The 144,179-nt window shown below is 40.0% G+C and overlaps 1 protein-coding gene across 1 annotated transcript; it reads right to left on the bottom strand.

The window, feature by feature from the left end:
- Window positions 1-30,815: 30,815 nt before the first annotated feature.
- Window positions 30,816-131,830, bottom strand: DEPDC1B (DEP domain containing 1B). The gene is made up of 11 exons (XM_069556476.1): window positions 131,686-131,830; window positions 123,794-124,059; window positions 89,005-89,140; window positions 84,907-85,034; window positions 79,367-79,497; window positions 75,634-75,681; window positions 71,376-71,516; window positions 48,481-48,647; window positions 45,671-45,847; window positions 36,904-37,089; window positions 30,816-31,814 (listed from the first exon to the last, which is right to left on the bottom strand). The coding sequence occupies exons 1-11, from the start codon at window positions 131,731-131,733 to the stop codon at window positions 31,653-31,655; spliced, it is 1,590 nt and encodes a 529-aa protein (XP_069412577.1). The 5' UTR covers window positions 131,734-131,830; the 3' UTR covers window positions 30,816-31,652.
- Window positions 131,831-144,179: the final 12,349 nt, after the last annotated feature.

The following is a 144,179-nucleotide window of genomic DNA, read 5'->3' as shown; positions in this document are numbered from 1 at the left end:
ACTAGCCAAAAAAGTAGAAACCATCCAGATATTCACCAACCAATGAATGTATAAATAAAACATGGTTTATGCATACAACAGAACATTATTTAGACATAGAAGGCAATGATGTATTTACATGTCATAACATGACTGAAACTTGACAATGCTGTGCTGAGTGAGAGAAACCAGAGCCAGTCATAAAATACCACATTTTGTATGGATTTCATTCATGTGAAATGTCTAGAACAGACAAATCTATACAGACAGAAAGTTCATTAGCTCTTGCCTCAGGTTGGGGGAGTGGATGGGCAGGAATGGAGAGTGATTGCTAATGGATATGGGATTACTTTGGTCGGGGGGGTGGTGATGAAAATGTTCTAAGATTATATTGTGGTGCTATTTGTTCAATTCTGTGAATATGCTTAAAAAGGTGAACTATAAGATTTAAATAAATTTAAATGTATGTGAATTAGTTCATGAATCTCTTTTAAAAATTTGCCTTTTAAGTGGCTTTCACTCTGCAGCTCTACTTCATGAAATGTATCAAAGTGCAGCTGAAACTGAAGGAATTAACACAATCACAAAAATCTCTATTTTAAAGGGTATATCTGGATACTCACGTTTCATTTTATTTGCTTTTAATAAAAATTGTTTGAGAAACATCTGAGAGAACAATGGATGACTTTTTCTCAGCTGTTTTATAATAGGCTAACTGTTTCATCAGAGGGCCTGAAGGGTATGCTTTATGACTGTGATTTCACATGTAATGACTCTGAATCCATGTCACAGCCCAGCTCATGAAAGGTAATAAGCAGGAAACGTGATGGGAAATGCCACAGGGTGTTCTTCTGGCTCTATGTCTACAAATAAAGGCCAGTGTGTCAGAAGGCACCTCCACCACCCTGGGCCTCCCTTCTCATCTGTTATAAAAATGCGAGTGTTGAAAGAGATGGTCTCTGAGGGTCTTTGTGTCTCTGACATTCTGGATGTGTGAGATGATCATGTAGTTGTTAATTAATATTCATATATCAAGGATGGGAGGCAAAGGCAAATCTGGGTGAAATTGAAGCAAATTTGGCAGTGGAAGTAAATTTTTGATGTTGAATGCTGAAATGCAATGGCCTAAATGACCATCAGATATGCCTGGGAGCACAGTCTCTCCAAGGTCATCAATGCTACTATTCTTTAGGGAATCAGTCAAATAGCACACTAGAGGCTAGAAGGGAATTAAAACTAACCTGACTCTTCAGAATGAAAACCTCTGAAGGAGGGTACAAAATTACTTATTATAGTTAGATGCTATATTTATTTGCTGTTTTCCCTAGGAAAATTGACTTTTTTAAATGAAGGCTTCTGTAGTTATTGCTGGTGGGGAAAAAAGTGGGCAATTTTGAAATAATTAAATCCTCTATATAGGTTTCTTTCATATAACTCATCTATCCTTTTGCTCTCTGAGGATCTTGCAAAGCAGTGCACCTTAGGAAAAATACAGGGGAACACAACTCTTTCTCAAATTTCTTTTTGTGTGCAATAAAAGAGTACCCACAGGAGCTTTCCACCATAGCTCCAAATGTATAAGCTAAATCTAATTTAACATTAGCTAATCTCACGTTTAAATCATGTTGATGGCATCCTATCAAGACTTTGAAAATTGCTTAAGCATTATCTGTTTACTTGAATGAATTGTAAGCTAGACATTGCTCAAGGAATTTTTTTTAATTCAAGTTTATTCCCTTAAATTTCACCTCATTTTTTTTTACTATGTATGTAAATTGGTCAGCTGTTCAGTGAATGAAAATCTTCTACCCACAGAATAAAAAAGGAAACTAGACACTTACCCTTTATCTGAGTAACATAAAGTATAAATGAATATAAAGTGAATACAACTATAAAATATAAAGATATTTTAATAAAATGAATATAAAAGTACATGTAGACTATTTGACCCAGGGACAGAATATGAGATGCATTAGACAGAGACTGTAAAATATTAAATTCAAGTGAATACTTATTTAAAATATAAAAAAGAAATTGTTAAAGTACAAACTTCTAAAAAGTGGCAAAGAGCATGTTACAAAATCCAGAAGAAATGTATAATACTTTTATTAATTAACTGCCTGATATATTTCCATTAATAGAATACTTGTACTCCTACAGCTTTAGCTTGCCCCATCTTATAGCAATGATTTTTTTCCAAAATATCTAAGAAGCATCATATTTTTGTCCATTTATGTCCTGTTTGGTGTTTCATAAATATTATGGGATCATGATTTTTCTGAAAAAAGTCATTAGCCATCATTGAATGGAGTAGTGCTTATCATAACTCATAATGGAAGTTGAGTGACAGTGTTAGTTGCTGTTGTTTCCCATTCTTTGCAACCCCACAGACTGTAGGCTCCTCTGTCCATAGTCTCCAGGCAAGAATACTGGAGTGGGTTGCACTCCCTTCTCCCAGGCATCTTCCCAACCCAGGGATCAAACCCAGGTCTCTTGCATTGCAGATGGATCCTTTACTGTCTGAGCCACCAAGGAAACCAAGAGTATGTATCAAAATCAATGACCAGTTATGGCTGATCTTCATGTCCTTCTGTGACTGTACAAACTGACATTTTCTTTTCTGTCCTTTTCATCTTCCTGCTGCTTTTTCACTTCTCGCTTGAGGTCCTAGTTCTTATCAACATCTTTATGTCTTCTGCCTCCACTTTTATTAACTATAATTCCTGGTTGTGCTTAGTTGCTCAGTCATATCCGACTCTTTGTGACCCCATGTAGCCTGCCAGGCCCCTCTGTCCATGGGAATTCTCCAGGCAAGAATACTGGAGTGGGTTGTCACACCCTCCTCTAGGGGATCTTCCCAAGCCAGGGATCAAACCCAGGTCTCTCCAATTGCAGGAGGATTCTTTACCATCTAAACCACCAGGGAACCTGGTATACTTACTCTTATAGTTAATACTGTACACATTGACTTATTACTGAATGTTAGGGGTTTGGCCACTTGAATACTTCCCTCTTCAGGTTTTTTAAATCACACCTGCCATTTGGGGTGTGCCATGTCACCTGGAACCACAGGATTTTAGCAGGACAACATGCATATGAAATGCTAAAATAATCCAATAACCTGGCAAGAAAAAACATGTCACACAGTTTATAGAAGCCATTCCAACACCAGTGTAGCTAGCAGCAACTTAGCTTTCCCTGTATATTAGTCTCCTATGACTGCTCTAACAAGTTACCACACGTGTGATGGCTGAGAACACAAACACATTCCCTTATGGTTCCAGAGGTCAGAAATGTGAAATCAGTTTCACTGGGTCAAGATCAAGCAGGCCACCCTCCCTCAAGAGGCTGTAGGGGAGAATTCATTTCCTTGCCTTTTCCAGCATCCCTTGGCTTGTGAAACCTTTCCTCCATCTTCAAAACCAGCAGTGTAGCATCTTGCTTCAGTGGCCATTTTGCCTTCTTTTTGTGTCAAATCTTCCTCTGCCTCCTTTTTATAGGTTCACTTGTGATTGCTTTTAGGGCCTTCTCATACAGTCTCCCTGCCTCAAAATTCTTAATCATATCTGCACTCTCCTTTGTCATATAAGGTAACATTCACAGGTTCCAGGAGATAGGACCTAGACATCTCTGGGGGCCACTGTACAGCCTGCCACACTATCTAAGTTTTATAATGTAACATGTATGAATCACACATAACCCAAACTAGGTAAATATCTAATTCAAACTCCCATCAGCTTAATTGCAAAAATGTCCATGGCCACTTAACCATCATAATCTGAAGGGAAACATGACCCAAAAGTTAGAGCAGAAAGAGCAGTCTCAACTAATTGAAGTTAGAATATATTATTTTTGTAATTTTTATAAAATTTAGGACTTTATTATATCAACTCAATCATCACTACTTAGGTTTTATAGATGAAGTACTTTAGTTTCAAAGACAGTACAAGTGCCCCAAACAGGAACTTAAAATAGGAGCATGCACATGAGGGACCCGCTGATTAAAGCTGCAGCAGCTGCAGGGAAATCCTCTAACGTACTATTTACCTCTCCCAGCGTTGCATTTTTGTGTTCTTGGTAGTAAATAAGAGAGACTATATTTGTAGTCAAAGGTATCTCTGTGCAGATTTTCTAGTACTATCTTCTTTTGTTCATTTTTTTTAACTGAGGTAAAATTCACATAACCTACAGTTCAGCACATTTCACTCCATCCACAGTGCTATGTGAACATCACTTCTGCATGCATGTTTAGCTGCTTCAGTCATGTCTGACTCTTTGTGACCCTGTGGACTGTAGCCTGCCAGGCTCTTCTGTCCATGAGATTCTCCAGGCAAGAATACTGGAGTAGGTTGTCATGCCCTCCAGGGGATCTTCCTGACCCAGGAATCAAACCCACATCTCTTATGTCTCCTGCATTGGCAGGCTAATTCATTACCACTAGCTCTACCTGGGAAGCCCAAACATTACCTCTCTAGTTCCAAAATATTTTCATCACCTCAAAAGAAAATGACTTCATTAAGAAGTCATTTTCCATTTTCCACTGGAAACCAATAACCTGTTTTCCACCTCTGTGGATTTACCCATTCCAGATGTTCTATATATATGGAATAATACACTGTGTGACATTTTGTGTTTGACTTCTTTCACTTAGCATAGTTTTCAAGGTTCATCATATTGTATCATGTATCAGTTCAGTTCAGCTGCTCAGTTGTGTCTGACTCTTTGCAACCCCATGGATTGCAGCACAACAGGCTTCTTCCCTGTGCATCACCAACTCCCAGAGCTTGCTCAAACTCATGTCCATCAAGTTAGTAATGTCATCCAACCATCTCATTCTCTGTTGTCCCCTTTTCCTCCTGCCTTCAATCTTAACCTAGCATCAGGGTCTTTTCCAATGAGTCAGTTCTTTGCATCAGGTGGCCAAAGTACTGGAGCCTCAGCTTCAGCATCAGACCTTCCAATGAATATTGATTTCCTTTAGGATAGACTGGTTTGATCTCCTTGCAGTCCAAGGAACTCTCAAGAGTCTTCACCAACTCAACAGTTCAAAAGCATCAATTCTTCAACACTCAGCTTTCTTTTACTGTCCAGCTCTCACATCCACACATGACTACTGGAAAAACCACAGCTTTGACTAGACGGACTTTTGTTGGCAAAGTAATGTCCCTGCTTTTTAATATGCTGTCTAGGTTAGTCATAGCTTTTCTTCCAAGGAACAAGCATCTTTTAATTTCAAGGCTGCAGTCATGATATGCAGTGATGTTGGAGCCCAAGCAAATAAAGTCTGTCACTGTTTCCTTTTTTTTCCCTTCTATTTGCCATGAATGGTGGAACCATATTCCCTGATCTAAGATTTTGAATGTTGGGTTTTAAGCCAGCTTTTTCATTCTCCTCTTTCACCTGCCATCAAGAGGTTTATTTTCTCTTCATTTTCTTCCATAAGGGTGGTATCATCTGCATATCTGAGGTTATGGATATTTCTCTCAGCAATCTTGATTCCAGCTTGTGTTTCATCCAGCCTGGCATTTTGCATGATATACTCTGCATAGAAGTAAGTAGGGTGACAATATACAGCCTTGATGTACTCCTTTCCCAATTTGGAACCAGTCTGTTGTTCCATTTCTGGTTCTACCTGTTGCCTCTTGACCTGCATACAGACATCTCAGGAGACAGGTTAGGTGGCCTGGTATTCCCATCTCTTTAAGAATTTTCCAGTTTTTTTCTGATCCACACAGTCAAAGGCTTTGGCCTAGTTAATAAAGCAGAAATAGATGTTTTTCTGGAACTCTCCTGCTTTTCCAGTGATCTAGCGGATGTTGGCAATTTGACCTCCGGTTCCTCTGCCTTTTCTAAATCCAGCTTGAACATCTGGAAGTTCTCAGTTCACATACTGTTGAAGCCTGGCTTGGAGAATTTTGAGCATTACTTTTCTAGCACGTGAGATGAGTGCAACTGTGTGGGAGTTTGAACATTATTTGGCATTGCCTTTCTTTGGGATTAGAATGAAAACTGACCTTTTCCAGTCCTGTGGCCACTGCTGAGTTTTCCAAACTTGTTGGCATATTGAGTGCAACACTTTCACAGCATCATCTTTTAGGATTTGAAAGAGCTCAACTGGAATTCCATCACCTCCACTAGCTTTGTTTGTACTGATTCTTCCTAAGTCCCAATTGACTTCACACTCCAGGATGTCTGGCTCTAAGTGAGTGATCACACCATCATGGTTATCTGGGTCATTAAGATCTTTCCTATATAGTTCTGTGCATTCTTGCCACCTCTTCTTAATGTCTTCTGCTTCTATTAGGTCCATACCATTTCTGTCCTTTGCATGATATGTTCCCTTGGTATCTCTAATTTTCCTGAAGAGAGCTCTAGTCTTTTCCATTCTATTGTTTTCCTCTATTTCTTTGCAATGATCACTGAGGAAGGCTTTCTTACCTCTCCTTGCTATTCTTTGGAACTCTGCATTCAGATGGATAGATTTTTCCTTTTCTCCTTTGCCTTTTACTTCTCTTCTTTTCTCAGCCATTTGTAAGGCCTCCTCAGACAACCATTTTGCCTTTTTGCATTTCTTTTTCTTGGGGATGGTCTTGACCTCTGCCTCTTGTACAGTGTCATGAACCTCTGTCCACAGTTTTTCAGACACTCTGTCAGATATAATCCCTGGAATCTATTTGTCATTTGTACAATTGTAAGGGATTTGATTTAGATCATGCCTGAATGGTCTAGTGGTTTTCCCTACTTTCGTCAATTTAAGTCTGAATTTGGCAATAAGGAGTTGATAATCTGAACCACAGTCAGCTCCCGGTCTTATTTTTGCTGACTGTATAGAGCTTCTCCATCTTTGGCTGCAAAGAATATAATCAATCTGATTTGAGTACTGACCATCTGATGATGTCCATGTGTAGTCTTCTCTTGTATTGTTGGAAGAGGGTGTTTGCTATGACCAGCCTGTTCTCTTGATAAAACTCTGTTAGCCTTTGCCCTGCTTCATTGTGTACTCCAAGGTCAAACTTGCCTGTTACTCCAGGTATCTCTTAACTTCCTACTTTGGCATTCCAGTCTCCTATGATGAAAAGGACATCTTTTTGGTGTTAGTTCTAGAAGGTCTGTAGGTCTTCATAGAACCATTCAACTTCAGCTTCTCCAGCATTAAAGGTTGGGGCATAGACTTAGATAACTGTGATACTGAATGGTTTCCCTTGGAGATGAACAGAGATCATTCTGTCATTCTTGGAATTGCTTCCAAGTACTGCATTTCAGACTCTTTTATTGACTATGTTGGCTACTCCATTTCTTCTAAGGGATTCTTGCCCACAGTAGTAGATATAATGGTCATTTGAATTAAATTCACCCATTCTGGTCCATTTTAGTTCACTGATTCCTAAAATATCGATGTTCACTCTCACCATCTCCTGTTTGACCACTTCCAATTTACCTTAATTCATGGACCTAACATTCCAGATTGCTATGCAATATTGTTCTTCACAGCATTGGACTTTCCTTCCATCACCAGTCACATCCACAACCGGGCGTTGTTTTCACCTTGGCTCCATCTCTTCATTCTTTCTGGAGCTTTCTCCACTCTTCTCCAGTGGCGTATTGGGCACCTACTGACCTAGGGAGTTCATCTTTCAGTGTCATATCTTTTGCCTTTTCATACTGTTCATGGGGCTCTCAAGGCAAGAATACTGAAATGGTTTGCCATTCTCTTCTCCAGTGGACCATGTTTTGTCAGAACTCTCCACTATGACTCATCCATCTCGGCTGGCCCTACACGGCATGGCTCATAGTTTCATTGAGTTAGACAAGGCTGTGATCAGTTTGGTTAGTTTTCTGTGATTGTGGTTTTCATTCTTTCTGCCCTCTGATGGATAAGGGTAATAAGCTTCTTGAAGCTTCCTGATGGGAGAGACTGACTGTTGATCATGTATCACTTCATTCTATTTTATGGCTGAATAACTTTCCATTGCATGAATAGAATACATGTTTATCCATTCATCAGACACTTGAATCATTTCCACCTTTTAGCTACTATGAATAATGCCATTACAAACATTTGTAAGCATTCTCCACCCAATACCATCCTGTATGTTTTCCCTATACCACTGCATAATTCTACACTAGTTGGACTGATTGACTTATCTTATAATTGAATTCTGACCCTCTCTACCCAGAGATATCATTAGATTCCACAACTTAAGGGTTCAGTCCTACAAGATTGCCCCACAACTCTAGATGCCAGTTTCAAGCCCAGGTTGCAACCTGTGCTTCTGACTACAGATTAAAGCTTCCAACAACCTCTCCTTAGTTCAGTTAATTTGCTAGAGTGGCTCACAGAACTCAAAGAACCAGTTTACTTACCTTGACCAGCTTATTACAAAAGAATATAGCTCATGGGACTTCCCTGGTGGTCCAATGGCCAAGACTCTGTGCTCCCAAAGTAGGAGGGCCAAGTTTGATTTCTGGTCACAGAACTAAATCTCACATGTCACAATGAAGAGTTCACATATCACAGCTAAAGATTCTGCATGCCTCAACTAAGACCCAGTGCAGCTAATTAAATAAATAAAGTTTTAAAAGTACATAGCTCAGGAACAGCAGGATGGAAGAGACATGAAGGACAAAGTGTTGGGAAGGGGCAGAGGCTCCCCAAACCTCCATGTGCTCACCAACCTGGAAGTTCTCCAAAATACCTCATTTGGGGTTTTTATGGTGAATCCTGGTGGCTCAGAGGTTAAAGCATCTGCCTGCAATGTGGGAGACCTGGGTTCAATCCCTGGGTCGGGAAGATCCCCTGGAGAAGGAACTGACAACCCACTCCAGTATTCTTGCCTGGAGAATCCCATGGACGGAGGAGCCTGGTGGGCTACAGTCCATGGGGTCACAAAGAGTCAGACATGACTGAGTGACTTCACTTTCACTTTCATTACATAGGTGCCTTCACAGGTGGTGCAGTTGATAAAGAATCTGCCAGCCAATGTAGGAAACTCCTGTTCAATCCCTGGGTTGAGAAGATCCCCTGAAGTAGGAAATACCAACCCACCCCTGTATTGCCTGGAAAATCCTATGGACAGAGGACCTGGTGGGTTACAGTTCACGAGGTCACAAAGAGTCAGACACAACTAGCACACACACATTACATAGACATGATTGTCACTGGCCATTTACTGACTCAACTTCCAGCCCCTCTCCTCCACCAGGTCGTCAGGGGGATGGGCCTGAAGGTTCCATTATCTGTTTTCCTCCCAACAAGCCCTGGTCATCAGGAGATTTCCAGAAGTCATTTTAAGGCTCCTCATATAAGAAATTCCAAAGGTTTTAGGAGCTGTGATCCACAAATGGGGTGAAAACCAAATATACATTTCTTATTATAAATCACAATATCACACTCATGTATAAGTTTTTGTTTGAATGCCTGTGTTCATTTGGTAGAATTGCTGGTTCAATGATAATTTTATGTTTAATTTTGAGAAACTCCCAGGGGTTTTTGCAATTTGAACTTTGTCACTAAGTGAAGAATAAAAAGCAACTTTCTTTACATGGTCATGTAGAGTTATTTTGAGGGGAGACTGGCTAATAAAGTCAAAGAAGGGAAAATGAAACATCCTAGATCAGGTTCTCAGTGGCTTTTGATCCTGGCTGCACACTGGACTCACCTGGGTAAATTTTTTCCACTGGCAATTAAAGGTCATGGGAAAACTTGACTGAAAGAGATTAAAAAAAAACCAAAAACCTGGAAAAAAAAAAAGGTGACTCCACCAAACATCTCCCCCAGAATGTTTGAGTGGAGTTGCACCAGCCAGCCAAAGCCGTGATAGCTGGTAATACTGAGATAGAGTCCTACCCTAACCCATATGTAATATCTTCTCCAGCTCTGGGAATACGAGACATGAGACAGTCTTGAAGAAAAGTGAAATGACTCAGAATCATTTGAATTGCTCATACTTGTCAGCAAGCCATTTGAATTAAAATGAAAGCTGCTGAATTAAAACATCCCTGTTGGAGATCTTACAATAGCAGAGGCCATGAGATGGAAACAGGTGGTAGGAGGCACTTACCAAAAGGAAGACAGAGAGGTCAAAGCCATGTTACCACACTGGGACTCTTGTAGTAGGATATTGTTGAATATATGCCTAATAACCACTTGTCCACCTTCCTGGCTCAGTAACCCTGTATAGCAATCTGCCAGCCCCAGGAAACAAATTATGATATATGTAAGTCAGCACTTTCTAAGCTATGGAATATGATACACTTGTGAGTCATAAAGTCAATTTTGTGAGTCAAAACCAGCAACAACAAATTGTATTTTTTTCCATAAAAGACATCAACAAATGTTACAATGTTAACTTAAAGTTTTGTGAGTTAAACTAATAATACATTAAATATACTCAAGAATTTAGATGCATCTTACTTTTTAAAAAATAAAATCATGTATTTTAGACTTTAGGATATAAAGTCACTTAAAGACAAGAATCACACTTCCTCAGGGCTTTTACTATATAATAAAGTCAACAGAAAAGTGAACCCTTGAAAAGAATGGCTAAATCCATTAATCAGTAAATGTCCATAGAGTAAATCTGTAGAGTACAACAAATACTGTGTTTCATATATATTGTGGAAATTTTTTCCCCCAACCCAAACTATTTATAGGAAAGTAAGCTATCTATGTTTTCTATCTTGAACCCTTGGAGCATATTTCAAACAATAATAATAGCAATAACTAATCTTTATTAAAAAGCAGAGACATTACTTTGCCAACAAAGGTCCGTCAAGTCAAAGCTATGGTTTTTCCAGTGGTCATGTATGGATGTGAGAGTTGGACTATAAAGAAAGCTGAGCACTGAAGAATTGATGCTTTTCAATTGTGGTGTTGGAGAAGACTCTTGAGAGTCCCTTGGACTGCAGGGAGATCAAATCAGTCCATCCTAAAGGAAATCAGTCCTGAATATTCACTGGAAGGTCTGATGCTGAAGCTGAAACTGCAACACTCTGGCCACCTGAGGTGAAGAACTGACTCATCTGAAAAGACCCTGATGCTGAGAAAGATTGAAGGTGGGAGAAGGGGATGACAGAGGATGAGATGGTTGGATAGTATCACCAACTCAATGGACATGAGTCTGAGTAAATTCCAGGAGTTGGTGATGGACAGAGAGGCCTGGCATGCTGCAGTCCATGGGGTTACAAAGAGTCGGACACAACTGAGCAACTGAACTGAACTCTTTGTTGAAAATTCTCTTTGCCAGACACTGTTCCAAGCATTTTGATTATATTAGCTCATTTATTCCTCCTAACAACTATTGTGTTTTAAAGATAAAGAACTTTTATGCTCAAAGACATTAAATAACCCCCATGTTTAAAAATAAACTTCTATATAACTCATAGACCCAAGAAATGATAAAAACTAGAATACATCTTAAACTGACATAATAAAAACAATAAACATCAAAATTCATGGGAGTTACTAAAGGTGTGCTTAAAGGATAATTTACAGCTTTTTATGCACACAGAAGAAAATACAAAAATCTGATAATCAATGATCTAAAGCATTAATTTCACAAAGTTGAAATAACAGTAAAGTCAAAGAAACAGAATAAAAGAAATAAAAACAAGATCACAAGGTAAAGAAACAAACACACAATAGAGAAGTCAGCAAAGCCTAGGACTGTTTCTTCACAAGGGGATACACAATTTGCCTAAGTAACAGAGGGAGATGCCAGCCCAAAGCTCCTTGGCTTCCTAAGCAAAGCTCTCAGGCTGTAGTCTAAAGAACAACCCATAGCCACCATCTAGTCCTGCGGCCCTTGAAGCACATGATCTTAATAAAAGCAACTTTGACTGTTTATAGAAGATGGAGCCAGAAATTTAAGTGAAATCGGCTTTTATAAATGCACTCAACAGTGAAATCATTCTTGTTGCAACATATTGGCTAAGTTTTTGAAGTTCACATCTTTTCTATGTGAGAGTAACTCTCAAGTTATTATTTTATAGGGAAAATACTGAAAAAATAGTAAATTGCTGCTTAAGTGAAATAATATTTCATTTTACACTGAACAAGAAACAATCCGATTACTATTTTATACTAAAAGTAGAAGAATTTTGTTAAATAACATTCTCCATGAGATTAATAAAGTTACTTGGAAAAGTCTTAAAGTTACCGTGAAGATCCTAGGTGGCAGGAACTGTATACACTTACCTGAAACACTCCCCAAACTCCTCATGTTAATACTCTGCACTCTGTGATATTTCACAAACGTTAATTCAAAGATTTACTGCCCTGGTTTCTCCATTTTACCTAGGGTGTTTACACACCCATTTGAGCCATAAATCTCCGTGGATCTTGGAGTATGGTATTAAGATCAGCAGCAGCGGCAGCGGCACCTGGATTTGTTAAATACAAAAATTCTCAGGCTGCCTCCCACACCTACTGAGTCAGTCTCTCCAGATGGAGCCCTGCAATGGGGCTTAACAAGCCCTCCAGGTGATTCTAATGCATGCTGGTATTTGAGAACCACTGCTCTGAGTTGAGAAAGTCTTCCAGAAGCACCTCAAAATGTCACCTGCAGTACTAGCTTTAGGCAACTCATAGGGTTCAGCACATCCACAGGTGCTGGAAGTTTTTGCAGAGTTTGGCTCTGATAAAGCAGGAGATGGGTTATCAGAGGAGGAGTTTCCGTAGCTCTCAACAGAAGACAGGTTCTACACTGAGAAAAGGGGCTGTAAACAGCACTTCCCAGAATACTGCAAGAAATGACAGATTTAATGAGCTTGTAACACCAAGAAATACTTGCCTGAATATTTGATCATTCACCACAGTATAGTTGTCCCACCTCTGATAAAAGGTCATTAGCAGAAAAACAGAAGTGAAGAAGTCAGCTGAAAAAAAAACAACCACTATTTCAAGGACAGCCAATTAAAAAATGACTCAATAGAATAAAAATAAGATGCACCAGCATTTTATCACCAATTATGCTAAGGTAACAGTGGCTATATTTACTCATCTACACTTTCCTCTGCCTTATTCCTGCCTCTATTTTGAGAAGAAAATGAAGAAAAATGTTTCCCCTGAGTTTCCCCAAGATCACAATTTTTCAACTTAAAAAAATAAATAAATAAAGTGGTCACAATAGCCAGGAGAGTCTCCTGGGAGTTTAGGAACATTAATCTCTTAACAAAGAACAGAACCCTTGCCTTTCCAGCTATGTTTCCTTGTTGTTCCTTTTTATTTTTTTAATGTACTTTCTCCCTTCCAAATCAGACAAGAGATTAAACTGAAGTTCTGCGTGACACTGCAGTGATAATTGGTAAGGGGGAGGATAAAGAAACGTGAGCACACTTTACACTTCTCTCTCCTTTTTACCTGATTTCTCACACTGTGTCCAGGTGATAGCACCACCAAGTAGAATTTTCTATAGGTCAAGGCTCTGCCCACCCTTTGGGGGACGGAAGAGCATTGGGCTGGGGGTATAGTAGCCTTCTCTCCTGTCTCCCCAATATCAAGGCACAGGTGTGAACTCTGCCTTTTTTTGAAAAACATCTTTTTACAATTGTTTTTTCTACTTATTTAAACTATAAGCATTTGATAAATGCTCATTTTAACAAAAGAATCCAAAGATGCTTCTATAATATCAGTAATGTTTAAATAAATCTGTAATGAACATTTGTGGGGAAATCTTCTGTTGTATGAATTTAGGTGGGATCAGATTCAAAGAGCAAGACAAAGGATTCACACATCCCATCTCCCCATCCCCCCACCCTCCCACCCTCCCATGCTCAGGCTGCACCAGCACTCCTACTGGGACTATTACATCCAAAGGAAGTGATACAAGACTCCATGGCCAGTTGGCAGCCGTGGAGGTGAAAGTCTCAACAGCGAACTTGCTAGTAGGAACACGCAAAGCCACGTTACTTAGTGGTGTGACCTCTCCTGTGACCTCCTGTACCAAGGCCCTGCCAAATTCCCAAGCCTCGTGCTTCAGTCTTAATCTTCCAAACAGTTTTGTGAGCCCCTTTCAGCCCATACTTTGGAATATTCTCAATAGTGGCAAACGTTTTCCCTTTAAGGGTAGATCTGACTTTTGAAACAGCCAAAAAACATTTGGAAACAAGCAATGATACTAATTCATACTATATATGGACAAACACATTCATACAGACAAATGAGATATGATTATAAAGTTTTGACATTTTCCTGCCTGAAAAAGACAAAGAAAATGATGCCAAAAATGTTTTGAGCAACGGAAACATTGTTAAAATGAGTGCATTTTAACACTTCTTAATATCACTCTTTAAAAGGATGGTACTAATTTGAATGTTTATTCTTGTATTTGTAAATTAAAATCATCTCATTACTGCCTACTTAGTGTGCTACTCATCTCAGCCCAGACACAACAGGACCTCACAGAGACCCTAGAAATACTACATAATTGATATGACAAAGCTAGGCTTCCAGATACATAATTTAATTACTAAACCTGGAAAATAACAACTCTGCTCTATTCTGCCTAGTATTATACTCCTTACACTGTAATAAAGCAAATTATCTTTGTCCTGATGGTTTGTTTACCTACCTAAATACACTATTTAGAATAGCATTTTTATGATCTTCAATAGAAGCAAATGTTTGAATTATCTTGTTTTAAATTACCATGCACTTTTGATACTCTTATCTGTTTCTAGTAGGAGGTGCTGAGCCGTATTTTTCTTTTTAGTTCTATGCCATTAAGTGGACACTAAGTTTTTTATTTTCTCCTGTGAGTTTTCTGATTTTATTGAGATATGTTTCACATACCATACAGTTCACTCATTGAAGGGTAAAATTCAATGGTTTTTAATATATTTGCAGTTGTTCACCCAACACAGCTGTGACTTAAGAGGCATCAGCCAAAGGAAGAGGGACAGAAGAGGAACTCCCTCTCAAATTATGTACAAATCCATATTGTGATTATTTTGCCTGATACACCCAAAGCATGTAGCTTTGGGGTAGCAAATTCATCCGCCCTCCACAGAAATGGCATGAGGTGAGAGGGAAAGGAAAGCAAAGTAATTTATTTATGGTAGCTGGTCCAATCTGACTGTAATGCTCTACCCTATGGGCACTAAGAAAGTCAGGATTTGCCTAGTAATGCTGGACAAATATAAAATTTAAATATATCAGATGCCTTCTTATCTGACATAATCAAGACTGATATTTGATTTAAAAGTCAAGTGAGGAATCACAAAATATTTAACAAATAGCTATAATTATTTCCATTTAAACCATATATATTTAATAAAATGAGTCCTTTCAGCCTGTCAAGATGATATATGCTTTTTCATCACATAGTCCTTCCACTTTTTCATTATAATATTGATTCTGTCTGAAACTTAATATTAATGGTGAAATGTAGGACATCACTGGCTACTGTTAGTTCTGAATTTGATTCTCTTTGCTTCTTTTTTTCCAAACAGATCAATTAGCTTAATTCAGAGAATATATGATTTCTTCATTATTCATGTCACTATGATCTGAATGTTTGTATCCCCCAACAAAATCTATATGTTGAAACTCTAATTTCAATGTGATTGTATTAGGAGATGGGCCTGTGGGAAGAAATTAACTTGGGAAGTCTCCACTCTCATGAATGGCATTAGTGCCCTTATAAGAAGAGGCAACAAGCTAGCTTTCTTTTTGCCATGTAAGGACACAACAAGAAGCTGGCAGTCTGCAAGCCTGAAAGTGGGATTTCACCAGACAGCAGAGCTGCCAGCACCTTGATCTTGGACTTTCCAGCCTCCAGAACTATGAGAAATAAATGTTTGCTCTTTAAACCACCTGAGTCTATGGTAATTTGTTACAGAAGCCAAGCAAATTAAATAATCCATTCTTTTATGCCTTCCTATGAAGTCATTAGTACCTTCAATTGTCTCAGATCAATTACTATATTTATGATTATAGTCTTAAAATTCAAAATTTCCTACAGCAGGAACTGGCAAAATTTTTCTGGAAAAGAACAGACTGGAAATATTTTTGGCCTTGTGGGCCATTTGATCACTGCTGCAATTCCTCACTTCTGCCTGTAAGCAGGCAGCTTCTGTGCCAGGATTCTATGCGGTAGTGGGTCTCTGCTCTTGGTAGTGGGTCTCTGCTCTTACAGGGTCCTCACACTACAGTCTTTTCACTCTGAGCTAGCCCACTGAGGTCCTCAGGCCTTTACAGCACCTCTGAGACTGTGGAAAACTTTAGACATGATCTCTGTCCACCAAGCACAGGCCCTGGGGAGCCAGGTACACAGCCTCAGTCTTCTTCCTCCAGGTTCCTCCAAGGTAACTCCATGATGGTGCTCTCACACTGCACTGGTCATTGCCCAGAGTGACAGGTTTGCATTGACTAAGACCCAGAGTCCTTGCCCTCCCTCATGCTTTGACAGGGAGCAGAGCACTAGATCAAACATTCTCAGACCCCTAACCGTGCCTTTCCTGACGTTTCTATACTCTCTCCATTTGACTCACAGTTCTAAGATGGAGAAATCAAAGACCTTAAAGAAAAAGCAGAAACCATTATCTTATAAAACCAAAAGGGTAAAGCCTCTGCTTGCTCTAATCCAAATCCTTCTTCCTAGGGAAATCAAACCCTCTGGACTCAGAAAGGATAGTCTATGCTCTGATCTAAGTGAGCTAAGTCGCTTCAGTCATGTCCAACTCTTTGTGACCCCATGGACCCCATGAGCCTTTGTCCATGGGATTCTCCAGGCAAGGATACTGGAGTGGGTTGCCATGCCCTCCTCCAGGAGATCTTCCCCACCCAGGGATCAAACCCAAGTCACTTACATCTCCTGCATTGGCAAGTGGGTTCTTTACCACTACTGCCCCCTGGGAAGTCTATGATCTAGCCCTACCAAATTTTTCTTTTCATATGTTCCAGGGCTGTAAAGAAATTTGGGAAATTCTTTTTTTCTTGACAAAATCAACACTTCCATGCTGCCAGTGCTAATGAAAAACATCCTATTATAACTAAAGGCTGATCATTGACTTTTTTCTTTGCATTCTTATTAAAAAATCCTAACTCACTCTTAGTTCTAGAATTTCCCATTTTCCCACCCACAGCTACAGAAAGATGTCTCCACCTGACTAGGAATAAGGTCATAGACATTCAAGAGAGGAGAATACAAAGTATATTTCAAAAACTTTACCTCCTGTTAACTTTCATTAACTGAAGAGAATAAATGAACAAGTTGGGAGTTTATCTTGTGAAGAAAGACTGAAACAGAAAAGCTCAGAGAACATTCAAGAATGTTTACTCAATACACAAAGTCACTGAGACCATGAATATCTGTCCCTAGAAAATAAAAATATATCCAAAGGAATTTGACATCAGGATCTTGAAGAGATATTTGCACTCCAGTGTTCACTGGAACATCAGTCACAGTCCAAGATATGGGAGCCACCCAAGTACCCATTGATGGACAAGTGGATGAAGAAACTGTGGTATATGCATACAATGGAATACTATTTAGCCTTAAAAAGAAAATCTTGCCATTTGTGACATGGATAAACCTGGAGGACATGATACAAAATAAGCCAGACACAGAATAATAATCATTTACTACATGATACCACTTATATGAGAAATCCACAACAAACAAAGGAGGAGGGCGTAGGTGATTACCAGGGGATTAGGGGAGGCAAAAACAGAGAGGTATTAGTCAAAGGGCTCAAAGTTTCAGTCATGCAAGATGGGCAAATCCTAGAGAGCTACTAAGTAACGTAGTGCTAGTAGGTAACAATGCCATATTCTGTACTTAAATATTTGCTAAGAGGGTAGATCTTATGTTAATGGTTCTTATCACACACACAAAAATAATATTAAGTAAAGAGGGCAGGAGGAAACTTTTGGAGGTGATAGAAGTTTATGGCACAGATATGGTGCTAGTCCATGAATGTACATTTATCTCCTAAACCATAAAATTGTATACATTGAAATTGTATAGCTTTTTTATGTCAATCATAACTCAACAAAGTAGTTTAAAGGAAAGAGAAAAACAAAATGCCACATTTTATAAAATCGAGGATACCTTTCATTTTTGTGCACTTAAAAAAAAATGTTTAATGCTACCAATTAAACTGTGACACAGAATCAATTGAAAAATGTATCCTAGTTTCAGAGAAACTGAATCATGGAAATTCTGCTGATACCTGAAGAGGGTGCTGAACGATCAAAGTGCCTAGTTAATAGGAAAATATAGGCCTGTCTTACAGCAGAATGACTGGCCCAAGAAATTCTCAGAAACACAGAGCTACTTTGAAGGTATTTTCTGGGAAATGTGCCCAAGCTATAGAAAGTTTTATGATCACTATACCCAGTTTGGTTCTGCTTAAAGAATAGCAATCTAATCCCTGCCAATTATCCTTTCTTACCATCTGCATACCCATGACATGAGTAAATGATAGAAATAATTACCTTTCATTAAAATAATACAAATAAAACATAAAAAGAATATAAAAACTTTTACGACTTCATCATTCTAGACTCTGTCAAAACAAATTGAACAATCAGAAAGCCATAGCATCTAAGTATGAAAAATGTTAGCTGCTTATAATCCCCTATTTCTATCTACTAAGGATTTAACAAAAGTTTATACAACTGGGCTTTTGATTGTGAAAATATTTCACATTGATAACCGGAATATTCTGCATCTTCTGGTTCATACAAGGCTAATCAAAAACATTTTAATGAAATGAGGAATAATTTAGAGATGCTTATTTAATAATCTCATTTTATACTGTCAATTAAGGAAAAAAAAACAAATAACCTCGGTTTTGACTTAATGATAAAATCTGAAACCAGGAGTCATGGCACGAGTCACTGGATCTAACAGGACAACTTGAAGCCCTGTGGCAGCTCTAATCCCACCTCCCCAAACTACTCAGGATTACCATGAATATTAATACTGATGTGAAAATGAAGCAAGTTTATATAAGTTCCAGTCAATACAAACAGGGAAAGGAGCATTTATTGTGATGGATGTGTTCACTGAATGCAAAAAGCAAATTATTGAAGATAGAGTGAAAGGGAGAAATCTATAAATATCCAGGCTCCCTGCAGTAGAAGGGGATTAACTACATGGAAATTAAAGAAAAGCTAAAGGAAAACACTGAGTTCACATGTGGAGAAAATATTAAAAGCGTCTCACTGCAGGCAACAAGATTAAGGCAATGCATTTGCAGAGCCAGTTCTAACATTCATTAAACAATTATGAAATGGAACAGTACAGACCCAGAGGCATGGAATATCAGGCTGTTGATGGAAAAATAGAAATGGGCAAATAAAAAGGATCACTCTTACAAGTAAAGCACAAGAAGATTCATCAAAAGCAACAATTTTTTGCAACTTTTGGAAAAGCATTGGTACAAATGAACACTGGCATGCCCTGTGAAAACTGAGAAAGAGAAATCATGGTGTAGTAGCAACATAAAAAGGATCCAAAAGTTAACTCCAAGGAGCACTGGAATCTGGAATAAGAAGAGGAAGTCACCTTGGAAAAGGTACTGGAGAGATGCCAGGAAACTCCTCACTTACAGTAATTCCCCTGCTCACTCAGTCACATTCATGAAATCTCATTACTCGTGCCTTTAGATAAAGTCATTTAAGATGCTCTATTAAAATATTAATATTGTAGGGACAATGTGGAATTATTTCTAGCTGCCACTAGGGCCTTATTTCATGCTGGTCCCACTAAGGAAACGCCTTCTGCCTTGCCTTCCTCACTGGTGGACACATTCTTCAGGACTCAGCTTAATTATCAGCTGCTGAGTGACATTTTCCATATTTCTCCAACTGCCTTGGAAAAACTGCCTTTCTCTCCTCTGTAATCTTGCACTCTACCAGGCTCTGTGGCACTGAGGTCATCATCTAGAGTTACATGTAGACAAGTTCATCTTCCTAAGTGGGGTAAGGTTCCTTGAGAGTTAAAGCCATCTTCTTTTGATGTGGCATATTAATACTCTTTAAAAAACCAAACAACAACACAAAAACATGACTGAGTCAAAGATCTCTAACTACTTGGCTAGCTAGCCAATATTTGTAAAGAAATGTAGTGCAGCCCGGATAAGTTATACTGAGGGCAAAGGTCAGCATCAGTACCCTGAAGTGAGAGGGCAGTACCATGTGGGCAGTAAGCTGTTTCACCAGCTTCTAAAAGGTATTTCATACAAAACCAATGTTTAATATGCATATGAGCACAGCCATGGAGGTGGGGGGAAGAAGAGAAAAGGACTCCAATAAGAAAGAAGAGGCACAGGTGGAGGATATGGGGAACCAAAAATAAGCAACACCCCTGCCCCCTCCCCGGGCCACTTTCATAGATTTGTTTGGATCAAGGCTACATACCTTGCCTGACAGTGACAGGATTCCACAGGGATAGTGTGGTGAAGTGGAAAAGTACCAGATCATTAAAGAGAAAACCAGAGTTTTGCATTTGTAGTTGGGTACCAGTCTGAACCCAGTTTCCTCATCTGCATCTGTCTGGGATTCACAAGGATTAAGCCAGAAAATACAAGTGAAATCACTGTAAGAAGTGCTCATGGAATGAAAAGTATATTTGCTTTGGTCTTGTCGGAGACAATGTAGGTGAAAAGCAACCTGCTAGTGAAAACAGAACATATGTAAGGAGACTGAAGGTTAGCTCCACCAATCTAGTTGGCACAAAGCCTACCAAAATTTCCTGAGTATTTTATCAACAACTTTGATGAAACAGGTACAGATATATAATACACAAATATTGACCCTAATGACGGAAAGCACTCATTAGCTATTGTGGATTAAACCAAATGGCACAATAACATAAACAGGGGCAGAGAAGTTAGGTATATATACAAGCTAAGGATGAGGATAACACTTCTCAGAAAAAGCATTTCATGAAGCATTAGCATTGACTTTAAAACCACCCTGATCAGCTTTTATTCTATTTGATGCAGAACTGAGCTTGCTGACATGAGAAGCTGCTCCACTCAGAAGAAAAAAAGATGTAGGTAGAAAAATAAGCACAAGGCAATGAAGAGCTAAGTGTGCAAAATGGTTTAAAAAAAAAAATCACAAAACACTAGAACTGGAAGCAATCTTACAAATTGTTATTGAGTCCAAGCTCATACGGCTTGCCACATTACAGGCCAACAAACCAAAGGACAAGTTGTTGGGACAAGGAAGAGCAACTTTATTTGGAAAGCCAGCAGAGAAGATAGTGAACTTGTGCCCCAGGGAACCAGCTTGCCTGAGTTAGAATTCAGGCTTCTTTTATACCGAAAGAGGAAGGGATCAAGTGAAACATTTCCAGTTCAGGCCAGCCTCTGAAGGAGATGTGTTAATTTCTTTCTCCCTTCAGTCGTTAACAGCTGGACCTGGTGTTCTCTGTGAACTAAACAAAGGTACTTTAGGTTAATGCTTTAATACTTGGGAGGCAGGGTTTCCAGAGATGGGCCAGTGTATTTAATTTAACCTTATAGACAACGCCCCTCTAGTGATTAACTTGTAGTAGAAAACAACAGTTTTTCCCTATTACAAAATCACCTAAGCCAAAGATCTTCACGTCTACACTTAGGATTAGTTTGACCAACAGGAGGCATTCAACACTTTTCTGCTGTTATTGAGCTTGTGACTTGCTCAGGTCCTCGTGCCCAACTGTTTACTAGTAATGCCAGAAATTAAACCAAATGCTCTCATTTCTAACAATACTGGCACTACAAATTCTATAGTGGGAAGGACCCTGGGGTAATAATTTAATAGGAAAGAAAGGACTAAGCATCTTGCCTTGAGGTTGTATTTGCTTTATCATGTTTGTTTCAGGTGTGGCAGATGAAAGCCTCCCGGAGCTATCCTGTGCTATCACTGCCGTTGCCAACACACTGATTATCTCAGGAACCTCTAAGATGGTTTCTGGGCAATGCCTGTCTGGCTGCTTATAGTATGTTGACATCAGCACCACCAAAGGCATTATCTGAAAACATTATCCCAGATTTCCATCTCTGCATCTATTATAAAGTGCTTGGTTTAGAGATCAAAAGATTAACTTAGTCTCAGGGATGAGAGTAAAACAAGATTTATGTTAAGGAAAGAGGACAGGCAGTTATTCCCACACTGTAGAAGGCAGCTAAGGCAAGCAACTGACTTGCACAAAATTATCCCACCACAGTGGGATTTCTCCCTAACCTCAATCCTGCAGGCAAATGTTTCCACTTTAAAGTCTAATAATCTGATATTTATCTCAAATTATCTGCTGCTGCATCTAGATAACTGCTCCTTTTTACCATTTATAGCTCACTCTGGGATAGTAATTAGCAAGCCTTCTGAAGCTTTGGGGGAAAATATGATAATAGAGGAGCCAAAATATTACCCACAGTTACTTTAGTTGCAATAGAGATGACTATTTTTAAGTTTCTTCTTTCCACAATTAATGGCTTAGTAACTACTCAAATATACTTCCCTTTTAAGTAAAATCCTTAGTTTTTCTTTTGGTACAATAATTACCAACACAAGACTGACCCCTACTGGGAATATTTGTTCTTGTTATATAGATCATGACTTGGGAAAAGTGAAATAGCCTAAACTAGACACCTCCTTAAGAGACACCGCCTTAAGAGATGACTTAATTCAATTCTCTGTGAAAAGGCAAAAGAAACTTTTGAAATCAAAACTATCATCTTAAATTGTACCTAATTATACTTAGTAGTTTAATAAGTAGGAAAGTGAAAGTGAAGTTGCTCAGTTGTGTCCAACTCTTTACAACCCGTCCATGGGATTTTCCAGGTAAGAGTACCAGAGTGGGTTGCCATTTCCTTCAATAAGTAGGAAGTTTTAGGAAATTTACAAATGATATCAGTTCAGTTCAGTCACTCAGTTGTGTCCGACTCTTTGCGACCCCAATATCAGTATATGTTTTTTATTAGTATGTTTTTTATTAGTATGTTTTTAACATTTATTAAATGTTAATTAAATGTTAATTTGTCAGTAAATGTTCATTATTGCTTCAGATCAAACACTGAAGCAATATTACCCAATCAGATTTGAACACCCTATACATTCTATTTAGAAAAGTCCCTGGAGGTGGGCATGGCAACCTGCTCCAGTATTCTTGCCTGGAGAATCCCCATGGACAGAGGAGCCTGATGGGCTACAGTCCATAGGATTGCAAAGAGTTGGACACGACTGAGAGACTAAACACAGCATGCAGCATGCACATACACACACGTATAAAAGAAGGATGGAGTCTATATTTAACCAAGGTCTAAAGCTAATACATTTAAAAAAAAGATGCCTCTTTGAGTTCCATTTGTGCTACTGTAACAAAAACACCATAACCTGGGTGGTTATAAATATAAGGGCTTCCCTTGTGGCTCAGCTGGTAAAGAACTGCCTGCAATGTGGGAGACTTGGGGTTCAATCCCTGGATTGGGAAGAAAAATAAAAAAAAAGTCTTAAAATCCTTTCTAGTATCAAAAAGCTTTTAAAGGATTGGAGTCTTTTAGGCCAAATTTGCATATGGACAAAATCCACATTGAATAAATTATGCAGAATCAGTAAGCAAGAAGGCTGATATCATTTTTTTGTCTTCTGTGTTCAGATCTTACGTGAAGTAGTTTTTCCACCACATGACTCTAATCTTCAAAAGAGTTTTCCATGGTTTGGCTTAGCTTTTTTTGTTTTGTTTTTAATAATGATTCTAAAACACACCTGATTTTAAAACTTAGGTACATAAATAAAGGTATCCGTAATTGGAGATAAACTGGACTCATGGGCTCTCAGAAAGTCAGAACTCAGGCTCTCAGAAAGTCAGAGATTGCATTTTATCCCAGTAAAACTATTTTTAGCAGCACACTGTTCTGCTATCATGGTTAAGTTATCACCGTTGCTAAGATCCTTCAAAAGGTCACAAGTTCTTAGCGGAAACAGTGAGCAAAAGGCTTCTTTACTCCCATGTTGGATTAGCCTTACTAACTGATCAAAATAAAAGTACTCCAATTTAAAAAATCAAACATACTCTACCTATAGAACTAATCTTTAGTCCTTTAAAAAAAAGAAGACTTTGTTTTACTAGACTACTTAAGAAGACTACCATGTTATTACTATCACAGAGATGCTGGCAGCAATGTGCAAAAATCTGTGGAGGATGGAAGAGAAGAGAATAACTTGTTACATTCGCTACAAAAGGCTCTGAGTACTGTTTAAGTGTCCTCAGTCTTGGCGAGGAGCCCCAAAAGAGGTATGATAAACTGACAGGACGTAGACAAATACATATATTCTTTTCTATTTTGAAATAAGCACAGTTTATAAAAAATACATTCTAGATTCTTGAAGCAAACAATTCACATAACAATTCTCCAAGACAGAATTTACCAAAACTGTAAACAGATTTTTAACTAAATCTCAGATGCACTAGAAATGATGATACTTATGTAGCAACACAAATATGCCCTAAACAACTGAAAGTGACATTTTTTATTCGGCTAGTACCCTTTAATTCCATTATTCTTCCCATTTTATTTCTTAAAATTAAAAAAGTTTGAACATTAATCTTAAGTAGAAACTGAAACACAAAAAGTCCATCAGAAGTTACTCATTATACTATTAAATTACTGAATATATCCTCCACTTATTCCAGGTGGTGTATTTTTTATATAAGATTCAATAATAAATGCATTTTCAGTTGATACAAATAAGCAAATTCTCCGTTAATGAATGTGGTCCCAAATTTCAAATCATTGAATACCCAGGAGCAAATAATTTCTCTAAGGCTCGATCATCAGTTTATGTTGTTGTTTTGTCACTAAGTCATGTCTGACTCTTTATGACCCCATGGACATGGACAGGCCCTTCTGTCCATGGGATTTCCCTGGTAAAATACTAGAGTGGGCTGCCATTTCCTCCTCCAGGGGATCGTCCCAGCCCAGGAATCAAACTGGAGTTTCTTGCAACTCCTGAAAATTGGCAGGCATTCTTTACCACTGAGCCTAGGGATTTCCAGGTAAATAATTTCTCTAAGGCTTGACAGTCACAGTTTACATTTTACAGTAATTTGTTTGTGTGGAAGATTCAATATGCAATGATATCAAGGTATTATATGGCTTTAAACAAGGAAATGCAAGAATGATTCCAAATGCCATAAAATTAGAAAATCCAAAGAAATCAACCCTGAATATTCATTGGAAGGACTGATGCTGAAGTTTCAATACTTTGGCAGCCTGATGCAAAGAGCCAACTCAATAGAAAAGACCGTGGGAAAGATTGAAGGCAAGAGAAGGGGACAGTAGAGGATGAGGTGGTTAGATAGCATCACCTACTCAGTGGACATGAATCTGAGCAAACTCCAGGAGATAATGAAGGACAGAGGAGCCTGGTGTGCTGCAGTCCATGAAGTCAAAGAGTCAGATATGACTTAACAACTGAACAACAACAATGTGTCATTGTGAAGTGAATACTTCAAACAGGCAAATACTATGATGATGGATAGACACACAGCTAAATTCTCTGACTTTTGTAGGTAATAACACTCTTACTTTACTCTAAGACTTTAATGTTTGTAGACTTTTATTCTTGAGTGTAAAAATAAAGATATAACATGATACAGCTAAGCCTATATAGGAAAATGTCTCTTTAACTAATTCCTCTTTTAATCATGATGAAAGATTTTTGTGACACTTCAAGATAGGAATATTTAGTTTCCTCTTCTTGTACATTAACAGTTCACAAATACCAGCTCTTTTAAAGTTACATTTTCTACAAGAAAGTACAGAAACTCTCTTCTAGAGGTGGGAAGCAGAATCAAGCTCCTGGACAACACAAATGCTAAGCCATGACCCTTATGTCTGTTATATTTGCTAGACTCCAGATGTGACTTCCTTGAAGGAAGACGCAGGAACACGAAGTGGTGAGAGAAATTAGAATGATGAATGACTGAATTCATGACCAAGCTCATACACGTGGTATATTCAACCTGAAAAAATTGCTGTGGTAATCTCAGATTTTCTATACAGAACACTCATTTGATAAATTCCTTGCCAAGTCTCTCAGAGCAATGACAATCTCTTGAATATTTTCTACTGATTATACCTAAAGATAAAAGCAATTATACATAAATATTAAAAACACCTTAAAAATCATACCTATAAGTAAATACATGATTGCATCCATACAGCTTGAAAGAAACAGCTTGTTTTCATCATTGTTGATGTATTTTTTTTGTGGGAATTTGTGGAAAAGACAATGGAAAACCTTCAGCAGTTATCTGTAGGAAGTGACCAGAAGAAACCAGAAGTGAAATTTGGCAAAATGCTAGATTAAGACAGTGAAAACACTGCAAATCAAAAGGAAACTTGAGATATTAAATTTTAGACAGTTAGGCTGAAAAACAACATGTGAGCTTATACATAACATCTTAAAAATGCTCATAAAAATATAAAGCACATTGTCTCCCTGGGAGATAATAAGACATCTTAGTAAGGAGCCTGGGCTGTGCAGTCAGACAGAGTTGGTTGTGACTGCTTATTATGTTACTTACAAGATGGGTAGTCTTGGGGAAGTTACCGAGTCTTACTCAGTCTGTTTCCTGAGCTGTAAAATGGATGTAAATTTCATACAGGTATTTAATAGGTAACTAGACACACCGAAAGGGAAAAGTGTTGAAATGGAAGAAAAACTGAAGAAATTATCCAGAATGCAGCACAGAAAGACAAAATTATGGAAGCTGGAGAAAGACAGAGCATAGTAAAGATCTAAAACATATTTAAAAGAGATTCAAAAGCAGAGTTGAGATTGTGACAAAGGCAGTATTTAAAGTGACAGAAGATTTCAATCCTCTTAAAAGGTCCTATAAATCTCAAGTAGAATAATTACTTAAAAAACACATCATGTAAGTTAGATATAGCATCAAAACCTGCAGATCACCAAAGACAATGAGAAAATATGAAAAAAAGCAGTTTGCACAGAAAAGATACATTATCTACAGAGGAATGACAGAGTGGCAGTTTACTTCTCACCACAACACAAGCCAGCTAACAAAGAAATGATAACTGTAATATATTGTCACCCTGCTTATTTAACTTCTATGCAGAGTACATCATGAGAAACGCTGGGCTGGAAGAAGCACAAGCTGGAATCAAGATTGCCAGGAGAAGTATCAATAACCTCAGATATGCAGATGATATCACCCTTATGGCAGAAAGTGAAGAGGAACTCAAAAGCCTCTTGATCAAAGTGAAAAGAGGAAAGTGAAAAAGTTGGCTTAAAGCTCAACATTCAGAAAACTAAGATCATGGCATCCGGTCCCATCACTTCATGGGTAATAGATGGGGAAACAGTGGAAACAGTGTCACACTTTATTTTTTGGGGCTCCAAAATCACTGCAGATGGTGATTACAGCCATGAAATTAAAAGACACTTACTCCTTGGAAGGAAAGTTATGACCAACCTAGACAGCATATTCAAAAGCAGAGACATTACTTTGCCAACAAAGGTCCGTCTAGTCAAGGCTATGGTTTTTCCAGTGGTCATGTATGGATGTGAGAGTTGGACTGTGAAGAAAGCTGAGTGCCGAAAAATTGATGCTTTTGAACTGTGGTGTTGGAGAAGACTCTTGAGAGTCCCTTGGACTGCAAGGAGATCCAACCAGTCCATTCTAAAGGAGATCAGACCTGGGTGTTCATTGGAAAGACTGATGCTAAAGCTGAAACTCCAATACTTTGGCTACCTCATGCAAAGAGTTGACTCGTTGTAAAAGACTTTGTTGCTGGGAGGGATTGGGGGCAGGAGGAGAAGGGGACAACAGAGGATGAGATGGCTGGATGGCATCACCGACTCGATGGACGTGAGTTTGAGTGAACTCTGGGAGTGGTGATGGACAGGGAGGCCTGGCGTGCTGCGATTCATGGGGTCATAAATATCGGACACGACTGAGCAACTGAACTGAACTGAACTGAACTGAATATACTGAAATAAAATAACTATCAATCTGGAATTCTACATGCAGCAGAAATAAAAAATGAGGGCATCCCTTATAGCAAGTATATACTTAAAAATGGTTAAAATGGCCAATTTTATCTTACCTAGATTTTACCACAACTTTAAAAAATGTTAAATGTCACATACCAGAAACCATTTAATTATGGTGCTAACCACACTCTAAAGGGGTTCATTGTATCGTATGTGAATTGTATCACAACAAAGCTGTTTTATAAAAGAATAGCAGAGTAAAACATTTTCAGAGAAACAAAACCAACAACTTACTAAACATATATTCTAAAGAATGTACTTTCAGAAGAAAAAAAGTGGTAAATTATGCAAGTAAGCCTAACGTATTATGATGTTTAAACACAATAAAGTTAAAATATATCATAACAATAATATCTAATTTGGGAGAGTGTTCTTAGTGCTTTCAAGTTTCTGAAGAGTCTGAGGCGGGTTAAAAGGTAATGACTAACTTTAAACTTCGATAAATTAATATGCAAGATGTAGTTTCTAGGAGATCCAATAAGATTAGAAGTGAGATGCTTACGTTTCTAGTTAATAGAAGAAAACATGAAATTATTTTTTAACTTCAAACAAAGGCAAGACAGTAGAGACAAAGTGTTAGACAAAATATCAATAAAGTTTTATACCAAAACATAAAGTAATTAAATATAATTTGTCCAAATCTTACAATTAAAAATAAAGACTATCAAGTTGGCTTATTTTTAAAAATATTCCAATTATATGTTGTTTATAAGGAAAATAACTAAACTATAAGAATGCAGAAACACGGCAAACAAACGCATCACTAGAGACAGTGACAATTCACAATGGTTTTCTTTAAAAAAGTGAAAGAGGGAAGGATGCAGGGAGGGAGGAAAGGAAGAAGTACAAAGTGTATTGCATCTGTTGCTTCATAACAAATCACCCTAGGATTAAATGGCTTATAACAACAAACATTATCTCATATTTTCTGTGGTTCCAGATCCAAGCATAGTTTAGCCGTCTCTCACAGGCTACAATCAGGGTGTCAGTGAAGGCTGTCTTCATCACAAGGCTCAACCAACAGAGAATTCACTTCTAACACCCACATGGCTGCTGGCAGGCGTCAGAAGATCCACTTCCAAGATCACTCACACAGCTGTTGGCGGGCCTCCCATCCTCACAGCTATTCCGTAGAGACGTCCGTTCCTTGCCTGAGGGGCCTCTCCATAGGACAGTTCAAGAGAGAACAGTTGGCTTCCCTCAGAGCAAGCCAGGGAGAGAATAAAAGAGAGGGTAAGCAAGATGGAAGTCAGGCTCTTTGTAATCTAATCTCAAAGATGATAGCCTAATCCCTTTTGCCATATTCTATTTGTTAAAAGCGTCATGAGATCCAAACCACAATCAAGGAGAGATTATACAAGAGCATAAACACTAAGACACAGGGATCATCGGGGACATTTCAGATGCTATCAACTACAGAAATGAAAAACAAGAAGCAGCACTATTGCTTATTATGTGGTAAATGCAGAAAATCCAGAAGACTCACACTAGATATTTAGAGCTAATAGGAAGGTGTAGTAAGGTTGTTGACTACAAAAATCTGTACACAAAGATTAGTTTATATTTACAATATATAAGCAACAAAAGGAAAATGGAAATTTTAATTCCATTTATAATAGGATCGAGCATTAAGGTATTTTGAAGGTAAATAATAACCGCTGATACTAGGGAATTAATATCTGCCAAGAAATCTAATTTAAAAATTGCAAACCTTTACAGAGAAAGTTAAATTTCTCACTTATTCTAAAATGGAGGGATAAACCAAGTTCATGGACTAGAAAACTTAATATTGCAAAGATAGCAATTCTCTCCAAGTAGATTTATACGTTCAATACAATCAAAATCTCAACTCTGTGTGTGCATGTGTATGTAGCTTGATAAGCTATTACGATCTGAACAAAGGTGAAAGAAGTCCAAAAACCACGAACTGATGACAAAGTCATATTAATAATGCAATGTAAAACCATCATGAGATACCATTACACATCTACCACACTGACAATTCACGCTCTGACGATAGCAAGTTTTGGTGAGGATGGTACACTGCTGATGATTAACTGGGGCACAACTTTGCAAAACTGGTTTTATCCACTCCTCAATTTCATAGGTAGGTGTGGTTATGTTTTATGATCTCTCCATAAGTATGTTATACATAACAACAAAAACAGTAATTTTAAGCAGAAAAAAATAAAGAAAACAGAAAACAGTAACATATATTTCCAAAGGTAAGCAATAGAAGAGGAGACTTTGAAGTCAATTCTACCTTGGGGAATAAATAAAAAATAAAGCAAAAAGTCCTTACTCTTCACTCTAAACACAATTCCAAGGTCGAAGAATAAATGCTGAAACACTAACAATTTCCCAGTACTTTCCTTATTGTCAAAATAAGGGGTACTCAAACCAAAAGGAACACTTCTTTTCATCTCTGAGGGGGCAATATCAGAGTCAATTGCAAGAGGCATTCTGCTACAAAAGAACAGGGGCAGATCTCAAGTGCAAGGAAAAATTAGTTCAAATAGCAGAGCACGCCAATTACTTGAGCGTTGCTCTTTTAGCTTTTTGGGTAATCACTCTTTAGAAAAAGCTTTCAGATGCTCTATAATTTAAGTGTACCACTATTTGCAAGAGGGCAAAGCAAAGCAAAAGAAATAGACAAATCATCTCCTATTATAAGTCTAGTACAAAAGCCCAAACTCACTTCTTACTTTATCATATAAATAAATGATTGATATGAAAACACTGGCTAAAGGCAATGATGCTTAGCATTTGAAGATGCTCTCTGACTGACCTAAATAAATGCCAAAAAAGAAACGCCAAGTACAGTATTAAAAAGAATGGCTTTTATTTACCTTCCATTTACTTTAAAAGGTTAAGGACGTTGGGGAAAATATACTTATAAAGGAAGTAGTCTCATCTTACTTAACCCATTTGTTTTTCATGAAACAACAAAGATTTGACTTAGAATCACAGGGCTAATGAGACTGAAAGAATTTATCCAGTTCAATTTTCCATCTTTAGCCAAGACTGAAATTATACCACTGTAGGCACATGAAAATCTACTTCACATACAAATAAACACCAACTAATATATACATCATAGAAGAACCAGCTTTCATAAAATCTGTCACAACATCCAACAAATCTGCAATAAAAGACAGCTACTGTAATAAAGAACATGAAGAATCTTGGTGCAACAGTGAAAAACAATTTATATACCAGAAACCACAACTAGCTATTAGGTCAATAGCATCACAGTAACAGTACCCAGTGTCTTTCTTATTCAAGTATATACAATAATTTTCAGTCACGATCATCACAGACATCAGTAACTAGGATGTACACACAAATATTTTACAAACACAATAGAAAACAAATTAAAAAATAAAGATACCTTACATTTTTAACAATTACAAACATGTTAACATTACCACTATATATAGCTGTCTCATTATTTTTAATAGATTTGTACCCTTTAAAAATAGCACTGAGTTTTATAAAAATACTGATAATGGCTCAATGTTTCTTGGAGTCAGGAAATCTTTATATTTATAATTCAGTAGTCTGTGGTTTATGTGCCTTGTTCTTCCACCACCAGAATCCTATAGCCAATCATTTACTCAAAACAACAGAAACAACAGAGGTCTCTATCCAAGTATTACATCCGAAAACTTCTAGTTCTTTGAAATGGTTGGAAGGGATTTTTTAGCACCCACATCAGCAGTTGTGGTTTTGCTTTAGGTTTTTCAGGAAACAGAAGTGCTTCACTTTCTGGTGTAGGAAATCGTTCTTGATAGACTTCAGGATACGATTTTTGAAACTAAAAAACAAAAAAGATCCAAGAAGAGTCAAAAAAAAAAAAAAAAGATAAAAATCAACAAAATTGGGCACTGTAATGTTAAAATAAGTTTAATAATTTTAAAATAAGTTTCTGATCTAATACTTTCCTATTTTTGTTTGGTTTTAATATTTACTGCTTTCCATCAGAAGAGAGAATAAGAAGAAAACATCACAAGTTCTCATCAATACAAATCCATCTCATTTTGTTAAATAAATCACTGAATTCTACTTTCTATAGATCTGATTCATCTTTAATTTGATCTAATAGTCAAATAAATGTCTCACTTAGTCATACCTCTTAAAATTTCTCCCCTACTAATTATAAATAGACCTCCCTTCTAAAACAGACACAAGTGACTCTGACTGATGCTCTGCATGGTTAAAGAAAATCTTTAAAGAAAATGTTAAAAAAAAATTTCCCTATCTCCCTGCTTCTCAAACTCAGCCCCACCTGCTTCTGCCCAAATGGAAGAAAAAGCATGCTGGTATATACTATTTTACAAAAAGTTTATGAATAAGGAGGATGTATTTCCTTTGATCCTCACCTCTGAACTCTTCTCCAAAATTACTCTGAGAAAAATACAATGGGAGTCTAGAAACCTCATGCCCTATGTGTGTACACATACATGTCCTATGTATACATACATTCCCTATGTAACTCTCATGCCCTAAGTATACATATGTGTATGTATATGGTGTGATCGGAGATGAAGCTATGCAGGATTCACTCTCTAAAAATAAATACCACTGACATGCTCCTGAATCAATACTTTAAAAATGATGAAGATAGATTCTGAACTAACACAACACTGTAAATCAGCTACACTTCAAGTTTTTAAAAAAGATCAAGTTAGAGGTATTCTCAGTTGAAAAATAATCAAACTGTTGAAAGCCTTGTTCTTTAATAGGAACTAAAACTTTTAGTGATGCCTGAGACAAGAAACCAATTTGATACTGGCTATCTAAGACAGAAGACTTTCAAAATTCTGGACATTTTACACTTCTGAACTCAGTCTGATTTGCCTTTTAAAAAAATAAAAAGAAAGAAACTGTCCCCATTTATAGCTTCTCTGAATTTAAAGCAACTGCTCCACTAATTCACATCATCAGTTCAGTTCAGTTCAGTCGCTCAGTCGTGTCGAATGCTTTGTGACCCCATGGACCACAGCAAGCCAGGCCACCCTGTCCATGACAACCCCCAGACTTTACTCAAACTCACGTCCATTGAGTCACTGATGCCATCCAACCTTCTCATCCTCTGTCATCCCCTTCTCCACCTACCTTTAATCTTTCCCAGCATCAGGGTCTTTTCAAATGAGTCAGCTCTTTGCATAAGGTGGCCAAGCATTGCAGTTTCAGCTTCAACATTAGTCCTTCCAATGACATTCAGGATTGATTTCTTTAGGATGGACTGGTTGGATCTCCTTGCAGTCCAAGGGACTCTCAAGAGTCTTCTCCAACACCACACTTCAAAAGCATCAATTCTTTGGCACTCAGCCTTCTTCACAGTCCAACTCTCACATCCATTTATGACTACTGGAAAAACCATAGCCTTGACTAGACAGATCTTAGTCGGAAAAGTAATGTCTCTGCTTTTGAATATGCTATCTAGGTTGGTCATAACTTTTCTTCCAAGGAGTAAGCGTCTTTTACTTTCATGGCTGCAGTCACCATCTGCAGTGATCTTGGAGCCCAAAAGAATAAAGTCTGACACTGTTTCCACTGTTTCCCCATCTATTTCCCATGAAGTGATGGGACCAGATGCCATGATCTTCGTTTTCTGAATGTTGAGCTTTAAACCAACTTTTTCACTTTCTACTTTCACTTTCATCAAGAGGCTTTTTAGTTCCTCTTCACTTTCTGCCATAAGAGTGGTGTCATCTGCATATCTGAGGTTATTGATATTTCTCCCGGCAATCTTGATTCCAGCTTATGCTTCTTCCAGCCCAGTGTTTCTCATGATGTACTCTGCATACAAGTTAAATAAGCAGGGTGACAATATACAGCCTTGACGTACTCCTTTTCCTATTTGGAACCAGTCTATTGTTCCATGTCCAGTTCGAACTGTTGCTTCCTGACCTGCATACAGGTTTCTCCAGAGGCAGGTCAGGTGGTCTGGTATTCCCATCTCTTTCAGAATTTTCCACAATTTGTTGTGATCCACATAGTCAAAGGCTTTGGCATAGTCAATAAAGCAGAAACAGATGTTTTTCTGGAACTCTCAATGATCCAGCAGATGTTGGCAATTTGATCTCTGGTTCCTCTGCCTTTTCTAAAACCTCTTGAACATCTGGAAGTTCATCGTTCATGTATTGTTAAGGCTTAGCTTGGAAAATTTTGAGCATTACTTTACTAGCATGTGAGATGAGTGCAATACTGAGGGATAGCTTGAGCATTCTTTGGCATTGCCTTTCTTTGGGATTGGAATGGAAACTGACCTTTTCCAGTCCTGTGGCCACTGCTGAGTTTTCCAGATTTGCTGGCATATTGAGTACAGCACTTTCACAGCATCATCTTTTAGGATTTGAAATAGCTCAACTGGAATTCTGTCACCTCCAGTAGCTTTGTTCGTAGTGATACTTCCTAAGGCCCACTTGACTTCACATTCAGGATGTCTGGCTCTAGGTGAGTGATAACACCATCATGATTATCTCGGTCATAAAGACATTTTTTGTATAGTTCTTCTGTGTACTCCTGCCACCTCTTCTTAATATCTTCTGCTTCTGTTAGTTCCATACCACTTCTGTCCTTTATTGAGCCCATCTTTGCACGAAATATTCCCTTGGTATCTCTAATTTTCTTAAAGAGATCTCTAGTCTTTCCCATTCTATTGTTTTCCTCTATTTCTTTGCACTAATCACTGAGGAAGGCTTTTTTTATCTCTCCTTGCTATTCTTTGGAACTCTGCATTCAAATGGGTATATCTTTCCTTTTCTCCTTTGCTTTTCACTTCGCTTCTTTTCATAGCTATTTGTAAGGCCTCCTCAGATAGCCATTTTGCTTTTTTGCATTTCTTTTTCTTGGAGATAGTCTTAAGCCCTATCTCCTGTACAGTGTCACAAACCTCCCCTCATAGTTCATCAAACACTCTATCAGATCTAGTCCCTTAAATCTATTTCTCACTTCCACTGTGGAATCGTAATGAATTTGATTTAGCTCATACCTGAATGGTCTGGTGATTTTCCCTACTTTCTTCAATTTGAATCTGAATTTGGTAATAAGGAATTCATGATCTGAGCCACAGTCAGCTCCTGGTCTTATTTTTGCTGACTGTATAGAGCTTCTCCATCTTTGGCCAAGAAGAATATAATCAATCTGATTTCGGTGTTGACCATCTGGTGATGTCCATGTGTAGATTCTTCTCTTGTATTGTTGGAAGAGGGCGTTTCCTATGAGTGGTGTGTTCTCTTGGTAAAACTCAACATTAGCCTTTGCCCTGCTTCATTCCGCATTCCAAGGCCAAATCTGCCTACTACTCCAGGTGTTTCTTGATTTCCTACTTTTGCATTCCAGGCTCCTATAATGAAAAGGACATCTTTTTTGGATGTTAGTTCTAGAAGGTCTTGTAAGTCTTCACAGAACCATTCAATTTCAGCTTCTTCAGCACTACTGGTTGGGGCATAGACTTGGATTACCGTGATATTGAATGGTTTGTCTTGGAAATGATCAGAGAGCATTCTGTCATTTTTGAGATTGCATCCAAGTACTGCATTTCGGACTCTTTTGTTCACTATGATGACTATGTTGACTATGTGGGACTCTTGTCCACAGAAGTAGATATAATGGTCATCTGAGTTAAATTCACCCATTCTAGTCCATTTTAGTTCACTGATTCCTAAAATGTCGATGTTCATTCTTGCCATCTCCTGTTTGGCCACTTCCAATTTGCCTTGATTCATGGACCTAACATTCTAGGTTCCTTTGCAATATTGTTCTTTATAGCATCGGACCTTGCTTCCATCACCAGTCACATCCACAGCTGGGTATTGTTTTTGCTTTGGCTCCATCCCTTCATTCTTTCTGGAGTTATTTCTCCTCTGATCTCCAGTAGCATACTGGGCACCTACTGACCTGGGGAGTTCATCTTTCAGCGTCCCATCTTTTCGCCTTTTCATACTGTTCATGGGGTTTTCAAGGCAAGAATACAGAACTGATTTGCCATTCCCTTCTCCAGTGGACCACATTTTGTCAGAACTCTCCACCATGACCCGTCCATCTTGGGTGGCCCTGCACAGCATGGCTCACTGAGTTAGACAAGGCTGTGGTCCATGTGTTTAGACTGGTTAGTTTTCTGTGATTGTGGTTTTCACTCTGTCTGCCCTCTGATGGAGAAGGATAAGAGGCGTATGGAAGCTTCCTGATGGGAGAGACTGACTGAGGGGGATACTGGGTCTTGTTCTGAGGGGCCATGCTCAGTAAATCTTTAATCCAATTTTCTGTTGATAGATGGAACTGTGTTCCCTCCCTGCTATCTACCTGGGGCCAAACTATGGTGGAGGTAATGAAGATAATGGTCACCTCCTTCAAAAGATTCCACACATGCACTGCTACAACTCAGTGCCCCCAACCCTGCAGCAGGCCACCACTAACCCACGCCTCCGCTGGAGACTCCTGGACACTCACAGGCAAGTCTGGGTGGGTTTCTTGTGGGCTCACTGCTGGCTTTCTCCTGGGTCCTGGTGCACAATGGTCTGTTTGTGCCCTCCAAGAGTCTACTTCCCAGTCCTGTGTAAGTTCTGGCAGCTCTATGGTGGGGTTAATGGTGACCTCCTCCAAGAGGGCTTACAATAAATTCACATCAAACCACATATCAAAACCAAGGTCAAATATTAGAGAATAGCCTCATAAATGAGGATCTCAATAATGGTAAAAGATCTACAGTGGAGAATAAAGATCTGGAAAACTGACCACAGTTGTGTAAATTAATACATGAAATGAATAATAATACTTTCAAAACTGCTCTGTCTCAGAAGATAAGATTCATATGAAATCTCTTAGAGAATAAAAAGGAAAAAACAACCTAAGAATGGTAGGGAGAAGAAACGACTTAGGAAGAATACCCCTTTTACCTGCTTCAATTTTTTCTTCTTTTCTTTGCTGGAGAGTTTGGCATCTGTGATGACTTCCTCCAACAAGGCTGCCAGAGGTTCCTGGGAGCCATATGCTCTTTGGTATTCAAACTCCTCTGGGCTGATTTGACGGCAAAATGATGGAGCAGATAAAGTAATATCCATGTCAGCTCCTGGGTATTTTATCTGAGGCAAATGGATTATTAGTGAAAGTACATTTTCAAATAAATTACAAAAATTAGTTCAGATAGTACAGCATATCTCCTAGAAGGAATGCTATGACATTCAACTTGACTGGGAAAAACTCTATAATGAAAAGTAAGTGTTGTGAAAATAACTGTACTACCAAATGTAATCTACAGATTCAATGCAATCCCTATCAAATTACCAATGGCAGTTTTCAGAAAACTGGAACAAAAAAATCTCACAGTTCATATGGAAACACAGAAGACCCCTAATAGCCAAAGCAACCTTGAGAAAGAAGAATGGAGCTGGAGAAATCAACCTTCCTGACTTCAGGCTATACTACAAAGCTATAGTCATCAAAACAGTGTGGTACTGGCACAAAACCAAATACAGACCAGTGGTACGAGATAGAAAGCTCAGAGATAAACCCATGCACCTATGGTTTCCTTATTTTTGACAAAGGAGGCAAAAACATACAATGGGGCAAAGTTAGTCTCTTCAGTAAGTGGTGCTGGCAAAACTGGACAGCTACATGTAAAAAAATGAAATTAGAACACTTCCTAACACCATACACAAAGATAAACTCAAAATGGATTAAAGGCCTAAATGTAAGACCAGAAACTGTAGAATTCCTAGAGGAAAACATAGGCAGAATATTCTATGACATAAATCACAGAAAGATACTCTATGACCCACCTCCAAAAGTAATGAAAATAAAACAAAAAATAAACAAGTGGGACCTAAGTAAACTTAAAAGCTTTCACAGCAAACTATAAACAAGGTGAAAAGACGACCCTCAGAATGAGAAAAAATAACAGCAAATGAAACTACTGACAAAGAATTAATTTCAGAAGTATACAAACAACTCATACAAGTCAATACCAGAAAAACAAGCAATGCAAACAAAAAATGGGCAAAAGACCTAAACAGACATTTCTCCAAAGAAGACATACAGATGGCTAGTAAACATATGAAAAGATGCTCAACTCTGCTCGTTATTAGAGAAATGCAAATCAAAACTACAGTGAGATATCACCTCACACCAGTCAGAATGACCATCATCAAAAAATCTACAAACAATAAATGCTGGAGTGGGTGTGAAGAAAATGGAACTCTCTTGCACGGTTGGTGGGAATGCAAATTGATACAGCCACTATGGAGAACAGTATGGAGTTTCCTTAAAAAACAAGGAATAAAACCACCATATGACCCAGCAATCTCACTATTAGGTATATACGCTGAAGAAACCAAAGTTCAAAAAGACACATGTAACCCAATGTTCATTGCAGCTCTATTTACAATAGCTGGGACATAGAAGCAACCTAGATGTTCATCAACAGCTGAATGAATAAAAAGGCTGTAATATATATGTGATGGAATATTACTCAGCCATTAAAAGGAATGCATTTGAATCAGTCCTAATGAGGTGGATGAACCCAGAGTCTATTATACAGAGTGAAGTAAGTCAGAAAGAGAAAAACAATTATCATATACTAACACATATATATGGAATCTAGAAAGATGGTACTGATCAATCTATTTGCAGAGCAGCAATGGAAACACAGACATTGAGAACAGACTTATGGTCATAGCTTGTCACGGGGAGGAGAAGGAGACGGTGGGAGGTATGTAAAGAGTAACATGTAAAATAGATAGCCAGCGGGAATTTGCTCTATGATGTGGGAAACTCAAACAGGCTCGGTAACAACCTAGAGGGGTGGGATGGGGAGGGAGGTGGGAGGGACGTTCAAGTAGGAGGGGACATAAGTAAACCTGATTCATGTTGATGTTTGATGGAGCTATCCCACGTTGAAGGTCAGGAAGGGTGGTGGTGAGGAGATACCCCTCATCCAAGGTAAGGAGCAGCGGCTGCACTATGCTGGAACAGCCGAAAAGAGATACCCCAGGCCCAAGGTAAGAGAAACCCAAGTAAGATGGTAGGTGTTGCAAGAGGGCATCAGAGGGCAGACACACTGAAACCACATTCACAGAAAACTAGTCAATCTAATCACACTAGGATTAAAGTCTTGTCTAACTCAATGAAACTAATCCATGCCCGCAGGGCAACCCAAGATGGGTGGGTCATGGTGGAAAGGTCTGACAGAATGTGGTCCACTGGAGAAGGGAATGGCAAACCACTTCAGTATTCTTACCTTGAGAACCCCATGAATAGTATGAAAAGGCAAAATGATAGGATACTGAAAGAGGAACTCTCCAGGTCAGTAGGTGCCCAATATGCTACTGGATAATAGTGGAGAAATAACTCAAGAAAGAATGAAGGGATGGAGCCAAAGCAAAAACAATACCCAGTTGTGGATGTGACTGGTGAGAGAAGCAAGGTCCAATCCTGTAAAGAGAAATATTGCATAGGAACCTGGAATGTCAGGTCCATGAATCAAGGCAAATTGGAAGTGGTCAAACAAGAGATGGCAAGAGTGAACGTCGACATTCTAGGAATCAGTGAACTAAAATGGACTAGAATGGGTGAATTTAACTCAGATGACCATTATATCTACTACTGCAGGCAGGAATCCCTCAGAAGAAATGGAGTAGCCATCATGGTCAACAAAAGAGTCCGAAATGCAGTACTTGGATGCAATCTCAAAAACAACAGAATGATCTCTGTTCATCTCCAAGGCAAACCATTCAATATCACAGTTATCCAAGTCTATGCCCCAACCAGTAACACTGAAGAAGCTGAACGGTCCTATGAAGACCTACAAGACCTTTTAGAACTAACACCCAAAAAAGATGTCCTTTTCATTATAGGGGACTGGAATGCAAAAGTAGGAAGTCAAGAAACACCTGGAGTAACAGGCAAATTTGGCCTTGGAATGCGGAATGAAGCAGGGCAAAGACTATTAGAGTTTTGCCAAGAAAATGCACTGGTCATAGCAAACACCCTCTTCCAACAACACAAGAGAAGACTCTACACATGGACATCACCAGATGGTCAACACCGAAATCAGATTGATTATATTCTTTGCAGCCAAAGATGGAGAAGCTCTATACAGTCAGCAAAAACAAGACCAGGAGCTGACTGTGGCTCAGATCATGAATTCCTTATTACCAAATTCAGACTGAAATTGAAGAAAGTAGGGAAAACTGCTAGACCATTCAGGTAAGACCTAAATCAAATCCCTTATGATTAGACAGTGGAAGTGAGAAATAGATTTAAGGGCCTAGATCTGATAGACAGAGTGCCTGATGAACTATGGAATGAGGTTCGTGACATTGTACAGGAGACAGGGATTAAGACCATCCCCGTGGAAAAGAAATGCAAAAAAGCAAAATGGCTGTCTGGGGAGGCCTTACAAATAGCTGTGAAAAGACAAGAAGTGAAAAGCAAAGGAGAAAAGGAAAGATATAAGCATCTGAATGCAGAGTTCCAAAGAATAGCAAGAAGAGATAAGAAAGCCTTCTTCAGCAATCAATGCAAAGAAATAGAGGAAAACAACAGAATGGGAAAGACTAGAGATCTCTTCAAGAAAATTAGAGATTCCAAGGGAACATTTCATGCAAAGATGGGCTCGATAAAGGACAGAAATGGTATGGACCTAACAGAAGCAGAAGGTATTAAGAAGAGGTGGCAAGAGTACACAGAAGAACTGTACAAAACAGAGCTTTACAACCCAAATAATCTAGGTGTGATCACTCACCTAGAGCCAGACATCCTGGAATGTGAAGTCAAGTGGGCCTTAGAAAGCATCACTGCGAACAAAGCTAGTGGAGGTGATGGAATTCCAGTTGAGCTATTTCAGATCCTGAAAGATGATGCTGTGAAAGTGCTGTACTCAATATGCCAGCACATTTGGAAAACTCAGCAGTGGCCACAAGAGTGGAAAAGGTCCGTTTTCATTCCAATCCCAAAGAAAGGCAATGCCAAAGAATGCTCAAACTACCACACAGTTGCACTCATCTCACATGCTAGTAAATGCTCAAAATTCTCCAAGCCAGGCGTCAGCAATATGTGAACCATGAACTTCCTGATGTTCAAGCTGGTTTTAGAAAAGGCAGAGGAACCAGATATCAAATTGCCAACATCCGCTGGCTATGGAAAAAGCAAGAGAGTTCCAGAAAAACATCTATTTCTGCTTTATTGACTATGCCAAAGCCTTTTACTGTGTGGATCACAATAAACTGTGGAAAATTCTGAGAGACATGGGCATACCAGACCCCCTGACCTGCCTCTTGAGAAATCTCTATGCAGGTCAGGAAGCAACAGTTCGAACTGGACATGGAACAACAGACTGGTTCCAAATAGAAAAAGGAGTACGTCAAGGCTGTATATTGTCACCCTGCTTATTTAACTTCTATGCAGAGTACATCATGAGAAATGCCGGACTGGAAGAAACACAAGCTGGAATCAAGATTGCCGGGAGAAATATCAATAACCTCAGATATGTAGATGACACCACCCTTATGGCAGAAAGTGAAGAGGAACTAAAAAGCCTCTTGATGAAAGTGAAAGAGGAGAGTGAAAAAAAGTTGGCTTTAAGCTGAAACTCCAATACTTTGGCCACCTCATGCGAACAGTTGACTCATTGGAAAAGACTCTGATGCTGGGAGGGATTGGGGGCAGGAGGAGAAGGGGACGACAGAGGATGAGATGGCTGGATAGCATCACTGACTCAACCAATGTGAATCTGAGTGAACTCCGGGAGTTGGTGATGGACAGGGAGGCCTGGCGTGCTGCAATTCATGGGGTTGCAAAGAGTCGGACATGACTGAGCGACTGAACTGAACTGAATGCAATGCTGTAAAGCAATTATCTTTCAATTAAAAATAAATAAATTTAAAAATTAAAAAATAAATAAAATGAATTTATAAAAAAGAAAAGTCCTCCCATAATGTCAAAAAAATTCATATAAGCCACAGTTTTAAACAAGAGTTTTTGCCTCTTTAAACCTAAAAGCCATTTTCATAAGCAAATAAACCTTGTGCCCTCTACTAATAAGATCTGAAATTTACACATAAAGTAATAAACACATTGACTAAAATGATTCCAAACACACAAGATGAACTATGCAAGTTCTTCTCACATCTGCAGAGTCTACTCCCCCATCCCTTGGGGACGGGCAGAGGCACAAGTTCTAGCCCAGACGTTGTGGACAGGACAGTACTGCACCCACCCATCTCCAAACACGTTCACAGTAGGAAACAAGTGAAAACAAATGTGCAGACACTGCACAGGGCAAAAGGGAGAAGGGAGACATGGAGGGAGAAGGCACCAAGATCTATAAAATAGGAAGATAAAAACATGCATTAAAAACACTTAACTTCAGAGTCCAAGAAGTTCATCTTCTCAAAAATATAGCACCAATATACATATATCTCTCTCTCTCTCTCACCTATTGTTCTTCTGTGGTGGATAAGATTCCTACCATTAATTTACATCTTTGGTTTAAGATTTTTTTTCCAGAAGCCACAGTTAAAAATAAATGTGTTGCCAAGAAGGGTTATTTCATCAAGTACATTCCATGCCTTGGCACCAGTTTACCAGGTCATTTAGACAAGGAGAGAGAGAGAGAGAGAACAGACCCATAAGGAAAAGGGGCACACACAAAACACTTAATTTTTATTTGAACCAGGAAGTCCAGAAAAAGCACCAGAAGAGCCAGAATAAACGGTGAGGCCCAAGTATAATGTGCCAGGCTGAAGCCCAGGAAATGAGAAAAACAACAGTGGAAGAGGGTTACAGACGAGGCCAACAGAAGGCAGGTGTCAAAAACAATGCAGATCTCACTGCTTATCTATCCCAGGGTCAACCATGAAACTGCCCCAAACAATTCACCAGAACAGTCCAGGTAACACTTCACTTTCAGAAAGGCACTACCCCAAATGTTATATGACAGAGAGGCCTGTGTGAGAGAACAGTGATCTATAGATTCGGAGGGCAAAAACAACTGTTTGGCCATTTGAGTGTGTGCTTCTAAGAGAGAAAATGTAACTGGACAATCAGATAGTTACTGTGCCCCTTCATAGGATCACGCTGCTCTGCAGTTAAGTTCATCACCTCTCAGCCTTCTGCTCCTCAGCTGACAGGGAAGGGCTCACAGGGCTAAGTTCCTACAACACCCACTTGTGCGGTGTGAACACACAAGTCCAAGACACAGAGCAACAGAGTCACTGCCTGCAGTGTTGCTTGCAGAAACGCAGTGAAAGTTATTACGTTTTTCTTTTTTTTTTTTTTTAAAGTTTGGCTCATAAAATATCAAGGGGAGGTGGGAGATTAAACTAAAACAACAGTAAGATTACACTTTCACTCATTCAAATGACAAAGGTATGTATGTTATTATGTATTATTTATTAATACCCACAGTAGGCAGGGGTGTAAAGAAATGAATATTTTCTTACCAACAATGGGAATGCAAACTGGAACAATCACTCAAAACAGAAATTTGACAGTATGCAATCAATGCTTAACACACATTCATGATCTTTGACCACCCAATGCCATGCCTAGGAATTTATTCCTAGAAAATAATCAGAGGAGCTAAACAAGAAAAAAACTTAGCTATAAAAAAGTTATTGTTATAATGCTTGCAAAAGAAAACAAATGAAAACCATCTAAATACTAAAGCAAAGAAAACCACTTAAATAAAATATGGCATATCTCTATTACAGAATATTACTAATTATAATATTATAGAATATTACTAATTATAATGATATTATGGAATAATCTAACAATAATGTTGATAATAACAACAGCAGTACTAAATGAGGGCTAACTATGTGATAAACATTATTCTAAGCACTTCATATATGTTAAACCATTCAATCCTCAAAATAGCCCTAGAGGTAGGTATTAACTATTGTTATCCCATTTTATGGATGAGAAATGTTGAGACAGATGCTAAAGCTGAGAGACGTTATGTGTGTGTGTCCTTAGTTGCTCAGTCGTGTCTGACTGTGACCCTATGGAGTGCAGCCCGCCAGGCTCCTCTGTCCATGGGGATTCTCCAGGCAAGAATACTGGAATCGGTTGCCATGTCCTCCTCCAGGGTATCTTCCCAACCCAGGGATCAAACCTAGGTCTCCCACACTGCAGGTGGATTCTTTACCATCTGAGCCACCACGGAAACCCAAGAATGGGAGTGGGCAGCCTATCCCTCCTCAAGGGCATCTTTCCGACCCAGGAATCAAACTGGGGTCTCCTGCATTGCAGGCGGGTTCTTTACCAGCTAAGCTACCAGGGAAGCCCCAAGAGACATTAGAAAACATGCCATAGTCACACAGCTAATAAAGGGCACATCAGAAATTCAAATACTGTTTAGCTTGAGTCTGTGCTCCTGGCCATTTTGGGATTTAATGATGTGGAAACTTTTCTTGCTGTATTGTTAAGAGAAAGTAGGTAACTTTCTTATAAAATAAGTTATAAAAGAGGAATAAAAGAAGGAGAGATGGAAGGAAAGGAGGGAGAAGGGGAAATAGAAAAACATCTAAAAAGACTCTAACACTGACTCAACATTTAGAGTTACTCTGATATTTTGGGTGTCTTTTCTATATTTTCCAAATTCTTTCAATGTATTAGGTTGGTAATTACCAAAAAATAGAAAAAAAAAAAACTTTGATTTTAATTCTTAAATTGCACATTAAAAAACAGATAATTATTTAATGATACTTTGGGGGATAGCAGTTCACTGGTCTTTATTTGTGGAGCCTCAAAAAATGCTTAATGAAAAAGAGATCCAGTCATTCAGAAGGAGCCAAGCAGACCTTCTGCCTGCCTTTACCCAGAGTTCCTGCTCCCACCGGCTGACATACAAACTCTACTGTGGGGCCCACATGATAGTAATACACTATAGTTCTTTTGCATCATTTTAATGTAGTAACCACAATGACAATAAAAACAATAAAAATAGCTACCTTTGAAAAAGCATTTGCCATATGACAGACATCTGTGCCAAGGGTTTTATAATGCAGCATCTACTCTTTACAACAACTTCATAGAGTAGGTATGGACTATTTCAACACTTGCAGAAACTGAAATCCAGAGAGGTTAAGAAACTTGCTCAGAACCAAACAATCAGGCAAGTGGGGAGCCAGGGGTCTGGCCCAGGTCCTGTGGCTCTGAAGCTCGGTGAGTTCTTCTACCACTCTATGGCTTACGGCGAGGCAGTATGGCAGGGTAGTTCAGAGCACTGATTCTGCAGAATGAGTTCATCAATGTGAATCTTAGCTCTGTAACCTTGGACAAATTACCTACATTCTCTGTGCCTCAGCTTTCTCATTCAAAAAATAGTGTCTAGGTGGCAAGGCTACTCGGAATCAAGGCATTATTCCACATAAATCACTTCCATCAGGAAGTATATGCAGAGTCTGAACAAACCCATTGAAGGAATTTGCAAACAAAAGTATGCAGCATTGACTGACACCACAAAACCTCGTGGGTATTCCATACATTTCTCAAAGACAAGAACAAACACACGCAGTGCCTGCGATGTACCAAGTCCAGTTGTAAGCACTTTGTACAAATTAACTGAATCTTCATTAACAAAAAATGCCAAGAAGCCTAGCAAATGTACATGACTTTTTGCAGGCAATTTTATAGGACTGGTAACACCCCTTCCTTTACCTGGACTCTTCGTAGATGGGCCACACGCTCCTCTATGGAGGTCTGCAAGGCCAAAGGGACTTTCAGAATCTCTTGGTAATTGTCCATCAGAAATGTCACCAACCTAGCAGCTAGTAAGTCATCCAAGTCCACTTCATCTTTGGAACACAAGATGCAATGGGAAAATGTCTGAACCATCTTAAAAAAAAAAAAAAACAGGTTAAGGGAGTACATTTTTAAATAAACACAAGATGAGGATTTTGGTTTGGTTTGGTTTTTTACCTGCTCTGAACTATTTTGCAAAAAAGTAACTGACTAGTCAGTGAGAAATGACCCACAGCACAGAGAGCCCATCTTACCTGTCACATGGACACACCTGGTCATCTCAGATGGGGTAATCTCATCAACCATCATGAACAGAATGTGCCTCACATCTCACAGGGACTTAGCAGAGATGCTTGTCTGAGCAGTTTTTAAAGACATCTCCTTTTATAGATGTTTTAAATATGTATTAAACAAGCTCTGAAAATTATTATCACCATCGTGACTTGAATCCATGTAGCACTCTTAAGTTCAAAGTACTTTATAACCATTTAGCCTAATAATATCCTAATTTCATTATTATTTTACTTAAAAATCTGCTAGCACAATCTGTGTGCTTCAAACATTATAGTTTTTCCTAGTTAACTGTTATTTTCTCCAGGATTTTGTAAGTGCACTGACAATCATCTTTGAACAAAACCATCAGAAGTGCATTAAGTAATGAAATATAAAATATATAGCAGTTGCTTCCACAGAATTCATTTTAACTACTCCATTCTTAATACAATCCTTTCAGTTCAGTTCAGTCGCTCAGTCGTGTCCACCTCTTTGTGAGCCCACGAAACACAGTACGCCTGGCCTCCCTGTCCATCACCAACTCCCGGAGTTTACCCAAACCCATGTCCATTGAGTCAGTGATGCCATCCAACCATCTCATCCTCTGTCATCCCCTTCTCCTCCTGCCCTCAATCCTTCCCAGCATCAGGGTCTTTTCAAATGAGTCAGCTCTTCACATCAGGCGGCCAAAGTATTGGAGTTTCAGCTTCAAAATCAGTCCCTCCAATGAACACCCAAAACTGATCTCCTTTCGGATGATGGATTTTTTTCCCCTTTTCCTACAAATTTTATTGCTGACAATCTTATCTCAAAACCAATAAGCATGTAAATAAGTCAGGCAGAGAAAGACAAATACTGTATGATATCACTTACATGTGGAATCCAAAAATACAACTAACAAATACAACAAAAAAGAAACAGATTCACAGACAGAGGAAAAAGTGCATGGCTACCAGTGTGGAGAGGGAAGGAGAGAAGGGCAGTGGGATTAAGAACTACAAACTCTTATGTATAAAATAAGCTACAAGTGTATATTGCAAAGCACAAGAAATATCACCAATATTTTGTAACTATAAAAGGACTATAACCTTTAAAAATTGTAAATCACTATATTGTACACCTGCAACTTAAATTGTACATCAACTATACTTCAATTTTAAAAACACCAATACACATGACATAAGGTAATTTTGTTTAATAAGACTTCATTTCATCCACCTACTATAGGGGATACTTTATCTTCACTCACATACATGCACAGAGGAAGAGACACACACAGACACTCTTTGTCTGGGGACTATAGACCCCAGGGATTTGGGAATGCCTTGAAATTGTATGCAAATTTTACATATACATTCTTCTGGGAAATAGGTGCAAAGACTTCTTTAGCATTTCAGAAAGGTCCATTAGCCCACCTACACATCCACCTACCCAGAAAGAGTTAAGAATCACTCTCTGGGCACTGACTGGTCCTCTGATCTTGTGCCACACATCTAAACATGGGCCAGTAAACCCTGGCATACACAGTGGTCCAACAGCATATGGGAAGGACGTGTATACCAATGAGACATCAATTTTGCTTTGTATTTTCCGAGGAAAATTAAAAAACTTACTGGTAAATAACTCTAAACCTAAACCCTATTTTAAAACACACGTTGACATAATAAAGGAGAAATCAAAATCAGCCTACTTTTTTAGGCAAAATTGAGAATATATTAAGAAATATCCTCACTCATGGACCCTTGGATCATAGCCCGAAAGATACACATATTCTCTCTCTTTCCAAGTTGTCTGGTCCAACTCTATTTCATTTCTTCCTTTTTTAATCTGTGATGTATAGTGCATCTATTCTACTAGTTATAGTAACAAGGGCTTTGCAACCCTTTTTGTCCTGAAGGAGAGAATGTGGTTTCTTGAGAGGCCAGTGACCTTTCCTGGCCACACGTTCTTCTCTTTGTGTTGACGGCAGGCAGGATGCAGCTATCTCTACACTCAGAGTCTAGCCCTACGCATTCTTTACTTCTCATCACGTTCTTTAACACTTCAGCCACTTGATGTGAAGAGCTGACTCACTGGAAAAGACCCTGATGCTGGAAAAGATTGAAGGCAAAAGAGAAGTGGACATCAAAAGATAAGATGGTTAGATAGCATTGCCAACTCAATGGACATGAATTTGAGCAAACTCCAGGAGATAGTGAAGGACAGGGGAAGCCTGGCATGCTGCAGTCCATGGGGTCACAGAGAGTCGGACATGACGAAGGGACTGAACAACAACAAATGTTCTTTAAGTCACTAAGACCAAAAGAATAATACCAACCTGAGCAGATTTCAAGCCATGGCTCTTTAAGGCAGCCTGCCTTGTACTTTCCTCTGGTTGCCAAACTAGTAAACTTGACTCGAGTGAATTTTATCCCCCAAACCCCAATCCTCTTAGATGTCAGATATCAACCTACCAGTGTTCGGGTGCCAAAGCCATCACACAGTGGTGGCATCTCCTTATTTAAGCAGATTCTTGCCATCATCCTCATCAACAGCTGCAACTTTCTCCTATTTTCAGGGGGCAGGAGGAGGCAGCAAATTTGGAAGGCTTCGATGGCCATCTTTTCTTTCTGTAACAAACCTGATTTAGGGGAGGAAAATAAAAGGTTTTACTCCTTTAAAAATCTATAGCCTACCTGACTCTATTATGTTCACATTTTTATAAAATATGTATTGCTAAAATTATATAAAGCACATTCACATGTTCAACTATACTGGGCTAATTGCTACAGATTGCTAATTGCTCACAAATGAGCATAGAAAATACAAACCATCAACTAGGCACAGCAAATATATAAAACAAACACAGCCATTTTTCCCTCCCACAACTTGACAGTTAAAACTAAATTTTCATAGAGTTCTTTCCCATTGAATCAAGAGCAGTCAGGTTAAGCCTAATGTAACACTCAACACTCAGATAGTGTAAGAGACCCAAGACAGCATGGGTAAGAACATGAATGTGCCACCCCTGTCCTGAAGTCTCCCCTTTTGTACTATTTCCTTATGATAAGCAGAGTCACCATATTTCCTGACTCTCATGTACTAAATAACAGGACTAATGCTCTTGGGATCATTCCACTGCCACAGACTCTACTTCTAAATAACACCTGTCAAATAATCCTTCCTCCTAATTAAGCTATTTTTTCTAGCTAAGTGTGCTGATTCAATTGTGTTACATGTCAACCCTCCTCAGCCAGTATGATTTGGCTAAAAATTAGGGTATTCTAATACTATATTCTCTTCAATCGTATTTGTCCATCTTCAAGCCTTCTAAAGAGATGAAATTGCTTTCACCAATGTATTGGTCCATACCCAACCCTTTCAAGTTCCAACTAGTCTCTGACTTAAGAGACCAAATCACCTTTTACATTCAGCAGATATTTACTGGCCACACACAACATGCCAGGAACAATGCTAGCTCTCTCTGAAGAGCTTGTGCACCATGAGAAGTAGAGGCCCACGAAGTAGCAAAACGTGAGGGGCGCTGCAAGAAACATCTGCAAGGGGCATATCAGGGAAACTATAAGTCACTCAGCAGGACAGTAGCATAGGCTGTGAGAGCCCAGTAGAAAATAAGCTAAAAAGGTCGGCAGAGATGAGACCTTGGAAGGTCTTGAATGCTAGACTAAGGACTTTGGGTATGAAGAAAAGTTAAAAAGGAAAAGGAGCTGCGGAATGATGGGAAAGTACTCCAAGAGTTTTGGTGGTTACTCTCTAAGGACATTTGAGCAGAGATCCAAAGAAAATGAGAGCAAGCTTGGTAAATATCACAGAGACAAATTTTCAAGGTGAAAGAAATAGCAATTACAAAGATTATGACAAGGGAATATGTTTGGAGTGTTTGAGGAACAGCAATGAGAGTAGTGTGAAGACAGAGCAGAGTGCAAAGAATATTCAAGTCAGAAACAAGGTTAGAGAGGAAATTTTTATGGAAACACATAAGACTCTGAATGCTTCAATCAATCTTGAGAAGGAAGAACAAAGCTGGAGGTATCGTATACCCTGATTTCAAACAATACTACAAAGCTTCAGTCATCAAACCAGTATGGTACTAAAACAAAAACAGACACACAGATCAATGGAACAGAACAGAGAGCCTAGAAATGAACCACACTTATATTGGCAATTAATCTACAATAAAGGAGGCATGACACACAATGGGGAAAAGACAGCCACTTCAATAATTGTTTCTGGGGAAATCGGACAACTTAATGCAAAAGAATCAAACTGGAGTACTCTCTCATACTATGCATAAAAATAAATTCAAAATCAACTAAAGACTAAAATGTGAGACCTGAAGCCATAAAATTCTAGAAGAAAATAAGCAGTATGCTCTTTGACATTAGTCTTTATTATATTTGAAGGGGTATATCTCCAAAAAACAAAAGCAAATTAGACAAATGGAACTACATCAAATTAAAAGGCCTTTGTACAGTGAAGAAAACTATCAACAAAATGAAAACACCAATTACTGAATGGGAGAAGATACTCTCAAAAATTAAAAAACAGAACTACCATATGATCTTACAATTCCACTCTAAGGTATTTATCTGAATAAAACAAAAACACTAATTTATAAAAGATGCATGCTCCCCTGTTCCATTCCAACGTCAATCGAAGTGCCCATCAATGGATGAACAGATAAAGAAGGTATGTGTGTATGTAGATACAGATATAGATATTGGGTTAGCTAAAATGTTCCTTTGGTTTTTAAGTAAAAATAAAAGAAACACTTCTCATTTTCACCAAGAAATTTATTGAACAACGTACTTGCCACTTTGTTCTGCTACCTTCTGCCATTTTTTCAGGCAACATCATAATCCCATCTTCCCAAAACTTTTTATCTTTTTGAGCAAAAATCTGTTCCAGACGCCTTTTACAGTCTACCAGGGAATTGAAATTTTTGCCATTAAGAGAATTTTGTAAAGACCAAAACAAATGGAAATCCAAAGATGCAATGTCTGGTGAATATGATGTCTAAGTCAGAACTTCCCAGCCAACTGTAACAGTTTTTGCCTGGTCATCAGAGAAACAGGAAGTCTTCCTGATGGAAGATTATGCATTTTCTTTTGACTAATTCTGGACACTTTTTGTCAAGTGCTGCTTTCAGTCAGTCTAATTCAGAGCTGTACTTGTTGGAATTAATTGATTGGTTTTCTGGAAGAAGCTCATAATAAAGGATTCCCTTCCAAGCCCACCATATACACAACATGATCTTCAGAAGGCAAGAAGGCCCCTGGTGTGATAGGTGGTGGTTCATTTCATTCACCCCATGATCTCATCTATTCCTTATTATATGATTATAAGATTTCTTGATACAAATTAATCTGACCAAAGTAAAGCATAAAAGCTTTTTACCTTGTGATTACAATCAAAAGACAAGTCACAGACTATGAAATTATATTCGCCAGACGTAAGAATCAGTACCTAGAATGTATTTTTAGAATGACAAAAAAGAACAACCAAAAGGAAAAAATTGAGTAAAGGATAGAAAAAAAAAAATTTTACTCAAGAAGAAACCCACATGACCAATAAACAGTAAGGAGATTCCTTTTCATACCCATCAGATTAATAAAATTAAAGGATTGGTAAGGAAACAATCAAATAGGAATATATCACGAATGGATGTGTAAATTGCCAGAACAACTCTGGAAAGAAATTTGCTAGAACCAGTAAAGACATGAATATCAAACTCAGTGATTCTGCTTCAAGATACACAGAAATACATGGATATCTTTGCAACCTTGCAAAATGTACCGGGTCAGGTGGCGGGCACATGGATGTCTATTATACCACCCTCCTTCCAAACAGTACTTTTGGTGAAAATTTAGAAATTAAATTGCAGGGTTACTCTCTTTCTGCTGTGCTGGGTCTTCGTTGTGGTGCACGGGTTTCTCACTGCAGTCACTTCTCCTGCAGCAGAGCTCAGGGTCCACGGCACACTTCAGTAGCTGCAGCTTATGGGCTTTGTTGCCCCGCAGCACGTGGACTCCTCCCAGAGCAGTGACTGAACCCGAGTCCTCTGCATAGGCAGGCAGATTCTTCACTGGACTTCACTGGGGACCATGGAAGTCCTGCAGGGTTACTTTCTAAAGTGCTATTTGAGAATGTTTCCTTTCTATGAACAATACCACCAAAAACAATGAGTACATTTGGCACTGCTGCTGCTGCTCCTGCTAAGTCGTTTCAGCCATGTCCGACTCTGTGCGACCCCAGAGATGCCAGCCCACCAGGCTCCCCCGTCCCTGGGATTCTCCAGGCAAGAACACTGGAGTGGGTTGCCATTTCCTACATTTGGCACTAGATCTTGGCTTATAAGTATCATTCCCTACAAAAAGAAACCAAGAATTCTTAAAGAAATGGCCGACTCCAGGGTTGGTGACAGAAAGTAAAAGTTGAGCCTGTTGTGGTAAAAATAAAGTGCTTCAAGAATGCTCAGGACATGGCAAAAGGCTACATGAGCCATTCTGAAGGAACCCCTCCCCCAGGATTCCAAATACATGTGTACTAGACTGTGCTGTGCCAAGTCGCTTCAGTCACGTTCAACTCTGTGCAACCCTATGACTGTAGCTCGCCAGGCTCCTCCATCCATGGGATTCTCCAGGCAAGAATACTGGAGTGGATTGCTATGCCCTCCTCCAGGGGATCTTCCCAACCCAAGGATCAAACCCAAGTCTACTGGGTCTCATGGGTTGCAGGCAGATTCTTTACTATCTAAGACACCAGGGAAGTCCTGTAATTAGACTACTTGATATTATCCTATATGTCATGGGGCTATATTCAGTTTCATTCCCTCTACCACTAGTCTTTTTAACTCCTAAAGTCCAATTTGGTTCTTTCTTCTTTGTTCTTTTTTTACGAAATTATCTTTAAAAAAAAAAAAAAAACACATATACAATTCAACGGGTTTTGGTATACCCACTACATTATGCCCATTACACCATCTTAATTCTAGAACGTTTTTGTCACTGCAAAAAGAAATCTCCATACCTATTAGCAGTCACTCCTCATTTTCTCCTCCCCTCAGTCCCTGGAAGTCACTAGTCTCTGTCTCTATAGATTTGCCTGTTCTGTATATTTCATATAAATGGAATCATACAACATGTGATTTTTTGGGGTCTGGCTTTTTTTCACTGAGAATGTTTTCAAGATTCACCCACATTGTAGCATGTTAACAGTACTTCATTCCTTTTGATGGCTCAACAATAGACCATTGTATAAATATACTGCTTTTTTTGCATTTATCATTTGATGGACTTTTTTTTTTTTTACTATTCCGAGTAATGCTGCTATGAACATTCATGTACAAGTTGTAGTGACATATACTTTCAATTGCCTTGGGTATGTGCCTAAGGGTGAAACTGTTGAATCACATGGTAACTCTATGATTACCTTTTTAAGGAGCTGTTTTACAAAACGGCTCTGCCATTTTATATTCCCACCTGTAATATATGATGGTTCCAATTTCTCTACATTCTCATTAATACTTGTTAACCATCTTTTTTATATAGCCCTCCTAGTGGGTGTTAAGTGGTATCTCATTGTGGTTATGATTTGCCCTATTTTGAGGACTATCACCCTAGAGATGCACAGCTTAGTGTGTACTCAGCAACAGATTCAAGGAGATTCCCACGCAAAGTCATGGAGCTTTTTCTCTATACAATTGCTTTATATTAGTTTGCTAGTGCTGCCATGACAATATATCACAGACTGGGTGGCTTAAACAACAGATTTTTTTCTCTCAGTTTTGGAGGCTAGAAACTATGATCAAGGTTTCAGTAGGTATGGTTTCTCCTGAGGGCTCTCTCTGTGGCTTACAGATGGCTGATTTCTTGTTCTGACCTCCATGTCATCCCTCAGTCTGTGTCCAAAATTAATCTCCTCTTTTTATTAGGACACCAGTCATATTGGACTAAGGCAAAGTCACACAGCTTTTAAGTGGAGAAGCTGGAGCTTGAACAAGTTGCAGAAATTATTCAAAACATTCAGTTCAGTTCAGTCACCCAGTCATGTTGACTCTTTGCGACCCCAAGAAACCCCAGCACACCAGGCCTCCCTGTCATCACCAACTCCTGGAGTCCACCCAAACCCATGTCCATTGAGTTGGTGATGCCATCCAACCATCTCATCCTCTGTCGTCCCCTTCTCCTCCTGCCCTCAATCTTTCCCAACATCAGAGTCTTTTCAAATGAGTCAGCTCTTTGCATCAGGTGGCCAAAAGCCCTGTCACTTATATACTCAACATTAGGAAAGTGGAGATGTAAGGAGAATGGTAAATGATATAGAACCAAACGACTTTGGAAAAACTACTCAACTTTTATGGTCCACTGAGATTTTCCTCATCTGGAAATGGCAATAATACTAATACCAACCTCACAGGGGTACTGTGAAGGTTACAAAAACAATACTATAGAAGTGTGTCCAAAATTTTGAACAATATTCTTTTATTCACAATGTACGAGAATATCTGTATGTTTATTAAAATTAAATACATAATTCAGGAAGACTTTATACACTTCAAGGCTTGATTCTGTCAAGTATCAGTTCAGTTCAGTTGCTCAGTCATGTCCAACTCTTCACAACCCCATGGACTGCAGCATGCCAGGCTTCCCTGTCCTTCACCAACTTCTACAGCTTGTTCAAATTCATGTCCATTGAGTCAGTGATGCCATCCAACCATTGTGTCCTCTGTCGTCCCCTTCTCACTGCCTTTAATCTTTCCCAGCATCAGGGTCTTTTCAAATGAGTCAGTTCTTCACATCAGGTAGTGAAAGAAATGCAGTTTCAGCTCCAGCATCAGTCCTTCCAATGAATATTCAGGTTGATTTCCTCGAGGATTAACTTGTTTTATCTCCTTGCAGTCCAAAGGACTCTCAAGAGTCTTCTCCAACACCACAGTTCAAAAGCATCAATTCTTCAGCACTCAGCTTTCTTTATGATCCAACTCTCACATCCATACATGACTACTGGAAAAACCATAGCTTTGACTAGACGGACCTTTCTGAGCAAAGTAAATGTCTCTGCTTTTTAATATGTTGTCTAGGTTGGCCATAGCTTTTCTTCTAAGGAGCAAGTGTCTTTTAATTTCATGGCTGCAGTCACCATCTGCAGTGATTTTGGAGCCCAAGGAAATAAAGTCAGCCACTGTTTCCCCATCTATTTGTGTTCTCTTTCTCTTTCATCAAGAGGCTCTTTAGTTCCTCTTCACTTTCTGCCTTAAGGGTGGTGTCATCTGCATATCTGAGGTTATTGATATTTCTCCCAGTAATCTTGATTCTGGCTTGTGCTTCATCCAGCCCGGCATTTCGCATGATGTACTCTGCGTATAAGTTAAATAAGCACAGCAACAATATACAGCCTTGACGTACTCCTTTCCTAATTTTGAACCAGTCTGTTGTTCCATGTCCAGTTCTAACTGTTGCTTCCTGACCTTCATACAGGTTTCTCAGAAGGCAGGTAAGGTGGTCTGGTATTCCCATCTCTTGAAGAATTTTTCAGTTTGTATGGCAAGTATATAATTTTTATTTTCTGCTCTGATGTCAAGAACACTATAGGTGCTAAATTTAGTATATTATGTGACTAAAAATACTTGGGAGATCAGTTATACCACTATTTTGTCTGTTTAATAATCAAATGAGATTTTGAAAATTCTGCTCCCCTATCTTGGAAGACTGAACATTACTGAATGCCTTCTAGGCCCCAGTTACTATATATTTAGCAATTTTATCTGTTCACATTTAATCATTTTGACTATCCTGTAACGTAGGAAATATTGCCCCATTTTGCAAACAAAACCAAAGCCCAAAGTAGTTAAGACCTTTAGCCTTTTTCATAGCTAAGATTCAAACCTGTGAATCCCTTAAATATGTAATTAACAACTTCCTCTCAGTAAGTCCAACTTGGTTTTCATTTGGTATTAAAAGTGAATGGTCAGCAATTATTAATTATCAATTAAAAGACTTCACTCTCTACTTAATACCATACTCTACACACATATTAACATAGGGCAGGAATAGAGATGCAAACGGAACGGAGAATGGGCCTGTGAACACAGTGGGGAAGGAGCAGGCAGAACGAATTAGGAGAGGAGCACTGCTATGCGTACTCTGCCGTGCACAGGGCAGCTAGTGGGGAGCTGCTAAACAAGCAGAGGGAGCCCAGCGAGGTGCTCCATGATGACCCAGAGGGGTGGGAGGGACGTTCAAGAGGGAGGGGATATATGTACACAGACAACTGAGTCATGTTGTTGTACAGCAGAAACTAACACAACATTGTAATTATATTCAAATTTAAAAAAATTTTTAATTGAAATTAAAACTAAGAACAACTAACATTCATAATGATAAACCTAATTTATAAAGATGATGAAAATAGCTAACATTTATTAAGCATTTTATTATGAATCTAATAGTGTTCTAAACTCTAATCGTAGCCCATTTAATTTTACAATAATCTCTATAAGGTAGATACTATTATAATTTTTATTTACATATAAAGGAAAATGAGGCTTAAAAGATTATATTATTTGCCCAAATCACATAGCTAGTCAATGATAGAGAAGAATTTGAGTCTACCAGCCAATTACTTCCTAAGGATAAATTCATAGAAACAGAAATGCTGGTTCAAAGAATATGCACAAATATTCAATAAACGGATAGACAAATAAAATGGCATTCTTCAACTTGAGGCAAGGATTAGAGAATGAAAAGAACGGAGAATTTCTCAATGAAGCTATATTTGAAACTAGCTCTTTTACAAGAGGGTCCAGAAAACCATTTTCTTGAGAATTCAAAATGGAAGCTGGTTTCAAAATAAAAACGACTGCCAGTTCCCCTCCCACAAAGATTAGGGATGAAAATCTGAATATAACCCTATAAAATATGAGCCATAGGTAAAAGGTATTTTTATCTAAATGTAAAGGACAAATCATGTGATTTTTTTAAATCATGTATAAAGGATAGACCATGTGTAAAAGGCAAGCATTTTTCACAGCTATCTATTAATACCAATAATATCTGAACAATATTTTCTGAGAAGTCTTCACACTGTGGGGACAATCACATAAGATTGTGGGAACCTCACATAAGTCCCCACAATCATCTTACTATGTAGGTAGGTAGAGATGAAATTTAGAGTAGTTTTTTCCAAAAATGTTTTACTACAACTAAAATTAAGAAATACATCTTATACCACAATAATATATATACAAATACATAGGTATTTAAGACAAAAAAGTTTATAAACATGCCTATTCTTATTTTATACAGTGCACTCTGACATTTTATACACTATTCTATGGGTTTATCTGTTTTTTTTTAAATGCTGTTCTACTATATAGAATTCATATCCAAAATGATAGTTTCTGAAACAATGGCCTGCTGCTGCTGCTGCTAAGTTGCTTCAGTCATCTCTGACTCTGTGCGACCCCATAGATAGCAGCCCACCAGGCTCTCTCGTCCCTAGGATTCCCCAGGCAAGAACACTGGAGTGGCTTGCCATTTCCTTCTCCAATGCATTAAAGTAAAAAGTGAAAGTGAAGTCACTCAGTCATGTCCAACTCTTCATGACCCCATGGACTACAGCCTACCAGGCTCCTCCGTCCATGGGATTTTCCAGGCAAGAGTACTGGAGTGGGGTGCCATTGCCTTCTCCAAACAATGGCCTATGAACTACTAAATCTGAACTGAGGTCTTCATATAACAAATATCCAGGAATACACAGTCAGAAGTCAAATAGATATTCTAGTCTTGAATTTAGGAGGTAGATCTGAGTTGAAGATAAGAACTGAAAATCCTCATGGATAGGGGATCCATGAAGTGCTAAAGATGTGATCAAAGAGAAGATTTGATATCTCTGTAATATTTAAGTCCTTCTGGGCATCCTGTCCCAAGGACATTATTTTTCAATCTGTTCAAATGTCAACATTTTCAGTTCTGCCTTTGAATCTTGGAGTGCTCTGTACTGCTTTTCTTAGTTCAAATACATGTAGGAATACTCAAATTTCCAAAAACTCTTTCATTTGAGCTGTCTGTTTCTATTTCCTAACTTCTTTCTCATTGCTAACCATTACCTAGTCTTTTTGCAAGAGAATTTAGCTTTCAAATATCCATGACAGTCTACAGCTGAACTTGAGACATCTTCAACAAGTACTTGAAGTACTCACTGATTTCAAAGAGCTTCTTGATTTTTGTTTAAGGTTCAAAAGAGTTTCAATGCTTTAGCTATTTTATTCTTTGGACTCATCTCATTTTACTAAATAAAAACTAAAAGAGTAATTTTTTTCATCTTTCATTATTTCTAAAATCTCATCATCACAAAATCACTGAATCCTCCTTCTCTTGAGAAAATAACAAGGACCTTCTATAGCCTCAGAGGTACTGCCACTTCAGAATGATATAATAGTGCTTATCCTAATTATAGACTATAAAGCTCTATCACAAATAGTTTTACATAAAAAAATCTTCCTATCATTTGAGAGAAGACATGGCTAGATAGCAACATATGATTATCCTATCTCAACTTATGCATTGTTCCAACACTTTGTAGTTTTCAAAATGAAACAAACAAAAAATACCTAATAGAAAATGTGTTACCCATCACTTTAAGTTCCATATTTTCCTACCCATAAGTATGATAGGCATTACTGCTATTCATCACAATGAGAAAACAGGCCCAGAAAAGAAGAGCAATTTACCAGAGTGCGTACAACTAGGTCAACAAACCAATAAGTCACCTGAGCTTTATGTTTCCATTGGTGAAATAAGAATAAAATAATGAAAAAATAAACTAGTTGCCAAATTACTTAAGCAATTCATCTGAGACTTTTTTCAATCAGAGAAACATTCTGTTATTTAGCTAAACTAAGGAGGGCTAAGTGAATAAAAGAAACCCAACTGCTCCTTACGAAAGTAATAAAATAAAAGTCAATGGGAATTTGTAATGTTCTATGTTTTAGAAGTTAGGTGATGCTTTTGGCCATAATGACCAAGTGACAGGTTCAGAATTCTCCAGTGCTTTATGTGACACCTATCTTTGTCACCCTCCTTCCCACTCTCCAAAGATGATATTAGATTTCTATTTTCAAATCATTAGGAACACAAATTTTCATTTTTGCAAAGTAGACCTGATCATTCCATTAACATATACAGTAAGCTATTCCTTATGGGAGCATCAAAATGAAAGTGAAATTTATATACTTTTGAGAAGGGCTGGAGTTTCTAAAAAGTCAGTGGACCATATCTGTTCAGCCAGAGAATACAAGAGACTTGAGAAGGGTTCACTATAGTTTTCGAACAACCAAAAGAATATAAAGTTAAGTCACAGTTTCATTTCCACTGAGAAGAGGTATAAAAAGGAAATGGTTTATTCTAAGCTGTAAGAATTCAATCTATACACCAATTGGTAAGAACTCCCTGCCTACAAATGTTATGTGGCAGTGGAGATGGGAAGGGGAGTTTGGGGAGAGTGGATACATGTATATGTATGACTGAGTCCCTTGGCTGTCAGCCTGAAACTATCACAACGTTGTCAATCAGCTATGCTGCAATATAAAATAAAAATATTTTTAAAAAGAAAAGAACTCTCTGCCTAAAAAGATATACAGTAAGTTAGACTATTCCTCCGGAGACTTTTAAGGAAAAGCAAGCAAGTTGCCTTTGTGAACTGGCTTAAAGGCAGATACAGAGTCATGCACAAACAAGATGACGCCCCCTTTCCGACAAAAGTGTCCCAAACTACTATAACACTTTTTATGAGTTCTTTAGCTTTTATGATTAGAAAGTCTTTCACCCAACCCAACATCAGATAAATACCAACTATTTTAGATTTGCATTTTAAAATTTTAATTCTCTAATCCAGCTGGAATTAATCCTGCTGAATAGTCTAAAAAAGGTCTTAATTGTTCCCCAGGTTTTGTCAATTATTCTGATGATTACCAGTATACTTATAAATAATGCATGTGTTTAGTTATAGCTAGCGAATGTCTAGGCATTGCCTAAATTTCTATCTTTAAGAACTACCTAACTCACTTTATTCCAACAGTCCTGACATAACAGTAGTCATTACATTTGGAGGTGATTCAGCATGCTTACTTGGCCCACTGGCAATTTCAAAAGCTTGGGCCATAAGCCCTGGGACCTGACAGCAGAGAGCACTGGCAAGAACTTCGGACTAGCGTGGGCAAGAGCCCCTCTCTCTGGTCAAGTGCACCAAATAGGCACTCTCTGAAAAAAAGAACTGTTTTTCCCTAAGGATTACCATGGGATAAGGACCCTGAGACCATCTGAAGCATGGGGACAAAGAGAGATGGCACACAGCTCCAGAGGATCTCTGCAAGTCACTATACACAAGAATCAAAAAGCATAAAACCTATCTTCACGGATATTTCTAGATTAAACAACACAGGCGGAGATCTCAGCCTTTGAGCTAGATGATCACATGTAGTCTGAAAGTGAAAATTAGTTACTCTGTAGCGTCAGACTCTTTGTGACCCTATGGACTGTGGCCCACCAGGCTCCTCCGTCCACAGAATTCTCCAGGCAAGAATACGGAAGCAGGTTGCCATTTCTTTCTCCAAGGGATCTTCCCGAACCAGAGATCAAACCTGGGTCTCCTGCACTGCAGGCAGACTTTACCAACTGAGCCACCAGGAGTTAGATAACCAGTCTGCTGCTAAGTTGCTTCAGTCATGTCCGACTCTGTGCGATCCCATAGACAGCAGCCCACCAGGCTCCCCTGTTCCTGGGATTCTCCAGGCAAGAACACTGGAGTGGGTTGCCATTTCCTTCTCCAATGCATTAAAGTGAAAAGTGAAAGTGAAGTCGCTCAGTCGTGTTCAACTCCTAGCGATCCCATGGACTGCAGCATACCAGGCTCCTCCATCCATGGGATTTTCCAGGCAAGAGTACTGGAATGGGTTGCCATTGCCTCCTCCGAGATAACCAGTCTAGTGAATTCCAATGGCACTTTCTAAATTTCAACTCTACGAGAAAAGGAACAGCAAAGGGCTGTGCAGCCTTCTGGACTATTAGCACATAAATTGGGAGCCACAAGCCCACCTGCCTATAGGAGCAGACAAACGGAATAAATGAGCAGCAAAAGGGGTCAAGTGAACTTGACTTCACCATCTGAGAACAACAGGGAGCCCTGGAGTCTTGGTAAATTGGAATTCATGTCCCTAAAACACTGGCTCCCTCTAGTGGAGATGCTCATTACACAGCTATAAGCAGCTTATACTACTGAAAATTCAAGATCCAAAACTGCCAGATTTTCCAATTTTTTAATGAAACCAAACAATAAATCCTTACATAAATTTCCCATTTCTTAACATTCTACAATTAATTATATTAAATTTTCTTTTTAAAACACACAGGTTAAGCCAGATGTATTTATGAGACACATTTGGCCCATAGTCTAAGATCTCAGCTTTTAATACATACAACAACAAGCCAGTCAATTTTCCAAAACACGCTTTCTTGCTCCCATGATCTTCTGTGCTTCCTTTATGTCTTGTTTCTTCCTCAGTATGCCAACTTATCGCAAGCTACACAACTCAGTGGATTCCAGGGAGCATGTGAAAGGTGAGTGCATGTGAAGTGTAAGTAAAGGCTGCTATGCTGTCTCATTCACCCTGTTCAAGAATCATCCAAATTCTGATGTTGATACAAGAAACTGCCATTTTGGAAAAGAAGATTAGTATTCAGTTATGTTGTTAGGTCAGACTGCTGAGCCAAACTAAATCATTTTCTTAATTATAACAGGAAGTCTTAAACCTCAAAAAATGGTTTTTTTTTTTCATTTTTTTTCTTTAAGAGCTCTTCAATATCCTATTCCACCTATCAATGATTGTTCTCAGGGTCACATTTCTGGCAACAAGCTAGTATTATTTCATGCAAGAAGCAAAGGAATGACCCTCAGAAGAAATCCATTTCCATTGAAACTGCTATAGAATTAGCTTCTACACAAAGCAGACTGATTACCTAAAGTATTTTGTCTAAGGGTATCCTATTTCAATCAAAGTAAGAAAAAGTTTAAGGAACGAGTCAGTCCTTCTGGGATTCAACCTACACAACTAGTTTGCATGTACTTAGATATGACAGGCTTTCCCAGATTCTAACAGGATTGCTATTCTAGATAACCTGTTATCCATATAAACAAATTATGGTCTTCCATAACTACATCGTACATTTTCACTATGTAAAGATCTAAAAAATACAGTTTTCAGTGCAGGGTGTCTGAAACATATTCACTTGAGAATGACTAATCAGGGACAGTTAATATATTACCATTTATACACATTAGTCTATTATTGCTGACACCTAAGTATAATAAATTCTCCATTCTAACCATCCTTCTCCATCTCAAACTCTCTATAGGTAATATTTTAGATCGTGGCTGATTCTGCCATCAATTTAGAAACAACCAGCTTCAAATCCTAGATGAGATCAAAATGAGCAACTGGGGTTAGGGACAGACAAGTGACATCACAAATATAACTGATTCAAATTGGATTTCATACATTTTAAAACACCTTCCATTTGATTTTCTAGAAGCCAGTTGCTCAAATGAGAATTTTTTCAGTCAGCTTCCACCAAGCTTCCAACTGACCCTGCCAATTTCAGGGGTGTCAAGAACCAAAGAAGTTATATCACAAGTCCAGGCTGTAGTCAAGCCTCCTGTCATTTAGACTATACACAGAGCATATCCAGTGGTGACCCATGTGTCTCTGCTCAACCAGATTTGATGTCCTCAACCATCACAGTCATCTTCAGAAGAGCCAGAACTCAAAATAAAAATAAATTTGAAAGGATGTTAGCTGTGTTATTAGGTTACAGAGAATAATGGTTCAATATCACTTACAACAAGTTCAAATTTTCCATATGGGGAGAGGAGAGAAAATGGCGGAGTGGAAGGACATGAGCTCATCTCTTCTTATGGAAACACCAAAATCACAACTAACTGCTGAACAAACATCAACAATAAATGCTGGAACCTACCCCAGAAGATACCCTACATCGAAAGACAAAGAAGAAGCCACAACAAGATGGCAGCAGGGACACGATAAAATCAAATCCGATACATCCCGGGTAAGTGACCCACAAACTGAAAAATACTACACCACAGAAGCTCCCCCACCGGAGTGAAAACTGTGAGGTCCATGTAAAGCTTCCCAGTCTGGGGATCTGGCAACAGAAGAATTTCTAAGAATCTGGCTTTGAAGGCCAGTGGGGTTTGATCATCGGAATTCACAGGACTGGGGAGACAGAAACTCTACTCTTTGAGGGTGCACACAGGGTCTCATGCTCATCAGGACCCAGGGGGAATCTACCTATCATAAGAGCCTGGGCCAGACTTGCCTGTGAGAACTGAAGGTCTCCTGTGGAGGCAGGGGGTGGCTGCAGTTCACTGTATGGGCAAGGACAGTGGTGGCAGCAGTCCTAGGGAGTACCCATTGGTCTAAGCCCTCTTGGAGGCCACCATTTTCTCACCAAGACTTCATCCCCCTCAACTGAACCCAGGCTCCAATGCTGGCACACCTCAGGCCAAACCACCAAGGTGGAAATTCAGCCACACTCATCAGCAGGTGGGCTATTTAGTATTCCTGAACACACAACTTCCAGATAAACACACCCTCTGACATGGCTCTGCCCCCAAGAGGGACAAGACTCACCCACCAGTAGGCAAAACTACCACCTCCCACCAGGAAGCCAGAACAAGCCTCTCAGACAGCCTCATCCACTAGGCAACAGATAGCAGAGGCAAGAAGAACTACAACTCTGCAGCTTGTGGAACAGAAACCATAACCACAGAAAGTTAGACAAAATAAGACAGCAGAAAATATGTCCTAGATGAAGGAACAAGATAAAAATCCACAAGAACAACTAAATGAAGGGAGCTAGGCAATCTACCTAAAAAAAGAACTCAGGGTATTGACAGTAAAGATGATCGAAGAGCTCAGAAAAAGAATGGATGCACTGATTGAAAAGATACAAGAGATGTTTAACGAAGAGACAGAGAATAAACAAAGATGAACATTACAATAACTGAAATGAAAATACACAAGAAGGAATCAATAGCAGAATAACTGAGGGAAAGGAACGAATAAGTGAACTGAAAGAGAATGGTAGAAATCACTGCCATGGAATAGAATAAAAGAAAAAAAAAGACTAAAAAAAATGAGGGCAGTCTAAGAGACCTCTGGGACAGCAATTAAATGTACCAACATTCATATTATAGGGGTCCCAGAAGCAGAAGAGAGAAAGGACCTGAGAAAATATCTGAAGAGATAATAGCTGAAAATGTCCCAACATGGGAAAGGAAACAGTCACCCAAGTCCATAAAACACACAGAGTACCAGGCAAGATAAACCCAAGAAGGATCACACTGAGACATGGTTGTCAAATTGACAAAACTAAGTACAAAGAAAAAATATTAAAAACAAAAATGGAAAAACAACAAATAATAAACAAGGGAATTCCCAAGGTTATCAGCTGATATCTCAGGAGAAATTCTGCAGGCCAGAAAGAACTGGAACAATATATGTAAAGTGATGAAAGGGAAGATCCTACAACCAAGAATACTCTACCCAGCAAGGCTCTCATTCGGATTCCATGGAGAAATCAAACGTTTTACAGATAAGCAAAAGCTAAGAGAATTCAGCACCACCAAACCAGCTTTGTGATATTTGCTATAGGAACTTCCCTAGGCAGAAAAGACCACAACTAGAAACAAGAAAATTACCAGTGAAAAAGCTCACCAGTAAAGGAAAACATAGAGTAAAGGTTGGAAATTATCTACACACAAATATGATATCAAAATCAGCAACCGTGCAGAGAAACTAATGCAGAGTATTGGAAACACATTTGGAATTAAAAGACCAGAAACTTAAAACAATCTTGTTTATATACAGATTGCTATATCAAAATCTCCTAGTAACTGCAAACTGAAAATTTACAACAGACACACAACCAAAACACAACACTAAAGTTAGTCAACAAATCACAAGAGGACAAAAGAGGAAGAGAAGAAAAAACACCTACAAAAACAAACCCAATTACAAAAAAAAAGTCAAAACAATGAACAAAATGGCAATAAGACCATACATACCCATAGTTACCTTAAGCATAAATGGATTAAATGCTCCAACTAAAAGACACAGATTGGCTGAACGGATATAAAAACAAGACATGTATATAAGATGTTTATAAGAGACCCACTTAAGATGTAGGAGCATACACAGACTGAAAATGAGGGTATGGAAAAAGGTTTTCTATGAAAATGAAAATCAAAAGAAAGTTGGAGTAGCAATACTCATACCAGACAAAATCAATTAATAGAGACACTACATAATGATCAAGGGATCAATCCAAGGAGATGATATAACAATTGTAAATATATATATGTACCCAGCTCCCACAGGAGCATCTCAATATATGAAGCAAATATAACAGCCACAAAAGGAGAAATGACAGTAACACAATAGTAGTGGAGGACTTTAACACCATTCTTGGATCAATGGACAATCAATAAGACAATCAACAGACAAGATGATTTAATTGCTATTTATAGAGCATTCCATTCAAGAGCAGCAGAACACGCATTCTTCTCATGTGCACACAGAACATTCTCCAGGGTTGACCACATGTTGGCCACAAAGCAAGCCTCAGTAAATTTAAGAAAAGTGAAATTATATCAAGTATCTTTTCTGACCACAATGCTATGAAATCAGAGATCCACTACAAATTTAAAAACTGTAAAAAAAAAACCACACACACACAAACAAACAAATGGAGGCTAAATAATATGCTACTATAAAACCAATGAGTCACTGAAGAAATCAAAGAGGAAATTGAAAAATTACCTACAGACAAATGAAAACAAAACACAACAATCCAAAATCCATGGAACACGGCAAAAGCAGTTCTAATCTGTGCAACCCAATGGACTGCAGCCTGCCAATCCTCTGTCCATAGGATTTTCTAGGCAAGACTACTGCAGTGTGTTGCCTTTTCTTCTGTTAGGGAATCTTCTCAATCCAGGGATCAAATCCACATCTCTTACATCTCCTGCTCTGGCAGGCAGGTTCTTTACCACTAGCACCACCGGGGAAGCCCCTCTAAGATCTAAGTGTATGGCAATACAGTCTTACCTCAGGAAACAAGAAAAATCTCAAATAAACAATCTGACCTTAAACCACAAGCAAGCAGAGAAAGAAGACCAAACACCCAAAGTTAGTAGAAGGAAAGAAATCATAAATATTACAACAAAAATAAGAGAAGTACAGACAACAGAAACGATCAATGAAACTAAAAGCTGGTTCTTTGAAAAGACAAACAAACAAACAAAAAAAAAACCTTTAGCCAGATTTATCAAGAAAAAGAAAAGGCTCAAATCAATAAAACTAGAAATGAAAAAGAAGAAGTTACAATGAACACCACAGAAATACAAAGGATCATAAAAGACTACTACAAGCAACTATATGCCAATAAAATGGAAAATCTAGAGAAATGGACAAATTTTTAGAAAGATAACAATTTCCAAAGATCGAACCAGTTAGAAAATATGAACTGACCAATCACAAGTACTGAAACTGATTTGAAAACTCCCAACAAACAATTCTATCAGACATTTAAAGAAGAGTTAAGATCTATCCTTCTGAAACTATTCCAAAAGAGTGCTGAGGAAGGAATACCCCCCAAATCATTCTATGAGGCAACCAGCACCCTGATACCAAAACTAGACAAAGATGTCACAAAAAAAGAAAACTACAGGCCAATATCACTGCTGAATACAGATGCAAAAATCCTCAACAACATCCTAGCAGACTGAAAGGAGCAATGCACAAAAAGGATCAAATACCATAATCAAGAGGGATTTATCCCAGTGATGCAAGGATTTTTCCATATTCGCAAATCAGTGTTGTATACCATATCAACAAACTGAAGAATAAAAACCATATCATCTCAGTAGATGCAGAAAAAGCTTTGGACAAAATTCAACATCCATTTATGATTAAAAAAAAAAAAAAAGAACTCTCCAGAAAGTGGGCACAGAAGGAACATTGTTGTTCAGTCACCCAGTCGAGTCCTACTTTTTGCGACCCCTATGGACTGTTCCCATACAGGGAACATACCTCAACATAATAAAAGCCATATATGACAAACCTATAGCAAACACCATACTCAACAGTGAAAAGCTGAAAGCATTTCCGCTAAGATCAGGCATAAGACAAGGATGTCCACTCTTGCCACTTTTTTCAACACAGTTTTGGAAGTCCTAGCAACAGCAATCAGAGAAGAAATAAAAGAAATCCAAATTAGGAAAGAAATAAAGCTGTCAGTGTTTGCAGATGACATGATACTATACATAGAAAATCCTAAAGATGCTACTAGAAAACTACTAGTGCTCATCAATGAACTCAGTAAAGTTGCAGGATACAAAATTAATACACAGAAATCTGTTGCATTTCCATATGCTAACAATGAAAGATCAAAAACAGAGACAATCCCAGTTACCACTGCAACGAAAAGAAGAAAATACCTAGGAATAAACCTATCTAAGGAGGCAAAAGACCTGTACTCTAAAAATGGTAAGGTGCTCATAAAGAAATTAAAGTTAACAAAAAATAGAAAGATATACCTTGTTCATGGATTAGAAGAATACTGTCAAAATGACTGTACTATCCAAGGCAATATACAGATTCAGTGCAATTTCTATGAAATGGCATTTTTCACAAAACTAGAACAAAAAACTTTAAATCTGTATGGAAGCACAAATAGCCAAAGCAATTTTGAGAAAAAAGGACGGAGCTGCAGGAATCAGGTTCCCTAAATTCTGCTTATACTACAAAGCTGCAGTCATCAAAACAGTACAGAACTGGCACAAAAACAGAAAATAAATCAACAGAACAGGAAAGAAAGCCCAGAAATAAACTACACATCTATGGTCAATTAATCTATAACAAAAAAAGGAAAAGCCATGCAGTGGGGAAATGACAATCCCTTCAATAAATGTGCTGAGAAAACTGGACAGCCACATATAAAAACGAAATTGGAACATTGTTTGACACCATGCACAAAAATAAACTCAAAATGAATTAAAGACCTAAATATAAGTAAGGACACTATAAAACTCTTAGAGGAAAATATAGGCAGAACACTGTGACATAAATTGCAACAATATCTTTTTCAAGCCATCTCCTAGAGTAATAGCAATAAAAACAAACAAATGGGACCTGATTAAACTCAAAAGCTTTTGTAAACCAAACGAACAGTGGCGAGGGAGGGGACATATGTACACCTATGGCTGATTCATGTTGACATTTGATAGAAAACAAAATTCTGTAAAGCAATTATCCTTCAATTAAAAATAAAAAAAAAAGAATGGGGGCTTCCCAGGTGGCACTAGTGGTAAAGAAGTCGCCTCCCAATGCAGGAGATGTAAGAGATGCAGGTTCAGTTCCTGGGTTGGGAAGATCTCCTGGAGGAGGGCATGGCAACCCACTCCGGTATTCTTGACTGGAGAATCTCATGGACAGAGGAGCCTGGCAGGCTGTGGTCCACAGGGTCGCAAAGAGTTGCAACTTAGCACACAAGCACAGCGAAAGAAACCATAAAGAAAACAAAAAGACAACCCACAGATGGGAGAAAATATTTGCAAATAATGTGATCAAAGGAATTAATCTCCAAAATTTACCAACAGTTCATGTGGCTAAATATCAAAAAAAAATCCAATCAAAAAATGGGCAGAAGTCTCCACATTTCTCCAAGAATACAGATGGCCAAGAGGCATATGAAAAGATAATCAACATCAATAATTATTAAAGAAATGCAAATCAAAACTACAATGAGATATCACCTCACACCAGTCAGAATGACCATTATCCAAAAAAAATCTACAAACAATAAATATTGGAGAGGGCCTGGAGAAAACGGAACCCTCCTACACTGTTGGTGGGAATGTAAATTGATACAGCCACTATGGAGACAAGTATGGAGGTTCCTTAAGAAGTAAAAATAGAGCTACCTTAAGAACAGAGCTAGAGTGGGATCCAGCTATCTGGCCATATATCCAGAGAAAAACATGGTTTGAAAGAATACATGCACCCCAGTGTTCACTGTGGCACTGTTTACAAGAGCCAAGACATGAAAGCAACCTAAATGTCCATCGATAGATGAATGGGAAAAGAAGTGTGGTACATATATAAATGGACCTACTCAGTCATTAAAAGGAATGAAATGTCATTTGCAGCAACCTGGATGGACCTAGAGATTATCATACTGAGTGAAGTAAGACAGAGAAAGGGAGATAACATGCTATTGCTTATATTTGAAATCTTTAAAAAATGATACAAATGAACTTATTTACAAAACAGAAACAGACTCACAGACTTAGAGAACAAACTTATGGTTACCAGAGAATGGGCAGGAGGGCGGGGTAGACTGTGAATCTGGAACTACCATGTACATACTCCTGCATTTAAATAGATAACCAACAGGGACCTACTGTACAGCACAGGGAACTCTGCTCAATACTCTGGAATTGCCTAAATGGGTAAAAAAACAATGGATACAGTTATGTTTATGCATAACTGAACTACTTTGCTGTACATCTGAAACTAACAACATTGTTAATCACATATACTCCAACATAAATTTTTTAAATACAATTTTTTAAAAAATTCCAAGTTCTTTTGTTTCAAAATCAGATCACTTTACCATAAAACATTATGAAAATGGAAAATGACAAGAAAATCTAAGAATTGGTTTTTAATCTTGTCTTTGGAATTATTTTACCAGTGGCATAAAGGCACTAACAACAGTTAGTACTCATCATTCGGAGAAGGCGATGGCACCCCACTCCAGTACTCTTGCCTGGAGAATCCCATGGACGGAGGAGCCTGGTAGGCTGCAGTCCATGGGGTCGCTAAGAGTCAGACACGATTGAGAGACTTCACTTTCGCTTTTCACTTTCATGCATTGGAGAAGGAAATGGCAACCCGCTCCAGTGTTCTTGCCTGGAAAATCCCAGGGACGGCGGAGGCTGGTGGACTGCAGTCTATGGGGTCGCACAGAGTCGGACACAACTGAAGCGACTTAGCAGCAGCAGCAGCAGTACTCACAATTAGGCATGATAATCTCAAGTACACAAGCCTCCAATATTCCTTGGTGGAAAACAAAATATCAAGAAGACCCAGTGGTCTCAAAACACAGTAACAGGCCTAAACTCTTCATCTGTTCTTAATATTGGGACTTCCAGTTCTTACTATTGATCTCTCTGAAACAAACTCCCTCTTAGATGCATGATTTAAAATTGTTCCATGTTGTTTATTATCAGAAATCCTATGAAATCTTAAAATTTAAAGCACTGTGCTAAGAGACTAGGTATATTATTCACATATTGCTGATACTTTGTTAGCATACTATGGCAGCATACATACTTTCTAAGAAGAAAACAGGACAGGAGAAAGGGAAGAGAAGGGGAAGCAAGAATGAGAAAGAGAAGGAAGAATGGGAAGGTGAAGATTGCTAAACTCCATGACACTCAAAACCAAAAGGACATTAATTTCTACAAATTTACATAAAAATTTACCCACACAGTGATTTGGTCATTAAAGCATACATTTGTTTACAAGAAAACAATAATACTTATTCAACAATCACAACAGGAACAGAAAAAACTGATTTCCAAGGAGAAAGGAACAATATCAGAAAGATCTACACCAATAATATTGATTTTTCCCTCTTTTACCATGTTTCTTTGACAGTGCACAACATTCTGAAATATAAATATATGTAAGAAATCGCAATAAGTTTTAGAGAATAATAGTTACTATATTTATTTCACATGTCACAAATAACAAATAATCCTACAAAACTCTGTTACTTCTATAAAAACAAGATTTCTAAATGATTATCTCTCACAGTTGACTATTCATGAAGTCATATCCAGAGTAGTCATGAACAGTAAATGTCAAATTTACATTATTCTCTATCAGTATACTTTTTTTTTGGTATAAAAATGATATGAACATATTACTCTTTCCTAAGAAATAAAAACTACTGGTCCATGTTTAGATTTATTAATCAGTTCAGTTGCTCAGTCGTGTCTGACTCTTTCGACCCCATGAATTGCAGCACGCCAGGCCTCCCTGTCCTTCCTGCATAGAGCAAGACTCCAACTAGGCAAGCAGCCCATTTGTCTTTATTTCAAAAACACTATGGAAATTGGGCTAGCGGAAGTCTCAAGATAAAGAAAATGAAATGTTTGCATATCAATAATGAAGATATGCATTCACTATGTTCCAACTTACCCAATACACTGACAAAGGCATCAAAAAGGTGAAACGTAAGCAGAGGCTCTTTCAAGCGACCATAGTAGTCAGCTATAGTTTTAAAGACATCTTTTTCAAATCCTGAATACATAGGCTGCTGCAAATCTGAACAATTAGGCCCTGTTAGAAAAGAGAAAGAGAAACATTAGTAAGGCAATCACCTGCAAGTATTGATATTAGTCTCTGTGCATATATGTGGTACATACAGATATGCAAAATCAGAAGTTTTCAAGGGTAAAATTGATATTATACATTTTACTTATATAAATATGCTTTATGTCTAAATTAAAATCTATTATAAAACAATGAGGAAAACACTGACTCACTTCCATTTTCAAAAAAAAAAACCGACTCTTTTGTGACCTTCTGAAAGATATTTTTATTAAATGCAGACAGTGATTATTCCCTTTGAAATATATAATATTTGCCTAGTCTAATACAGTAACTACCTCACATATGTAACATAATCTATAAAGCAATTTTTAAAGCTTATAATTATTTTAGCACTGCTATATTATAAAGTTCTAGAATCAGAGTTGAGTGAAATAAATAATTCTGCCTCTAAACAATTTGACTCAAGAATGTATACTCTTTTTCCTGAAGATATTCTGAAAAGGAGATTTTACATTGTGTCTTAAATTCATTCTGATTATAAAATTCTCCATTTGATCACCATCAAAAGATAATGTGTATTAAAAAAAAATTTTTTTAATGTTAAAGCTGCTCAAACAGAGACCATGGAAGACTAGGTAAAGCGGCCTCTAAGTTCCTATTCAATTTTTTGATCTAAGAGTCTAGGTTTTATTTACCCACTGCTTTTGAGTGAATAGTGGCATTTAATGAATTTTTATTAAACAAGATTATAACAGAAAATAATACCAAAGCAGAATCAAACTGATGTTTTCTGTTAAAAAGAAGTTTAAAAATAAAAGATAATTTATCAAGCAGAACCGTATTGCAAAGAAATACATTTCTAAGAAATAAGTTCTAAGAAACTTGGAACAACCAAGAAACCAAGAAGCTTGGGATAAGTGAAGCAAAGATTCCCTTGTACCAGGGACCAAAGAGGAACAAGAAATGCTTAGCTCTCTATGGTGAAAGTGAAAGTGTTAGTCACTCAGTCATGTCTGACTCTTCGTGACCCCATGGACCATAGTCTGCCAGGCTCCTCTGTCCATGGAATTCTCCAGGAAAGAATACTGGAGTGGGCTGCCATTCCTTTCTCCAGGGGAATCTTTTTTACCCAGGGATTGAACCTAAGTCTCCTGCACTGCAGGCAGATTTTTACCATATGAGCCATCAGAGAAGCCCCAAGCTCTCTACCGGGCTGGCAGCAAAGACCCACAGCAATCCATATACAGATGGAAGGATTTACATCTCCAAGCAGAGAGAGCAACTAACTGGATCTGCCCATGCCTGAGGGAAACGGCAAGTGGTCCACTGCCATTGTGGTTGGCCAACATTGTCTATTTCCATCACAGCATGGAAGAAAGTGATGTTGACTGCACTGGTCAGTTCTGGGCCAGCAGAACACGAGACCAAACAACTGTACCCGAACAGATTTCTACCCTCAGGACAGCAGAAGCAGCCAGTAAAAACTGAAAGGAAATTCTTCCTACAGAATCACTGTAACTAATGAGAAAGGGTCAAACAAAAAAGGACAGTTAAGGATTCTGGGCCTTCACATCTCCAAGCCATTGAAACATTGTGAAAACCGCTTTTTGTCAGTCTCCTTAAAAAGTCTCTTACCTTTTAATGTTCTATATGCTGCTTATAAATAACCTGGATTAAAATAATGAAAATTATTAAATGTGTGGTACCTCATTAACCTAGTGGCAAACATAGCCATTTTTACTTGCTTCCTCTTCTGAAATATCCCAAGCTTAGTCAGTCGAAATTGCGTGACATGTCTTCGCAAGTAATACATGTTACCTTGAACTATTTATTCCCTCTAAGGATAAGTATGCAGTTCATTCTAAGCAGTTGTATCTCTTACAGAACACTTTATCATTCTTGAAAAAAATACGCAAAAATAAGCCAAGAAAAAGTTTTCTTTCAAATGCCAGTGCATGGCAAGCCCATGAGAGAAGGCTAAGTTCAAAGATCTTTTGTTTTTCTATCATGTTGAATTTCAGAATATATTTTTAAATCCAGTTTTTATAAATGTTATTCCTGAAAGACTTTGGAAAAGAACTGTTTACATCTTTTATTGAATTCTTGAAATCTACGTGCACAAGGAAGAAAAATAGCTAACCTGGTTTTGTATTACTCATTTAACATCAGTCCCTCACCTATGGCCAACCATGAAAGCACCTAGGTCTGCAACAGATCACCCCCAAGGAAGAGATAAGCAGTAAACCTCCAGAGTAAGAGGCACGAGGCCTCCAAAAGCCTCATATCTTTTCTGTTCCCTATTGCCAACAATAATGGAAACCCAGATTCAGTAAGGATAAGGATAAGCAAGAGACTATGACTCTGACAGACTCCTAGTAAATTCAGGAGATGGGGAAAGAGAATTTGGAAAAATCAATAATTTTATAAAATTATTCAAAAGGCTGACCTCACTCTTTGGCCACCTTTTTTTCTTTGACACACAAGCAAGCATCTTTATGGATGTGCCAACCATTTCTAAAGTACTGCACTTGATACATGTAAGATAGGTCCCCATTCCCAAGAATTTCCACCTAACCTAACACTACCTCACACATGTGGAGAACATAAGTCAATCCTCATCTTTTCTCTCTGCTGGTAATCTCAGTCAGCCTGACCTTTCTCAGAAGTTTCACGGATTATATATACATCTCTCTTGAGCGGAAATTACACTCTTCACTACATTTTGATCACCAATGAGAATTCAACATCATAACTACACCTTAATATATACTTTACAACATATTATAGCTTAGATTTGTTATACTAGCTTCCTCTGTTCACTCCCAGTTGACCAACTTTCAAGATCCTTGGTTTTCCAAAAAGTCATACACGGGTCATTTAACCCATTCATAGCTTCTATTTTGTCTTTGCCAACTCTGGCCAAACATATAATTTAGACTAATTTGTTTAAAACGATTAAGCAAGAATAAAAAGCATTCCTCCAAACTAAAACCACAGGACTCTACATCTCAGCTGTTCTAAAACATGAACCAAAACCCAATGAAAATCTTAATAAACTCAGAGAACTTTGGTCTTCACACAAACTAACATTGCTATTCATTTTCAGGATGATAGTATATCATCATTTTTATATCATCACTAAGATCACCCACAGTGAGTTATTTTAGTTTCATTCTATAATCAAATAAAACTAATCAGTGAAATTAATAATTCAGAGCCTACTAATTTAATAATTTATACAGCAATCTCTAAACATGCTAGTCTTCTTACTCGAAAGGGAGGAAAGAAACTACCTCTCTGAGGTGATCTTTAAGACTCTAAAGACTCTATAGACCAAATACTACCATTACCAGTCAACTAAGATAACCAGAATTATTACAATCACTTGTTTGGTTTAAGCCATTAACCATTAGAATCCCTTCTTTGAGTTAAGACTTCTAAAAATTCCAAAGAAACAGTAGTGTTAGTGAAATACTCTAATAACTCATTTCTTCACAGTGCCCATATCCTAGGAAGAAGACTTCAAATGCCTACGAAAAACTTCAGAGGGATCGTCTTGTCCAGGCCCTTCATCTGATAGCCAAATTACTTAAACAGTCTTTCTTGTTTCTCTTTATATAGGTTCTTCTCCTTCCAAACTCTGCTGCACACTAATTAGATTTGTCTTCTAAAACATTTTTCTCCAAATTAAACCATTGCCCTATAAAAAGCCAGTGGGAAACAGAATCTGCTGAGTAAACTAATGATGTAACTATAAGGCATACTTAGGAATACATGCTTTAGGAATAAACTACTGACAGGCATTTATCTATTACAATATTGTTTTCAATATTACTAATTATTCTTTTCTGTGATGAAGCATTCAAAAGAAGCAGTGTGGATGCTATTTGCAGTGTGATTTTACCCACAAGAAAACAGAAGTACAAAAATCCCTTTTAAAATGCTCTCTAACTCAGCCCTTCCACTAAGTCACAAATTTATCACTGAAAGCACAGGAATCCCCAGCTAACTGCCAGTCTCACAGGTGTCAAATCAATGTTCATGCCATTGAGCAAAAATATTTTGTAATTCGGGGCACTAATTTCTGTCAATTTCATAAAAATGGCAGATAATTAGTACTCACAATTTGCCAAACACTTCATAGCTGACAGTACCCAATGAGGAAGTTCTTCTGCAGAAAAAGGAAAATAAAAAGATGTTTTATTCAATTATATGTAACTCAAAGTATTATATACACACCTGGTATTATACGAATGACACTTGTCTCAAGTAACATGAAACTTATTGGCTAATCACAAATCACTTACTTACGAATCAGAACACTGAAAAGATAAAAATTTTTCCTTAGCAGCAATGTTACGACTCATTCTTATATTAACCATGCCTGTAAATTTCTCTAAAGACAAGATGTACTTGTAAAGCTTTAGGGAAAAGAAGAAATTTGATAGTTTGTTCCAAAGAAACAAATCAATTATCCTAAGAATTATACAGAAAAAAGAAAAACATAGAAAAAGCAAAAGTATGAGTCATCAAATGCATTTATGAAACCAGTTCACCAAATATCTTTAAAAAAACAAAAAGGTGAATTCTGTTATGTCCAATGTTCAATCACTTTACAAGTTTCAATTTTCAAAATATCTTAAGACAATGAAGTGCCACTGACATATCAGTACAGGCTATCAGTAACAGGACAGCCTTAAAATAATAATGACTTCCCTGGTGGCTCAGACAGTGGAGCATCTGCCTACAATGTGGAAGACCTGGGTTCGATCCCTGAGTTGGGAAGATCTTCTGGAGAAGGCAATCGCAACCTACTCCAGTACTCTTGCCTGGAAAATCCCACGGACAGAGGAGCATGGTAGGCTCCTACAGTCTATGGGGTCGCGAAGAGTCGGACACGACTGAGCAACTTCGCTCACTCACTCAAAATAATAATGGTTAGCATTGCTACAAAAACCCCAGCTGAACTTTTTGGTACAGGGTCTCTTCCTCTGGCCCTGCCACAGACATCTGATGGACCAGCACTCATGCTTCTACTTGACACCTTCTCCACTGTCTGTGAAACTGCAAAGACACTGGTTGACTTGTGTTAGAGCTAATGAACCTGAAGTTTATGAAGTCCTCTCTTCTTTCTCAAGTATGTACTTAATAAAATAAAACTGATCATCCAGCTATAGCTGGAAGTATTAATGTCTGCTGTACTCAGGAGAATGTAGAAGGATTTTAGATGTATTTCAAAGGCAATAGCCCTCTCATTCTACATAACTTAATTTTATACACTGATATTAACCTGACAATTCAAGAAGTCGCAAAGTTGTTTATTTCTGTTTCCTAACATTCTCCATTCCTGATACATGGGCTTTAAAGGAAAACTGTTTCAGGTTTCAAAGACACATTTTGCTCCTGTCAAGAAACATGACCTAGAAAAATCTCTTCCCTTCTCACTGCTCATACTCCTTCTAGGCCAGCTCTGCTTGCTGCCCAGGAGCCCCCAGCGCTTCATTTAACATTAACTTATAAAATCCTGAAAGTATTATACCATCTTCCCACAACCAAAGGTCATTCTAGCTCCAGCTAATTCCTAGGATCAAGAGTTTGAAGTAATACTTGTTCAGTTGCTCAGTCGTGTTCGACTCTTTGCAACCCTATGAACTGCAGCATTCTAGGCCTCCCTGTCCATCACCAACTCCCGGAGTCCACCCAAACCATGTCCATTGAGTCGGTGATGCCATCCAACCATCTCAACCTCTGTCATCCACTTCTCTCGCCTTCAATCTTTCCCAGCACCAGGGTCTTTTCCAATGAGTCAGCTCTTCATATCAGGTGGCCAAAGTATTGCAGTTTCAGCTTCAACATCAGTCCTTCCAATGAACACCCAGGACTGATCTCCTTTAGGATGGACTGGTTGGATCTCCTTGTAGTCCAAGGGACTCTCAAGAGTCTTCTCCGACACCACAGTTCAAAAGCATCAATTCCTTGGTGCTCAGCCTTCTTCACAGTCCAAAGCTCACATCCATACATTACCACTGGAAAAACCATAGCCTTGACTAGACGGACCTTTGTTGACAAATCGATGTCTCTGCTTTTGAATATGCTGTCTAGGTTGGTCATAACTTTCCTTTCAAGGAGTAAGCGTCTTTTAATTTCATGGCTGCAGTCACCATCTGCAGTGATTTTGGAGCCCAAAAAAATAAAGTCTGACACTGTTTCCACTGTTTCCCCATCTATTTGCCATGAAGTGATGGGACCAGATGCCGTGATCTTCGTTTTCTGAATGTGGAGCTTTAAGCCAACTTTTTCACTCTCCTCTTTCACTTTCATCAAGAGACTCTTTAGTTCCTCTTCACTTTCTGCAATAAGGGTGGTGTCATCTGCATATCTGAGGTTATTGATATTTCTCCTGGCAATCTTGATTCCAGCTTGTGCTTCCTCCAGCCCAGCATTTCTCATGATGTACTCTGCATAGAGGTTAAATAAGCAGGGTGACAATATACAGCCTTGACGTACTCCTTTTCCTATTTGGAACCAGTTTTGTTGTTCCATTTCCAGTTCTAACTGTTGCTTCCTGACCTGCATATAGATTTCTCAAGAGGCAGATCGGGGGTCTGGTATTCCCATCTCTTGCAGAATTTTCCACGGTTTATTGTGATCCACACAGTCAAAGGCTTTGACATAGTCAATAAAGCAGAAATAGATGTTTTTCTGGAACTCTCTTGCTTTTTCGATGATCCAGCGGATGTTGGCAATTTGATCTCTGGTTCCTCTGCCTTTTCTAAACCCAGTTTGAACATCAGGAAGTTCACGGTTCACGTATTACTGAAGCCTGGCTTGGAGAATTTTGAGCATTACTTTATTAGCATGTGAGATGAGTGCAATTGTGCGGTAGTTTGAGCATTGTTTGGGAGACCCAGGTTCAATCCCTGGATTGGGAAGATCTCCTGGAGAAGGAAATGGCAACCCACTCCAGTATTCCTGCCTGGAGAATCCCATGGATGGAGGAGCCTGATAGGCTACAGTCCATGGGGTCGCAAAGAGTCGGACACGACTGAGTGACTTCACTTGAGCATTCTTTGGCATTGCCTTTCTTTGGGATTGGAATGAAAACAGACCTTTTCCAGTCCTGTGGCCACTGCTGAGTTTCCCAAATTTGCTGGCATATTCAGTGCAGCACTTTCACAGCATCCAGTGTGGATCCATCTCTTATTCAGGGGAAGGAATTTTTAAATCAGTTTGGAGACTCTTGGCTCACTACAGTTAGAAGCACTTTATTTTTCTTAATCAAAAACCAGGACAGGCAGTTGCTAAATGTTTATTTTTCCCAATTTGTAAACTGGTTTAGAGTAAAAAGGTATAAAAAAATTAAAGCACCTTCAACATCTAAAACACTACCTTTGTTAAAAAAAAAAGGGAGAGGGGGAATGATACAAACCAAGACTATCTCAGAAAATCTGACACAAAGACACCATAATGAAAAGGTCAATGAGAGCTCTGATAAACAGTCAGGCCCCAGGACCACCTAAAAGTTGACTCAAAAAATCTGTTAGGCATTAAACTTACCCACTTCTCAGGGATTTTCTGGGGATGATAAAGAACCACTTTATACTACAACGTGACTACCACTGAACTAGCTTCTAGATGGATATGGCTTAGATCTTCAATCCTGGGTATTCATCTTCCTATGACATTTCCTGAATACGAACAATTTGTATAAAGGTCTTTGGAAGTAAACTGAAGCTATACATAATGAGCGGGTAAACTTATATGTAGGGTTTACGGAAAGGTCAAACAGAAGCAGAAGGAACTGTACAGCCAATGTACTAGGTCAACTGAGAACAAAATGGCTTTTATGCACTTACTTGACTTGTCATCAAGGATAACAACTCCTTGCTTGCTCACACTGTATACATTATGGATGATGAACTTGGAGTTGACAAGTTTAATGTCTAAAACCTCTTCTAAGGAATCCAGGCCAAGGATTTTCTGTAAACTAAAAACATAAACAATGATTATATTAACTACATTTTAAAAATCATCTGCCCAAGGCCCAGCACGATGGAAGATCTTTAAAATGTGCTGTTTTCATGTATTTCACCTGATTTTTATGGGGCAAAAAGGCCAGACATTGAGTATATAATACAGACTTAAGAGAGACCCTTTTGTCATTAATGTAGTACTTCACTAATTTAAAAGCATAACACACTGAATGTCAAGAAAATTATTTTTTAACATAAATATTATAATAACAAAAACTAGCTTAACAAATGATAGGAAACTGCATGAGTATACCTTTATAAAATTTCTTTTAAAAAACCTATGACATTGTTAACTTTAGTTACCTCATTTCAGTTCAGTCTCTCAGTTGTGTCCGATTCTTTGTGACCGCATGAATTGCAGCACAACAGGCCTCCCTGTCCATCACCAACTCCTGGAGTTCACTCAGACTCACGTCCATTGAGTCGGTGATGCCATCCAGCCATCTCATCCTCTGTCATCCCCTTCTCCTCCTGATCTCAATCCCTCCCAGCATCAGAGTCTTTTCTAACGAGTCAACTCTTCGCATGAGGTGGCCAAAGTATTGGAGTTTCAGCTTTAGCATCATTCCTTCCAAAGAAATCCCAGGGCTGATCTCCTTCAGAATAGACTGGTTAGATCTCCTTGCAGTCAAAGAGATCTCAAGAGTGTTCTCCAACACCACAGTTCAAAAGCATCAATTCTGCGGAGCTCAGCCTTCTTTATAGTCCAACTCTCACATCCATAAATGGCCATTGGAAAAATCATAGCCTTGACTAGATGGACTTTTGTTGGCAAAGTGATGTCTCTGCTTCTGAATATGCTATCTAGGTTGGTCATAACTTTCCTTCCAAGGAGTAAGCATCTTTAAATTTCATGGCTGGAGTCACCATCTGCAGTGATTTTGGAGCCCAAAAAAATAAAGTGTGACACTGTTTCCACTGTTTCCCCATCTATTTGCCATGAAGTGATGGGACCAGATGCCATGATCTTCGTTTTCTGAATGTGGAGCTTTAAGCCAACATTTTCACTCTCCTCCTTCATTTTCATCAGGAGGCTTTTTAGTTCTTCTTCACTTTCTGCCATAAGGATGGTGTTATCTGCATATCTGAGGTTATTGATATTTCTCCTGGCAATCTTGATTCTAGCTTGTGCTTATTCCAGCGCAGCATTTCTCATGATGTACTCTGCATAGAAGTTAAATAAGCAGGGTGACAATATACAGCCTTGACGTACTCCTTTTCCTATTTGGAACCAGTTTTGTTGTTACATGTCCAGTTCGAACTGTTGCTTCCTGACCTGCATATACGTTTTTCAAGAGGCAGGTTAGGTGGTCTGGTATTCCCATCTCTTTCAGAATTTTCCACAGTTTATTGTGATCCACACAGTCAAAGGCTTTGGCATAGTCATAAAGCAGAAATAGATGTTTTTCTGGAACTCTCTTGCTTTTTCCATGATCCAGCAGAAGTTGGCAATTTGATCTCTGGTTCCTCTGCCTTTTCTAAAACCAGCTTGAACATCAGGAAGTTCACAGTTCACATATTGCTGAAGCCTGGCTTGGAGAATTTTGAGCATTACTTTACTAGCATGTGAGATGAGTACAATTGTGCGGTAGTTTGAGCATTCTTTGGCATTGCCTTTCTTTGGGATTAGAATGAAAACTGACCTTTTCCAGTCCTGTGGCCACTGCTGAGTTTTCCAAATGTGCTGCATATTGAGTACAGCACTTTCACAGCATCATCTTTCAGGATCTGAAATAGCTCAACTGGAATTCCATCACCTCCACTAGCTTTGTTCATAGTGATGCTTCCTAAGGCCCACTTGACTTCACATTCCAGGATGTCTGCCTCTAGATGAGTGATCACACCATCACGATTATCTGGGTCATGAAGATCTTTTTTGTACAGTTCTTCTGTGTATTCTTGCCACCTCTTCTTAATATCTTCTGCTTCTGTTAGGCCCATACCATTTCTGTTCTTTATCGAGCCCATCTTTGCACAAAATGTTCCCTTGGTATCTCTAATTTTCTTGAAGAGATCTCTAGTCTTTCCCATTCTGTTGTTTTCCTCTATTTCTTTGCACTGATCACTGAAGAAGGCTTTCTTATCCCTTCTTGCTATTCTTTGGAACTCTACATTCAGATGCTTATATCTTTCCTTTTCTCCTTTGTTTTTCACCTCTGTTCTTTTCACAGCTATTTGTAAGGCCTCCCCAGACAGTCATTTTGCTTTTTTGCATTTCTTTTCCACGGGGATGGTCTTGATCCCTATCTCCTGTACAATATCACAAACCTCTGCCCATAGTTCATCAGGCACTCTATCTATCAGATCTAGTCCCTTAAATCTATTTCTCACTTCTACTGTATAATCATTTAGTTACCTAGTATATACCATATATCTAGAAGACCAAATTTTCCATTATATATTTCATTAAGCTTAAGATTTCAGTGTAACTAAAAAGTTTAAAAACTTCACAAAACTAATTATTAGAGGAATGCAAATCATAACAAGTCACCACCTCACACTAGTCAGAATGACCAACATCAAAAAGTTTACAAATAATAAATGCTATGGAGGGTGTGGAGAAAAGGGAACTTTCCTCTACTGTAAATGGGAATGTAAATTGGCACAGTCACTATGGAAAACAGGGTGTAAGTTCCTTAAAAAACTGAAAATAGTTACCATATGATCCAGCAATCCCACTCCTGGGCTTATATCCAGATTAGATGAAAACTCGATTTCAAAAAGATATATGCACCCCAAGGTTCACTGCAGCAATATTTACAATAGCCAAGACACGGAAGTAACCTAAGTGTCCATCGACACATGAATGGATAAGGACATGGTACATATACACAAGGGAATATTACTCAGCCATAAGGAAGAAAAAAAATACAGACATTTGCAGCAACATGGATAGACCTATAGACCATTACACTAACAGAAGTGAGACAGAGAAAAATAATTACCTGATATCACTTACATGTGGAATCTAAAAAAATAATACAAATCAACTTATTTACAAAACAGAAATAGACTCACAGACATAGAAACAAACTTATGGTTACCAAAGTATAAAGGTAACTTCCAGAAAGTTAGAGATACCAAGGGAACATTTCATGCAAAGATGGGCTCAATAAAAGACAGAAGTGGCATGCACCTAACAGAAGCAGAAGATATTAAGAAGAGGTGGCAAGAACACACAGAACGGTACAAAAAAGATCGTCACAACCAAGACAATCACAATGGTGTGATCACTCACACTCATCTAGAACCAGACATCCTGGAATGTGAAGTCAAGTGGGCCTTAGGAAGCATCACTACAAACAAAGCTAGTGGAGGTGATGGAATTCCAGTTGAGCTATTTCAGATCGTAAAAGATGATGCTGTGAAAGTGCTGCATTCAATATGTCAGCCAATTTGGAAAACTCAGCAGTCAATTTGGAAAACTCCAGTTCTGGGCACAGGACTGGAAAAGGTCAGTTTTTATTTCAATCCCAAAGAAAGGCAATGCCAAAGAATGCTCAAACTACCACACAAGTACAAATCTCTGGTGGTTCAGAGGTTAAAGCATCTGCCTATAATGTGGGAGACCTGGGTTCGATTCCTCGGTTGGGAAGAAATGGCAACCCACTCCAGTATTCTTGCTCGGAGAATCCCATGGACGGAGGAGCCTGGTGGGCTACAGTCCACTGGGTCACAAAGAGTCGGACACAACTGAGCGACTTCACTTTCACACACAAGTAAAGTAATGCTCAAAATTCTCCAAGCCAGGCTTCAGCAATACGTGAACCATGAACTCCCAGATGTACAAGCTGGTTTTAGGAAAGGCAGAGGAACCAGAGATCAAATTGCCAACATCCGCTGGATCATCGAAAAAGCAAGAGAGTTCCAGAAAAACATCTATTTCTGCTTTATTGACTATGCCAAATCCTTTGACTGTATGGATCACAATAAACTGTGGAAAATTCTGAAAGAGATGGGAATACCAGACCCCCTGACCTGCCTCTTGAGAAACCTATATGCAGGTCAGGAAGCAACAGTTAGAACTGGACATGGAACAACAAGACTGGTTCCAAATAGGAAAAGGAGTACGTCAGGGCTGTATATTGTCACCCTGCTTATTTAACTTGTATGCAGAGTACATCATGAGAAATGCTGGACTGGAGGAAGCACAAGCTGGAATCAAGATGCTGGGAGAAATATCAATAACCTCAGATATGCAGATGACACCATCCTTATGGCAGAAAGTGAAGAAGAACTAAAGAGCCTCTTGATGAACGTGAAAGAGGAGAGTGAAAAAGTTGGCTTAAAGCTCCACATTCAGAAAACGAAGATCATGGTATCCAGTCCCATCACTTCATGGCAAATAGATGGGGAAACAGAGGAAATAGTGGCTGACTTTATTTTTTTGGGCTCCAAAATCACTGCAGATGGTGACTGCAGCCATGAAATTAAAAGACGCTTAGTCCTTGAAAGGAAAGTTATGACCAACCTAGACAGCCTATTCAAAAGCAGAGACATAACTTTGTCAACAAAAGTCCATCTAGTCAAGGCTATGGTTTTTCCAGTAGTCATATATGGACTTGAATGTTGGACTATAAAGAAAGCTGAGCACCGAAGAACTGATGCTTTTGACCTGTAGTGTTGGAGAAGACTCTTGAGAGTCCCTTGGACTACAAGGAGATCCAACCAGTCCATCCTAAAGGAGTGTTCATTGGAAGGACTGATGCTGAAGCTGAAACTGGGTGTTCATTGGAAGGACTGATGTTGAAGCTGAAACTGCAATACTTTGGCCACCTGATGCGAAGAGCTGACTCATTGGAACAGACCCCAATACTGGGAAAGATTGAGGGCAGGAGGAGAAGTGGTCGACAGAGGATGAGATGGTTGGTTGGCTTCACCGACTCAATGGACATGGGTTTGGGCAGACTCTGGCAGTTGGTGATGGACAGGGAGGCCTGGCGTGCTGCGGTTCATGGGGTCGCAAAGGTCAGACACAACTGAGCAACTGAACTGAACTGAACTGAACTGATAATGGAAAAGAATCTGAAGTTGTACACCTGAAACTAACACAATATTCTAAATCAACTACAGTTAAATTTTTAAAAATAAAAATATTTAACCAATAGATATTTTTGGTCGTGTGGGCAAAAGAAAAAAAGAAAAGAACTTTTAAAGTTCTATTTTTAATTAGTACATAAATAATAATAGAAAATTTCCTGAATTCAGTTAAGGTCTGCTTGCTAGGCAGGATAGGTACAAATAACGCACTCAAAAGTTGAGATTTTTATACAGTTTCAGAAAATTAAGTATGCAGAGAGTAGCAGAGAAGCAAAACAGAAAAAAACAATATTAAAGTTCTCATTAATAGCACATGCACGTACTATGATAATGTCATCGACTTCCAAATCTCTTCCACATTGGCCTCTGTCAGCTGTCTGCGGTGGACAAGACGGCAAGTCGGCACCTCTCCAATAGCAATACTGTGACGCTTATACCACATCTCAGGATTCTAATTGGGGGTGAGGGTAGCGGGGAAAGACAGAAAGAGAGAACAAACATTTCAGTAGACAGTGGTATGATTTTATAAAAACATCTTTGATTCGGTTCTTTTTAAACTTGATTTAAATAATCATTTTAAATATAAACTAACTTTATTTGCATGGACTACAGAGTAATAAAGCATAACTCGTAAAGATCAGATCAGATCATAAATGAATAGTAAAGAATTGCCAAAGAATTATAGCAATAAGCATGACATTAGCTATTTTCTCCTGTGGGAGTGCCAACTAACCAGTGAAGTAGCAGTGATAAAATTTCATTATTTCAAAATTAACTAAAGGAATATCAATCCAAATTCACACACTATTCAAATTAAGTGCCTGCTTACAATAACATTAAAGTCTAAAAATAAATAAATAAATAAATAAATAAATAAATAAAGTCTATTACTTTCTAGAACTCTTTAGAAAAAAAAAAAAAGAAAGAAAAGATCAAGTCAATACAATGTTAGATAGCAGTCCTGAGATCTTAGACATCTGAAGAAGGCAGGAAAAACAAGAGCTCTATAAGGACATCTGGATATGACCAGGAAGAAAAACTAAAGTCCAAAGAGGTTAAGTAATTTAACCTCTCAAACTCACACTGCTTTAACACTTCAATATTCTTAGCATCTCCCTTCTCACATTTAGGCTACTAGACAGAAGTCTTAAAACTCCCTTTCGGTAATCACAGAGAGGAACATTTGAACTCTTAAAGGCAAAACATGTAAGAAGTCATCTACAAAGTTCTTTTTTATAAAAGGTTGGAGAGCTGTTCTTTGATATGGTTTGGGGTTTCCTTTTGAGAACTACTGAATTGCAAAAGAAACTTGAAGATCATGCGGATTTGTACTTTTTTTAAACTATCTAAATTAGGTGTTCTCTTTTGAAGGTAGGAAGGTCAGTTGTTGCATTTGCCTAGCAAATTCACTTCCAAAAGCTATCTTAAACAAACATTCAATTATTTATCTGTAAAGATACTGCTAATTAAATTGTTTACACATAGAACGAAAAAGTTGAAAACATGGTATAATACATATCTAACCGTTAAGGATTAGATAAATAAACTATAGTACTTTACAGACAAGAGGCAGATATTAAAAATGATACTGAATGTTTAATAACATTAAAAAATGGACACATACACTGTTCTAAGTGAAGAATATAGGCAACCAAAACAGCACAGCATGATCTCATTACAGTGCTAAAAACACACATAGCAGTGGGAGCTCAACATGTCTATGTGCCACCCCAGACAGATAGATATCCTTGCTGGGCAGGACAGGTGTGCCCCCACAGCAGGGCATGGTACCCCACAGCCTGCACTAGGGGGTCATGTCCCCCCTACCCCCACAAAGCCTCATAACCAAGAGAATTTCATGTTGATGAAGCAGCAGGCCATGGGGGGTAAGGTCTACAGCCAGCCCCCCAACATGCGCTCCCCACAGGGCTCCCTCCTGGGCCTCCTGCCCCAGCAGAACCTCATGATTTCCCACCACCTGCGGCAGCGCAGTGTGTCTTTGGACAACCAGATGGGCTACATCCCGGCGCCGGGTGGCATGGCCAACCATCCCTTCTAGCAGGCCCCGTGAGGGGCTGGACCTGGGACCAAATTGCAAATATGACAACATTTTAAAAAATGCATAGGAAAAAAATAAAAGAGTTAATATTAATTCTCTCTGGATGATATTATGAGTAATTTTTTTCTTTTGTCTCTATGAACAACTCTATTAATAACAGCAATAGGAATTAACAGTTTTCCAAAGCCTGTGTGTCAGGCACCCTTGTAAACACACTATAGATATGACGTCACTTGAGTCTTATTACCATCTTACCCCAGGGGGGTGTTATCATCCCGTTCTCACCAAAAAGAAAACTTAGACACAGACACAGCAAATGAAACAGAGAAACAAGCTTGCATAGCTAATAAACGAAAAACCAAGATTCAAACCCAGCAGTCTGTCTCCAGAGCTCACTCTCTACCTGCTGCCTATCAGTAAACACAAGAAACTGTTTTATTTGCTGCATTTCATCTTATTTTATATAATGGCTGGGCAAGAGAGGATAGGACAGAACAAAAACAAAACAACAAGAAAAGTGGAGGCAGGGATAGAAAGAGGGAAAGTAAGATAAAAAAAAAGGAAGACAAACCCAAGTCCTTTAAGAAAGATAGACTGTTTCTCTGTTGACTACTAACATCATCAGTCTAGCGACTGCATTGAGGCCCAACTGAGGAAACAGATCCTACTCTGCCATTTCACAAGAAGCAGAGCCCAAGCATTAGAGGAGCTGGAACAAGTGAGGAGCTCAAACCTCCACCACTTAATTTAAGGTTAAGGCAAGAAAAGACAAGAGCAAGGTTATCAGAAATACACAGATAATCAGGGACATGACAAGCTATGGGGGGGATAGGGGATGGATCAGAGTCACTGGCAGATGACTTCAGGATTGCTGAAAAGGAGAGACTGAAAACAGATGAGAGAAGAGAGAAGACACTGTCTTCTTCGTTGGTGCATGAAAGTGACTAATGAGCAGCTGGTCTTCCTAGAGGTTCACAGAACCAGAAAGAACAGAAAAGCGAAGTTATCATATTGATGATATATATACACATTAGTCTAATATGGGGTTCTACCTGTTTTGTACAAACACCACTAGATGATCTTACAATGAAAAAACATCTGCTGAGTAACCACTCTACTGACTGGGGTCATGTTAGGTGTTTAAATACAAATGTTTTTTTAAAAAATTAACCTGATTTCATGGAGCTTATATTTTAATTTTCTCAATCTCAAGCTTAATTAACTTCTCCTCATTAGTAATGAATTAAATGATCCTCAAATACCCTTTGCGCTCACTCTTTCAGAGTAGTCCCACTGTTTCCTAATCACCTATCACTGTATGAGCTCTTCTGGAGGAAAAACTGTATCACATTCAACTGCATCTGTAGAACCTGGCACAGTGCATGGCACACAGCAAACACTCAGTAAGTGTTCGTTGAATGAATGAATTAACGGCTTTCAAATATGACCTCTCATCTAACTTCCAGGCCCATTACCTCCATCTGCCTATTAGACATTTCCATATAATATCACCTACCTTTATCATCCAGCGTAATTAAAACTACATTCATCACTGTCCCTGACAAATCTGCACGTCCATAGGGAGTCCCCATTTCTGACACTGGTCTCACTCCTGAATTATTTCTGATAAAGGCTAAGCTGCTTAATTATTCTGTCCAAACTGAGATACAATATAATCACATTCAATCTCATTGCCTAAAAATGTTTACAACACACCTCTGCACATGTAGGAACTGGACATCTAGTCCTATAAGACTAAATTAACTTAAAACATGGTTGTTAGTACAATTCTTAAAAAAAAATTGCCTACAGAAGTTTTTGTCTACATTTTATTTTTTAGCATTATCTGAATCTTAGTAGTTTTCTATTGGGGATATTTCAAGAGAAAAGTACTCCCCAAAAAACGCAGTTTCTTCTACAGTATGCTTAGGTTTCTCCAAACTATACCTTTGTTCATATTATCAGAGTTCGCCCCACAATTCTCCATGTCCCAACCTTCACACTTTCAACTGGTAATAATTATAACAAAGTTCAGGAAAAGGAGACAAAAGAGGAATTGAGGAAATTACAGAATAGAAAAGAAAAGGAAATTATAAGGGAGTTTTATGAGCAACCTGCTCAGTCTAAATGTATGAAAATGGCTACCACCTATTCGGTCAAAGTGTCAATGGGCAAGAGTGAAAAAATGCAAAAGCCAATCTTCTGGTGCTACTCGTCTCTCAGCTACTGACAGCTAAGATCTTGTTTTAAAGTGCTTTCACACCACTATTTCCAAGGGACCAACAAAAGAAACTGGACTAAGCCTAATGGTTCACAGACTTTTTCTAGCTCTCCCGCTGCTAGTCCACATAATGGCACTTACCATCACAAGTGGCCTCACCGGGATGTTCTCTTGTGAAGTGCCTGGTGGGGGATCATCCCATTTTGGAAATTTAATAACATCCTTTTGATATGGGGGCCTCTTTGGATAAGGCTTCAGAGGTGAAGAAGGAGGAAATCTAAAAACCAAGAAGAAAATTTCTATTATTGCAGTCAGCGGGAAACACAGATATTTTAACAGTAATCCCCACTTCTTGTACCCTTGAGAATTTATATAATTCCAAACTTTGGATAATCATTCATACTTAAATCATTACACACATCTAATTGTACCCAAAATATATGATTTTTTAAAAACGTTCATCCATTATGTCCATCAAATCACCTTTATGAAGAAAAAACAGGAGATGTGTCAAACATGTGACGCATTTTTAAATAAATAAATCTTGGTCGGTCACTCGATTTTCATGATTAAAGATGTTTTTAATGGAACCCTAACCCTAGAAAGAAAGTCATTTCTTTCACCCAGCTCAAAACCCTTACTTCCATCTAACTCCAGCTGAAATTTTTAGCTGGTAAGTATGCAAGTAAGTTTCCCTGGTAGCTCAGGTGGTAAAGAATCTGCCTGCAGTGTGGAAGACGTGGGTTCAGTCCCTGGGTTGGGAAGATCCCCGAGAGGAGGGCATGGCAACCCACTCCAGTATTCTTGCCTGGAGAATCCCCATGAACAGAGGAGCCTACAAGCTACAGTCCACGAGGTCACAAAGAGTCAGACACGACCGAGCGACTAATCACACGTGCAGGTTGAAATCACTGACAGATAAAACTTAAGAAGCAACACCTGCTGAGGAGATGAACATTAGAACAAAAATCACTTGGCCTAACATTTATTTTCATAACTATTTCTAATAAAGATTAATCCTCCTTTCCTTGAATATCTAACACCTCACACTGAGATTGAAGCTACAGTCTCAAATTTCATCTTGGAGGAGACAGAAAGCTTCCCAGTATCCTTGTGCTGTCCTTAGCCTCTCAGTCCAACCTTCTGAGACCCCTCAGACTGCAGCCTGCCAGGCTCCTCTGTCCTTGGGGATTTTCCAGTCAAGAATATTGGAGTGGGTTGCCTTGCCCTCCTCCAGGTCCCAGTATCCTTATTCTGCCACTTATTCCCCTTTCTGCTTTTATCCACCCTAGGTATCATCACTCCATGGACAAATACATAGAAGTCTAAATACAATCTGACTCTCTTTAAACTGGTCTAGGGCATACCTGATAAAGAACAACAGAGGCAATTAAATACATATTTTTCTCAGAGCATCTTTTTCTGTTAGCTTGCTAGAGAAGGATATATTGTACTGCATTGAAAAAGTACCAGAAAAACTCTAGTTCTTAAAAGTTGACATAGAAATCAATAGGTAAAGACTTCTATTTTTATTTTTTATTTATGTAAGCCAAACTAAAGCCAAATTAAAATCTTGTCCATGATATCCATAAACAAGCAATCCAAGTAAAACATAAAGATACTATTCATAAGGCAACTGTAGAAATAAGGAAAGTTTAAATGTCTACAGTTTGCAAGGAAAGTCTCTATCAAGGTAAACCAGAAGAATTATAAATAATAAGAGTACTACGGAGAAACATTTCAAAAACAGTCACAACAGACTTCAAAAAGGATGACTAACAGAGAGCAGTTGAGTTCCATCTTCTGAAAAGAACATCTAAAAACTGCACTTTATTTGAAAAGTCAGTTTTGAGTAAGGAAAAAAATGAGATCTGGAAATCATTAAATCAAATTAAAGATAAATAAACTGAAAGCTTAAACTTTTGGTAATCAAGTTACCAAGGCAGGTATTTCCAAATGATTACAAATTATAAATTAAATGAATCTCTAAAACTGGTGGAAGTTATTCTGCTTTGTAAGTAAAGGCTAGCTTACCACAGTCCAGTCCTATTTCTCAGAAGCCAACAATCACATCCAAAATACAGCAAGTGTGTGCACACACGTGCAGACAAACACACACAAACTCTCACATTCATATACATATGCGTGCATGCATGGTAAGTCGCTTCAGTAGTGCCCCAACTCTTTGCAACCCAATGGGCTGTAGCCCACCAGGCTCCTCTGTCCATGGGATTCTCCAGGCAAGAATACTGGAGTGCGTTGCCATGCCCTCCTCAAGGGGATCTTTTCAACCTAGGGATCAAAACCCTATCTCTTACGTCTCCTGCATTGGCAGGAGGGTTCTTGACCACTGGTACCACCTGGGAAGCCCTGACATACATATAATAATTCCAGGGAATTCACAGACCACCCACCTCTCAGTCCTTTAAAAATTAAACAATCCTTACTCCCATTCCATTACTCAAATCCACTGCTTACTTCTTTTCTCCATTCCCTCACTATAGTGTGAAAAGTATGAATTTGAGTTCCAGCCTTGGCTCTCTCACAAACTGTCTGTTTGTCCTTTGGAAAGTGAGTATCTCTAAATCATAGCTTTTTCACTTTTAAATAAAGGAATTAAATTGGATTATCCATACATTTCCTCCTAGGTTCAAAATATGTTGCTTGTCTTCCCACACTCAGAAAAAAAAAAATGATATCTTCCCTGGACCAAGGCAACCTTTCTTATGTGGAGAACTGTGACCAAAGAGATACCAGGGAGCCACCTTCTTCCCCCTGCCCTGACAAGATGAGGTCTGGGTTACAACATCTGCAGCTATTAACATCAGTAGCTGATGCAGTTACCTTCATACCTGACTGGCAATCTGGCAAGAGACAAAGTGCAGAAGAGCTCCCTCTAGTGGACTACGTGTATTTTGTGTATTCAAAGTTTTCAATTTCTAACATTTTAATCTTGTCATCTGGGGCTTGAAAACCTGTTAGAGATGATCTAATCAAATGTCACATTTTTCACTTAGGGAAATTAAGGCCCAAAAGAAGAACACAACTTATTATAAGCCTCGCAGCTAACTGGCCAAGAGAGTAAACCTTGCACAAAAGATTTGCAAACATTTTAATAAGAAAATTATAGTTTTATTAAAAGGTATCAAAGAATTAAATTGACAGAAATATCATATTAGTGAATAAGAGGATTCAATATCATAAAATCCCAATGCTCCTTATGAAGATATATAGTTATAATGAAATTCTAACCAAAATATAAGGTTTTTCATGACATATGATAAACTGATTCTAAAATTTATATGGATACACAAATGGCCAAACATAACTAAGACATTCATTCTTAAAGATGAAAAGCAAAGTGAGGTGACTTACTCTACCAACTTTAAGCTAATTAAGATAATATGGTAGGACAATACTGGTGGTATGGACCATGATTTCTCAACTTCAGCATTATTGACATTTGGGGCTGGATGATTCTTTGCTGCGGGAGGCAGTTCTGTACATTGTATGATGCTCAGCAGTAAGCCTGGCTTCTATTCACTAGGTGCTAGTAGCACCTTCTCCCAAGTATGACAGTATTATCCCCTGCAGAATAACCCCCAGGTGAAAATCAAGAGAGCCAAAAGGCAATCTAAAACAAATACACACATGTTTATTTGTCACAGAACAGACATTACATATCAATGAAAGAGAACCAACTGTTCAATAAAAGAACTCTGATCCATTTGGTATCCATTTGGGAACAGTGAGGCTGCACCCCTGTGGCCAACATAAGCTCCAAAGATGTTTTGCAACATTACCTCCCACCTACATGCGCTTCTGCAGTGTGATCCTGCCACTTCGCTAACAAGAAGTAGAGTCGATTTGAGTTAGGGTGAGCCGTCTCTAATTACTTTGATAAAAAAGAAGACGGCAGAAGTGATAGCCGCAGTTCTAGGCACTAGCCTTTAAGCGGCCTGAAACTTTTCTTCCTGCCCCTTGGAACTCACGCTCATCACTCACTCTTGCAAAACTCTCTTGGAAACCATTCATCATGTAAGAAATGCAACCACCCTGAGCCCAGCCCATTACCCTGTGAGATGCCTAAGCGACAGGGAAGCGGCCTGAGAAGGTGAGAGTCTGCATGAAAAGAAATTGAGGTCAAGGAACACAGAAGTTTCAAGCTTGTGGATGGGCCTCAGCAGTACCAGCTGATGTCCAGCTAACCCCTTCCTAAAACCCACAAAATTACATAAAAATTACAATGATTGTTTTAAGCCACTAAGTTTGGGCATAGCTTTATTAAACAACAACAGATAACCAGAACAGAAATTGTGGCATCAGGGCCAGGCAGTGAGTGGAGGCCTAAAGGGTCTCAGAGACACATGTTAGTGAAGGCTGGAAAAACAACTACGGAAAAAACAACAACAAGTTTGTTACTGGAAGATGGAGAAAGGCCCGTGTTACACTGTTACATAAAGTTCAGTTACAACTGGCACTTTCAGTAACAAAGTAAATACAAAAGGTAGGCCTGGCTAAGGTGTCTTCCAGGATGAATAGTGAAAGTGCCAACTTATTTCTTTTAGCCTTGATAACAAGATTTAGACAGAGAAAGATAAACTAGAGAAGGAACTCTTTAGCTTTTAAGCAGAATTTACAGGAACTATAAAAGAGTCATGACTTGATGATTCAAAAGTAAAGCTATTTCCACCCCTAACGCTCCCAGCAAAAGGTTCTCAAAGTAAAAATGGCCTTACAACAAATATCAAATTCAAGCTGTTTCTAGTATAAATTATTGTCTCGGAGCAATCACAAGTGTGTGGCTATAAAACTTTTGCTATAACCTCAGAAAGATTTAGGGCAGTGCCTTATAAAGCAGCACTTTAGGAATCTTAAGAGTGTTGTACCCCAGCAGACTTAATAACAGAATAGAGCCTATCTCAAAGAGATTTATGAATGTGACTTTTGTCTAATGGATTGAAGCACAATAAGATTCACAGAAATAGTACTAACAGAATCACCATTGGTTTCAATAGGCAGGTAGCTAGGTATGAGCAGAGAAACGGGGACAGAGGACAGCTGGCAAGAAATCATACACCTTAGAAACAGCAGGTGCCCATGGGCAGCCAGAGAAAAGCAGGAACCTTCAAACTGACAGGAAACCACATATTTTGGGTCATTAAGTGTCCTGGAAGCAGACAAAGAAATGTGTGGAAAGATGGGAATCTCCTGAGTCCAAACATATCCTGTTGCTCATTATGTTCCCGTCACAATAAAAGTAGACTCAGATAAGAAGTTCCCATTGTGCAGCAATGCGATGACACCCCCGATCTAAGCTGAAGTGAAAAGTCAGTGTTAGTTGCTCAGCTGTGTCTGACTCTTTGCGACTCTGGACTACAGGCCACCAGGCTCTTCTGCCCATGGACTTCTCCAAACAAGAACACTGGAGTGGGTTGCCATTTCCTTCTCTAGGGGATCTTCCCACCCCAGGGATCAACCCTAGGTCTCCTGCATTGCAGGCAGATTCTACACTTCTAAGCCACCAGGTAAACTAAATAAGGACAAAAATCCCTCCTCCCCTTGGGAAGATGGAGCTGGGATGAAAATCAAGTAATACAACCCCCAAATCCCTCCTTCCCCAGTAAATATTCCACCCCTTCATTTGTATGCCCCTCATAAACAACTTGCCGAAGAAACCTAGGGCAACAGCTCCATGCCTGTCTGCTTGCTCTCCCTCTGAGAGCAGGTCCTTGCATAAATAAACTCACTTTACTTGCTTAACCTCCCTGTTTCATCTCCAAATTCTTTTGAGACAAAGAAAGAACCTTAAATTCACCAGCAGCACATTCATTTGGACTAAACAATTAAAAAAAAAAAAAAACAAGAACTAAGAATCTCAAGCTTTTACAAGCAGGAAGCAACTTAGAAAGCTATTCTACTGCAATCATGGACCAAAATGACTCAGAATTTAGAGCTAAGAGTACAAGGGTAAGCCAGGAACCACACAGAATCCAGGAGGCAGAACTGTGACCTAATCAAGGAATAGCAGACAAGTTTCAAGTACATAAGTGCTACCTATGGGTTCAGTTCCGTTCAGTCGCTCAGTCATGTCCAACTCCTTGCGATTCCATGGACTGCAGCATGCCAGGCTTCCCTGTCCATCACCAACTCCCAGAGCTTACTCAAACTCATGTCCATCCAACCATCTCATCCTCTGTCATCCCGTTCTCCTGCCTCCAATCCCTCCCAGCATCAGGGTCTTTTCTAATGAGTCAACTCTTCACATCAGGTGGCCAAAGTACTGGAGTTTCAGCTTCAGCATCAGTCCTTCCAATGAACATCCAGGACTGATCTCCTTTAGGATGGACTGGTTGGATATTCTTGCAGTCCAAGGAACTCTCAAGAGTGTTCTCCAACACCACAGTTCAAAAGCATCAATTCTTCGGCGCTCAGCTTTCTTTATAGTACAACTCTCACATCCATACATGACTAATGGAAAAACCATAGCCTTGACTAGACGGACCTTTGTTGACTTACGGGTTACTAATTGCTAAATGTGATGCCATAAAAAAATAAATTGTGAGTTTTGACGAAGGGGGTGAATGTAGTTTCAAAATAAATGTTGTTGTGGTCAGACTGTATTTTTCAAAGATGACCACAATAATATCTCCCATTCTTTATGCTTCTTCCACAGTGTGGCTTTGACACTCTCCATCAACAGGAGGAGGTTATTTTTCTCTACCCCTTTGAATGTGAGTGAGCCCCATGACTCTTTTAACAAATAGAACAGACAGAAGTGACACCGCGAACTCCAGGCATAGATCTTAGCTGCATGGCAGTTTCCTCTTCTTGCCTATTGGAAAGACTAGCTCTTGGGATGCTCATTCTTGGAATACACCTCTTAGAAGTCAACAACCACAAAAGAATAGCAACTACCCAAAGCCCATCATGCTGCAAGAAGCATAACCCATACAGAGATGCCCCAGAGGATAAAAGCTCATGTAGAAAGAGAAAGGAGCCAAGATGCACGAAGGCACCACATTTGTGAGCAGAGAAAGGAGCCATCTTGGAAGTGAATTTTCTAGCCCAACTAATGCCTTGTGGATAAGGGGCATACCACCAGCTGAGCTCTTTCTAAATTCTTGACACAAAAATCATGAGCTAAATAAAATGGTTGCTTTCAGCCACTAAAGTTTGGGATAAACTGTTTTTCAACAATAGAAAACCAGAATAACCCCAAATTTACACTATGAATAAGAATCATGGGCAAAACCATAAAATTTAGGGCACTGGGGCTTCCCTGGTAGTCCAGTGGTTAAGAATTCACCTTCCAGTGCAGGGGACGTGGGCTCGATCCCTGGTTGGGGAACTAAGACTACTGAGCCTGCATACTCTGAAGCCCTCACATCACAACTGGAGAAGCCTGCAGGCCACAGCAAAGACCTAGCACAGCCAAAAGAGAAAACCCTTAGCACACAATATAAGACAACATCTCTCGGACCTTGGGCAATAAAGGAATTCTTTTTAAGCAAGATATAAAAACCATAGGGTACAAAGAAAAAGCCTGATACATTCATTCACATCACAGTTAAAAATTTTTCTGTTCATCAAGACACCATAAGGTGAAAAAATAAAAACAGGGAGATTTTGTAATCTATAAAACTGACAAAGGATTCATATCCAGAATACATTTTTTTAAACTGCTAAGGATTTATGAGAAAAAAACAAAATCCTATTGGGAAGACAAAAGATATGAAGCAGGCATTTCCAGGTAGGGAATCAGGAACGATAAACAAACATGGAGTGGGGGATAAATTAGAAATGTGGGGGATAAATTAGGTTATGGGGGATAAACTACGAGTATGGGGTTAACAGAAACATACTACCATATATAAAATAGATAACAAGATTTACTGTATACCACAAGGAACTACATTCAATATCTTGAAATAATAACAGAAAAGAATTAACATATATATATATATAAATATATGCTGCTGCTAAGTCGCTTCAGTTGTGTCCAACTCTGTGCGACCCCAGAGACGGCAGCCCACCAGGCTTCCCCGTCCCTGGAATTCTCCAGGCAAGAACACTGGAGTGGGTTGCCATTTCCTTCTCCAATGCATGAAAGTGAAAAGTGAAAGTGAAGTTGCTCAGTTGTGTCCGACCCTTAGCGACCCCATGGACTGCGGCCTACCAGGCTCCTCCGTCCATGGACTTTCCAGCCAAGAGTACTGGAGTGGGGTGCCACTGCCTTCTCCGAACATATATTTATATACATGAAACCAAATCACTTTGTTGTTGTACACCTGATACTAATACAAGATCATAAATCAACTATAATTCAATAAAAAATGACACTGAGAATCCCATGGACAGAGGAGCCTGGCGGGCTATGGTCCATAGGGTAGCAAAGAGTTAGGCACAACTGAAGAGACTGAGTGCAAGCGCAAGCACAATCTCATTAGTAATTAAGGAAATTCAAAATAACATCACAATAAAGTGTCATTTCACTCTTAACAGATCTGCAAAAGCTAAAGTCAGTCAATAATAAATTACTTCCTGCTATGAAATAAAGGGCTTCCCTGATAGCTCAGTTGGTAAAGAATCCGCCTGCAATGCAGGAGACCCCAGTTCAATTCCTGGGTCAGGAAGATCTGCTGGAGAAGTGGATAGGCTACCCACTCCAGTATTCTTGGGCTTCTTGGGCTGGTAAAGAATCCACCTGCAACGAATGAGACTGGGGTTTGATCTCTGGGTTGGGAAGATCCCCTGGAGAAGAGAAAGGCTACCCACTCCAATATTCTGGCCTAGAGAATTTCATGGACTGTATCATGGGGTCACAAGAAGTCGGACATGACGGAGCGACTTTCACTTTCACTGAAATAAAGATTAGCATGTTCACTATGGAAAACAATTAGCATGACCTAGTAAAGCTGAACTGGCACACATGAACACAGACATATCCTGTATACTAATCCCACTGCTCAGTAGCTCTGAGTAACCTAAAGGTACACTCACACATACGCAAGGATGCATATCCACGGATGTTCACGGCAGCACTGTTGATAAAAGCAAAAAACTCAAAGTAACCCAAATCTCCACTGACAGGAGAAAAAGACAGATTATAGAGAGCATACTGATATAAGAGAACATATAATACAGCTGAGGAAATTCCAAGAACTGTAATTAAGTACACCAATATGGATGAATCTCAAAACCATGAAAAACAAAAGAACAAGTCAGAGAACACACACTCTTTGATATCTTTAATGTAAAGTCCAAAGCAAAGAAAAGTGTTTCAGTAACAAAAATAGTATTTAAGGAGACAAACCTAAGTGTTAAAACAATAAGCAAGCAAGTGATTAATGCAGACGTCGGGATATTGAGGACCTCTCCAGAGAAGAAACTGTGGGTAATAGGTATTTGCTTTATTATTCCTATATAAATTGTTAAAATACAGTTTATACACTCTTGCATGAAAAATGTATTTCTCAAAATTGAGGACATTCAAATAGAGCAGACCTCTCTCTAGTAGGGGGGTGCTCCCATCGTGGCTCAGACAGTAAGGAATCTGCACACAATTCAGGAGACCTGGGTTACGTGCCCTGGGAAGATCCCCTGGAGAAGGGCACGGTTACCCACTCTATAATTCTTGCCTGGAGAATTCCATGGAGAGACAAGCCTAGCAGGCTACAGTCCATGGGGTCACAAAGAGTTGGACACAAGTGAGCAACTAACACCTTCACTTTCTAATGGGCAACATTTGCCTTTATTTTAAAAACTATAAGGAATTCCCTGGCAGTCAAGTGGTTGGGATTCCCTGATTTCGCTGCCAACGGCCTGGGTTTGATCCCTGGTTGAGGAGGTGGGATTCCTGTGCAGCAGGGTCAAAAAATAAACAATAAAACACAAACTACAAATTTAATCCCAAGATAATCATGGATTCCAAAATTATAAAGTCCCCTTAGAAATGATCTAGCACAAACTCCACATCCGTACACTGGAAACTCTGAGGCAAGGAAAGGAACTAACCACAGTTATTCATCCAACTAAGCAACCTGGGTCTCCTACTGCTGCCTCAGTCACCAAATACTAGTTGGAAAAAAGCAACTGAATAATAATCCATACCCAAATTACTATCCTTTGACAAATGTACCCTAAATAAAATAGAATTTATTACCTAATCAATCAATCAACATTCCAGGGCATCTGAACACTAAGGAAAACAATCTTTATAAATCTGATTCATAAATGGCAGGGGATGGAATGACTTAAAAGTCCTTTCCATAATACATGCTAAAAATTTTCCTTTAGCATCTGCAGAAATCTGCAGCATCCCCAGCCTTAGCAGCCTGAATCCTCTGTATAAAAAAACCAGCCCAGGAGTGATTATTACAGGAGCTGATCGCTCTAAGACTGCTGTTTCCCAGAAACCCATAGGTTAGGCAAGTTTACAGTATTTTGCTGGGTTTCGCTACGCTCTATAAACCCATTCAACAGATTTTTTTTAGCCCAATAACAGTATTTAGTCCTGTATCACTTAAAGGCTGAAAAACTGCCAATGATTACACCCCATAATTCTGCTTAAATGTGTAGCGGGAACTAAAAGTATTTGAGGGAAGGAGAAGGAGAGATACAGGCTTCCCTGATAGCTCAGTTGGTGAAGAATCTGCCTGCAATGCAGGAGACCGAAGTTTGATTCCTGGGTCAGGAAGATCCGCTGGAGAAGGGACAGGCCACCCTCTCCCAGTGTTCTTGGGCTTCCCTTGTGGCTCAGCTGATAAAGAATCCACCTGCAATGTGGGAGACCTGGATTCAATCCCTGGGTTAGGAAGATCCCCTGGAAAAGGGAAAGGCTACCCACTCTACTATTCTGGCCTGGAGAATTCCATGAGAGAAATCCAGGAGAGATGAAGCTGGAAAAAGTTACTTGATACACTAAGGAACTCTGAACTATAAGCTCAGAGATTATTCCGTATTCTGTATTAAAGATTCCACCATAAGTAAATGATCAAGTAAGTATTCTTAAGGAGGGGAAAGACATGATCTGATCTGAAATAAATTCTTGATTTGGATTAGCAATAACTACTTAGAAAATAAACTCCATTTACAACAGAATAAAATATATTAAATATTGATGATAAAAAAATAAAGAAATGCACAAGTTTTCTACAGGGAAAACTACCACTATTTATAACAGCACAAAAAAATGAACTACTTAGATCTAAATCTAACAAAATTTGTGCAATCTGTATATTTAAAGCTATAAACACTGCCCATGGTGATTTGGAAGACTCAATTTTGTTATCAAAAACCCCCAAACTAACCTACAGATTCCACACAATTTCATTCCAAAATCTCAAAAGAAATTTTTCCAGAAATAAACAATTTGATTCTAAAATGTATATGAAAAGGCAGAAGAATTAGAATAGCCAAAACAACTTAAAAAAAAGAAAAGTCAGAGGACACCATCTGAATTCAAGATTCATTAGAAACCTACTCTAATGGAGACAGCATGGTACTGGAGACAAGGTGGACACACAGAACGATGGAATGTGTGCGAGTTACATCAGAGGGCTCTATACAGTGCTGGGCCCAATACACACATGAACACCTGCCCGGGACCAAGCGGTGGAAGCAGGAACAGCCCTGCTTACCATCTTTCCCATGACCCACTGGGGGACTTTGTGTTTCTCACCCCTAGGACCCTGAGATCTGCAGTTAGAAGTCCCATCCTCCAAAGAGAAGTTCTCCTGCCAGGATCTGGCAGGGAGCAGCAGGAAAGAGGAACCCCTTATCGTAGCAGGAGTAATTGATCCTGACCAGCAGAAGGAAGCATGGCTGCTCTTACCCAGGGGGCAGGAAGGAATGAATACCTCCGGGCACCTCTTGCTCTCCTCCCCCCCTGCACTGTGAACAGGCACGTACACAAACATCACGCCTGAGAAGCGAATGGTTACCAAGGGTCTAGATTCTCAGAATGAACTTCCAGGTCACACTTACAGGTAAGCCACCCAAGTCTGCCGATGTGACAGCTGAGGGTGGGGGAATCGACCACGGAGAGTGGAGAAGGGAGAGAATCTGCACCAGTCTCAGCCCTGAGACCATGAGCTACAGCAGCAGAATGTACTCTTCCAGCAGAATGTAATTTCCATCTCCTAGATTTTGCCTCAAAAAAAAAAGGCACCCAAGAGCCAATCTGTGCGGCACAAGAAGGGATGGTGCCCGGACACGCAGAAGCACGGCTCACACCCCTCCGAGAGCAGCAGCCTCCAGGACAGCCTCCAGCCTCTAGCTGTTGCACCTCTCGGGCTTCCCCCAGGATGCTTCTAGCACGTCAGTGAGCACAGTGCGGGTACTGGAGCCAGGTCAGTCTCCCACCGGAAGACACAAGACTCCCCCAGCAGGTGACACATGCCCAAGGGCTTCCCCTCATGTCAGCCAGGCTGAGACTGAGACCTTTTCAGAACTGTACCCTGTGGGCTTGGCCCTCGTCTCTTAACTCCTCTTTCCTTTATCTTTCCCAGGTGCTTCCCCTCAACTCTGGCATTATAATGTCTGCATATCCACTGCCTTCCTGGTGAATCCTTCTCTTCTTGGAGGACCTGAACTAACAGAATCTTCTATTAATGTGCACTCCTTTCTGTGTGATACCTTCAAATCAATTCAAACAATCTAAGTGCATGCTGCGTATCAGGCATGTTTCCATGACGTCTGTAAACCTAGTCTTATAACTTACAGGCTTCCCAGGTGGGCTCAGTGGTAAAGAATCTGCCTGCCAAGGCAGGAGACACAGAAGACTCGGGTTTGGTCCCTGGGTCTGAAAATCCCCTGGAGGAGGAAATGGCAACCCACTCCAATATTCTTGCTTGAAAAATCTCATGGACAAAGAAGCCTGGAGGCATCGCATGGGGGGGCAAAGAGGCAGACACTACTGAGTACGCATGCGCAATGAACAACCTGTGTGTCGAGGCAAATTCACACTCTTCTCAGAAAGTTAGTTTTAGGATTAACTGAGAAGAACTGATTGATGCCCACATGATCGATATCACTTGAACAACACAGGTTTCAAGTGTGTGGGTCCACTTGCAAGCAGATTGTTTTCAATAAACATAGTGGGAATTTTTTGGAGATTTGCAACAATTTGAAAAAACTCACAGATGAACCATGTAGCCTAGAACTATCAAAAAAATTAAGAGGAAAAAGTTAGGGAGTGTCCTGAATGCATAAACCATATGTAGAGACTAGTCTATTTTATCATTTACCACTGTAAAATAAACACAAATCTACTATAAAAAGTTAAAATTTATCAAAATTTACACACAAACTCAGAGACTGTACATGGTACTATTTGCAGTTGAGAAAAAGCTAACCAACATAAAAATGCAATATTAAAACTACATAAAGCTGTGTACACACTGTACTACTGTAGCAATTTGTAGTCACATCCTGTTGCCATTACAGTGAGCTCATGCTCCCAGTATCTGCTTACAATGCTCTGTGACTGACCATCTCCACGTGAGCAGCTCATATCTCCAACAAACTGTGTTTCAAAGTAAAAAGTGATCTCTCACAGTTCTCATGTATTTTTTTTATCATGTCTGGTGCCATAAACTTTGTGTAACACCATGGGACCCATACAAAATGCTGCCAGTGATGCTGGAAGTGCTGCCTAAAAAGCAGAGAAAAGTCATGATATGACAAGAAACAGTTGAACTGCTTGCTATGTACCATAGAGATTGAGGTCTGAAGGTGTGGTTGCTCAAGATAAATGAATCCAGTGTAAGGATCATTGCTTTAAGAAAAAAAAAAAAGGGAAAAAAAGAAATTCGTGAAGCTGCTGCTGACACTAATAAGCCAGCAGGTGCAAAAACACTGCACTTTTTGAGAAATACCTTTTTTTTAAAATATTGAAAATGTAGCTTTTATGTAGGTGCAGGATTGCTATAAGAAAGATGTATAGATTCTAATATGATTTGAGAAAAAGCAAAATCATTGTTTGGACAACTTAAAGCAAAAGAAAGGTGAAGGATCTAAAATCGGAGAATTTAAGGCCAGCAAAGAATGGTTTGGTAATTTCAGAAAAAGTTTGGCTTAACAACAATGCAGAGATAACAGGACAAGCAGCTTCTGCTGCCAAGAAGCAGCCGGTGAATTCCCCAACACCATTAAGAAGATCACTGAGGAGAAACTCAGATATGTGCCTTAACAGGTTTTTAATACAGATGAAAGTGTCTATATTACTTGGGGTTGAGGGGGTGGGGAACGCTACAAAGGGCATTTATTAATAAGGAAGAGACGGGAGCACCAGGATTAAGGCAGGGAGGGTCAGGGTAACTCTACTGTTGTGTGGAAACACAGTAGAGTTTACAATCGGGACTGCCCTTGTCTATAAAGCTGCTAACCTCTGAGCCTTGAAGGGGAAACTAAACATCAGTTGCCAGTCTTCTGGGTACAAGAAGGCCTGGTCAACAAGAACCCCTTTCCTGGACCAGTTCCATTGGTGCTTTGTCCCTGGAAATATTTTGCCAGTAAGGGACTGCCTTTTAAAGTTCTTTTGATACTGGACAAGGCCCCTGGCCACCCAGAATCCCATGAGTTCAACACTGAAGACGTCAAAGTGATCTGCTGCTACTGCTAAGTCACTTCAGTTGTGTCCGACTCTGTGCAACCCCATAGACGGCAGCCCAACAGGCTCCCCCGTCCCTGGGATTCTCCAGGCAAGAACACTGGAGTGGGTTGCCATTTCCTTCTCCAATGATGAAAGTGAAAAGTGAAAGCGAAGCCACTCAGTCGTGTCCAGCTCGCAGCGACCCCAGGGACTGCAGCGACCCCAGGGACTGCAGCACCAGGCTCCTCTGTCCATGGTATTTTTCAGGCAAGAGTACTGGAGTGGGGTGCCATTGCCTTCTCCATCAAAGTGATCTACTTACCCTCAAATACAACGTCTCTAATTCAGCCTGTATATCGGGGTCGTAAGGGCCTTTAAGGCTAATTTACACAAGATATTCTATAGAAAGGATTGTCACACTATGGAAGAGAACCCTGACAGAACGTCATGAAAGTCTGGAAAGATTACACCACTGATACCATTAATGTTATGGTAAAAGCTCTGAAAGCTCTCAAATCTGAAACAGTAAGTTCCTGCTAAAGAAAAAGTATGTCTAGATGTTGTACATGACTTCACGGAATTTACAACAGAGCCAATCAAGGAAATCATGAAAAATATTGTGGATATGAAAAAAAGGCGGAGGGTGAGGGCTTCAAGATATGGATCTTGGAGAAATTCAAGAGCTAACAGACGTCACACTAGAAGAATTAACAGAAGACAACTTGATGGAGACAGATGCTCCCTAACCTGTGCCAGATGATAAGGAAGAAGATAGAGAAGAAGCAGTGCCAGAGGATCTCAGTTACTCAAGACTGCTTCTGACTTCTTTCACTACATGGATCCATCTATGATACAGGCACTGAAACTAAAGCCTGTAGCATAAAACCAGAACGACCGCTATGATACAGAAACATTTTTAGACAAATGAAAAGGCAAAAAAAGAAGTCACAAATTATGATACATTCTGTCAAGTTCACCAGGTGTGCCTGCCTCTCCTGCCTCCCCTCCCACCACCTCCTCTCCTCTCCCACCTCTGCCACCCCTGAGACAGCAAGACCAACCCCTCCCGCCTTCCTCCTCTCCAGCCTACTCATTGTGAAGACAAGGATGAAGGCCTTTATGATGATCCACTTCTACTTAGTGAATAGTAAGTAATCATTATACCTTACAGCTAGTAAGCTTATCTCCATGTGAAAATCTAGTGAGACATCATTATCCTCATCACCTAAATATTCACCTGTAGAACATCTTGTGTAAGACTTGTATTGAAGTGGATAGCCTATCCTTAGACAGGCATAAGATGAGTGATATTTAATATAAAACTAATGATGTAAATAAATAATTAATAATTATCATTATATATTATTAAATATAATATTTTGTTGTTTATATTATATAACATATATATTTATATAATATAGTATGTTTATATTTATACTAAATATATATTTATATTATTTTATATTATTAATATAAAACTGCTGCTGCTGCTAAGTCGCTTCAGTCGTGTCCGACTCTGTGCAACCCCAGAGACAGCAGCCCACCAGGCTCCCCCGTCCCTGGGATTCTCAAGGCAAGAACACTGGAGTGGGTTGCCATTTCCTTCTCCAATGCATGAAAGTGAAAAGTGAAAATGAAGTCACTCAGTCGTGTCCAACTTCCAATGACCCCATGGACTACAGCCCACCAGGCTCCTCTATCCATGGGATTTTCCAGGCAAGAGTACTGGAGTGGGGTGTCACTGCCTTCTCCCAATATAAAACTAATAATGTAAATAATGCAAATAATTAAATAACTAATATAAAACTAACAAACTATTTCATTACTTTTTCTTTCAAAGAATTATATTATTGTACAGTATGCGGTCTCTCTCTCTCTTGTATTTGGAGAAAATATCAGTCTATCATCACAGGTAACCAGCTTTTTTTTTTCCTTAAATTTAACAATGTTTCTAACTGTATTATGGATATGACTTTAATACTGCACACCATAAAAATTTTGTAAGAATTCATTCATTAGTGTATAGTGTAGGCTACTGTGGAGCAATCATACTGTTACTTCTTTGTTATCAATGCATGAATCACTACAGTGAAGTGAAAGTCACTCAGTCGAGTTCATGTACTGCAGCCTGCCAGGCTCCTCTGTCCATGGGATTCTCCAGGCAAGAATACCAGAGTGGGTAGCCGCTCCCTTCTCCAGGGGATCTTCCCAACCCAGAGATCAAACCCAGGTCTCCACATTGCAGGCAGATTTTTTAGTGAAGCACTTGTAGCTCAGATCTTCCCTGGGCTGGGAAGATCCCCTGGAAAAGGGAATGGCAACCCACTCCAGTATTCTTGCCTGGAAAATCCCATGGACTGAGGAACCTGGCAGGCCATGGCCCATGAGGTCACAAAGAATCAGTATGAACTGTTATACCTGTAAATAAAATTAAATAAAATTTAATTTCTTTTTCATATTATCTCTTCATTTTTAGTGTCTATTGTTAGTGATATATATATAACATCTACAGTGTTTTGTATCACATAAGACAATATTGATTGAGGTGCTGACAGACAATTCATCCTATAAACAGAGAGCATCAACTAACAGTATCAATAAATATAGTCCATAAGTATGTCTTCTTTGGAAAAATGGCTTTTCAGGTCTTCTGCCTATTTTTTAAACAGGTTGTTTTTTTGATATTGAGTTGTGAGAGTTGTTTATATAGTTGGAGTATTAACCCTTTGTCATACATATTATTTGCAAATATTTTCTCCCATTCAGTTGGATGTCTTCATTTTATCAATGGCTTCCTTTGCTGGACAAAAGCTTTCAGGTTTAATTAGATCTTATTTGTTTATTTTTTATTCTGTTTTCCTTGCCTCAGGAGACAGATTCCAAAAAAAATATATATATTGCTAAGACATGTCAAAGAGTATACTGCCTATGGTTTCTTCTGCTGCTGCTGCTAAGTCGCTTCAGTCGTGTCCAACTCTGTGCGACCCCAGAGATGGCAACCCATCAGGCTCCCCCATCCCTGGGATTCTTCAGGCAAGAACACTGGAGTGGGTTGCCATTTCCTTCTCCAATGCATGAAAGTAAAAAGTGAAAGTGAAGTCGCTCAGTCGTGTCCGACTCTTAGCGACGCCATGGACTGCAGCCCACCAGGCTCCTCCATCCGTGGATTTTCCAGGCAAGAGTACTGGAGTGGGGTGCCATTGCCTTCTCCTAGGAGTTTTATAAACAACAGGCACATGAAAAGATGTTCAACTCTGCTAATCATCAGGGTGATGCAAATCAAAACCACAGTCAGATTATCATCTCACACCTGTCAAAATGGCTACTGTCAAAAAGGCAACAAATATAAATGCTATAAATATAATAAAAATTATAAATATAAACATAAATGTTATTGAGGATGTGGAGAAAAGTGAACCCTACGCACTACTGGTGGGAATGTAAATTGGTATAGCCACTACAGAAAACAGTACGGAGGGTCCTCAAAAAACTAAAACTAGAACTACCAGATGCCCTAGTAATCCCACTCCTGGGTTTATCTCTGAAGAAAATAAAAACACCAATTCAAGACAACATATGGGGACTTCGCCGGTGGTCTAGTGGTTAAGAATCCACTTTGCAATGCAGGGGATATGGGTTTGATCCCTGGTCAGAGAACTAAAGGAGAAGGCAATGGAACCCCACTGCAGTACTCTTGCCTGGAAAATCCACGGACGGAGGAGCCTGGTGGGCTGCAGTCCATGGGGTCGCTAAGAGTCGGACACAAGTGAGCAACTTCACTTTCACTTTTCACTTTCATGCATTGGAGAAGGAAATGGCAACCCACTCCAGTGTTCTTGCCTGAAGAATCCCAGGGACGGGGGAGCCTGTTGGGCTGCCATCTATGGGGTCACACAGAGTTGGACACGACTGAAGTGACTTAGCAGCAGCAGCAGAGAACTAAGATCCCACATGCCAATGAAGCCTGAGCACCACAATTAGAAAGCCTGTGTGCCACAAACAGAACATGCTGCATGACACAACAAAAACCCTACATGCAGCAACTAAGACCCAAGGCAGCCTGATAAATAAATGTTTTAAAAAGGAAGATACATGCACCCCAATATTCACAATGTTGCTCAGTCCTGTCCAACTCTTTGCAATCTCATGAACTGCAGCACTCCAGGCTTCCCTGTCCTTCACCATTTCCAGGAGTTTGCTCATACTCATGTCCATTGAGTCAGTGATGCATCCAACCATCTCATAGCAGCATCATTTACAACAGACAAAACATGGAAGTAACCTAAGCGTCCATCAACAGATGAATGGATAAAAAAAGATGTGGTGTGTGTGTGTACACACATATATATACACACACAAAGTGGAATATTATCCAGTCATTAAAAATTAAATGTTGCCATCTGCAACAGCATGGTTGGATCTGGAGGATATTATGCTTAGCAAAATAAGTCTAACAGAGAAAGACAAATAATGTTTGTTTTCATGTACATGTAGAATCTTTTAAAAAAAGAATGAATATAACCTATAAATATAGTTTAATACTATAAATGCATTTTTTCTTCCGTAAGATTTTCTTACCACTTTGTTTTAACTTATTTCATTGTAAAAATACAGAGTATGATACATAACATACAACATATGTGTTAACTGACAGTTCAATAAGGCTTCCAGTCAATAGTAGGCTCTCAGTACTTAAATTTGGGGGGGACGGGTAGGGGGGAATCAAAAGTTAGACTCAGATTTTGGACTGTGCAGGAGGTCTGCACGCCTAACCCCTACGTTGTTCAAGGGTCAACTCTATTTTGTCTCAAGGTCAACTGTATTGAGAACTACTATTCAGTCTACCTTCTCTGACTGGAAAGAGCTTTCTCCCCATCTGAAATGGGAGCATTCAGTGAGCTGAGCACCTTTGATTTTTCTAGATTCCACTGCTCCATTCCCTATTAATGACACATCATTCCCTATTAATGATAATAACCAGGCATCATAAATTCATAGAAAAGAAATCTGGGCAAGGATTTAAAAAGAAAAAATTTCAAGAGCAAGTCCATGAAGACCAAGTGGATAAAACAAACAAATATAAAGGGAAGGGATATAAAGTAACCTGACAGGGAACATGTAGCTATGACCAAAAATGAAGGCCCAGGATAGGAAAATAAATCACAAATTTAAAATTTGCATGAGTTAATCACCAAAAGCCTAAAAAAGGACATTACAAAACAAAAGTTTATCAGTTACCAGGAGTTGCCTTTCGTGAGTTAGGACAACCCAGTTCAACCTTCTGTGTCACACACCCTGCTGGCATCTTTTACATTCAAAGATAGCAGTGATAACGTAACCTCAGACTAAGCGAGACTGGTACAGAACTCTCAGCCCTCGGGCCACGTGTAACCATCATTCTTAGTAGGCTCTGCAACTGTGCTGCAGGGATCCTGAGCTCTGTGCCCAAGTCTCTGGTGGCTTCGGGTCAATCTGATCCAGTGCTGGGCTCTGAGGCACACGGAAAGTATGGCACTATTTCCTAGGCCCAGAAAGCTGCCCCAGTTTTGTCACTTCCATAGGCACTGCTTGTTGTATCAGTTTGAGTCTGGAAAACTGGGATCAGAAAATTTTAAAAATTTAAAAAGCTAGGACAAGGGAGAAAAGAAAGTCCCCCAGCACACACAGTAGGAACCACAAGTGACAGGTGAGTGTGAAAGGCGCCACTAGCACCATGGTGGCTTGTCCTTGCTCCCGCAGCTACCACTGCCATCTCAAGAAATTCTAAGCTGTCTAAACTCCTAGCAAAAACACACCAACTACCAAGGACAGGTGGCATGCCTGCATGCCAACCACTCAGGGGCTGGGAGAGAGCATCTCACTCACCTAGGCTTCCACTAGGGTTGGGGGGGGGGGAGGGGCGGGGCCTGTCTCCCACCAAAGCTCCCACAAACAAGGTCTCCCGCAAAATAAAAAAGTTTAGAATGTGCGGCAGCAAAAAAAAGTCAAATGCCTACTGCATATTTTCCCATCATTGCTCCCCAACTATGCCACCACAACCTGGACATTCATTCTTGACCCGTGTGGGAGGCACAGGGACAGACACCCTGAGATGCTCATCCAGTACCTGAGGCCCCAGAACCCTTGAGACCGGAAACAGGAACAAAGCCATTCCAAAGACTCAGACCCCCAATGAACACTGTAGGTGTTTGAAGAACTACAAGGTATGATGGATTGACAGTTGCCTTGAAAAAGACTTTTGTTACATTCCAGTCATCAGTAAAAGAAAATGTTAAATATTCACAAAGATTCTAAACAAAAACGATTTTAGACTAATGGATAACACGTTTAAAAAGTATCAGACTTCCGGCAAGCCTGAAGGTCTACAGAGCAGTTAGGGGCTCGCTTGGAATTTAGCTATAAAATAAGGGTCCTTCCTTCCCTTTCAACCCCACGGCTGACATTCTCATCTGAGCAACACCCTCCCCCACCGCAGTTACCTGAAAACCTCACCAGTTTCTCTGCCTTAACTATTCTATTACTGCTACTGCTACTGCTAAGTCACTTCAGTCGTGTCCGACTCTGCGACCCCACAGACGGCAGCCCACCAGGCTCCCCCGTCCCTGGGATTCTCCAGGCAAGAACACTGGAGTGGGCTGCCATTTCCTTCTCCAATGCATGAAAGTGAAAAGTGAAAGTGAAGTTGCTCAGTCGTGTCCGACCTTCAGCAACCCCATGGACTGCAGCCTATCAGGCTCTCCATCCATGGGATTTTCCAGACAAGAGTACTGGAGTGGGATGCCGTTGCCTTCTCCTATTCAATTAACTCTATTCTAGAACACAGACTTCATTTCTACTCAAAGCATGGGCCTTGGCTACTTTTTCCTTTTACATAAACATCAACGCCACAGCCAGGTGTTTAAGAAACATCACCAAATTTAGCCTTATGATTTCCTATTAACAAAACTCCTTTTTCCCTCTTCTCCCAGTAGAGCTGCCTTAGGCATACCTGACTACCATCGCTGTCTCCAGTAATACCCACCCCCTCCCTTTCCCATCTGATCATCCAGACCCTACCCCATTCTCAGGACCCAGACAGATGTCCTCCACTCACTATTCCAAGAGGCTGCACAACTTCCATCCACACTGATTGGCTCACAAACTCTTCCTGTGCTGAAAGAAGCTAATAATATTAGGTGCCTGTGGCAAAGGCAACTGGGTGGAGAGTCTGTCTTTTTCTCTACTCTATTCAGTTCCATATTTATTTATTCCAGGTCTATTATCACACTGTTCAGCCCCATGCCATTTTAGTTTCTGATAAAGCAAAAAGTCCTGTCCAAGATTTTTTGGCTACTTTCGTGCCTTTTCTCTTCTGGATGAATTTTTACTCTTGTCAGCTAAACCCATAACTCTCAGAGACTATTCTGAGAGACTGCTCCAAAGAGGTTAGGGGAAAGCCAAGATATAGGAATTTTGTGACAAAGTCCAGATAGTGAAAATGATGAAAGATTCATGTTAATTAAAGAGAATCACATATCTCAAGTTAATGAACTTAGCACTTTTATGTATATGGGAAGATGCAAGAGTCTGGACTTATGGAACTCACTCCTCTGATATGCACCTCAGCTACCTGGGACCAGCATCCTCTGCTTTCTCATCCTGAGTCTCAATGGCTGCAACATCCTCTGTTTACTGACAATGGCAGGAGGCTTTCTTAGTCCACAGAAGCAAGTGGGATAATGGTGTGGAGCAGGGGTGCCAAAAAGCATTCATTCTGTCCCTGATGCTGGGAAAGACTGAGGGCAGGAGGAGAAGGCGGTGATAGAGGCTGGATGACATCATCAACTCAATGGACATGAGACTGAGCAAGCTCTGGGAGATGAATCAGAGGGAAGCCTGGCCTGCTGGGGTCCATGGGGTTGCAAAGACTCAGGCATGACTTAGCGACTCAACAAATGTCATTGTAAACTTTCACAAAATAGGATTTGTCCCTGTTTTACTGCTATGATTTAAAAAACTGAAAATAAAAGCAATATACATTCTATGAGTAATATTAAGAAGAGAGAAAATAATTTGTGTTGTCTTTAAACCCTCTATCCAGAAATAGCTACGGTTAACTTTATGACTTCTCTGTATTTTTTTGCTAAAGTTTTTATACGGAAAAAAGAAACAATAAAGTATTTTCTAATCTGCTCTTCCCCCTCTACTGCTATTGCGCATTTGAAAGTTATTTAACTTCTTCTCATCCAAGTCAAACTGGAATTTAGGGTATAAAAAGCCAACACAACTTCAGAATAAATAATAAAAATAAGAAAGATTCAATGCAAGTTCAAGGCTTGAACCCCACCTTGGGGACGCAAAGTAGAAGGGAAGATTTTCACTGAATATGCCTTGTCTAACTCAATGAAACTATGAGCCATGCCATGTAGTGTCACCCAAGATGGACAGGTCATAGAGGCGAGTTCTGACAAAATGTCGTCCATTGGAGAAAGGAATGGCAAACCACTTCAGTATTCTTGCCTTGAGAACCCCATGAACAGTATGAAAAGGCAAGACATGATACTGACAGATCCTAGGTAGGTGCCCAATATGCTACTGGAGAAGAGTGGAGAAATAACTCCAGAAAGAATGAAGAGGCAGAGCCAAAGCAAAAACAGCACCCAGTCGTGGACATGACTGGTGATGGAGATAAAGTCCAATGCAAAGAGTAATACTGCACAGGAGCCTGGAATGTTAGGTCCATGAAACAAGGTAAATTAGAAGTAGTCAAACAGCAATCAGTGAACTAAACTGGACTGGAATGGGCGAATTTAATTCAGATGACCATTATATCTACTACTGTGGGCAAGAATCCCTTGGAAGAAATGGAATAGCCATCATAGTCAACAAAAGAGTCCTAAATACAGTATTTGGGTGCAATACAAAAACAACAAAATGATCTCTGATTGTTTCCAAGGCAAACCATTCAATATCATGGTAATCCAAGTCTATGCCCCCAACCAGTAATGCTGAAGAAGCTGAAACTGAACGGTTCTAAGAGGACCAACAAGACCTTCTAGAACTAACATCCAAAAAAGATCTCCTTTTCATCACAAGGGATTGGAATGCAAAAGTAGGAAGTCAAGAGATACATGGAGTAACAGGCAAATTTGGCCTTGGAGTACAAAATGAGGCAGGGCAAAGGATTTTTTGCCAAGAGAACATGCTGGGCATACCAAACACCCTCTTTCAACAACACAAGAGAAGACTCTACACATGGACATCACCAGATGGTCAGGTTGATTACATTCTTTGCAACCAAAGATGGAGAAGATCTATACAGTCAGCAAAAACAAGACTGGGAGCTGACTGTGGCTCAGATCATGAACTCCTTATTGCCAAATTCAGACTTGAAGAAAGTAGAGAAAACCACTAGACCATTCAGGTATGACCTAAATCAAATCCCTTACAATTATACAGTGGAAGTGACAAACAGAGTCAAGAGATTAGATCTAATATACAGAGTGCCTGAAGAACTATGGACGGAGGTTTATGACACTGTACAGGAGGCAGGGATCAAGACCATTCCCAAGAAAAAGAAATGCAAAAAGGCAAAATGGTTGTCTGAGGAGGGCTTACAAAGAGCTGAGAAAAGAAGAGAAGGTAAAGGCAAAGGAGAAAAGGAAAGATGATACCCATTTGAATGCAGAGTTGCAAAGAATAGCAAGGAGAGATAAGAAAGCCTTCCTCAATGATCAGTGCAAAGAAATAGAAGAAAGCAACAGAATGAGAAAGACTAAAGATCTCTTCAAGAAAATTAGAGATACCAAAGGAACATTTCATGCAAAGATGGGCACAATAAAGGACAGAAATGGTATGGACCTAACAGAAGCAGAAGACATTTTAAAAAGGTGGCAACAATACACAGAAAGAAATATACAAAAAAGATCTTCATGACCCAGATAACCATGATGGTGTGATCACTCACCTAGAGCCAGACATCCTGGAATGGGAAGTCAAGAGGGCTTTAGGAAGCATCACTACAAACAAAGCTAGTGGGGGTGATAGAATTCCAGTTGAGCTATTTCAAATCCTGAAAGATGATGCTGTGAAAGTGCTGCACTCAATATGCCAGCAAATCTGGAAAACTCAGCAGTGGACACAGGACTGGAAAAGGTCAGTTTTCATTCCAATCCCAAAGAAAGGCAATGCCAAACAATGTTCAAACTACCACACGATTATACTTGTCTCACACGCCAGCAAAGTTATGCTCAAAATTCTCCAAGCCAGGCTGCAACAGTATGTGAACTGTGAACTTCCTGATGTTCAAGGTGGTTTTAGAAAAGGCAGAGGAACCAGAGATCAAATTGCCAACATCCACTGGAACATGGAAAAAGCAAGAGAGTTCCAGAAAAACATCTACTCCTGCTTTATTGATTATGCCGAAAACTTTGACTGTGTTGATCACAACACAGTGTGGAAAATTCTTGAAGAGATAGGGATACCAGACACCTTACCTACCTCCTGAGAAATCTGTATGCAGGTCAAGAAGCAACAGTTAGAACTGGACATGGAACAATGGACTGGTTCCAAATTGGGAAAGGAGTACGTCAAGGCTGTATATCGTCACCCTGCTTATATAACTTATAGGCAGAGTGCATCATGCAAAATGCTGGACTGGATGAACCACAAGCTGGAATCAAGATTGCCAGGAGAAATATCAGTAACCTCAGATACACAGATGAACCACCCTTTTGACAGAAAGTAAGGAGAAAATAAAGAGCCTCTAGATGAAAGTGAAAGAGGAAAGTTAAAAAGCTGGCTTAAAACTCAACATTCAAAAAATTAAGATCATGGCATCCAGCCTCATCATTCCATGGCAAATAGATGGAGAAACCATGGAAACAGTGACAGACTTTATTTTCTTGGGCTCCAAAATCACTGCAGATGGTGACTGCAGCTTGCTCCTTGGAAGAAAAGCTATGACCAACCTAGACAGCATATTAAAAAGCATATTACTTTGCCAACAAAGGTCCATCTAGTCAAACCTATGGTTTTTCCAGCAGTCATGTATAGATGTCAGAGTTGGACTACATAGAAAGCTGAGTGCTGAAGAACAAATGCTTTTGAATTGTGGTGTTGGAGAAGACTCTTGAGAGTCCCTTGGACTGCAAGGAGATCAAACCAGTCAATCCTAAAGGAAATCAGCCCTGAATATTCACTGGAAGGACTGATGTTAAAGATCCAATACTTTGGCCACCTGATGCAAAAGAAATGACTCATTGGAAAAGACCCTGATGCTGGGAAAGATTGAAGGCAGGAGGAGAAGGGAATAACAGAGGATGAGATGGTTAGACGACATCACAGATTCGATGGACATGAGTCTGAGCAAGCTCTGGGAGTTGGTGATGGACAGGGAAGCCTGTCCATGGCATACTGCAGTCCATGAGATCACAAAGAGTCGGACAAAACTGAGCAACTGAACTGAACTGAACATCCAGGTCAAACTGTAATTTAGGGTATAAAAAAACCAACACAACTGTAGAATAAATAATAAAAATAACAAAGATTCAATGCAAGTTCAAGGCTTGAACCCCACCTCGGGGAAGCAAAGTAGAAGGGAGATTTTCACTGAATATACTCTCTGTGCTGTGCTCAGTCACTTCAGTTGTGTCCAACTCTCTGTGATCCCATGGACTAGCCCACCAGGTTCCTCTGTCCATGGGATTCTGTCCATGGGATTCTCCAGGCAAGAATACTGGAGTGGGTTACCACACCCTCCTCGAATATACTCTTCAGTACTTTGTAAATTTTGAAACACAGGAATGCATTACCTTCACAAAATTGAAACATAAAAATGAGAAAAAATTTTTCAATGACTGAAAACATAATGCTAGTCAAACAAAATAGCTATGTTAACCCAAGGACTGTCAATGCAGTGCCTCTTATTTTTTGGTTAAACTCAATACTGCCTTGGTTCTGCCACTGATCTTTTTTCATACATGTATACTTTCTCTTAAGAGAGACTGCAAAACTGAGGAGGAAAAGAATGTCGTATTTATTTCTTACCTTCCTCATCACCTAAGCCTTGGAAAACCCCTGTGATAAGTACTCAATATTTGGAATGATGAAAGTTTAGAATGGGAAAAGACCTTAAAGATCTAGTTCAGGGGCTTCCCGGATGATCCAGTGATTAAGAATCTGCCTTGCAATGCAAGGAACATCGGTTTGATCCCTGGCCCGGGAAGATCACCTTCCCTGGTGGCACAGCTGATAAAGAATCTGCCTGCCAATGCAGGAGATGCGGGTTCGATCCCTGGATCAGGAAGATCCCCTGGACTAAGAAATGGCTACCCACTCTAGTATTCTTGCGGGAAATCCAATGGACAGAGGAGCCTGGCATGCTACAGTCCATGGGGCTGCAAAGAGCTGGACACCACTGAGCACACACGCACACACACTGGGAAGATCCCACATGCTGTGGGGCAGCCAAGTCCGTGTGCCAACTACTGAAGCCTGTGTACCCAAGAGTCCACACTCTGCAACAAGAGAAGCCACAGCAATGAGAATCCCACGCACCGAAACAGGAGTAGCCTCCACTCACTGCAACCAAAGAAAGCCTGTGCACAGCAATAGTGACCAGTACAGCCAAAATAAATACATGTTTTAAGAACTAGTCCCAGTCCTGTCATTTTATAGATGAAAAAACTGATGCATAGGAAGGGTACAAAATTTATCTAGCCATCACAGGATAAGAACACAAGACTTGAGGAAATGAATAAAAAGAAAAGAACAACAAAATCACAATCACAATTTTGAAATTTACTGTAAGAACAAAAGGTGTCCACTAGAGGGAGCCAACAGTCCATTAACTTGAAGTTCTTATCTGCCCCTTCAAAAGGCGCTGTTGTTTAGTCACTAAGTCGTGTCGTGTCAGACTCTTTAGTGACACCAAGGAATGTAGCCCGCCAGGCTCCTCTGTCCATATGGTAACAATGAAGACTTTTTTCCAGGAACATGGGAGCATTTGGATTTCTTTCACTAGAGGTACAAATAAAAACTTTTCAAATCTCCAATATTTAAAAAAAATGTTATTAGCATACAGCAAAATTGATCATTTTTTCCATTGTGTGTGTCTATGTGTATACTGCTCTATCAACAGACACTTGTGTAACCACCATCCCAATTAGGAAACATTTCCATTATTCACCAAAGAACCTCTCTCCTGCTCGGACTGTCTAGTCACACCGCTGACTGCACCCGATATACACAGCAGCATTCCAAAGAGATGTTCAGTGTTTATCCATTCACCCACGGAGGAACAGTTGAGTTAATGGAGCAGCTATAAACATTCACATGCAAGTTTTTGTGTGAACATAAGTTTTCATTTCTCTAGGGTAAATGCTCTGGAGCAGAATATGGAGTCATATGTAACTAATACATGTCTAATTTGAAAAGAGACTGAAAAACTGTTTTCCAAAGTGACTTTGTTTTTCAAAGTGTTTACCAGCCTAGACTTCCCACCATCAGTGAATGAGATTTCCAATTGCTCTGCACCCTCACTAGATTCTGGCATTATCAGTATTCTTATTTTAGCCATCTACTAGATATATAGAGGTATCTCACCAGGGTTTTAATTTGCATTTCCCTAGTGCTCTAATGATTAAGTGTCCTTTCAAATCTATTTTTTGAGTTGTTTTTTCACAGTTGAGTTTTGCAAATCTTTTATATATTCTTGATATTAGTCCACTTACACGTGGTTTACAAATATTTTCTCCCCAACAGTCGCTAGTCTTCTCATCAACTCACTAGCACCTTTCACACAGCAAAGTCTTTAATTTTGATGAAGTCCAGTTTATCATTTTTTGCTTTTATAAATCATGCGTTTGATGTCATGTCTAAAAGCTCCTTCTCTGACCCTTGGGTATAAAGATTTTCTCCTGTTTTTCTAAAATTTTCATAGTTTTACACTGAAATCTATAATTCACTTTGAATTAATTTTTGTATAAAAAAATGAGATTTAGGTGGAGCTTCATTTTTTTGCATGTAGACAAACAGATGTTTAATTGTTCCAATGTTGTGACTGCCGGTGGTATAGTGGTGAGCACACTTGCATTCCAATTCTTCCAACATCATTTGACAAAAAGACTGATCTCTTCCTTTAAAGGAGCTTTTACATCTTCATCAAAAGTCAATTGGCCATATTCTTAAGTGTGTTTCTGGACTCAATTTTGTTCCACTGATCCAAGCATCCATCTACCCCTTCACCAATACCAGTCTTCATTACTGTGGTTTATAGGGTAAGTTTTGAAACTACATAGCATGATTCCTGTTTTTTTTAATTAAGAACTGTGAAACTTATATTCAAGAAAGCTGACAAAATCTACATGACAAATTTTAGGTTCAAATTAAAATATACATGTTGGAAATAAGCCAGAAAAAAAAAAAAAGCAAATATAAGGGAAAAGACAGAAAGAAAAGGAGAAACTAAGCAGAAGAAAAGAAAAGGGGAAAGAATTGGGAACATGAGATGATACACATAAAGAGACAGAGGGACAAAAGTAGAATAAAAAGAAAATGGTTCCCCACACTGCCGGGAGCCAGCATGGGGAATCCCGCCCGTGGCAAAGGTCATGAGGAAGGGGGCCTGACAAAACACAAAGGCGGGATCAGGCCTCAGGGGTCCCCCCTGTATTTTCTCGAGCCATCTACCTCCAAAACCAGAGTCTGCCTGCTTTACTGTGTTATGCTTTCCACCTACTCGTCTGACATTAACAGGGGGGCTGTCCCCCCACCACCTTTTTCTAGAAAAAGTTAATTTAGAGCTTTTAGATAATAGGTCTCCTGGGCATAATAAGAGTGTTTCAATCCAGAAACCCCTCTGATGGCTTTCTAGCCTGCCTGACAGGTGTGTCTGGACTCTTAAAGCTGCGCATGTGATTGTTTGCGGCCTCCTGACCGCGAGAGGCACAGGAAGCTTAAAACATCCTAGGAATGTAGGGGCTTCCAAGGAGTCAAAATCATTAGAATAGGACTGATTGAGGGTTTCATTTGTTGAGCCAATACTTGCTGCCAAGTTTTCATATCTTTTATTTGTAGATATAGTTGGTATATAGAAAAAACCGGTAGTAGCCCTGGCATTAGCAACATTAGATCTTTGAGTTAAGTACTTTCTTTGTTATAACCCACTGCACCTTTGTTCTACAGGAGTGTAACTTTACTTAGTACTTTGAGGGTGATGCAGATTAAGAAAAAACACTTCAAGGGAAAATGGGTTTTCTGGTTGATAAACATTTATCTAGGAAAAGAGCTATAAAAATGTTCACAGGCCCCCTGGCCAGAAGATGATGTAAAACCACCTAAGACCTTTTGTATATGGGAAGGTATGCAAAAAGAAAGCCTGGTCTCAATAAGGGTCAGCACTGCTGCCCCTGCATAACTCTGCATATTCCATTATTTCTTTATGTACAACTTGAGGTATATAAGCTGCTTTTGAAAATAAAGCTGTGGGTCTGGCACCAATGCTTGGCTCCCCCATGTCGTTCTTTTCTCCCTTTTCAGGCTGAATTCCCATCTGGAGCGCGGAGGCTCGCCAAGCCCACTAATTTTGCCTGGACTTCTAAGATCTGAATGGGGCGGGGGGGGGCGGGGGGTGGTGGCGGGGCACTTTGTGTCTCCACTCCTTCGGCAGACTGGAGAGACACCTGTGGCCTACGTAAGTGGTGCAAGCTCCTTATCTTGGAGTTTTATTGGTTCTCCGCGTAAACCAAGTTATTCAGCCTCTTTTCTCCACTAATTTTCCTACTACACTATTCTTTCCTAATCTCTCTTTATATCTCTAATAAACAAGTCTCTCCTCGCCGACTCCGTCCCGGCTTCGAATTCCCTGGATCCACCTGGGCTGGACCCCACCACTACACATTAGATCAGAGCTTCCCTGGTGGCTCTGTGGTAAAGAACTGCCTGCCAATGCAGGAGACGAGGATCCAATCCCTGCATCAGGCAGATCCCCTGAAGGAAATAGCAACCCACTCCAGTATTTTTGCCTGGGAAATCCTACTGACAGAGAAGCCTGGTGGGCTATAGACCATGGGGTTGCAAAGAGTCAGACACGACTTAACAACTAAACAACAACACATTAGCTCGCACACACTATGCTGGAACTAGTGAATTCCTTTCTGTAAACCATGAGCATCTAGTTACAACTGCATTCCAGAGCTAGCACTGGTAATGAGAGCAGGGCGAGGGCCACGTGGAGGCTCCAGATCAAGGACCTATCCTGCTAAAAATCTAAAACAGACCAAATGCTCTCCTTATTAGATAGTCCAAACAAGCAATGATCACAGTATACACTTCTATTTTCATATAATCCACTACATTCAGTTCAGTCGCTCAGTCTTGTCTGACTCTTTGCGACCCCATGGACTGCAGCACGCCAGGCCTCCCCGTCCATCACCTACTCCTGGAGTACACCCACACCCATGTCCATCAAATCGGTGATGTCATCCAACCATCTCATTCTGTCGTCCCCTTCTCCTCCTGCCTTCAATCTTTCCCAGCATCAGGGTCTTTTCTAAGGAGTCAGTTTTTAGCATCAGGTGGCCAAAGTATTGGAGCTTCAGTATCAGTCCTTCCAATGAATATTCAAGACTGATATCCTTTAGGATTTACAGGTTTGATCTCCCCGCAGTCCAAGGGACTCTCAAGAGTCTTCTCCAACACCACAGTTCAAAAGCATCAGTTCTTTGGTGCTCAGCCTTCTTTAAGGTCCAACTCTCACATCCATACATGACTGCTGGAAAAACCACAGCTTTGACTAGATGGACTTTTGTTGGCATTAGGTTCAAATAATCCCACATAAATATCTGTTCACATACATAAATGGGCAATTCAGGGATCAGCATGGAATTTCCTGGTGTTCTGTTTAGATGTTTCAAAGAGACAAGTGTCTCGTTCTCTGAGGATGAAATATCCACTCTGTCTGCTTCACAGGGTTGTCATGAAGATCAAATGAGATCAAAAAGAGAACTGCTACATAAACTGAAATTTCTCATAAAAATACAAGGTAGTGCAGGTTCTCTTAATCTGAAGTCGAGGGCCACAAAGCTTGGTTAGACACAGATGATAGCATCTGTCTGGCTGGACGATGATGACCCCAATGACTATGATGTAATTGTCTTCACTGGTAGCAAATCTAGCCACTCTTTCTAGTCATCGTCTTACCAACAGCAAAGAAGTGGTTCAGTAAATAGCTCTGGACCTTTCTCTGTAACATCTCTGATTGTTAGGGACATTCTCATATTAGGATCTTATTTTTCTTTTTAACATACAAAAATTCACTATATCCTATTGCCTATACTGCAAGGAGATCCAACCAGTCCATTCTGAAGGAGAACAACCCTGGGATTTCTTTGGAAGGACTGATGCTAAAGCTGAAACTCCAGTACTTTGGCCACCTCACGTGAAGAGTTGACTCACTGGAAAAGACTCTGATGCTGTGAGGGATTGGGGGCAGGAGGAGAAGGGGACGACAGAGGATGAGATGGCTGGATGGCATCACTGACTCGATGGACGTGAGTCTGAGTGAACTCTGGGAGTTGGTGATGGACAGGGAGGCCTGGCATGCTACGATTCATGGGGTCGCAAAGAGTCGGACATGACTGAGCGACTGAACTGAACTGAACTGATATTTAATTCTTAGATTCTTGAAAAATAAAATCATAGTTAACACATGTGAATGCAATCACACAAATACATTTTTAAACTAGTTATAAGATTTAATACTCTACAAAATAAAAACATAACTCATCATTTCTGTTATAAAATTCTCCTGTGTGTGTGTGTAATTTCTGTCTTCAAAAAATACTCTAAGAGTCTTTATATTTCATGTTGCTTTGTCTAACTATGCCTTTCTGTAACCCAGGCCCAGGCAACCACCCATCCCTACATTTACATAAGTATTTCAGCTGATTGTGTTTACCTTACCTCCTCTATTTGAGAAGACAGTTGATCATTCAGTATGTATTACATAGTACTTAACACATTCCTGGAATTCTGTGAATATATGAACACATGTTGACTACGCCAACTATTTCTTTGTTTCCTATTCTGTCTGTTTTCTCATTCAGTCCTTAAATTAGTTAACAAGCTAGTCAACCTCATGCTGTGGAAATGAGACAGTCTGGCACACAGCAAGAACACAGGCCTCAGACGCAGAGCCCTCAGTTCAAATTCTCTTTTACTACCACCTGAGTGACTGTGGACAAGTTGGTACCTTTGGTCTCATTAATTCCCTTATTTTTAAGATTAGAAAAGAGACATCTGCAGGTGCTGAGGTAAATGATGACGATGCAGTGACTCTGGTCCATCACAGGCACTCCACAACGCTAGTTCCTTTCTTTCCAGCAAGAACTCTGAGCTGCCCATTCCAACTCTGACACTATTTACAGAGGCTCCTCCTCCACAAAGCATTGTAGGCATTTATGACCACAAGGAGCAGGTGGGCACTGAGCAGGGAGGGCAGCCTGTCCCCAGTTCTCCCCAGGGCACTGGCGAGCCAGCATGCCATCCCGAGCTATATGCTCAGTCCTGGAAGCTGCCTCATGCCAACAGGCACCTCTGCACTTCTGAGTGAGCTGACTCTCAACTCAGGGCATGGGTCCCTTAACAAACCGTTGAAAGTCTAAATAGACTTCACCCCTGATTAATCTGAGAACATCAAACACCAGTTGTTAACGTACAGGACTTAACACTAGAAAAACGGAAAGCTATGTGTCTTCAAGTGGTAAATAATGAAAGAGGTACTACACCCTTTATAACTCACAAGTATTTTATAAGAGAAACTGGGTAAAAAAAAAAAATCATTATTTCATGGTTGAATATAATCTATCTGTGCACTTTATTTTTTAAAGGACAAATGATTAAGTCTTCATACTGAGGTGAAACATGCTCTGACAGTCACTACTGGGGGACTGGCTCCTAGAACAGGCTCCTATTTTACTCGCCTGGCATCTCTGAAAGCCTCATGGGACTCACTGAATGGTACCCAATATAAGGTCACAATAAAACAGACTCTTAAGTTACTCCTCCAGACAACCTTCTAGAAGTGTAAGCTACCTCTTGATGGGGTACAAGCAATTATAGCTTCCCAAGAGAAACAATCACTTAAGCATTCCCAATGAAGTGTGTCATGTGGAACCAGGGCTAGAGTCTCCACTGCCTGATACTAATAAGCACTATGGTCTCAGAACAGGCTAATACCACCCAAGATTCTAATTAAAAGTTGGATCAGCCAAGCCAGAAATAACTGCCAAGTGGAGAGACAAATAATTGCCCAGCTGACAATCCTGATGCCTGGAAGAGGAGATTGCTGATGAAATTCCATGAGGAAGTTAGATGTTAAACATACACCACTGTCTGGTGTTAGCCTGAGTGCTGCTGACCACCCTCCACTTGCTCCACAGCCTTCCTCAACAGCTAGTCCCAAAGGAACCAAAGACATGACTCAGGTAGGGAACAGTCACGTTTTCTCTGCTCAAAGCCAGGTGTCCCAGTGGCCCCGAAATGCCTCGCTGAAGTGCTGTAAGACCATTCCTTATTCTTCTGTTGGAGTAAACAACAGTAAATATTAAGGGCTCATCATCTTCATTTCTTCCTTTAATCCCTCACAGGTTCATGGTGTTCTGGTAGCCCTCTATGTAGATAACTCAACGATTCCTCTTTTCATTCTTCTTTAAGTATTCCCCCATTCCCTGAATCTCAGGCAGGCCCTTTCCACCTCCAGGAATAAACCAGCCTAGTGTGCAATGAGAAAGAAGGGCAGTGTCAACAGAGGGACATCCTTGCCCTCAGATTATCACATAGTAAGTAAGCAATCACAGAAGGGCACTGAAACGTGGAGGGGAGCAGCCATGCACTGCAGAGTTAATCTGAGACATGGGGGAATTCCAGCACCATTCTTCATGATAAGCCTGAGCTCTACTTGCAGATCAGACGCCTCTGCCCCCAACCCCCTAAACACACACCCTCACGTTGCTCAGAAAGATGCAAGCCAGAGCTACTGTTCCACCCTTTCAGATTCCCCAGGAGAGGCACTCTGCTACAACAGCCATCTTTCCAGGTTACGGAAGGCACGAAAAGGTTCCATTACTGAAAGCCACTGCAACAAAAGACTACTTACGGGTGCTCTATGAAGCCAAGAACAAGCACAATCAGTTTTCTCATAGCAACAGATGCAGTTCTCCAACCAACAAATCGCAAGTACAAGCATCCCTCCTGGGAACAAGGCAAGTTCTCTCACAGGAGGAATTCCATCAGACTGACCAGATCCATGCGTGCTCCCCATGCTCCTCCCCATCAGGGCTGACATGCCATTACCTGTACAAGTGACGGTTGTCCTCGAAGTCTTCCTGGCCCCATTTTCCCTTGATGTCTTCAATAACGTGGTTCTTCAGGAATTTTTTTAGCAGCTGGACAGTTTGTTTGCGGGTCACTTCAGGGCCAAAGTTTTGGCTGCACCTCAGCAGCTCGTGTAGCCAATCCACAGCTTCGGTCGCTGTGAAGCAATGCTCATAACTTTTGAAACGACAGCGATGTTTCCGTAATGGCATCTTGGCACGAAAAAGTTCAACTGTTTCATTCCACTTGGGGCAGAAACAGAGGAAAGCATTTAGTGAATTTTTTAAAAGGTTACTGCATCCCAAATATTTAGGACAACGAATGCTGTTTTTCCATTTAAAAGACTGCCTTAATAACAGAATCAGTCGAAGTTTTTTTTTTTTCTATTTACGACCTTTAAATGCTAAGGTAGCCTTATATAGTGCCTGGTCAAAGCACGTTTAAAAATTCTGCACAATACTTTCCTATTCCAATACAAGCAAGCTTCCAATACAGGGGCCAGGGGTTTGATCCCTGGTCAGGGAACTAAGATTTCACATGCCACATGATGCAGCCAAATTTAAAAAAGAAAAAAAAAGAATTTTTTTAAATCTAGATATCCACACCATTATCAGTCATCCCGAAATTAAATGAAATGTTCACATGCGATGTTCTTCCTACATAATTACTCTGTTTCCTTAGGACCCCTGTCATCCCACCAGTCCTGCAAGCTCCAAAAACTCAGTCTTACTCTTATAACCATTCTCTCTTCTTTCATGCTCCTCTTTCAAGTCTTTAATTTACAGACTCTGAACCTTATTTTCTACCTACCTTCATACTGAAATCAGTTCTTCCTTTTACTTTCAACGATAGTTCTAACCCCAACATATTCTTTTTATTTTGCCCAACACTGTAACCTTGTTTTTCTCTTCTTCCAAGTTTCTCTTTATACTTTCCGCTGCTGATCACCTCTGCACCTGTGGGCCATTTCTCTTCTCCCTTTGATAGATAGCCTCTCACAAGCAGAGTAACCGTCCCTGAGTACACAGCACCAGGTGCGTCACGGGCCCAGGTCAGGTCTATTCACGCACGCTCCCTGGACATGTGGCGCAGGGCACCGCAAACACACAGCAGGTACTCAACACACAAACACCCAACTGGGCTTTCCCTTTGCCTATTTTTATTAAACCACCTCCTAACTTCATGCAATTTAATTCTACTCTGATTCTCAATCATGTCTTCCTCCTGGCCAAATTCAAATATCTTTATGCCCTCTGCATATCAATCTTTCTACTTCATTTGACACTATGATAAGCCACGCTTCAAATTAAGTTGGTCCAGATTTAAACTTTTTTTAAACTCTTAAAACCACACACAAAAACAATGCAATCTGTAGAGTAAGATAACATATAACCAGAATTTCTAAGACAAAATGAAAAATTCAACTCAAGAAAGGGCATTCAATAGAAAAATGAAAAAAACACTTAAACAGGCACTTCACATAAAAGAATCTCCAAATTTACCATAGTATATGCAGAGATGTTCTATCTCATGAATTAGCAGTGAAATGCAATAAATCCCCGATGCAATAATATACATGCCTACAGAATGACTAAAATGAAAAAGACGGGCAATACTAGGCGCCAATCAGAACATGGAGCAACCAGAAACTATATGCACACTGTATAACCCACAAATTCCATTCTTAAGTGTGTATATATATTCAGCAGAAGTATGATGACCAAAAGCCACACTGTTCAAAATAGCACTATTCTTACTTAATAGATTAAAAACAACCCAAATGTCCATCAACACAAGAATAGATAAACAAATTCATCAAACAGAATACTGTAAGGTAATGAGAATAAACAAACTACTGCTACATGCAGTAACATAGATGAATAACATAGATAAAATGTCATTGATAACTGTTTTCGCTTCACAACACGAGTCAAATTACAAAACACAACACTGAGGGTTGAAGTCAGTCAGTTCAGTCACTCAGTCATGTCCAACTCTTTGTGACTCCATGGACTGCAGCACACCAGGCTTCCCTCTCCATCACCAACTCCCAGAGCTTACTCAAACTCCTGTCCATCAAGTCAGTGATGCCGTCCAACCATCTCATCCTCTGTTTTCCCCTTCTCCTCCCACCTTCAATCTTTCCTAGCTGCTGCTGCTGCTAAGTCTCTTCAGTGGTGTCCGACTCTGTGCGACCCTATAGACAGCAGCCCACCAGGCTCCGCTGCCCCTGGGATTCTCCAGGCAAGAACACTGTAGTGGGTTGCCATTTCCTTCTCCAATGCATAAAAGTGAAAGGGAAGTCGCTCAGTCATGTCCAACTCTTAGCAACCCCATGGACTGCAGCCTACCAGGTTTCTCCGTCCATGGGATTCTCCAGGCAAGAGTACTGGAGGGGGGTGCCATTGCCTTCTCCAATCCTTCCCAGCAACAGGGTCTTTTCCAATGAGTCAGTTCTTTGCATCAGGTAGCCAAAGTATTGAAGTTTCAGTATCAGTCCTTCCAACGAATATTCAGGACTGATTTTCTTTAGGATGGACTGGTTTGATCTCCTCGCAGTCCAAGGGACTCTCAAGAGTCTTCTCCAACACCACACTTCAAAAGCATCAATTCTTCGGCGCTCAGCTTTCTTTATAGTCCAACTCTCACATCCATACATGACTACTGGAAAAACCATAGCTTTCACTAGACGGACCTTTGTTGGCAAAGTAATGTCTCTGCTTTTGAATATGCTAAGTTGGTCACAGCTTTTCTTCCAAGGAGCAAGCATCTTTTAATTTCATGGCTGCAGCCACCATCTGCAGTGATTTTGGAGCCCAAGAAAATAAAGTCTCTCACTGTTTTCATTGTTTCCCCACCTATTTGCCATGAAGTGATGGGACCGGATGCCATGATCTTAGGTTTCTGAGTATTGAAATGTGCTTCCTATTTTTTTCCCTTGAACATTATTCCATTTCTTTACTTCTTAGAATCAAAAATATTATGATAGTGGAATTATAATACAGCACTGGTCAGGGACTTCAGAGACAAACAAGTGCTAGATATAGGTATACCTGCCACACACTGGCAGTGTGAACTTGACCATGTCAGTTCACCACTTTAGGCCTAAATAAAATGAGAGTCCCCTTCACAGATCACAGCCTTGTTGTGGCGAAGGGGCTTACTTTACTCAATGAAGCTACAAGCCATGCTGTGCAAGGCCATCCAAGACAGACAGATCAAAGTGAAGAATTCTGACAAAACGTGGTCCCCTGGAGGAAGGGATGGCAAATCACTCCAGTATTCTTGCCGCAAAAACCCCATGAACAGTACAAAAAAAAGACAAAAGATATGACCCAGAAGAGGAGCTCTCCCAGGTCAGAAGGTGTTCCCCTGGGGAAGAGCAGGGGGCAATTACTAATAGCTCCAGAAAGAATGAAAGTGCTGGGCCAAGGCAGAAACGATGCTCAGTTGTGGATGTGTCTGATGGTGAAAGTAAAGTCCAATACTGTAAAGAACAATATTGCATCAAACTCCAGGAGACAGTGAAGGACAAGGGAGCCCAGCATGTTGCAGTCTATGGGGTCACAATGAGTTGGACACGACTTGGTGACTAAACGATAACAACAAAATGAGAGAACTGGGATCTTTAGAGCCCATTCAAACGCTCAGATTCAATGACACCTGTAAGTCTTTTAAAGTTTACCTGTTACATCAGAAGATACAGACAACTCAGAATTAACTTCAAAGAAAGGACTGGTAGATTTATGCTATTTTCAGAAAAATCAATTTTCTTTCTCATTTCTTGTTAACTAACGTTTATAGAACTATTTAATACATGGATTACAAAAATGAAAGTTATTTCAGTGAAGATGAGTACGTTGCTAATTAGCTTTCATATTTACCATTAATTGACTTACAGAGTCTGTCATTTGATTTTGAGCATAGAAATTTACCTAGTCCATAAAATGTTATTTTCAGATAAGACTTTGGTACCTTAGAAAATGGAGCTGTACATGGTTTGAGAAAGTATAGTGAACCATGAAAGGAGGAAGCAAAGGCCAGCTCACTGTGTACCACTAGGTTTTTCCCAAGCTTTTCTGAAGATTAGGTTGAGTGTGATGGTGGGAGAAGACGGAAATGGTAAACTGGGAACCAGGGAGGTAAGCAGAGCTGAGGCAGAGAAAGAGGGCTAACTGCTTTAACTGATAAAAGCTGATAACACTTAGAGATTTTACAGTGGGGGGTAGGGGGGAGAGTACCTGTAATGACTACAGAGATCACCAATAAATCAGGAATTCTCACTTAAAAAAAAAAAAAAAAAGCCTATCGCTTTCTGCGTTTTCAAAAATCTGAGTTTAAGTTCAAGATTCTCAAACAGAATAAAGTCAAGAACTGATTGATACTTAGAAATTCTGGTGAAACTGAGGTGTTTTCTTCAATTATTGACATGATTTAGTTTCCTGTTTAACTTGATCAGTCTTGGCTAAATGTGACTTGAAAATCGCTTCTTGGGAACTGAAAATTTCTGAAGAACAGAGTACTTTTCTTCATAAATTCTTTTGATAATATTTTAATGTGACTCAGAATCAAGAATGTCTTTCACATAGGCAGGCTCCATCTATAGAGTTATTCATACAATTCTGTGAATATGAGATTTTAAAAGTCTCAATTATCATGTAATTTATTTTTTAGTCTAAAGCTAGAAGAATGTGAACAAGTCACCCCAAGATCCAGCATCTCTGTTTCCCCTGTGCAGCGAATAAATTGGCAGTTGTTGTTCAGCTGCCAAGTCATATGGACTGCAGCACACCAGGCTTCCTTGTCCCTCACCATCTCTGGGAGTTTGCCCAAGTTCATGTCCATTGAATCTGTGATGCCATTCAACCATCTCATCCACTGTTGTCCTCTTCTCTTTCTGAAGTATGAGAATATTACTTTCCCTCCACAAAGGAGAGTAAGCTTTTCTGCTTTTTTTGTTAGTTTTTTTTTTTTTTATGTGGGCCATTTTTAAAGTCTTTATGAATTTGTCACAATGTTGATTCTGCTTTATGTTTTTTTGTTTGGAGAGTGTAGGGTGTTGTTCTTTTTCCTTTTTTGGGGGGGCACGGATGGGGGGGCACCTAAGGCATGTGCGCTCTTAGCTCCCTGACCAGGGATCAAACCCACAGCCCCTGCATTGGAAGGAAACGTCTTAACCATGGGACAGCCAGGGCAGTCCCAAAGAGAGTCAAGTTTTTGAATGTCCCTGATAAAGCACAATCTGCATCTCATCCCTAAAGATGGACCAACCAATAGCCTTGACCCCAGATGGTTTCAAGTGGTAGAGGCACTGTGAAATGGAACTTGATAAGAAACACTATTTAAAACACTATTTAAAAAAAACTTTACTTGTCCCCTGCCACTACCATCCATACCTCTTAGAGACTCAGTTCAGTTCAGTCGCTCAGTCGTGTCCAACTCTTTGCAACCCCATGAATCGCAGCACGCCAGGCCTCCCTGTCCATCACCAACTCCTGGAGTTCACTCAGACTCACGTCCATCGAGTCAGTGATGCCATCCAGCCATCTCATCCTCTGTCGTCCCCTTCTTCTCCTGCCCCCAGTCCCTCCCAGCATCAGAGTCTTTTCCAATGAGTCAACTCTTCACGTGAGGTGGCCAAAGTACTGGAGTTTCAGCTTTAGCATCATTCCTTCCAAAGAACACCCAGGGCTGATCTCCATTACAATGGACTAGTTGGATATCAGAGCCCAAAGGAAAACCTAAATTTATATGAATTTTTTTAATGAATAAATCATTATGGGTCATATGTATACCTATGGCTGATTCATGTCGATGTTTGACAGAAAACAATAAAATTCTGTAAAGCAATCATCCTTCAATTAAAAATAAATTTTTTTTAATTTTTATTTTTACTTTGTTTTACTTTGTTTTACTTTACAATACTGTATTGGTTTTGCCATACATTGACATGAAAAAATTAACAAATTTTTAAAAAATCATTATGGGGCTTCCCCGGTGGCTCAAAGGTTAAAGCGTCTGCCTGGAATGCGGGGTACCCGGGTTCGATCCCTGGGTCGGGAAGATCCCCTGGAGAAGGAAATGGCAACCTACTCCAGTACTCTTGCCTGGAGAATCCCATGGAGGGAGGAGCCTGGTAGGCTACTAGTCCATGGGGTGGCAAAGAGTCAGACACGACTGAGCGACTTCACTTTCACTTTCCTTTCATGGGTGTCTGAAGTGGATTATTTGCAAAAATGAGGGCAATAACTTCTTCCATCCTCTTATCTTTTCCTGGATATCCCTTAGGGGTACCAGAAACAATAAGTCTAATTCTCAAGTTAGCTGTGGCCAGAAATGGTGACAGACCAAGGAGTGCAGTCTCTTCCTCCCAAATCACCTATAAGCTTTCATAAAAAGTCGTCCAAAACCGACCGTCAGTTCAGTTCAGTTCAGTAGCTCAGTCGTGTCCGACTCTTTGCGACCCCATGAATCGCAGCACGCCAGGCCTCCCTGTCCATCACCAACTCCTGGAGTTCACTCAGACTCACGTCCATGGAGTCAGTGATGCCATCCAGCCATTTCATCCTCTGTCGTCCCCTTCTCCTCCTGCCCCCAATCCCTCCCAGCATCAGAGTCTTTTCCAATGAGTCAACTCTTCACATGAGGTGGCCAAAGTACTGGAGTTTCAGCTTTAGCATCATTCCTTCCAAAGAAATCCCAGGGTTGATCTTCAGAATGGATTGGTTGGATCTCCTTGGAGTCCAAGGGACCATCAAGAGTCTTCTCCAACACCACAGTTCAAACGCATCAATTCTTCGGCACTCAGCTTTCTTCACAGTCCACCTCTCACATCCATGACCACCCATAGCCTTGACTAGACGGACCTTAGCCGGCAAAGTAATGTCTCTGCTTTTGAATATACTATCTAGATTGCTCATAACTTTTCTTCCAAATCGACCCTGGACATTACCAAATTATCTCCACTTACTCCATTATGAAATCGCTAAGATCACTTGCTTCAGGTCACAAAGAAATCAAGTATGCCTCAGAACTCATTATCAACGCTCTTCTCCCAGGAAAAAGAAAGCAGCACCCTGAACCACTGCGGTCTGAAAGAAAGTGAAGTCGCTCAGTCGTGTCCGACTCTTTGAGACCTCATGGACTGTAGCCCACCAGGCTCCTCCGTCCATGGGATTTTCCAGGCAAGAGTACTGGAGTGGGTTGCCATTTCCTTCTCCAGGGGATCTTTCCAACCCAGGGATGGAACCCGGGCCTCCCGCACTGCAGGCAGACGCTTTACCGTCTGAGCCACCAGGGAAGCTGTAAAGGCTCTTTCAAGCCATCCGTCCCGGCCCACCCTTCCCCTTCATTTAGGTGGGTGCTGACAGAAAACGAAACATCAGGAGTCGGAAACGTGGCCAGAGAGATCCACCTCTGTTTAGGGTACCGTTGCAAAGAGCCTCAAGTGTCACCACAAGTGACACTTAGGATGACACGCCCTGCCCGTAACAGGCGGCGGGTGGCCCGAAAGTGACGGACTGACTGCGTCTTTCCTCTCCCGGCGGGGGACGTAGGGTTCAGGGGGACCAGGAAAGGGGAGGAGGGTGCCGTCGTGCTCTTCCGGGCGCTTTAAACCCGGAGTCGCAGTTCACTGGCGAGAACCCAGCCACCGTCTCGGCATCCAAGCTGCGCCCACCCTCGACGGGCTGGGCCCGCGGCCGAGCTAGCCTTTCTTTAGGCATCATCTAAAATTTGGCCTCACAAGCAGAAACAAGCGCCGCCTCCAGAACTCGGCCCGACTAGCTCTGGAGAAGCGAGGACTGACGAGCCAGCGGTCGGCCCACAAGGCCGGGGGCTCGCTTCGCCCAGACCCCCGCACGCACACTCACCAGCCTGGTGGCCCGGTATGGCCCGGGCCCCACGATGCGGTGCTCCATGGGCCCGCACGCCACGGCGGCGACCAGCGCCGATCCCGGAGAGTCCCAGGCGCCGCAGTTTGAATCCCGAGCCCACGCGCTGCAGGCGCTGATTGGGCGGCGCGGCGGCACGTGACGGGAACTGCGGGGCGGGGCTGTCGGAGCCCCAAGGAGGGGGCGGTGGGCGGCTCCTCCCGAACCTCCAGCGGCGGAGCGAACCACAAGCTTGAAACCGACTCTTTTCGACTCTGTGCCCACGCCTGCCCAGCCTGCGCGCACGCAAGGTGTCTCCGCTGAGGGGTCGCTCTGAACTTGTGTATTTCAGAGACCGAAACCCGGCTAGGCTGGATAGACAAATCCCTGTACACCCTTTCAGTGCGCGGTTGAACCTAGCGTTTGCGGCTCAGATTGGGAGAAGTGGGTAGTGAAAGGGAGCGAGTGGACAGCCTCTTCAAGTGGAGGGACGTGTGAAAACTAGATAAGAGCACTTGCCCACAGGGAGTGTCGACAGCGTGAAAGAACAATAAAGAGCTGGAGAAGAGCCCCATTCAGCTTCCTGTGTTGTTCTTTTGGTGACGTACTCTTTCCCTGGAACTTTGACCGAAATTTTCAGTCCTGTGCCGCAGGGCTGTGAGGTGTTTTTTGTTTATCAGGATTTTCCCCCTAGGACTTGATGATCTGATTTTCAACTGTTCAAAGGGACGATTGAGGTCATTCTCTACCTACCACTCGAGTTCAAAGTTCAAATCTGGTCCCATCAGCGATCATTCTGGATGAGATATAATGAAAAAGAGACAAGGCAGGGATCAGGTGTCCATGCTCTATTAATACCTTTCCTCCATTTCCCGCATTAAATATGTATTAGCTGCATTTTAGAAAACCCCCAAAATTCCTAAAGTAGTACATATTTATTACTTTTGTAATCAGAAAAAAAAAGTAATAAAGATACTTTTTTACTTCCAATCTTATCTGAACTTTGTAGGGTTTTTTGGACTTCTAAACTCCGTAGAGCGTCCTAAGTCGCTTCAGTAGTGTCCCACTCTGTGAACCTAAGGACAGTAGCCCACCAGGCTCCTCTGCCCATGGGTTTCTCCAGGCAAGAATACTAGAGTGGATTACCATGCCCTCATCCAGGGGATCTTCCCAACCCTGGGATTGAACCCACATTTCTTACAACTACCTGCATTAGCAGGAGAATTATTAACCATTAGGTCCATTTAGGAAGCCTCCGTAGAAGGGACACCAATGGGGCACAAGAGACAGAAGGAAAAAAGGATTTCAGGGCCTTGTCTATCTGGAAACTGTCATCACTTGCCACAGCAGTGGACTTGGGATCTGATACAAAACATCATGCCCTGCTTCTGGAGCATTTTCCCGAGAGTCCATCATGAGCAAAAGACAAGATGGTTCCTTTTTCTGGAAAGATATATCTCCCAATGATCTATGTATAAAAGGCCACAGTCTTTGTAAATATATAAAAGTCCAAGGTCTTTGTAAATGTAGTTTAAATTCAAACTACATAAAGACTGATTATCTACCAGTCTTTCAGCGTCATCAACTGGGAGATTTCTCACCTGCTCTCTGCCCTAAATTGCTTTCTACTTTTCTGACTATGTTCCAGGCACAATGGTCCTCTTTCCGTTCAAACCTCATAGTCTCTGCACCATTCCCCTGCTGGGAATTTTCTTGCCCCAGTGCTGTGTAAGACCAGCTGCATCTCACCATTCAGGTCTAAGTTGATATGCTGACTTCACACCTGACTTGTCACTGACGTTAAGAAATTCCAAGCTGTGGAGCAAAAGCAACATAGGCCTCAGGTGTTTTGTGGGTTTGGAGGCTGTGTTTGGAGGAATGCCCCAGGAATTCCTGACTGCTACATGCAGGCCTGCTGCTGCCTGAAAGGTCTCCCAGCCAGCTGGATGGGTCATTTCAAAAGAACTCCTCTGTTGCAACCCAGGTCAGTGCTTACATTCAACTTGAGACTTTCGGATTGTACTGCAGCTATCTTCAGTTGTATCTGTTGCCATTTAGGCCATTAATGCTATTTGCCAAGGTTCTTAAAATTGTCAGATCAGTGACTTGATTTCCATGCTTATAGGCCTATACTGTCACTGTTCTATTAGGAAATCTTCCCCCAAAGCTTGTGTTAACCTTATTCACCTACAGGAACATCATGTTCTTTTGGGTATGGTGAAAAAGAAAGGATAAAAATATATGGAAAACATAAAACCACACTATTTCTTTGAAGCCGTTGAATAATATTTTTATTTTAGCAGTTTGAAAACAAATGCCCCAGAGAAATAGAGGATTTATATTTATTCATTCGTTTATTCATTTAAACAAATATGTCCAAATACTAACTGTGTGCCAGGCACTGTTTCAATCACTGAAATGCTACAGGAGGTAAAACAAAGTTCTTGTTTCCAAAAGCTGACATCCTAGTGGAGGACGGGATGAAAAGCCCACTATAATACATAAAATGTATTTAATATATCAGGTAGTAATTGAGTTCTGGGAAGAAAAGTAGAAGAAGAGAAGATGGTAGAGTGAGTAGATGCTATTTTGGCTTAAGTGATCAGGAAAGGTCTCTCTGATGAAGTGACATTGGGTTAGAAAATCTGAGAGGAATAGAGGGGTAGCTGTCTAAAGGAAGACCTCCCAAGACGGTGGAGTAACACCCACGTGAAAGCCTGAGATGGGCACATACTTGCCAGGACCAGGGAATAGGGGAAGGGTACTGGTGCTACTGAGGAGGAATGAGTGAAGGGAAAGAGGAGGATATGCGGCTGGATACAGAATGGAAAGGGGGCTTTTGAGGCTACATTATGGTCTATAGGATTTGGATTTTACTCTGAATTTTTGAAAATATATTAGAAAGTTTTGAGTGTGTCAAGATCTTAAGCAGGGTTTTTAAAGCATCACTCTGGCCATTGTGTAGATAACACACTGGAATAGGTGCAGGTGTGGCGTGGAAGCAGGAAAAGCAGTCAGGGATACTGTAGCTACACACTAGTAGGAAAAGTAAGTAAATATGATTGGCACAGTGCTTGTCACATAATGACATTCCACAAATATTTGTTGAATGAATAAATGAGCAATGAAACTAACCTTCAAACGGTTATTTATCTCCTAAAGGTCAATTCAGTTCATTATATCTACAAGTGTATTTCTTATATGTATGTGCTCTACAATACAATAGCTAACTTTTATATTTTCAATGTAACCTATACAGTTTACTTCTGAAACTACTACCCTGTTAGTTCTTACTGTAAAAGGATTATCCATATTTGTTTCTCCCTTTTGAATCTGGGAAGATACAATCCATACCCCATGCCTTGTATTATAATCACACACACACATGCACACACATTTCCTGCCACCTCACAATCACACCATTAGAGTCTGGAGTTAGCACCTGAAAATCTTTAGCAAGGATCTAGCTGAATGCATTCTTACATTTGCACACAAGTTCAGTTTCTGGAATGTCATAGCCATGCCTCTCTTTTGCTATAGCTAACTATAATTCTCTAAATCCAGGAAAGTATACTGATGGGAAAAAAATTTTTTAATAGACATTGGTTTGTCCAAGGAACATAGGATGAATTAAAGGAGGAAGATGCTGGAGATGAGAATCTCCAAGGTAGCTTGTTTAAAATCCTAGGTACCTAGATTGCATAGGTGGTTGATGATTTTGACTCTATCAGCAGCTGCAAAGATCCATGTACATATTTCTAATTTTGATGAGGCAGAACTTTAAAACTCCCACCTTAGAGGCTAGTGTGCAAGAGAATGTCATCCAGCTTGAATATAAGCCCAGCCAACCCCTAGGAGTTTCTGTTCAATGTGACCTTGATATTCTCTACTGTTTGTGTTTATGTATCTTATGGGGACAATATTATGCTATCCTTGTATTTCAGAATTACTCAAGTCAGTGGACCTATTCTTCATAAAGGCCAAAAGCTGGAATTTGGGTATGTAGCCTGTATAGGGAGAAGGCAATGGCACCCCACTCCAGTACTCTTGCCTGGAAAATCCCATGGATGGAAGAGCCTGGAAGGCTGCAGTCCATGTGGTCGCGAAGAGTCAGACACTACTGAGCAACTTCCCTTTCACTTTCCACTTTCATGCATTGGAGAAGGAAATGGCAACCCACTCCAGTGTTCTTGCCTGGAGAATCCCAGGGACGGAGGAGCCTGGTGGGCTGCGGTCTACGGGGTCGCACAGAGTCGGACACGACTGAAGCGACTTAGCAGCAGCAGCAGCAGCAGCAGCCTGTATAGTGAAACATCCAAATAGAAATGACCCATGGTTGAAAATATTAGATCAAGAGAGGAGAGCAGAGTTGGGGAAATTGAAGCCCTGTAGATAAATGAGGACTTTGAAGAAGGAAGAATATAGAGAGAACAGAGGGCCTCACTATCCCATCTCAGCCCTTTAGCTTACTACCCTGACTGAGTAGGTTCTCTGACCCACAAACCTGCTGCTTCACCTCTGAGTGAAGGCTTATCTGCCCACTCCTGGCATTTCATCTTCTGAGATTACTCAGCCTGCCCTGAGCCAATGCTAGCTCAATTAGGGAATCATCCTGTCACGCGAGTGTATGTTCCCTGGTTCTTTGTCTCGTCACAACAAAGATTTGGAGTGACGGACATTAAAGCCCCCTCGGTGTGTCACAGCTCTTGGGTCTTGGATAGACCGTGTTATAGCTCTCAGATCTCGAAAGGACCATGTTATACCTCTTAGACAAATCAGTGTTACAGCTCTATTTTATTTAGAAGATAGCAGGAAAATCCATCTCTGAGGTGAGAGGGCACATCGATCCAAACACGTGAAGAGAAGAGCGCCCTAGCGTGGGGGAGAGAAAGAGAGAGCTAGCTTTGGCTCCTCTTTTTATATGTTTATCTCTCCCTGGGCCTGTCCTATGTAAATTGGGCCAGCCAGGAGTGTTGTTTGTTTTACCTGAGGTCCTCACTCCGGTCCTTGGACCTTCTTTTGTTCTATTTTCGCGGGCTTTTCCCTTCTTTGTCTTTTAGCCACCGCCATTTTGGACTCCTTTTCCCTATTCTACCTACCCAACAGGGGCTTCCCTGGTGGCTCAGACGGTAAAGCGTCTGCCTGCAATGCGGGAGACCCGGGTTTGATTCCTGGGTCGGGAAGATCCCCTGGAGAAGGAAATGGCAATCCATTCCAGCACTCTTGCCTGGAAAATCCCATGGTCACAAAGAGTCGGACATGACTGAGTGACTTCACTTTCACTCACCTACCTAACAATCCCAATCTCTTGGTTCCCTCCCTAGAAGCTTGAACTCTGGGCTTCCATTCAAGATTTTCCCCTCTATTTCACTGTCAAGGGCTCAAGATTCAAGTTTTCACCTCAGCAGAATTACAGTCATTACCTGTGATTGAACTTTCAGGTAGCAAACAAATAGTGAAATGTTAAATTCCAGTATCGTACGGTACATCAGTTGTCTGACCCCCATAGTCCCCAGTTCAGTTCAGTCGCTCAATCGTGTTCAACTCTTTGTGACCCCATGGACTGCAGCACACCAGGCTTCCCTGTTCATCACCAACTCCTGGAGCTTACTCAAACTCATGTCCATTGAGTCAGTGATGCCATCCAACCATCTCATTCTCTGTTGTCCCCTTCTCCCACCTTCAATCTTTCCCAGCATCGGGGGCTTTTCAAATGAGTCAGTTTTTCACATCAGGTGGCCAAAGTATTGGAGTTTATAGCCCCTACGCTCAGTTTTAAGAAAAATCAAAAGGTAGGATAAAATGATCTGCACTTTTAAAGGATTCATCACAAATGTTCCCTGAAATAGCAAAGATACTTAGTATAGCCCTAAAGAATTCAATTTACAAAAAGGAAAAAAAAGGTAGAGGAGGACAAGCACGTGCAGAACTTTTAGAAAGCACTGCTGCAAGGCCCCCATCTTGTAGTTAGTAAGGTGCCTGGGGCAGAGGTAAGACCCTCTGGGCAGCAGAGGATCCTGGGAGCCAAGGCCCATGGACTACAAACAAACCAAGAGCCCAGAGAGGCACAAGTGGGACAGTGGTCGGCAGCACCGAGCCAGGGCAGAATGAAAATGAGTTGGGAGGCAGAAGCAGTTGGGGAACAAGGAAGGTCTGTGAGCTGCGCTTGGGGCAGGGTGTCTGTACGTATTGGGCTGTCTTGAAGGACTAACAAAGGCAGCAGTGGTTATTGTGTTTGCCTACAACACTGCCACTCTTATTTTCTTTCAGAGCCAAGTGACTGAAACTGGCTTGAATAAAAAAGAAAAGAGTTATTTTAAGCATTTCATCCTTATTGATGACTTCTCTTTCGTTTTGTTTTGATGACTTCTTTATATTTTATGGTTTTCTTTTGTTGATTTCCAACACAGATCTTTTGCCTTTCTTTCTTTCAAGTTTTTACTGGGTTATAACACATGAACATAACCTGTATAGGGCTTGGGGAATTTCCACCAACTGACCACATCCTTGTAACCAGCACTCTGATCAAGAAACAAAACATAACTAGGACCGAAGCCGACCTCCAGCCTCTACCTGCCTAAATATAACTGGTGTAGATCTTCTACTGTGTAAGAAAAAAAGAAACAAGGACTTTACCCCAAAGCTAAAGGGGGAATAAGAGCTAACTCACAAATAACCAGGAATTTAGTCCACCTACACTGTAACTCAAAAGCCAGCTATAAAAAGTGGAGGGGAAGGAGAGAAAAGGATTTTATTTAGTGGACAAATGCACACAGCATTTAGTTTACAGTTTGACCAGATATACCATTTGTGAATTTTTGTGGGTTTTCCCCTTTCATTTAAAATTAAAGAGAGACCTTCTAGACACTCAAACCCTCTTGACTACATTTCCTTATGTAGCTGTCTCTGAAAACTCTCTAATTGGGTGGCTCCTGGAATTAACGACAGGGCAGTGCTTTGATTTCAGCTCCAGTGAGGAATAAGAAGGGAGAGAAGCTCCTCAGGTTCCCTGTGAAGTGACCTCCAGCTCATCTACATACCAGAACCCTGGAGACTTATTTAAAACACAGATGCCAGGTTAACTCCTCTCCTGAAAGTAGCTTCTTTGGGGTATAGGAGACCAGAGGAGTGAACACAGGTACGCCATTATTATCTGATTCTCTGCGTCAGACCAGCTGAGGTCTGGAGTTGGGCCCTGCCAGAGGACCTGGGCAGCATTCTAGGAAAAAATGCTTCTTACGTGTTCATCTTTGCATGATGATAAAGTTATCAGAAATAGCATCCTAAAGGCATGTTAGACAAAGGTCGTAAGGAGAGTCAGATTTCTCAACTGAGCCTGGAAAAGTACAGAGCCCAAGGAGATGGGAACAGAGGAGGTAAAATGAGACAGGAGGTGTGAGGCAGAACCTGGAATAGCTACAGAGCTGCAGGGCAAATAGAACTAAGTTTTAGTGATAAGGACCACAGCTTCATCTGCTAAGGATTCTTGCCTCACAAATTGAAACTGAACCTGACCATACCTCATTTTCTAAGATGCAGTTACTGATTTTCAGGAAATGCAGATGATGGAAAAATAATGAGGTGTGGAGTTGCAACTGGTAATATTTGGAACATGGGAGAATCTGTGAGTGACCAGCTATTTGCCATTACAAGGAAGGAGGTAGGTAGAGAGTAGAGGGAGAACCCATAAGACATCTGAGACAAATGAAACTAATCACAGCATGTGGGTGTTATTTAGATCATAATTCAACCTACTTAAAAAATTTATTTTTAACTAAAAATCTTTAAATACAATTGTGGGACAATTGGAAGATGGAATATTGAACAGATATTTAAAGATAATCAAGAATTAGAGTTTAAAACTGTATTGTATGATAGTTGTCTTTTAAAAGACTCAGTCCTTAAAGGCATGGATCAGAATCACCTGGAGGACTTGTGAAAATGCAGATTACTGTGTCTAACCCCCAAAAGCTCCTAATTCTATAGAACTTTCCTGGGGCCTGAAAATTTCCATTTCTAACAAGCTGGGTAATGAGTGCCTGAGAGTTCTTTATTCCTGTTCTCTCTACTCTTGTTATGTGTGTGATTTCTATTTTTAAAAGGGTTTATTTAAGATAAAGGAAAAGAAAAAAATTGAAAAAGTGTTTGACAATATCCATTTCTGATTTTTTTAAAAAAGCTCTCATCCATTCATCTGCTGACGGGCATCTAGGTTGTTTCCATGTCCTGGCTATGTGGTACATATACACAATGGAGTATTACTCAGCCATTAAAGAGAATACATTTGAATCAGTTCTAATGAGGTGGATGAAACTGAAGCCTATTATACAGAGTGAAGTAAGCCAGAAAGTAAAACACCAATACAGTATACTAACACATATATATGGAATTTAGAAAGATGGTAATGATAACCCTCTATGCGAGACAGCAAAAGAGACACAGATGTATACAACGGACTTCTAGATTCTGTGGGAGAGGGAGATGGTGGGATGATTTGGGAGAATGGCATTGAAACATGTATACTATCAGGTAAGAAACAAATCGCCAGTCTATGTTCCATACAGGATACAGAATTCTTGGGGCTGGTGCACAGGGATGATCCAGAGAGATGATATGCGGTGGGAGGTGGGAGGGGGGTTCAGGGTTGGGAACTCATGTACACCCGTGGCTGATTCATGTCAATGTATGGCAAAACCAATACAGTATTGTAAAGCAAAATAAAGTAAAAATTAAAAAAAAAAAAGCTCTCAACGAACTAGAGAATACAAGGGAGCTTCCTGAACTTAATAACAATCTATGAAAATCCTCAGGTAATGTCATACCTGATCAAAGACTGAATACTTGCTCTCTAAGATCAGGAACAAGGCAAAGATATCTGCTCTCACCATTTCTATCCAACACTGTGCTGGAGGTTCTAGCTAGCACAATGAGGGAAGAAAAGGAAAAAGCATCCAAATTGAAAAATAAAATAAATAAAACCATCTTTTTTCTTTTTTTAACAAGTGGAAAGAGGTTTATTATGTACATAGAAACAAGACCTTGTGACACTGTTGAATGGATAGATACAGATCAATGGAACAGAAGATGTATGACTTTGTTGTTGTTTAATTTCCAAAGTCAGCTTTAATACAAGAGACTTAAGTAGCATTTCCCCAACAGTAGCTGGATCTTTCTAGGTAAAATGCCGAGAAGCATTTCATCTAACAAGTCACTGCAATCATTTTGGATAATTCAGCAGTCCTTTCTTTGTCCATCACTTTTTTGTTGTTGTTCTTAATGATTCTCTCAGTTTTTTAGCTGCCTTTCTGATAATTTCAACCTACTCCAGATGTTTCCTTCTTAATAATTTCACTGTTATCTGTATGACTCTGCTTAATTGTATTATAATTATTATATGTATGTAAGTTTTTTCACCTCAGACTGAGAACTCATTGAGGTTGGGGACCATGACTTAGAGAGTAAAACCATCTTTACTTACAGATAACTTGATAACCTATGTAGAAAATTCTAGGAGGGCCATAAAATAGCTACTAGAACTAATAAGAAAGTTCTGGAATACTGTGGCCAAGGACAGACACTACGGTTGGGTAGGAGCTGAATGGCTGTGAGGAGGGGCTTTCGATCTTTATTTTCTGAAGCCCTCTTGCCTGGAGAATCCCATGGATGGAGGAGCCTGGTGGACTGCAGTCCATGGGGTTGCTAAGAGTCGGACATGACTGAGGAACTTCACTTTCACTTTCACTTTCATGCATTGGAGAAGGAAATGGCAACCCACTCCAGTGTACTTGCCTGGAGAATCCCAGGGACGGGGGAGCCTGGCGGGCTGCCATCTATGGGGTCACACAGAGTCGAACACGACTGAAGCGACTTAGCAGCAGCAGCAGCAGGAGCTTTTGTTCCTTCTGAGCTTGCATCCTATCACAACCTGGGGGCAGTTCAGTCAGTTCAATTCAGTTCAGTCGCTCAGTCGTGTCCGACTCTTTGCGAACCCATGAATCGCAGCACGCCAGGCCTCCCAGTCCATCACCATCTCCCAGAGTTCACTTAGACTCACGTCCATCAAGTCTGTGATGCCATCCAGCCATCTCATCGTGGGTCGTCTCTTTCTCCTCCTGCCCCCAATCCCTCCCAGTATCAGAGTCTTTTCCAATGAGTCAACTCTTCGCATGAGGTGGCCAAAGTACTGGAGCTTCAGCTTTAGCATCATTCCTTCCAAAGAAATCCCAGGGTTGATCTCCTTCAGAATGGACTGGTTGGATCTCCTTGCAGTCCAAGGGACCCTCAAGAATCTTCTCCAACACCACAGTTCAAACGCATCAATTCTTCGGTGCTCAGCCTTCTTCACAGTCCAACTCTCACATCCATACATGACCACAGGAAAAACCATAGCCTTGACTAGACGGACCTTAGTAAGCAAAGTAATGTTTCTGCTTTTGAATATACTATCTAGGTTGCTCATAACTTTTCTTCCAAGGAGTAAGCCTCTTTTAATTTCATGGCTGCAGTCACCATCTGCAGTGCTTTTGGAGCCCCCCAAAATAAAGTCTGACACTGTTTCCACTGTTTCCCCATCTATTTCCCATGAAGTGATGGGACCAGATGCCATGATCTTCGTTTTCTGAATGTTGAGCTTTAAGCCAACTTTTTCGCTCTCCTCTTTCACTTTCATCAAGAGGCTTTTTAGTTCCTCTTCACTTTCTGCCATAAGGGTGGTGTCATCTGCGTATCTGAGGTTATTGATATTTCTCCCAGCAGTCTTGATTCCAGCTTGTGCTTTTTCCAGCCCAGCGTTTCTCATGATGTACTCTGCATAGAAGTTAAATAAGCAGGGTGACAATATACAGTCTTGATGTACTCCTTTTCCTATTTGGAACCAGTCTGTTGTTCCATGTCCAGTTCTAACTGTTGCTTCCTGACTTGCATACAGATTTCTCAAGAGGCAGGTGGTCTGGTATTCCCATCTCTTTCAGAATTTTCCACAGTTTATTGTGATCCACACAGTCAAAGGCTTTGGCATAGTCAATGAAGCAGAAATAGATGTTTTTCTGGAACTCTCTTGCTTTTTCCATGATCCAGCGGATGTTGGCAATTTAATCTCTGGTTCCTCTGCCTTTTCTAAAACCAGCTTGAACATCGGGAGTTCACGGTTCACATATTGCTGAAGTCTGGCTTGGAGAATTTTGAGCATTACTTTACTAGCATGTGAGATGAGTGCAATTGTGCGGTAGTTTGAGCATTCTTTAGAATTGCCTTTCTTTGGAATTGGAATGAAAACTGACCTTTTCCAGTCCTGTGGCCACTGCTGAGTTTTCCAAACGTGCTGGCATATTGAGTGCAGCACTTTCACAGCATCATCATTCAGGATTTGAAACAGCTCTCCTGGAATTCCATCACCTCCATTAGCTTTGTTTGTAGTGATGCTTTCTAAAGCCCACTTGACTTCACATTCCAAGATGTCTGGCTCTAGATTAGTGATCACATCATCACGATTATCTGGGTCGTGAAGATCTTTTTTGTACAGTTCTTCCATGTATTCTTGCCACCTCTTCTTAATATCTTCTGCTTCTGTTAGGTCCATACCATTTCTGTCCTTTATCGAGTCCATCTTTGCATGAAATGTTCCCTTGGTATCTCTGATTTTCTTGAAGAGATCTCTAGTCTTTCCCATTCTGTTGTTTTCCTCTATTTCTTTGCATTGATTGCTGAAAAAGGCTTTCTTATCTCTTCTTGCTATTCTTTGGAACTCTGCATTTAGATGCCTATATCTTTCCTTTTCTCCTTTGCTTTTTGCTTCTCTTCTTTTCATAGCTATTTGTAAGGCCTCCCCAGACAGCCGTTTTGCTTTTTTGCATTTCTTTTCCATGGGGATGGTCTTGATCCCTATCTCCTGTACAATGTCACGAACCTCATTCCATATTCACCAGGCACTCTATCTATCAGATCTAGACCCTTAAATCTATTTCTCACTTCCACTGTATAATCATAAGGGATTTGATTGAGGTCATACCTGAATGGTCTAGGGGTTTTCCCTGCTTTCTTCAATTTAAGTCTGAATTTGGCAATAAGGAGTTCATGATCTGAGCCACAGTCAGCTCCTGGTCTTGTTTTTGTTGACTGTATAGAGCTTCTCCATCTTGGCTGCAAAGAATATAATAATCTGATTTCGGTGTTGACCATCTGGTGATGTCCATGTGTAGAGTCTTCTCTTGTGTTCTTGGAAGAGGGTGTTTGCTATGACCAGTGCATTTTCTTGTCAAAACTCTATTAGTCTTTGCCCTGCTTCATTCCTCATTCCAAGGCCAAATTTGCCTGTTACTCCAGGTGTTTCTTGACTTCCTACTTTTGCATTCCAGTCCCCTATAATGAAAAGGACATTTTTGGGGGGTGTTAGTTCTAAAAGATCTTGTAGGTCTTCATAAAACCGTTCAACTTCAGTTTCTTCAGTGTTACTGGTTGGGGCATAGACTTGGATAACTGTGATATTGAATGGTTTG

Source organism: Ovis canadensis, chromosome 16 (assembly GCF_042477335.2).
Source record: "Ovis canadensis isolate MfBH-ARS-UI-01 breed Bighorn chromosome 16, ARS-UI_OviCan_v2, whole genome shotgun sequence".
In the NCBI taxonomy this organism is placed as follows: Eukaryota; Metazoa; Chordata; class Mammalia; order Artiodactyla; family Bovidae; genus Ovis; species Ovis canadensis.
This window is presented reverse-complemented; position numbering and strand designations above follow the sequence as displayed.

Coding starts and splice junctions, on each gene's coding strand:
- DEPDC1B (XM_069556476.1), bottom strand. CDS start 131,733: ATGGAGCACCGCATCGTGGGGCCCGGGCCATACCGGGCCACCAGGCTG. Junction 124,060..131,685: donor CATACCGGGCCACCAGGCTG/GTGAGTGTGCGT, acceptor TTCTGCCCCAAG/TGGAATGAAACAGTTGAACT. Junction 45,848..48,480: donor GCTTTGGCACCCGAACACTG/GTAGGTTGATAT, acceptor TTTTTTTTTAAG/ATGGTTCAGACATTTTCCCA.